Source organism: Notechis scutatus, chromosome 4 (genome assembly GCF_049901735.1).
Source record: "Notechis scutatus isolate UNSWTSFEM ecotype Mainland chromosome 4, rNotScu1.2, whole genome shotgun sequence".
In the NCBI taxonomy this organism is placed as follows: Eukaryota; Metazoa; Chordata; class Lepidosauria; order Squamata; family Elapidae; genus Notechis; species Notechis scutatus.
This window is the reverse complement of record NC_142012.1, coordinates 128,330,574-128,474,752: the sequence shown is the minus strand read 5'-3', so window position 1 is coordinate 128,474,752 and position 144,179 is coordinate 128,330,574. Positions and strand designations below refer to the sequence as shown.

General features: G+C 37.4%; 6 protein-coding genes across 13 annotated transcripts; 2 read left to right on the top strand and 4 right to left on the bottom strand.

Annotated features, from left to right (window-relative positions):
• Positions 1 to 26,562: 26,562 nt before the first annotated feature.
• CRYGS (crystallin gamma S) lies at positions 26,563 to 33,628 on the bottom strand. The gene is made up of 3 exons (XM_026690740.2): positions 33,523 to 33,628; positions 30,088 to 30,330; positions 26,563 to 27,004 (listed from the first exon to the last, which is right to left on the bottom strand). Exons 1-3 carry the CDS (start codon positions 33,541 to 33,543, stop codon positions 26,732 to 26,734), a joined length of 537 nt encoding a protein of 178 aa, XP_026546525.2. The 5' UTR covers positions 33,544 to 33,628; the 3' UTR covers positions 26,563 to 26,731.
• Positions 33,629 to 36,063: 2,435 nt separating this feature from the next.
• TBCCD1 (TBCC domain containing 1) lies at positions 36,064 to 49,742 on the bottom strand. Of its 8 annotated transcripts, XM_087964894.1 has the most exons (10): positions 49,440 to 49,633; positions 48,369 to 48,558; positions 45,472 to 45,669; positions 44,368 to 44,727; positions 43,939 to 44,088; positions 42,131 to 42,497; positions 40,713 to 40,899; positions 40,105 to 40,602; positions 37,935 to 38,093; positions 36,064 to 36,443 (listed from the first exon to the last, which is right to left on the bottom strand). In XM_087964894.1, exons 3-9 carry the CDS (start codon positions 45,496 to 45,498, stop codon positions 37,964 to 37,966), a joined length of 1,719 nt encoding a protein of 572 aa, XP_087821020.1. In that variant the 5' UTR covers positions 45,499 to 45,669; positions 48,369 to 48,558; positions 49,440 to 49,633; the 3' UTR covers positions 36,064 to 36,443; positions 37,935 to 37,963. The 8 variants fall into 8 exon arrangements, with proteins under 8 accessions (XP_087821020.1, XP_087821023.1, XP_087821022.1 ...); XM_087964897.1 differs by lacking the exon at positions 45,472 to 45,669 and having other exon boundaries at positions 49,617 to 49,742; XM_087964896.1 differs by lacking the exon at positions 45,472 to 45,669 and having other exon boundaries at positions 49,440 to 49,645.
• A 67-nt stretch (positions 49,743 to 49,809) lies between these two features.
• Positions 49,810 to 69,164, top strand: DNAJB11 (DnaJ heat shock protein family (Hsp40) member B11). The gene is made up of 10 exons (XM_026690475.2): positions 49,810 to 49,963; positions 53,172 to 53,328; positions 55,850 to 55,947; positions 57,611 to 57,743; positions 58,631 to 58,773; positions 61,740 to 61,822; positions 63,774 to 63,831; positions 65,388 to 65,499; positions 67,265 to 67,424; positions 68,802 to 69,164. The coding sequence occupies exons 1-10, from the start codon at positions 49,896 to 49,898 to the stop codon at positions 68,864 to 68,866; spliced, it is 1,077 nt and encodes a 358-aa protein (XP_026546260.1). The 5' UTR covers positions 49,810 to 49,895; the 3' UTR covers positions 68,867 to 69,164.
• A 1,776-nt stretch (positions 69,165 to 70,940) lies between these two features.
• LOC113427990 (endothelial protein C receptor-like) lies at positions 70,941 to 77,882 on the bottom strand. Its single transcript, XM_026690643.2, has 4 exons — positions 77,517 to 77,882; positions 75,342 to 75,593; positions 72,255 to 72,524; positions 70,941 to 71,584 (listed from the first exon to the last, which is right to left on the bottom strand). Exons 1-4 carry the CDS (start codon positions 77,575 to 77,577, stop codon positions 71,472 to 71,474), a joined length of 696 nt encoding a protein of 231 aa, XP_026546428.1. The 5' UTR covers positions 77,578 to 77,882; the 3' UTR covers positions 70,941 to 71,471.
• Positions 77,883 to 88,394: 10,512 nt separating this feature from the next.
• Positions 88,395 to 130,218, top strand: PFKL (phosphofructokinase, liver type). The gene is made up of 22 exons (XM_026690062.2): positions 88,395 to 88,627; positions 99,126 to 99,199; positions 100,090 to 100,167; positions 103,421 to 103,610; positions 105,663 to 105,828; positions 108,294 to 108,338; positions 109,658 to 109,766; positions 111,175 to 111,270; positions 111,577 to 111,669; positions 114,261 to 114,386; positions 115,618 to 115,682; positions 117,821 to 117,884; positions 119,060 to 119,206; positions 119,490 to 119,560; positions 119,946 to 120,033; positions 120,384 to 120,536; positions 122,640 to 122,804; positions 124,046 to 124,107; positions 125,982 to 126,093; positions 126,794 to 126,893; positions 128,706 to 128,811; positions 129,210 to 130,218. The coding sequence occupies exons 1-22, from the start codon at positions 88,522 to 88,524 to the stop codon at positions 129,355 to 129,357; spliced, it is 2,364 nt and encodes a 787-aa protein (XP_026545847.1). The 5' UTR covers positions 88,395 to 88,521; the 3' UTR covers positions 129,358 to 130,218.
• A 1,982-nt stretch (positions 130,219 to 132,200) lies between these two features.
• On the bottom strand, positions 132,201 to 140,320 carry CFAP410 (cilia and flagella associated protein 410). Its single transcript, XM_026689967.2, has 7 exons — positions 140,099 to 140,320; positions 138,438 to 138,456; positions 137,499 to 137,545; positions 136,164 to 136,393; positions 134,792 to 134,966; positions 134,420 to 134,507; positions 132,201 to 132,909 (listed from the first exon to the last, which is right to left on the bottom strand). Exons 1-7 carry the CDS (start codon positions 140,281 to 140,283, stop codon positions 132,784 to 132,786), a joined length of 870 nt encoding a protein of 289 aa, XP_026545752.2. The 5' UTR covers positions 140,284 to 140,320; the 3' UTR covers positions 132,201 to 132,783.
• Positions 140,321 to 144,179: the final 3,859 nt, after the last annotated feature.

Below are 144,179 nucleotides of genomic sequence, written 5' to 3'. Positions count from 1 at the left end.
CGGAGAAGGCCCTTCTTCTGGGTCCCACCAGGTGTATCTCCCTCAGGGATGGGACCCCCAGCATTCCCTGCCTCCCCATTCTAATGGGTTGGGTAGATGTGACCGGCAAGAGACATTCCCTCAAATAACATGGTCCCAAGCCATGGAGGGCTTTAAAGGTGACAACCAGCACCTTGAATTGCACGCGGAAGCAAATCAGCAGACAATGCAGCTCCCGCAGGAGAGGTGAAACATGTGCACACCGGGGTCTGCACAAAACCATGCAGGCCACTGCATTTTGCACCAACTGGAGCCTCAGGATGTTCTTCAAGGGCAGCCCCATGTAGAGTGGGTTGCAACAATCAGAAATGTAAAGAATTGCAGTCCTCATGGGAGCTGAGAACGCTCTTTTTTCTTTTCAGAATAAAAGAAATAGTTTTAATTCTGGACTCTGAAGAGATGCACATTAATTATGCCTGCTCAATATGCTGCCCAAAGCTAGGTCTATTCTGACTTGTTAGAAAAGATTAAGGCCTGGATATCCAATTTCTCGATACAAAGAAACAAATGCTCCTCCTGACCCATTACCCTTGGCACCGGCATATATAAATCCTCACTGGGGCCTTCTCCCGCCACCTCACTCACACCCACAGGACTTGGTGATTCTTAAGTAAACTGGCAAATTAATTACATAGCTGCATTTATAATAATTTGTTTCTGATCAAATGGTTTGACTTTGCATTTTAAATTAAAATAGTGTAAATATGTGATATATATGAATCTGGTCTGGTGGAAAGCCAACCTCGACCTGCTCAATTTTTCTAGCTGCAATAATTTTTTCTGCTACCACTGTTCATCTGAATCAAATATAGTTCATTTTATTTAAAAGAAATAAAGGTTTTTTTCCCATTTCAGGAAAATGAATGTTAAAGCCTGATAAGAAACTATAGGCTGCTTTCAAGAAGGTTACAAAAAAAATTTCTGCATCTTGCATTACTAATCCTTTATCTTTTATGTTAACAAAAAGATTACTGACATATTTTTGAATCAAAGAAAAATAAAATAGAAAATGCATCTAAAGGACTGCGTAACTTTCATGCAACACACAAATCAGTTGTTATATGTGATTTTAGAAAAGAAAAGCGAATGAAGGGAAATTCATAATACATTTCCTTTTGTAAAGTGAGCAAAACAGCTCTGTGCAATAGGCAAGGCTACTGGAGGGGAGAGAGGAGAGAAACCTTTTCATGTCATAGACGAAGGACAAATGGATTTCCACCACAGAAGCTGAGTTTGATAGCAATGGAGCTATTTTGCAAATGCATGATAGTGCCCAAACGGGAAATATAGCTTCCTAAGAGCAAGTCAGAATCCCAATTTCAGCAGGGTCATTACTCTTTCAGGAAGATGTAGACCTGCCTATGACAGTGCTGAAACAACCCAGGTTATTTCTCCTGGGCCAATTTAATATTCACTGATGAAAATAGCAGGAACAATTTGAGTTTTCATCTGCTTACAGTGCTAATTTAGAAATGCTGGGGTGAGGGGCACACTGAAACATTTCTCCTTTATTTTCAAAGATTTGGGCTTTCTATTTCATTCATGCTACAACACATATGGAAAGATCATATGTATCTCCTTGACACTCTTCTATGAGGTGACATCACTAGGAGGATACCAAATTCTGCTCACATAGATCACTGTTGAGCCAGGTACTGCCTGCCTTGTTTCTCTGCATCTCATTTTCATTTACTTCATGCAAAATCCTCCTGAAGACTGTTATCTTTGAGAACTCCTGGAGTAATGGGAAGTGTTGATGATTGAGCAAGAATTCTTGTTTTAAAAGGGGGGGAAAGTCAACCTAGGAATCTTCAACCCAATCATTTTGACATCAATACCTGCAAAAATCCTTAAAAAGTGAACCAACCAGCAGAGCTTGAATTATTTCTTTTTCCAAATAATATAACACTCTTTTGTTATTTTTGGCATTCACTTTTTTATTATTTTCAGCATTTACTTTTTTGTTATTTTTGGCATTCAACTTATTCGAAACCTTAGTCTTCCTGACACCATCTTTACAGATTTGGACTGTTTCCTGGTACATATTTTTGTTATATGTCCTTCTTTCCATTTTTTTAACTTGTCCTTTTTGCTTCAGATTATCATAAAGTTCTTTGTGCACACAGATCTCATTAGCTCTCTGTTGTACTTTCTCCTTGGTATGGTTTCTATTTGGGTCTTAATGAATGATCTTATTTTTCAGAATTTCCTGTATTGTTTTTTTTTTCCCAAAAATTTCTATCCATGGAATTCTTCATAGTTTTTCACTTAGCTCATTGAAATCATCTCAGATCTAGAACACTAATATGACTACCTGCAATGTGATTAATTTAAGGATCATGTGGTCACTCTCTCCCAAGGTTCCTACAACTCCTACTCCATCATCCATTTCTTCTTTTTAGGAAAAAAATCAATATCACTAAATAATTTTGGACAATGATAATGTCTGCCATGCATACTGAGACCCTTTGGGATTTCCTAATTGCCACAGAGATATTCAGATAGTTGATGTCTCCCATTATCAGAATGGATATGTTTCCAGAACGCCTGATTTGTGAAGCGTTTATATCTACTGCTGTTTGGGTCATCTGTAATAAACATCAGTAAGAACATTGTTATTGGGTTTTTTTCCCTTTAATATGTATTCATGCAGATATTTTTTAGACCAATTTTATCCTTAGGTCATGAATTTCAATGCAAGTGTAGTAATTCTTTACATATAATGTCGCACATATGCCCCTTTTGGCAGTCTATAGTTTTTCAGTACTACATTCCAATCATGAGTTCCATTGTGCCTGGTTTCAGAAATGTCATATTTGCCTCCCTGTACTAGTACGTATATTGGTTTATTCCCTGTACTCTATGTGAAGTTAGCAGATATCCCTGCAAATGCTCAATAGACAGTTATAAGAAAATAATGTAAATGTTTTTTCTCTCCTAAATCATTAAATATTACTATATCAGAATCTGTCTCAGCATATATTTTCCTGGCAGAGATTTATATAGGTAAAATAATTAACCATTTTGTAGTCCATCTATGTAAGAATCAAATAAGGCAGTTGTGATTCTAGCATTCCTCATTTTATAATCCTTCCAGACTAAATTCCACTAGTATTTGGTATAAGGTCAAATTTATGGAAAAGTGTTAAGATATTATTTATCAAAAATCGTTGTTACCTTCTTCCCAGAATTTTTTCCATTTTACTGGCCTGTATCTTAGTTCTATTCTCAGGCATTTTCTATATTTATTTTATTCTAATTCCAATCATGGCAGAAGCACAACATATATACCACATACAAGTCTGCAAGAAAACAGCTTTTTTAAAAAGTACATACCTTAGCATACACTTTCTGGCATATGATATAAGGCCAAATGCAACCCTCCAAACCAAATGTAATATATCTTGAGTTGTCTCCTATGTGATGCCTACTGTATATTAAATAGGAACAGCAATGCCCTTAAAGGAATGTTAAAGTAAAGCAAAGTTTGGAATTCAGAAAACAACAGAAGGGACAAGCATAGAGAGCAGGTAAATGGCCCTAGGCTGCTTAAAAGAAGTATGAGGATAATATGATAGGTAATTTAATTAATACTAACTAGTTCTTCAAAGAAAAAATAACCCAATACAATTCAATCAGTTGAACAAGTTTTAAGTCACATAAGTTTCAGAAAGTTTTTTTCTTTCAATAATTGTTGTAGATAGTGGATTTCTTTAATAAGTGTTTGCATTAAATTACCCCCCAGATAAATTCCCTTATTTTAAAATTGTTCCAATAACATAAATTTCTTCTTTATAGAGAATGTTATTCTGAATGGGGTTCAACTGACTACCCCCACCATAGAAAAAAGTAAGCAAATCATAAATAGCTGTCTCTGCAGATCATATCTCTTACGAAAACCAAATAACTATTTCCCATTAAAATAAATAAAATAGATGGATTAAGTCTATGTTGCAATGTGTTTAATATATTGGAATTGTAATACTGTTTTTAAAAAATAAAATCATATCTCCATGAAATGTGTTGGGGACAGTAGAAATTTTTCCTTCTCAGCAACAGCATTATTATGTCAACTTTCCTGCTGGAAAAATGTGTGTCATCACCTCATTTTGGTTATGGACAGAGAACAAATAATCAACTCAGTCTGAAATTTCTTGGAAATTTATCGCTAGGAATGCCATAAAAATTACTACATTGTTTTTTGATGCTGGGACTGTTGGAGCATTTCACATTTTTTACTACACAACCCTTTAAAAAGGGTGATCCCTTAAAAATGTTTCTCTTTCTCTCTGTCTGTCTCTCTCCATATACCTCCACATACATCAAGTATAGGCCACATTTACAACTGTAACCATCCACAGGAAATTATCTAACACATTTAACATACAGTGGTACACTGGGAAATCCATAATTGAATTCCCTGGTCATTCAATTCTTAAACCTCTTTGATCAAAATTAGTTAATTACACTGGGACCAGTGTGTTCCTTGATACATTTTTTGCCATGTCCCCCAGATATGTGGCTGTACACGCCAACTATATTGTATTCTTTGAAATGCATTTATGAGCCTTTGAAGTGTTTCCCCGTTAACAATGTATTGTTCATTAATACACTGTCAGTAATACTTCCCCATTAGGAAATAGCTGTCCGTGACTCATTTTGGGAGGAAAATGTAATAATCCAAAAGTAATTGATAATACTATAGAGTAATGGGAGTGTGTGCTCAACTGGGAACAATGTATTGCCCTAGTCTTTATTTTACTCCATTATTTCTACTGCCCTATAGAAGTTTTTCCCTTGTTTGTATTTTTCACAAAGTCTTTGAGCATTCATCAAACAAGAGAGTTTTGACTTTGCTGTGGTTTTCCACTTTTCTCCATTCACGTGCTTGTTGAACTCAGAACATTTTTGAAATTGTTCTCATTGGTACATTAAGATATACTTGATAAAGGAGACCCATCTAATCAAGAGATTACCTGACATTAGACACAACAACTAATTTAAGTGCATCAATTTATTTAAGATACTGGTATAGATAACATTTTTGACAGAGAAAAAAAATCAGATTAACATGTAACCTGATTGGATGTAATCTTATAAGAATACATGTATAGTATAATCTTTGGGTTGAATAGTTGTTGACTGTACCCTTTTGGAAGTTAGAGATCTGGGTCCTTTTTGCTAACAAATACAAGACCAAGATCCCCCAATAAGAATCTCTGTTGCACTCCGAGTTGGGATGAGAAATCAGCAATGCAGGAAATCTTCATTCTTGATTCCTTGTAGAAATACCTCCCAAATTTATTGATTACTAAATAGCAGAATATGCCTTTCAAGGTTAATTTACACATACACGCATTATTTTTTTAAGCAACAGGTGGAGTGTTCCAGAACAAAATCTTTTGAGGTGATTATATAACCTGTGATATCGAATGACACAGCTATTATCAATGCATATAACAAGAACAGTACTTTCAACCTCAAGGATTTTGTTAAACCTCATATAAGGTTTAAAATTACCTTACCTCAAGGTAACTAAGAGATTAATGTCTCTCCCTTTGATGATGTTCAAGAATCTATTAAAGATCTACTTGTTTTCCCAGAATCTGGAGCACAGTGAAGAGTGAGCCCTGTTGCATGATTTTCTTTTTGAATTATATATTGTTTTATGGGCCCTTTGTGATTCTTTCTTTGAGTTTTCTGTTTGTTTGTTTTTTAGATTTAATTGTAGGTGATCTGGAGTCAGAGAGCTTATAAATTGTATAAACAAACGAACATTATGTATCTCCCTCATACACTAATCATTTCTGCTGATACATGATTCGGGTTAGTAACAAAAATTCATTGGTTTTACATCCAGCTGTCCACCTTCAAATTAGTTAATTTATTATTGGATTGAAGCTGCATTATACTCTCTGTTTTGTCCCACAAGCTAAGAACAAATAATAATAATTTAAATAAGTCAGAACATTCATATTAAAGACATTATTTTGGTTCACAGCAGAATCATTAAAAACATAATTCAAACTCATAATTCAGAAACACTGTAATCCTAATGGAAGTGGCTCATTACTAGTTGCAAATAGCAAAATTGGAAAGATACCGTAAATATTCAGCCTTTCATTTCTGACCATGTATTTATTAAAGTCTGCAAAACTATTGCATTAGCCCATGTTAAGCTAAGGAAAAATCAAATTCATCTTGCCAGTGTTATCAGTTCTATGAGATCAACCTATCCCGAACAACGTATAGACCATGCGGAATTCCAAAGGAAGATTGAGTTTTTCCTGAGGATCTGGTTCAGCTGAGGTCTTGGTGGCAGACTGGAATTGATGAGTGGGATGAGTGGTAGAGTCTTGGGTCATATTGCCTCTATGCAGCCTTTGTCTGTGCATCACTGTGTGGGTTCACCTTGACTCTCTAAGAAGCTGTTCCCTAAGGGAGATGAAGCACCAGAGGAGATGCCTATATCACCATTGAAGGAAGGCAAAATGAACCAGATTAAACACAGATATTTGGTGCCACATTGTTGTGATATGTAGGAAGCTCTGCTTTGTAGATGACTGGATATGAGATGCTCATGTTGAAGATTTTTCACTTTATTATATTCACTGATGACCATCTGGCAGCTTTGTTTACTGAGAGCTGATGGGTAGAGGTGAGAACAGGAATATCTACATGGCCACTGTGAAGAATGTTGATGCTACTTTTAAAGTTCCTTGGATCTGCTCAAAATCAGATTCAACTCGGCAAGTATAGTTATGTGAAACATGACCCTGTTGTGTTAAGTAGCATGAATATGAAGCTGTGATTGCTGATAATGTGGACAAGATCCTACAACCAATGCATTCCAGACACCTGTTCATTAGGTTCCAATTCTTCCTGGATGGTTAAGAGAGCCCAGGAAATGACTAGTAGCTTGGTCCATGTGATAGTGTCTGCTTCCTTAAGACCAGGGCAGACCTTTCTGACTTGAAGGATGCAGTGGGGTGCCTTCTCCTCAAAAGAGTCTTCACTGTTCATAGCGATTCTGGACACCTATAACCTATAAAAGCGTTCAGAAAGCGTTCAGACAGTACCTGAAGAGCTTTTTGGAGGAACTGGGTTATCTGGACCCATTTCAAGTGAGTTTGGAGCTGAGGTATATTACAGGGACAGCAGTGATCATATCTGACAATCTTTGAGAGAGCCAGGCTAGAGGTGTATATCTATTCTTGATCTCTTGGCAGCCTTTGATACTGTTAACCACAGAATTCATCAGGACCAACTGTAGGATTTGGATGCAGGAGGCACCATTTAATGTTGACTTGCTTTCTTTGGCAGGGGGCCAGTTTCAGTCAGTATTGATGGGGAAAACAAGTTATAGCCATGACCCCTCATTTGGGGATGTCAACTTTAATCTTGAAGAGGGAGAACTTCCCCATTCAAGATTAGTACACAAAATCAGACCATCCTGAATTCACAGCTCCTGCTTGAGAAGTAGATAGCATTTGTGGCCAGGAAGGCCTTTGCAGAATATCTGTTACCCAAATTGTGCCTTTTCCTTCCTAGATTGAGAGTCTCTCTAGATGGTCATTCATGCCCTAGTTCCTTAACAAATGGACTATTGCAATGTACTTTGCATGGGCTGTCCCATGCCACTTAGATACTACAGCTTATTCAGAATATGGTAGGAGAGGCAGTGATAGATGTGCCATGGCTCCTCTTCCTGTGCAAGCCACACTGACTGCTGATATGTTTCTAGTCACAATTCAAGGCTCTGGTTATCATCTATAAAGCCCTTCATGGCATCTATAAAGCCCTTCATGGCATGGTTATCTGAGGACCATCCACCCTGGGAGTTTCTGCTCATCCAGTGAAATCAGGCAAAATATATGCACTCTGAATTACTGCAATTAAAAAAAAATACCACCTAGGAAGACACCTAGTCTGTCACAACACCTGCCCTCTGGAGTACCATCCTCATAAGGCTCCCACTCTGATGACATTCCAAAACTCTCTGTAGGCCTGGCTATTGTCCCAGGGTGCTAGGTGGATATTAATCTATGCTTCCCAGGTTATAGTTTTTCTATTTTAATTAAACAATGATTTGTTTATTTAAAACAGAAAGCGTGATCTGGAGTTAGGCAGCCTCCAAGTATAAATAAATAAATAAATCAGCCCAAGCCTTTTTCCCTTATCCCATCTTGGCATGATTCCTGTCTTTTTAAACTTTAGCAACAGAGAGAATGCTGGTGAGAAATCCTTTTTCTCTGTTTGCAAATCTGTTTTTACTTTGCAACACATAAGCACATCAGATCCACTGACTGCCTCCTCATTGTCTTCTCCAAGAGGATAGCTTCCTTTAAAATATTAATATAAACCTTAATATTAGGGAACACAGCACCTAGTATGGTCTCCTGCTTCTGTTCATGTGTCGTCTTTGTGCTCCTCTATGAGTTAGATAAAGATAGCAGCACCACCAAGTGTAACTTTGTGGAACAAAATTACTGTAGAGTGTAGTTTGCAGAAAGGATCACCAGAAAGTAAATGGTCTGTATTTCCATAACAGCAATCATGATTAATTACAATATCACTGTAATTTGCAAACAATCTCAATTTGTTTGTCATTGGATTAAAACATCAGATAAATAGCTGTATTCACCATACGGGGACTTCTTGAGATGACATTCACATGTTGATAGCTTTGAACAGCCATTCATCTGAACTAAAGCGCCATAAAAATTGTACTTCGTTGCAGGACTCCATCAGCTGAGGCAAAAAAAAAATGCTTAGCTTGAAATGAGTTCTATGCAAAGGTTAGTCTAAAGCCAGCTTGGTGACTTTGGAGTAGTCAGTTTCTCTTGGCTAAACTAACCTATAAAGGCAAAATTTTAAAAATCTAAAGAAAAACTCCACCTAACAGTTTTGATCTTAAGCTACAAACCAGAAAGCAATTTATTTTCAAATTTTCATTATTGAAAGCATTCCCAAATATATTTTAAACTATCACACATGACACATTTCCTGAGTTTCATGTTATATATTTTACATGTTACATATATATATTAGCTCTAGACCCGTGCTTCACTACAGAAGTATGTGTTTGGGCTTAGTTTTGGGGGAGGGAAATAAGGGAGGGAAATGTGCCTCTGCCTACCAGCATCCATTCATTTAGCTAGCATCCTATCAGTGTGTGCAGGAGTTGAGGGCTGTTTGGAAACTGAAACAGTATTTGCTGTGTGAGCATGAAGGAGTCAGCAAGGAGCCTGAGCATGACTTAGCTCAACTGTTCTGTACTAAAGCTGGTTGCTGCTGTGCAACTAAAACTGTGAATTGAAACTCCTCTCCTCTGCTTATGTTTTCCTTTTGGAACAGGTTTTTCAGGTGGGGAAAGGGAGTAGAACTCCTTAGCATCAGAGTGTGTTAATAATAATATACGAAATACTAATGCTCTGATGGTCATTTCAAAAAATCCTTTCTTAGTGAGCACCTAGAAGCCAAAAAGAACATACATGCCAAATTTCAAGTTTGTAGGCTTTACGGTTCTGGAAATTTTGTGATGATGCGTGAGTGGTATTTCGCTTTTATATATATAATTTATTTACAAGCGAATGATTTTCCCTCTTATAAGAAAAAGGTAAGAATATTTCCCTTGATGAAGCATGTAATCCCACAATTTTCCACAAGAACATACAGTATTGGAATTACATGATAATGTAGTGCTGAACTAAAGTTTTGTGAGTAATGGTATAAACTGGTCTTCAAGCAAGCAGTTTTAAGAAATATGTCACTAAAGGCCACCCCAAAACAGCAACAAGAAGTTAATTTTACAGACTCATTACACCAAGAATGGACACTAGCAAATAGCTGTTTATGCATTCACTCTCTCCTCATACATATGCTTGTAGGAATGAACCACTTCAAAGATTGTTTGGGAGAGTAGCAGACCTATGGCATACAGGATAAAACTGAAGGACAGCAATTTACAATTCTTTTAAAAAAATATGAATATCAAGATTAAAAGCACTTAAATAAAAGCACCGAACTTTTGTTTAATTGTGCTTGTGTCAAATTTAATTGTTAAAGCTAGATGATTTGAATTAACACTTCTTACAAATTTATATATCAACTTTATATTATTAAAAGTTTTAGGTTTAAATGCTGTCAACCTTGAAATTTTTCATGTTTTGATATTAGTGAAGCATAATCACTATTTCCTCCTCCTCCTCATCCCTCCTAAATAAGGTGTTTATTTAGCAAGCTTTTAAAAATAATATCTGACTGGCTTTCAAAGGTGATGGGAAAAGACAGCTCTCAATAGAAGTTGCTCAGTTTAATGGATGGGGAGCTTAACTATGCCTTTGGTGCCATCTGCTGGTTATTTGAAAATAACCACTTATCTGATTTATTTTGGGATAATAAAATTTCAAAGCAGATAAACTAATCCATAGTTGGAATGGAACAGAACGGAATGGAACACAATAGAATAGAATAGACTCTGGAAGGGACCTTGGAGGTCTTCTAGTCCAGCCCCCTGCTCAAGCAGGAGAACCTATACCATTTCAGATAAGTGACTGTCCAATCTCTTGGACAGTCACCTTCAGTGATGGAGCACCCAAGATTTCTGAAGGCCAGCTGTTCCACTGGTTAGTTGTCCTCACTGTTTAGAAGTTTCTCCTTAATTCCAGGTTGCTTCTCTCTTTGATTAGTTTATTTATTTATTTATTGTCAATTGCTTACAAGATAATAGGTATAAGTAAAAACATAGTTATGAATACATGGATACATATAGGAAATATATATATATATATATATATATATATATATATATATATATATATATATATATATATATATATATATATATGTATTTGTATGTGGATCTTTGGTTGTTCGGGTTTTCTCCCACGTAAGATTGGAAGTATCTAGGCAACGTTTCGATGAAGTCTCATTCATCATCTTCAGGCTTCTGTCTTCAGCTCTGTGCTTCTCAGAGTGATGTGAGCTTGCAGCTGCTTCTTCCTTTTAACTGCTAGTGGGGGTGTGACTTGATTGGGTGGGGGCTTGGCTGTGTTCTGATTGGGTGGGGGTGTGTTCTCATTGGTTGGGGTTTGGCTGTGTTCTGATTGGTTGGGGGTTGGCCATGTTCTGATTGGCTGGAGGTGTGTTCTGTTCAGGTGGGGGCTTGGTTGTGCTCAGGTTGGTCTTAGTTACTGGGGATTTGAGCTGGTGAGCTGTGATCTTGCTGTTTGGCTTCGAGTTCGTGGTCGTGCTGCATCTTCATGGTGGGGGTCAGTTCGCTTCATGTGTGGCTCAGGGGGTTTGAAGTGGGTAGTGATGCAGCTGCAGTGCGGCTTCTGGTCTGTGGTCGTGTCTCATCTTCTGTGTGGGTGTGAGTCTGCTTTTTACGTGGAAGTGTGGTGGTGGCATCTTGTGTGGCCCTCGTGGGTGTGGGTCTGGTGTCATTCATCATGTTAGGTACTGCCTGTTCATGAGGGCGGGTTTCCAAATGGCTGGTAAGCGGAGGTGTCATCTCTTTTATTCATGCTGTGTGGGCGTTTTTCTATCTCTATGGCTTCTCTGATTATTCTGTTGTTGAAGTGTTCGGTTTTGGCGATAGTTCTGGTATTTTTAAAGTCAATCTCATGTCCTGTGGCTTTGAGGTGTTGGACCAGGAAGAGGTCGGTTCTTCTTTTTGATTGAGTTCTTATGTTCTTCAACGCGTGCACTTATTCTCCTGTTAGTTTGTCCAATGTATGTGGTGGGGCAGGCAGTGCAAGGGATTCCGTATACCCTTGGTTTTCTAACTCGATTTTGTCTTTAGGGTTTCTTAGGATGGTGGATATTTTTCTGTTTGTGCAGAATGCTGTTTTAATGTTGTGTTTTTGGAGGATCTTGCTGATTTTGTCTGTAGTGCCTTTTATATATGGGAGGAGGGCTTTGCCGTTTTCTTTGTTCTCTGTCTTGGATTTTGGTTGGGGTTTCTTTTTGGATTAGGTGGGTAATCTTCTTTCTTTGGAATCCATTGGCTGTTAGTACGTTGGTGAGAGTGTTTAGTTCGGTTTTTAGGTGTTGTTCATCAGCTAAGCATTTTGTTCTGGAGATGAGTGTCTCAGCTACGGAATTGATCTGTGCTGGGTGGTGGTGTGAGAGTGCATGTAGATAGCGGTTTGTATGTGTTTTCTTCTGGTAGATGGTGTGTCCTAGGGAGCCATTGGGTTTTTTGTACACCAAGACATCCAGGAAGGGAAGTTGATTGTTAGCTTCTGTTTCCATGGTGAATTGTATTTTGGGGTGTAGGCTGTTGAGGTGTGTGAGGAAGTTGTTCAGTTTTTCTTTCCCGTGTGGCCAGATTATGAAGGTGTCATCTACGTATCTGAGCCAGAGTTTGGATTTGTGATCATATTTTTCTAGAGCTTGTGTTTCAAAGTGTTCCATGTAGAGGTTTGCGATGACAGGTGAGAGGGGTGATCCCATGGGTGCTCCTTCTATTTGTTTGTATTTTTGTCCGTTGTAGGTGAAGTATGTATTAGATAGACAGTGGTTGGTCAGATCTAGGATGTGCTGGGGGTTGTATTTGTTTTGGATGGCTGTCAAGGCTTCTTTATTGGCACTTGGGTGAAGAGGGATATGACATCGAAGCTCACTAGTAGGTCGCTGGGTTGTAAGTTTTGTTTCTTTATTATCTCGATGAACTGGAATGAGTTTCTTACATGTGAGTTGATGGATTCTGCATAGGGCTGTAGTTGTTTGGCGAGAAATTTGGCTAGGTTTTGTAGAGGTGAGCCTATGGAGCTGACTATTGGTCTAAGTGGAGTTCCTTCTTTGTGTATCTTGGGAGACCATAAAGCTTCGGGCATCTGGATGATTTCTCTCTGGGTATGATTCTTTGCTGGATTTCTTCACTGATGGGGGAGGCTTTTATTTTGGATCTGGTGGTTTTTTCTAGGTAGGTGGTGGGGTCTGTCTTTAGGGGTTTGTATGTGGGGTCTAGGAGTAGGTTGCTTAACTTGGTTTGGTAGTCAGATGTGTTCATAACCACTGTCGCGTTGCCCTTGTCTGCTAGTAGGATTATTATGCTGGTGTCTTCTTTCAGGTTACGTAGTGCAGTTTGTTCTTCTTGGATAAGTTGCTTTTGGGTGGTTTGCTAGTGCAGAGGATGTTGGTGATTTCGAGTCTGATTCTATTAGCATCATCAGGGTTGGTTTTGGTCAGGCTGGTTTCAACTCCGCATATGATGGTTTCTGTGGGGATGTGTTTGGGAGCGACAGCAAAGTTGAATCCTTTTGAAAGGACCTTGGTTTCGGCTTCGGTGAGGATCTTGTCTGAGATGTTGTGCACTGTTTGTTTCATGTGTGGCTGTGAGGGGGGAGGAGTTGGTTTCTGGCGTTGTTGTAGTTTTCTGAGTTTGTTGGTGTGTGTGTCTGTCTTGAGGGTGGTCTGTGTTTCGGCTCTCCAGACAGCGAGTTGTTTGGATTTGTCCCAAAGTAAGGGGTGAATCTTGTTGCTGAGTCTGAGGTGAAGTGTGAGGAGATCTTTGTTGATTTGGTCTAGGAGAAATCTTTTGTGTGAAGTTCATTTCTAATTAGGGCCAATTCTGTTCTTTTTAGGATGCGTTTGGTGGCTGCTGTGTTGGTGTGGAATTTCAATTGGAAGCTTGTGGGAATTAAATTTTGATCTCGGCAGTTGCATAGGAATGCGAGGTCACATAAAATGGAAGCTCTTTGGACTTCAAGTTTTTCATAAGTCCTGGTCAGATGGTGGGTTTCCTCCCGTAGAGGTGCAATATTTGTTTTCTGAGGTTCTCATGGTATTTGTATGTGGATCTTTGGTTGTTCGGGTTTCTCCCGCGTAAGATTGGAAGTATCTAGGCAACGCGTTTCGATGAAGTCTCATTCATCATCTTCAGGCTTCTGTCTTCAGCTCTGTGCTTCTCAGAGTGATGTGAGCTTGCAGCTGCTTCTTCCTTTTAACTGCTAGTGGGGTGTGACTTGATTGGGTGGGGGCTTGGCTGTGTTCTGATTGGGTGGGGTGTGTTCTCATTGGTTGGGGTTTGGCTGTGTTCTGATTGGTTGGGGGTTGGCCATGTTCTGATTGGCTGGAGGTGTGTTCTGTTCAGGTGGGGGCTTGGTTGTGCTCAGGTTGGTCTTAGCTGCACTGCAGCTGCATCACTACCCACTTCAAACCCCTGAGCCACACATGAAGCGAACTGACCCCACCATGAAGATGCAGCACGACCACGAACTCGAAGCCAAACAGCAAGATCACAGCTCACCAGCTCAAATCCCCCAGTAACTAAGACCAACCTGAGCACAACCAAGCCCCCACCTGAACAGAACACACCTCCAGCCAATCAGAACATGGCCAACCCCCAACCAATCAGAACACAGCCAAACCCCCAACCAATGAGAACACACCCCACCCAATCAGAACACAGCCAAGCCCCACCCAATCAAGTCACACCCCACTAGCAGTTAAAAGGAAGAAGCAGCTGCAAGCTCACATCACTCTGAGAAGCACAGAGCTGAAGACAGAAGCCTGAAGATGATGAATGAGACTTCATCGAAACGTTGCCTAGATACTTCCAATCTTACGCGGGAGAAAACCCGAACAACCAAAGATCCATATATATATATATATATATATATATATATATATATATATATATATATATATATATATATATATATATATATATAAAAGAATCAATAGGACAGGGATGGTAGGCACGTTGGTGCGCTTATGCACGCCCCCTACAGACCTCTTAGAAAATGGATGAGGTCAATAGTAGACAGTCTAAGATGAAAGTTTTTGGGGTTTGGGGAAGAAACCACAGAGTCAGGTAGAGTATTCCAGATATTGACTACTCTGTTGCTGAAGTCATATTTCCTGCAATCAAGTTTGGTGCGATTAACCTTGAGTTTGTATCCATTATTTGCTCTTGTATTGTTATGGTTGAAGCTGAAGTATTCATTGACAGGTAGGACATGGCAATGTATGATGTATGATTTTATACTTAGATCGGACCGAAGGCGGAGTTGTTCTAGGTTTTCTAGGTCTAGAATTTCTAGTCTTGGTGGCATAAGGTATTCTGCAACAAGTAGAGGAGTGGAGAACTCTTCTTGTGAAATATTTCTGGACTTTCTCAATTGTGTTAATATCAGATATGTAATGTGGGTTCCAGACTGATGAGCTGTATTGAAGTATTGGTCTAGCAAATGTTTTGTATGCTCTAATTATTAGTGTAATATTACCAGAGAAAAAGCTACGTAAGATTAGGTTAACAATTCTTTAACACCTTTTTGGCTATGTATTATATACATAGCCAAAATAATATAAAAATAATACAAAAATAGTTTAAAATAATATAAAAATAAAATAATATAAATAATAATATAAATAATAATATAAATAATAATATAAATAATAATATAAATAATAATATAAATTAAAATAAATAAAAATAATAAAATAAAAATAATATATATAAAAATAATATAAAATGTAGTTTCCTACCATTGTTTCTTGTCCTGCCCTCTAGTGCTTTGGATAATAATTTGACCCCCCTCTTCTTTGTGGCAGCCTCTCAAATACTGGAATACTGCTATCATGTCACCTCTGGTTCTTCTTTTGATCAGCCAAAGCCAAATCCTTCAGTTCTTCATATGTTTTAGTCTCCAGGTCTTTGATCATCTTAGTTGCTCTTTTCTGAACTTTTTCCAATGTCTCAAAAAAAAAAATTGAAGTATGGCAACCAAAATTGGTTGCAGTATTCCAGGTGTGGTCTTACTCGGATTTCATAAAGCAGTACCAATACTTCATAGAATTTTGATTCTATGCCTCTGTTTATGCAACCCGGGATTGTATTAGCTTTATCGACTGCTCTGCACACTGCTGCCTCATATTCAAGGGATCATCCACTAGGACTCCAACGTCCCTTTCAGTTACTGTTTTTGAGCCAGGTCTCTATAATCTATACTTATACTTCAGGGTTTTTTCCTGCCTAAATGTAAAACGTTGTTTTTGTCTGCATTAAAATTCATTTTGTTGGATAGGGCCCATTGTTCAAGTTTGTCAAGATCTTTTTGGAACCTGAGCTTGTCTTCTGGGTTGTTGGCTATTTCTGCCAGCTTAGTGTCATCTGCAAATTTGATGAGTTCCCCTTCTATTCCTTCATTTAAGTCATTTATGAAGATATTGAAGAGTACTGGGCCTAAGACGGAGCCTTGTGGTGCCCCATTGCTTACTTCTCTCCACGTGAATGTAGTACCATTAAGAATTATTCATAAAGGACATTTAATGCTGTTCTAACCAGTATTAAAAGGCATGTCTGCATGCCATTACTTTCATCTTGTTCCCAGTATACCATAGAGACAGCTTGGATTCATTTTAGCATACCCAGTTTTAAAGAAGCATTTTCTTCCTTTTAATGACCCAATTCTCACTATACAAATTATCTACTCATTAAGGATGATATGGTCAAGATCTGGGACCTGCCCAACAGCTATCAGCCCCTGAGATTATTGCAGGCATGCCCCCACCCTTCCAGATGGTGAAGATTGCATGACCACACCATTGGGTTGGACTGCAGGGGAGATGCTGTCACATAATGACTGACAGAAGCAGCAACCTGGCTTTAAAAAGACTCTCTATATATACTGGATTAATGTAATTCTGAAAGAGCCCTGGATCTATTTGTAGAACATGGATTTAGAAATCTTGGAAAATCCCCTGTGCTGAAGAGAGCAGGGAAAAAAGACATTTCTTTGGGGATAGCTCTAGCATGCTGACATGGTCTGTTTCAACTGGAAAGAGAGCTGAGTTGTGTTAGATGTATGTTGCTGGTTCTCTCCCAGAGGAGTTCATTATAGGCTTTCTGTTGCTTCCATCACTGTGATTGCCTTTTCTGTGCTTCAAATAATGGCCCTTCGTTGTCAGCAGTGCCATTCCTTGAATGCGTATGCGTTTGAGCTATATAGGCATTGTGGTAAAATTAACTTCTCTCTACTTTCACTTTCAGCCTAAGTGACAAGCCATTGAAAAATTGAACCAGTCAGCCAAGCTATTTCTGAACATGGGTCTGCCACTCTTCTAGACCAGTACTAAACCCATGCCAACTGATTAGTAGACAATGGGTGAATTGGGAGGTCATTGGGAAAAGAACCTTGAAAAAAGTGCCACACCCTTGTCATTTGAGATAATACTTAGTGACAAACTCTGTTGGTTAAAAAAAAAAACCAAGTCTGTAAACAAAACTCCAAGTAACTATTAACTCAGAAGATTGGGTAGAAGGAAGCCTATAATTTAATTCTGGAACTTGAAGTTAAAGGTTTGTAACATATTTCTACTGCAGAGAGCAAATAATTCACTCTTGTTTGTAATGATACGTCCAATGTAGATAAGTAGAATCTGAGGCTTTTCTGTCAAGTAAGTTGATTCCTGAATTAAAGGTTAAATGTTTGGAATTACTGCCAAACCCCTGCCTAGAAGATGGTAAGTTTTAAGAAGTGGCTCTTTTGCCTCACCTGTTATAATAGTATGTGGGAATTACTTTGTTCATTTTTTTATTTCGACCATGAGTTTGAATTTATTTCAGTTATACTTTGGATGCAACCAGAGGATACAATACACTGTACCAAGCATTGTCTTTTGGCAAGAAGAACAGCTACCAAACACTGTCCATAAAATGTGATAATGTGAGGTGGGATAAGTGCAGGTGGGTACTTAGAAACCCAGATTTATCCATCCATCAAGATGCATAACTGGCAGGTCACTGATGCAGAGATCCTCCATGTCCATGACCTGTAAACCAGAGTATTTTTTTATCACAAGTGTGGCCCTCTCTTGAATGAAGATTACAATCAAGTTCAAAGGTCACAAACATAAAGGAAAGGCACAGAGGAAAGTGAGAGGGATCTCTGACAATGATCCTGTTGTAGACAAGCCCACTTCCATACCTGAGAACTCAGTCAGGCTACCATTCACACAATTTTTAGCACTTTTCAGAAGAGCCCCACATTCACATTCAATAATGCTAACAGATGTAGAGGAGGGATTGTGAAGATATCTAACATTGTGCCTCAAAAAAACAGTGGAAGAAAGAAATCAGGGTTTTACTTACATCCTCAGTATCCCAGGGATAAAGGGAAGCAAAGCCTAGTTGTCCTTTATCATTTCCTCAGAGTATCAATTCTCAAAAAAAAAATTAGTTCTCTGGAACAATAAATCTGAGCCCTTTCCATTTTTATTTTCTTTACCTCTAGTTTTTGTCAATAAATGGACCAAGAAAGCATGAGATAGGTGGAGACTCTCTTTATAAGAGTATGCAGAGACAACATTCTTGTGTTTTGGCTAATCAAAACTTCCCTGCATCTGTTAAATAAAGAATTATAGGCAACTTCTCTGAAATGATATCAGTCCAGCACCAATTGTCCATTAAACTCAAGCTGGTTTACTTCCTGCCCTCTAGATCCCAAGCACAGTATTCCAGGTCTATTCTGTCATGTGCAGTGGCACAATCCAGCTCATTCTGACTGGGCTGTCCTCATATATCCATCAGATCTCTGAGCCAGCCCTTGCTTTGAAGTTGTTGATTACTCTGAGCACAGCTGACTAATAGGGCAGAAGCAGGCAATGCATGCTGCTTTCCCAAGAAACATAAATTCCATAAAGTGCCATCTTGTTGATTGCTTCTTTCAAGTGTATAGATCACAATGTTACAGGAACTTGGAAGCCATTTTGACCAGAGGCACTGATAGATTGGGAAAAAATAATATTGGTGACAACCACAGTACTACCTGCAAACATTCTCAAAGCTCATGTCAGACTTCAGTCTAACTTTCTCAGGCTTAGTGAATTTGAGTACTGGAAGAGATCCAAAGTTTTAAAAACCATTTTAAACAATGGTTTAGACAAAGGAATAAATACAAATGCCAAGATTCTCTTTGAGCTTCCTGCCTGCCCAGTGGATTAAGAATGATGGAAAAAATAAATTAATTGTGCCCGTATAATTAACACGTGGACCAATTCTGGAAAATCTTGAGTGGGTAATGTACCATGGCACCATTTTAATTTCTTTTTTGCCCCACTGTCTCGTTATTGAAACCAAGAATAGCTTCTATCAAATATCCCTTAAAGGTGGAAAAAAAGGAAAGAGAAAAGCAGCTAGGTTTGTCTCAATGGAACATGATAAATTAGACTTTGCAGGATAAATGGAGACAGGGCGAAGGAGAGAGCATGGAGTGTGAATTTTTATACACTTCCTCGGCAGAGGAATATATACCTACATATATATTCTCTTCTGGAATGACCTCCTTATGCCCCATCCATCAGCCTGGGGTTGGCTTATTCTAACTAGCAGATTCTTTTCTTCTGTCTAACAGGCCCATCATACACAATCTGCATGCCAATTACTGGAACAGACCCCCTGATACTGAAAAATGGAAATTAGCTGTCAAGGCAAGATATCAGCTGAGCAGTTCCTATTGCTTGCTTTCTGTCTGTAGCTCATATCCATATGTACTCTGCCCTGCTCCAATGAGGGAGCCCCCACTGGAAAAAGTAATCTAAATTTCCCCTCTCCGCTAAAATACTGACTACACTTTATCGTTATTCGTATTACCTGCCAACATTGGGGCATAATGTGATATTTACCAGAGGGCAAAAGCTGTTTGGAGAGGAGAGAAAAGAACTTTGATAATTGCATTTTGGTGCTAGAGAGATCGAGCAATCCAATAAAAGGGCACTCAAAGGAAATGCAAATATAGGACAAATACAACAGGCAAACAAAATGGCTTCCACAGTTCAGCCTGGTCTGGCTTCCATTTACATAGATGAGCTTTGCTTTGCTGCCCAGACATACATGTGACATGGTGCATAGGAGCTTGGGCAAGCTTGTTGTTTTTTAATAATAGTGCAGCTAGAACAACACCAATTGAGCCATTGGGTTGGTCAGCAGAGACTGCATTTGGTGTAGTGTGAGACTAGCTGAAGATGTCATAACTAAAGATAAAGCAGGCATGCAAGCAAAGAGGATTAAAAAAAACCAAGGAATTTGTTTCAAGATCCTTTCTTGGCGGTAGATAAGAAAGAAATGAGGAAATAAGGAAACAAATGGGGTAAAATCCCCTGAACCAGATAAATGAAGTTGAGTCTATGGAACCCTCTCCCCCTTCCATAGGTATCAGACTTGTAAATTAACAAGGCAAGAGTAACTTCAAGTCCTGTAAATCACCAAAGCAAGAACTCTGGAGAATAGAAAAGGGTCCTGAAGACCACCATTCCTTGAATCCTCTTTGGACCAAGATCAGTGGTAGGATTCAAAAATTTTTACTACCAGTTCTGTGAGCGTGGCTTGGTGGGCGTGGCAGGGGAAGGATACTGTAAAATCTCCAGTCAGAGTGGCATTTGCTGGTTCTCCGAACTACTCAAAATTTCCACTACCGGTTCTCCAGAACCTGCTGAATATCACCTCTGACCTAGATTTGATAGCATCCATCCCTCTAGCTAGTGTCTGGCAACTAATTGAGAAGGATGTGCATGTGTGAAAGAGCTAATGTTCATTGTAATCAAAATAATTTTGCTGTTTCTTTAAATTCACTGGATCTCTATATATTCCAAAGAACCCCTTTGCCTCATTGATTTTTGTGTGTCCCTAATTATTTCCCAGCTATTAATCAGAGATGTGTGTCTTGTCTGCTGTAGCTGCACTTATCTGGAAAACCCAGGTAGAAAGCACAAGGGGCATACAAGATCTGCATGCCTCAATAATCTGTGAGTGACCATAGGCCAAGCTATGGTTTATTTATAATTTTCTTTATTCAAAGCAGTTCCATATTTAACATTGGGATTCTGAGGTGCTTTCCCTGAAAACCAATTGCTTCCTAGAACAAAACAGTTTCATCTGCAAACAAACAAATTAAATGCCACACAAATTGCCAAGAATGTCCAAATCCTAAACAGAAAGCTATTTGATGTAACAGTCTCATTTTCAATTTTGAATTGGTTGAAGGGGTTAAAGAATTCAGCTTCAGCCTCAGAACCCTGAATTCCCATCCACACTCAACTTTAAGGTTAGATCAACTTAATATTTAGGGTTATTGGTGGAAAGATAAAAGATAGCAAGGAGAAGACCTATAGACTACCCTGAGCTTCTAGAAAAATATTGAAGTTACAGCAATCATGATAGTAAATTAGAAAATTAAAAAATATCATTTTAAAGTTGAAACCTTACTTTGATTACCAGCTTTGATTCAAATTTGACAAACTGAATGATAGACATCTGGTTTCCTATTGGAATTTTATTAAAGTTTTAAGAAAAGGATGTCAAAAAAATAATCTTCTTGAGATTCTTAAGGCAAAAACAGGTAAGTCTAGATATGATACACATAGAAAGCTTTTCACAGCATGTCCTTCAGTTACTTGATAAGTGAAATTTTTCCTCCATTTCCAATTGGAAATGATAGAATTGGATCTTGTAAAATTCAATTCTGGTTTAGTTATCAACTTTCCCTTATCTTCCATGTTCAAGCTGACTGGCTGACTTATATAAAATATGATATGTAAATTCATCAACCTAATAGAATATTATTCTTCCCATAGAATAATGTCCTTTTCATCAAATTGTAGCAAAGGTATCAGGAGCAAAGGGTCAAGACTATACATTAAGTTGCAGTTCAAAGCCTATGGATGAGACTCTAGTAAACTGAAGTTCTCTACTAAATTAGCGCCAGATAAGGGTCAACAAAATTGAAGAGGGCTTGGACTTGGACCTTTTGTGGCAACGTAATGACTCTAAGCTGATGACATGCTTAATTTCACCCTCCATTACTACCTCTCTTCTACAAAAAGTGAAGTGTGCTATACTATCTAGTTACTATCTTGTTCAGGCCATGCATAGTTAAATTCAAGATCTAACAAACCAAAATTTTATCAACTTGATCAGTGGTGGGATTCAAAATTTGTTACTATTGGTTCTGTGAGCATGGCATGATGGACATTACTCAAAATTTCTACTACAGGTTCTACAGAACTGATCAGAACCTGCTGAATACCACCACTGAGCTTGATTCTTCCGTAGCATGCAGCAGTTGTATGAGTCAGAATTTTCAGAACTTTTTGATTTTTAGAGATTTGAATTCAGCAGGAGCCTTATTAGAGGATATGCTTCTGAACATAAGCAGATTTCTGAAAGAATGGTGAGTAGAAGTAGCAGAATATTCCATTAAAAATACTCATAATACGTTTTTATTTGATGAAGAATATGAACTTAACCAGCTGCCAGTGAATTCATTATATCTGAAGTAAAAATTAGATTAAGAAACATATGAAGATTTTAAAAATATATCGTGAAGCAAAAGAAGCATAAAAGAAAGATAACAAATTCACTTCTGTCTCTGTGTTTAAGAGATAGATTTATCTATTAAAAATAGATGACAAACAGATGCAAGAACACCAAGATCCTTCTCCTTATCTTTCACCATTTGCCCTAGTGATCAAAACAGCTCATAGATGCAAAGAAATTATGCAATTTCCTACTTCTTCACCTTGTCCTTAAAATGAGAAATCTTTTGTAAAATATAAACTGAATAATTTTTAGTCCTTTTTTTTCATTCTTGAGAGAGTTGCATCTGGCATCCTTGTCCCCATATTAGATTTGTGGCATGGAATAGGACCTAAAATAAAGGACAGGTTCCCAAAAGGGTCAAAAAGAAAACAGTTATGCTGCTGCCTTTTCAAGATTTTCTCTTTTCACATGAAATACATGTGGGAAAATGGTACTTTTATTTTTCCTGACTGCTGATAAAGTAGAAAAATTCAGAAGAATTGCATCACTCATCTGTGGCTGAGAGTATAGTTGATATTTCTAATCTAGTCCAGACACTTTAGACATATTACATTTTCTATCTTGAGTTGCTAGACCAGTTTCAAATCAACTGAAAGTCATGGTGTAAAACAGTGGTAGTGTCAGCGTTCTGAGTAACGCATCCATTAAAAGCAGAACTCTGAGGCAGATAGATTCCTCAAAGAACATGTTTGATGGGTACATCATATTGGCACAGCCAGTGAAAACTAACTCTAAAGGTTCCCGCAGTTTTCACCTAATTAAAAGAGTAACAACCCCCCCCTCCATTGTCACATTGTCCAATGAATACAGCTGGAAGGCTCCTCTCCTCCTTCACCAGCCACCTATTATGATGACCTTGGTTCTCACAGGAAATTTTTTTCTTTTGACTGTTAGCTGGGCTATCTACTTCCCCTTCCCTTCCCCCTCTCAGGTTTCATGGCAACTATGAAGCAACACAAGATGGCTTCAGCCAGGTTTGCTTCAGAGTTGACAGTTAGTCGGCCTTTTTCCATTTGAGTTTTCCATTTGTCCTTCAAATGACAGGCAAGAGATCCTTCCAAAAACTGAGGTGGCTGGGTCAAAACTTATTTGTCATTAAATTAATATCATTAACATAATAACTCCATTACTGTCACATTAAACTTAAAAGTTAGTATCACATTCCAGAAGGGCTTTGAGAACTTCAATGTGAGGCTACCTAGCTAGCACAGGTTATTTATCCCTGGGTTACACTGTTCCCTATCATCCAAATGATCAACCATTTTGGTCTTCACTTTAAATGCCAACATGGCATTTCTCACGGCCTATCTCATTTCACTTTGTCACAGGAGACTAGAATCCAATGAGGTATTGTTAACTCCAGAAAATAGACAACCTTGTTAGTCTATTGCAGAAGAAACAAAGGGGCATTCTTCACAGAAGATTAAAAGTGCAATTACTAGTCCTTGAGCTGGCAGATCATTTGTTGCCCCTGTTGCCAATCTTTATCCTTCAAAAAGCAAAATACTGTCAAATGGTGTGATCCATATTTATTACCCATAAAAAGCTGAAAACAGGCTGAGTGCACTTCCATAAGAGTATTAATCCCATATTTCAAAGCAACCTGAAAACAGCTGATAGGTGTGAGTAATGTTATACAATGAAATGGTAAAGGTCTGTCTTCTTCACTCCAACTTCCCTGGAGAACAATTTGAAAGGTCTAGACTCTCCCATTGATCAGAGCAGAATTGCTATCCTTGGACTGGAGGGAAAGGATATGTCCATCCTGGCCTGAGTGGCGAATAATTGTCAGGCTAATCTCATACCATAGGATCACCTAGCTACAACCCCAACAAAATTGCCAGATTATACCCATGGTAAAGTTACCCTGGCTTTTTGCCTACCTGGGTGGATAAATACAAAAACTACTAATCCTAGGAATACATTGAGGACAAAATAAAGGCCACATCACAGAGACACTGATGAAATAAAGGTGGTTTCTGGAATATAACTGTGTCATGGTTAGTCGAGTAGAGAAAGTCTAGAGAGACTTGTAGCAACAATTTAAAGATTAACACACTAATCGTGTTTCCACTGATTCCTATCCTTCAGCAGGACTGAAGCTTAGTTCCAATCTCTCTTCCCTGCCAGTCAGTCTGTGTGTGTGTGTGTGTGTGTGTGTGTGTGTGTGTGTGTGTGCTTGTTCCCTGATCAGCCTGTCCCTGATCAGCAGTGTTTTCATAGAAGCTGTGTTGTTGTAGCTCCTGACAAGCATCACATACCCAGTTTCATAGTTTCCTAATAACCTCATACATCAAACCAGAGGAGTCTGCGAGGCCCATGTAATAAAAGTGCACAGTTTATGTGCTGAATATCATTATCAAAAGTCCCCTTTCTCTTGCTTCTTATGCAAAAATGCACATGTTCCCTGGAGTACCCAGCACAGAAAATGGATCAACAAAATCAACATTTGTTATTTTCTAGGACTTGAGGCATAATATATATGGGAGGAGAAAACAGACTGAGTTTATCCAAACATTTCAAAAATTGTTTCAGTTAAGGAAAAAAGGGAAATGGAGGACATCTGGTGGCAAAGAAATGAAACACAACTATGTGGAACAGAAAAATAATGAACCTATACGCTGGGGAAGGTGGGGGAGAGAGAATTAAAAAAAAAGTTCAGTCTCAAGATTGGAGAAAGCAGCTATAATTGTATTAATTTCAATGAAGATGTGATCACCCCTTAGTTAATCCTAGATAATTTAACCACAGGCTAGGTGAGTTAAATGAGCTTACAATGTTCCCAAATAAATTGTTGTTGTTGTTAGTTTCTAAGTTGTATGGACCCATGGACAACGTTCCTCCTGTCCTCTACCATCCTCCAGAGTCCATTTAAGCTCACATCTACTGCTTCTCCAAAATAAATAAATGAACTTAATTCCCAAATTCTGTTTCAGGATAAAGGGGACAAACCTCAAATTTCTGCCCCACCCCAGCATGTGGACAAGAAGCATTTATTGGTGAAAGGAACTGAAGTTTTCTTTTTCTTTTTTTCAAAAAAGCTAGAATAAGAATGAAATATTTTTCTATTAATAGTTTCCCAAATTATTGCCTAGATATTAGGTTCCAATAATAGAGACTAAACAGATGTCCTGGAGATAATAGTGTATCTTTTGAGAGGTCCTTGGTGCTCTCTGAATTTGCTTGTTTTCTTGCAGATGTTTCATTACCCAAACTAGGTAGCATCATCAGTGCTGATGATGTAATGAAATGTCTTCAAGAAAACCAGCAAGCTCAGAGAGCACCCAAGGATCCTTTATTTCAGCTCTGACCTACAAATATTCTCCTTTATTAGTTTTTATCTTTTATTTAGATATTCTCCATATTTAACTAGTGTACATAAAGCTATTGTTTGGCTAAACTCCATCCTGGGAATTTCTATATTAGGTGATTTTTCAAGCCTCAGATTCCCCAGTACAACTGCAGGACACCATTAGGGAAGAAGCTGCCCTAAGATGGTGGTTTGTTTGTTATTTTCAAATGGCTCTTCTGTCCTCCCTAGTATTTGCTGAATGTGAGAAGGAAAAAGAGGGATTGTGATTGTGATATACATCTGTGCATCCATCTACATTATTAAACATAAAGAGAAAGGGGACATTGGAGCTGCCAATGTGAAAGGAGAGAAAGCAACCTCTTCATGGATTTTTGTGCTCAGAAAATTTGGAGGGTGTCTGAGAAAACTTCCTCAGTGTGGTTTTGCTTATTCACTTATCTACTAAACCGGGAATTATTGAATTATTCAGGAAAGGAGATCCTTTAAAACATCTTCAAATATACACACACATCTCACTTTTAACCATATTGTTATCTTTTCTCTAAACCAGTGTTTCCCAACCGTGACAATTTAAGCTGTATGGACTTCAACTCCCAGAATTTCCCAGCTAGCATAGCTGGGAAATTCCGGGAGTTGTAATCCATATCGCTTAAAGTTGCCAAAGTTGAGAAACAGTGCTCTAAACCAGGGGTGTCAAACTGGCGGTCCGCGGGCTGGATGCGTCACACACAGGTTACCGCCACTCCAGCTCCACAGATGGGGAAAACGTCACAAAACGTCACGTGATGGCAAGGTAATGTGGCAAGTTTGACACCCATGATCTAAACCATAACTAAGGAGATATGAGACAAGGTTAAAAGGATCAGTCTCACTCTGATTTTGATGCTAAATAAATTTAATTATCTTTCCAAAATAGCAGTGCAGAGATTAGTCATCTCCTTTAAAGGATCACTCAAAGGGACACATATACCACGAATAATGACAGGTAGCATGAAGCCCACAAGTATGGCATCAAGTCTCTATCATATCAGCTTCAGACTCCATGCTATTTATTATTCTGCAATATGGCGGAAGGACTGGACCAGTGGGGTTGCTGCTCCCCACTCCGTGGGTTTACTGTATTCCCCTCTCTCTAAGAAATACTGCTTGCCACGGAAGTTGGGATGTTCATAGAAAATCCATGCCCCATCCAGAACTTTGCAAGAATGAATTTCTGGCAGGTGAAACTTCTCCATCACAGAAGGGCAATCCTCTGCAGATTCATGCATTTGACCACTAAAGTCACCCTTCTCAAAGAGCTGGATCTGATATTTATCTCCACCAGTCTGTAATGAAGAAGAGAAAGAATATACAGATTACTAAAGAGTTGAACACAAACTTTTCTGCCTTCTCTTAAAATGTAAATGGAGAATATTCATTATCACAAATAACACCTTGTAGCTGGAGATATGATACACTACACCGCTGGATGAACACATGTATTCATTATATTTTACAAATATAATTTCAGCAATATTTCTGCCATATATTACAATGTGATGTGATGATCAAGAAAAATTTATCACCGATGGCAAGTGTTATAAAACTACATTGTAATTAACTTCAGGTGGCCTCCATTTTTTCTGTCACAATGGAGTCTATAGGATCATTTTCACTATAACAAATTAGAAAGTATCTTATTGGGGAAAGCTGCTCTACGATGTATCAGATTCTGAGGGCTATGCTATAATGCTTCTGCATTATTACCAGAATCTCTGTATTAACCTACCAAAATCTTGAATTTAGTAATATTTTGAAAGATGAAAAGCTCTGACAAACTCAAAATCTATACAAACCTGTGTGGTAAAATTAATATATCCTGATTTACAACCTTTGTCCTCTGACAGTGTATATAAATTATTGTCATGTAATAATAATAATAATAATAATAATAATAATAATAATAATAATAATAATAATAATAATAATAATAATAATAATAATAATAATAATATTCAGAGGCCACAGAATAATATATTTATCTAAATAGATCTATACCTACCATCATAAAAGAAATGAGTAAATAGTGAAGTAATAGGTATACACAAATACACACATACACGCACACGCACATGCGCACACACATTAGATCCTCAGGGCTATGATCGTCAATTTAACAGAGTTCAGAGGTAATGGATAAATTTTTAAGTAATAGTGGACTTTGCCCAACAACAAACTCCCCTGTACTTGTAACAGTCTAGACAATGTTCTATATTTCCCTTTTAAAATGTACATGCTTCTTAACTGCTTCAGTTTGAGTTTCAGGTGAGTTAATGGCCAAAAATATTGGTGTTTAAATTTGTATTTGTAGATAAAATTTCATCAGATATGGCTGGAGGAGAGGGACCAGCAAAGAAAAAGAGCAAATATTTGTAAACTAACAATTGACTGTAAAATTAAAATCAGGAGTGTCGACTGCATAAGATTAGTATGGTGTAAAAAATAAACTGTGAGATGTCCATATACTAAAAAGTAAGCTTAAAATGTAAATACTATTAGTAAAAAAGCTGAAACTGGAACAGGAAGACATAAGAAAATGGCACAAAAAATAGCACTCTGTGAAGCAACGTTCATGTGGTTTTAATGTATGGAGTGAGACTGAGGTCAGCAGTTAGCATAACAGCAGATCACATGAGAATAACTTTCAAAGCCAGTGATGAATGGCATCGCAGTTTTGTAAATGGCATTGTTAACAAGTGAACCTTTAAGTGCACCAACAGAAGAAACAAAGCCATTCAAGAAAAGTTCATATAAACCAATTGATGCCCCAAATGTACAATGCCAGTAAGACTGATTTCTCCTGGCATTTGTCTCCCTCAGACCTTTTAAGGATGAACATCAACAGTAGCAGGGTGAAAAATCAGAAAAGAGAATTTCAGCATCACTTTAGGCAAACACCAATGGATTGCATAGACTGATGCCAATCAATGTGAGTAAATTGTGTTTTTCACACTATAGAAAAACTGCAAACTTTGCAATTTTAGGGAGAGAAGCATACAGAAATAGCATGTTCCCACACTCAGTTAAAATTGGACACTTTCTTCAAACTAATTGCCCGTCTAACCAAAATCCAGAATTTTTCAGATGGCTATATCATTAAAGTAGGGTTTCTAATGTAAAGTATAGTTCTGTGTTTTGGGTCTCAAAAATACCAGTCATCATTTGGCAGACTATTGATTTAGTGGAAATCCCTTTCTTGCCATTAGTTTACTAAATCAAGATGGAGGTGGAACTCCTCGGTTTTAGGAGAATTCCTATACGTCATTTTTGTATGTTTCTTCTGGAGATCTGGTAAATTTTTAAAAAGTTTTTCTTTTAATAAAAAAGTTTCTCTTTTAATATTTTCTTTAATTTTTTTTATTTTTCAAAAGTCTCTTACCATTTTTAATTTTCTCATGGAATACTTTAAAATTTTTCTTGAGTTTGTTTTTCTTTTTGTTTTGTTTCATTCATTGCTCAAGGCCAACTTTATTTTCTATTAGCTGTATTAAAATGTAATTTTAAGTCAGATTTATCTAGTGGCACCAGGCTGGGTGACTTTGAGTCAGTTACTTTCTCTCAGTCCAATCCACCTCACAGATTATTATGAGAAAAATAGGAGGAAGGAATATTAGATACTGCACATGAGTTATTTGTAAAAATAATAAAAGATATAAATAATAAATAAATTCTCTGAGCCAAGATTATTACAAATAAAAGTTCTTTCTTTATCTAAGCAAATATGTTTTGTATAACTTGTAAAAGGTGTCCTTCACTTGAAAATATTGGCTTGTCAGGCAATTGAAGGACATTCTGGATATAAAAGCAGCTAGTGCTAAACATAAATTATTGTGTTTCAATAATATGTTATAAATTGTGCGTATAATTTCAACTTTTCTGTGCCAAAATGTGTGTGTTTTTGAAGAAATGTTTGCTCTCAGCTATATTCCTGCTTGAATTTATCTCCGATTTTGTCCAGGAACTATTTATTTAAAATCAAGTTTAAGTTTTAGATGACAGAAGTCTTTACTTTGATTAACGTTCCATCTAAAGTGGCCCTTTAAGAATGTTACTATATTTTGTCCTTTTTAAACTTAAAAGAAAAAAGAAACGTGAAACAAACAACAAATAGCTTATAAGTGGTGTGGGTATATAAACACACATCTGTTTTATATTGGATTATTCGAAGGCTTTCCTCTTTCTCAGAATTGAGCGAACTTTTCTCCTCACTTGTAAGTTCATTGCCCACCTCCCATTTACTCTTTCCAAGACCAGGTTTACATGCTTTCACAGGCAGCTTACTGGAAGTGAACTAACATGGTAAGAAGAACCATATTTTGTAAGAGAGTGTTTCTCTGAAGGGAAAAAACAAACAAATTATTCTACTCACCAACTGAATGGATTTGCAGGAGCTGACTCTATCATTTTGACCCATCCAGCAGTGATATTCAGGATATTCTCCATGGGTTAAAACATACATGTTTCCTGCAAAATTTGGCTGCTCATAAACAACCCAGACACCATTTTCTACACGGATGGAATTGCAATGGCTCAAATCAGTGTGGAAATCCAAACAATCCCTATCAGACTCATAGCGGCATCCTTGGAAATTCTTGCCTTCATAGAAAGTAATCTGAAACACAAGCAAAGGAGAGAGAAATAGGTTTCTGCAAAACTAGGCTTTGTCTGAACTCTGTAGCAGATGAATACTACCCAGAGCAATTCTTGCACTCGAGCTTGTACCATATCCCTTTTATTGGTTGGTGCTTTGGATAACTAAATGCCAAAGTTGCTGATGATATCAAATTATATCTTTTGATCCCATGCATTAAACCTACAGTATAGGGGACTATAATATATGTTAAATTATTTTGGTGTTTAAAGTAGGGGGGGAAATCCCAAACCGCTGATGTTTAAGTGCCAAGGTAATGCCAAAGTTAACAGAAGATTTATGAAAAGATACAACTAACATGGGACATGCTGATTATCCCCATATAATCAAAAATTCATTATGGCATCAATTCATTGCAGCAGATCCAGTTTTGATGAAATGATTGATAGGACTTCTGAATGAACAGCTATTATACCAATAAAAGACATGATTCTCTCTTTCTCTCCTTTGAGTCTTTCCACATAATAGTTTTACAGATCTCAGCTTTGGTAGTATAAAAATGCCTTGTTCTGACACTTTGTCACTCTGAGTGTTTTGGAAACTGCCTGGCATTTTGCAGTATGAAGAACAGTAATATGCAATTCTTCAATTATAGCTTGGAGACAAAATAAAGTCAGTATCATGGGGACAGAGGGTAAAATTGGGTTGCAAGGTTGTTCCAGGTGATGTTTTAATAGCTCTCAGTTGGTTGATTTGTGTAAGAAAATAAAGTACTGTAGTGTAATATAGTGACTCAGGTTGAGGATTGGTATCAAAGAGACATAGTTTAAGTTTCAATGAGTTCACTCTTAAAAGGGTAAAATTAAGAAAATGTAGATGCATAACACTCAATCTTTCAGAAGAATACAAGACATAGATGTGATGTATTATTGCTATTGTGGGTATTGTTACTATTTTTACTGTACAGGAAGATTGTAAGTGGAAGATAATTTCTGAAGCTGTCAAGACTTTATGGCTCTAAATTAGTATCTGTTATATCTACAATATTTTCTTCCTTTTCATACCTTTAGCACCAAGCTGAGGACATGACAGAAAAGAATATTTTTGCTCAGGCTTGAACTATAGGGTCCTTGGTGCTTTCTGAGAGCACCAAGGATCCCACAACCATGAGGACAGATATATTTTATCTTTTGTATCCAATTTATGTTTTTTTCTTCACCGAACTGTACAAAAAAGATATGAAGATTCTTTTTTTTTTTAGTATCTGGGGTATAAACAGGGAATTTCATGTTGCCCCGAGCATCTGCTCTTTCCAAACTTATATTAAAATCAAAGCACACAATCCCTATTCATACAATATATCTAGAATTATGAACATGTGGAAGACCTCTCCAAGTCCCCAACTAGGTGTCTCCTTTGAAGCAATCAAAGTTTTGAAAAGTATAGAAATCGCTTAAATAAAAGCTGCACATAAGATGGTATGGGCAAGGGATCTGATTGCTCACGTATTCACTTCTCACTATAAAAACCAACACTTACACCAGTTACAGGAAGAAATGTTTGCTCTCAGCTATATTCCTGCTTGAATTTATCTCCCGATTTTGTCCAGGAACTATTTATTTAAAATCAGAAGTTTAAGTTTTAGATGACAGAAGTCTTTACTTTGATTAACGTTCCATCTAAAGTGGCCCTTTAAGAATGTTACTATATTTTGTCCTTTTTAAACTTAAAAAGAAAAAAGAAACGTGAAACAAACCGTTTTGGGAGAGAAGAGGAGGGGTTGGCCCTTCAGAAGTTTGCACAGAGACACGCAGAGAGCTGTTTCCCCAATAAAAAAAAGTGCACAAATCCAATCTGCCATTTGTCCTTAGACAAAAATATTTGTTGGAACAAATATATCTGAATGGGAATTTTTTAAAAAATGGTGCAAGCCTGGGAAAAGGAATAGTATGAGTCTAATTGGTTCGCAGGTTGTAGTGGAGAAAATACAATAGAGGGTGAATGTGGAATATGGGAAACTACTATCATTTCCACAAAGATGAAATACAACTAATGAACTAAATGAACAACAGACACAGAATACAAGCTCAGGGGAAGATATTGGGATCACACACAAATGGGTACTAAAAAAATATCACTGCAGCAATAACACATCAAATGTAAATGTCTAATGTATTAAAGGAGAAACTGTTCAGATGTAGAAGACACAATGTTGTGCAAAGTCCCCCTGAACTTTGCCTGATACACATCTGTTAAAAGATCTGGGAATTTTATGTTTGAAAACTCCTTCCTGTGAGTGACAGTTTCTCTCCCATATTTTCAAAAGCTTTCAACTTATGTATCAGAAAGATAGTTAAACTTGAATCTCTCTGGGGCACCTTATTTAAAACAAACCCAGGAAAGCATCCAACTCTACTTCAAATTGAGTGATACGATTTCAAACAAATGCCTTCCATTAATTGCTCAGAGTATATTCTTTTTATAAGTTTAAGGTAAGCCATTCTTAGGGAACTGTTCAGGGGTAGTTTTCGTAAATCATCCCAAAATCCAAAGCACCAAGGAAATCTTCCTCTTTTTTTTTTTTTTTTTTTCATTTACCCTCTCACAGTAAACTGTGGATAATGATGAACTGCCCTGCTGAGATTCTAATCTTGAACTTGCTCAGTTAATAAACAATAGGGCCTGTTGACTAACATGAAGGAAATTATATCTGTACCTGCGTGGCACTGCAGATTAAACTTATTGTCTGGCTAGATTTACCTCTGTAACTTATACAAATATTTCAGTGAAACAGCTGGAAATACTTGTTCTCTGCATGGAACATACTAGTCCTAGTGCAAGACTAAATCTTCATTTCAAGATCACCCCAGTAAGTCTCAGAACTTCTATATCTCTTATCTTCCACAGAATGAAGCAAATAAGTATCACAAAAGTAAGGTGTATCTAATACTCTCAATGATGCCATCTTCAAATACGGATAGACCTTAATTTGACAAAATAGTAGCTGTTTTGATGAAAGCTAGAAAAAAGAGTTTCAGGCATTAATTTATTCCCTAACAATTTGCTTTCTAACAGAAGATGGGAAACATCTCCCTCATCTACCCTGCTTATCTTAATTCTGCCAAGTTCACCAGCAGGTTGCATCTTCAGATGTCATCTTCTTACAAACAAAAGGACAAAGAAAAATATCCTTAGACTGAAACCATAACTTACCCTGCTTCCAGTTTTAAACATGATCAATGCTGGGTGCTGTATTTCTAAAGAAAAGAGACTAGAAGTAACGGCAAGAGCTGAAACCAGGAAGTCTTGTTTTATAATGGGCTCATTTTTTAGGATAAATGTTTGCTTTGTCATGAAAATGGGATTCCAAAATTGACTCAGTGATTCTGGGGCTATTCAGAAGTTCTAGAAAAACAAAGAGGATTATAAAATAAAAGCAAGCCTCGCTGCTTCATTTCTCCCTTTATTTTTCCTCATTCTAATGCATTAGGCTTGTGAATGCATTGCTGAGTCAGAACTCCAAACTCCTGTCAAAAATACTCAAAATAAAAAGTGCTTGCAGCTCCTATTGAGTGATGGTAATAGTTCCCTGTTTTGATTACATATAATAATGGATTCAACTAAAGGAAGCCTAGTGGAACATAATGCCAGAAAACATGGGAACCATGCATGAATGAGGAAAGTAGCCTGGTGAGCTATTATTCTATGGAGCAAGAGTTTAACTGAAGTAATATACTTTCCATTGAGTAAAGTACTGTATCTTCCTAGCTGTTTGCAAACTTCCAAGGAAAAGGCTACAAGTGGCTCTGATCTTTTGTTGTAGGTTTAACTAACTAAAATATTTCTTTAACCACGCATAAAAATACTGCTTATAGCTCGTAGTTTCTATACAGACTTGATTTATACAGTATATTCCATTTTGAGAAAATACAGGTAGTGCTTATTTAGTGACCAAAATTAGGTCCAGAAATTCAGCCACTATGTGAAATCATTGCTAACTGAAACTGCAGCTGGACTTACGATCTTACTTCGGACTTCTTTTGTTTTACCAATCTGCAAAGGTCATAAATATGGAGTGGTCACATAATTGCTTTTTTATCACTGTCATAACTGGAAACAGTCACTAAACAAGGCAGTTGTTATATAAGAACCACTTGTATATATAAAACTGGTATTATATAGTTTTGGTGGGTATCAGTCACAGAATATTTTCAAACCTGCCATTTTTAAATCTAAGATTTTATAAGCAAGGATTTCAGTATATCTTAGGATACTGTTTCATAGGATCTGACTAAGGACAGTAGGTAGACAATATTCTAGAAATGTTCAGCAGAATTCAGAATAGTTCAAGAAGGCATGAAGACAATGGACATAGTTAATCTTTTTTCCCCTCAAAACAACAAAACCCAAGTTTTACCTGAGCATGCTCACACCATTCTATACAAACTAGGATAGCTAACCTAGAGATTAATTTGCAGATCAACATACTATTGCCTACATTCCATCATCTCAGATATGTAAACTGTGTATTTCCAACATATGCAATTGTAAAAAAGAAAATCCCATGCTAAGAGCATTATAAAATTTTTATTTTTTATAATTATAATCTTTATTATTATAAAAGGTGCAGAAAATAGAAATCCCTTTATATATACAGTATATCCACTTCTGCAGAACTATATTGGTCTTGCATTTGAAAAGGAATCTAGCAAAACTGGAAAAGTGCAGAAAAAGGTAACCTTGCTTATTTTCTTATAAGATGTTTTAGCACTCATTAGTTTGGAAAGAAGACGTCACACTCAATGAAGCAATGAAAGGATTGAAAGGATTAGCCACAGTTTCCCGGGGGACACTTAGCCAGGAGCAACTTTCATGTCCCTGGCAGGAGCTGGAGCAAAGGACAGGAACTCACCCTGCCCCATAGCAACACACAGATTTCAACATGAGCTTGCTAACCTCTAACTCAGAGCCCTAACCATGTGAGCCATGTGAGCCTGCAAGAAGACAACTGAGGGAAAATATATATATAATCCTACAAGTATGAAATCACGCTTAGCAGGTACTGAAAGCAGATTCTCCCTATTCTAATACACAAGGACTACCAGCCATCTAATGCAGGTGTTTGGAAGGAAATTTGGAACAAACAAAAAGAAAACACTTCCTATGCGATACATAATTAATTTGTGGAATAAGTCACATAAGTTACACGTAGACAAAAAAGCATGAGTGGTTGTTAACGCCAATGGCTTTGAAAAGAGATTAGAAAAATGCATTGAGCACATCTCTATCAAGATATAGATCTTGTGGGTTGAGCTCGTATCTTTTCAAGGGGGTGTTTCAGGAGAACATCAGTAGGAGTATGTTTCCTTTCTCTGTTTGTGAACACTAAAGAAGCATTTAAAAAAAAAAAAATCAGCCCTCTGCCCCTCACAGAAATAGTTCTTCTTTTCTACCTTGAAACTCCCAGCTTAAATAGTTGACCTGAAATTCTAGTGTTTCAAACGTTGGGGGAGAGGGAATATCCCTAATCTGCTACTTCTTTCAAAATGGAAAAATTAGCAATTTAGTAATATTAAAAGGTAACTACTAAAATCAATTTAGTTTTGACTAGTTATTTATGACTAACTTAAATCTGTATAGTTCAATGGGCCTACTTTAAGCCTGAATTCAATCCAAGAATATTTCCCAAAATATAGGGACGGTAATAAGTGTTATTACATCATTAAATCTGAAAAAAGAAAACAAGGCACAAAATTTCATTGTGTCAATTTAATTAAATTTCACACCTGAAATGCTAAACAATTGATATAAATATATATTTAGAAACATTAATATAAACAATATTTAATTAATAACAGAAACATTATTCACCCAGCAGTCAGAGCACTGCCACTATCTTTACATCAAGAAAGTAAAACCTTTTCCTGCACATTTAAATATGCTAGGAATCTACATTTTGCTTTCAAGTATACAATGAAGAGCAACTGATGATATCACACAGCGTGAAATATGCAGTAAATCCATTTCCTTCTTGATAATGCCATTAAGCAAATTCATGTTTCTAAACTTCAAGTTGTCCCCAGTCTATTATGAGGGAAATACTTTTCACTTGGCACAGTGCCTCATCTCCAGAGCTATAACAAAACAAATAAGAGAGTTAAATTGTTGAATCAGCAGTCTCATCACATTCCAATCACATAGTAGCAGTTTACTTGATAGTTTCAATCACAAATACATAACAAACAACAATAATAATAATAATAGGATGCTGTTTCAGACCCTGGAAAAACTGAGTAGTTCAGGTTCTGGGGCCTTCTAGTTGTAGTACTATGATATATTTGATGCTGGATCAGATTGCACTGTCCTAAACTTATCAGTGCATAATCTGGGCGTCCTCCTGGACTTGTGGCAGTCATGCTAGCAGGGCCTTTGCACAGCTTCATGTTGTGCACCAGTTATACCCATCCCTGGTTTGGATCACTCTGTTCATAGTCACTCATGCCTAGTCACCTTCCAACTGAATTACCATAATGTATTCTAGATGGGACTGCCCTTGAAGAATATCTGGAAGCTTCAGCTAGGGCAGAAAGCAACACAGGCCGTTCTAGAACAGCACATTTTACATCTCTGCTCCATGGGCTATATTGGCATGGGACAGTTTATTAGAAAATCCACCTCTTCCCAACTACACCTATTCATCCCATCAGAGAAGACATGATACAGGGAACGACACTTGGCGGCAAGTCTTCTCTGCTATAATGCCTGCCTTATGGAACATGTTCCCCCTTGAAGTGAGTTTCGTTCCATTAATGTTCCAGAAATCACTCAAGACCTGGCTTTGCCATCAGGTCTGGGGGGTCATAGAGGACAGGTGAGATCTTCTTAATAGTAGTTTTATATATAAGTTAAATTAAACAATAACTGAATGTTATGACAAAAAACCTTAGTCATCAAGATTGCAATAGGCTAAACAGAATAAGAGAATGATACTAGGACAGTCAGTAAACCAGAAACAGACTGTATAACAGATGAGGTAAAAGAAATTGCTTAAGTAAAACTTTGCTAAGTGATATAGTTTGACAGAAAAAAATATAATTGTCTGTAGATATATAGTAGAAGTAGGCATTAATTAATTAATTAAAACTATTAGGATACATCCCATGCATTTCTCATTCTAAGATAAAAGGGCACTGCAAATCGATACCTCTGGAACATTTATGAAAGAATGAGGGGTGGATTATGAACTCAAGAACCGTAATTTATTTTAATTCTGAGATGTCTGTATTTAACAGAAAAAAGAAAAATATTATATTTAATGTGATGATAATAACATCATACATTTTATTCAATATAAGGAAAAGGAAGTCAGCATTTTAAAAAATCATATGTGGTAATAAGATATTTGTAATCAATGTAATTGGTAGAATTTTTTTAAATCTACAATTAGAGATTAAATTATAAAATCTTACAATGCCAAATATAAATTATACTTTGTAGAAATATATTCCTCACTTATATCACCAAAGCCTAAGGCAACTTTTGACCTAACTTACAGAGCAATAATTGTTTATATTATATTAAAATACAAAGTTTTTATGTGTGCATTATGCGACCTTTGAACTCACCTGATGATTTGGTTGCTTTAAGGGTTCTCCTATCCTGCTGCCTGTTTAGATCCTGCAGCAGGAAGTACCAAGCTATCAAGCTGTTGACGGCTGCCTGTGTGAACTAGCCATTCATAGAATTTGTTCTCCACTAACATCTGAAATGTCTTCCTCTGATTCCTGAAACCAGGGAAAGGGTTAGCTCTGTACTGTATACATTTGTGTAAATATTCCTATCGCTAGATCTTTTCTTCAGAAAACAAACACACTGCCCAAATTTTTTTGTATCATTATTAAGGGATTTAATTTATTATGGTATGGTTCAGATTTTTATAATATGTAAGATTTTATAAGATTTTTATAATATTAAAATAAAATGGAATCATTTAAACCTATATAAAAACTTACAATCGAGAAAATGTTTCAAAAAAAGTTTCAGCAATTATTGTGCTGCTAATGGTTATAGTGTTGGACTATGAATCAGGAGACTCGGGTTCTAGTCCATGGAATATAAGACGAACAAATCAGTAAAAGGCGTTCCATTAATTTTTTCATACCTAGTAGCAATGTCACAAAACTAAAAAATGAATCAATGTAGAATGAAACAAACTTTTAAAATCAACTTTTTTATTAAGCACTACTATGCAATATATTCCTACAAAATAGACACAGCTGGGTCTGTCCATGATGAGAGCTGCTAAGACCGTTTATGTTTCTTACTGAAAATTACAAATACTTTTTTTTAGAAGAATGGTAGATCATTTGTGAGTATACACCAGTGTAACGTTAACAAAACAAGTCTGATATTAATTCAACCTAGAAATGAATTATGAACCATAATTCTACACAGAGATTTGTATCACACCTGAAATTTGGATTTCTCTTTGCCTAAGACTTTAGAATATTGCTTGATCTATTAAAATAAAGACAAACTTCCCAAATTAAATAGAAGTCCATGTTGTTTAGTTTGAGTGATGCTTCTTGCATTAATTCCCTTTGATAATAATTATCTGATGTTGGCAGTGGTTTTAAAGGGTTAAACATAATATAGTTGATATAATTCCACTTTTACATGTGGCACTAATTTAATGTTACTTTTAAAATTCTTATTCAACTTGTAAACCTCTTCAATTTTTGTTCTTTTTATTCCTTTCTTTTTCACTTTTCCTTGGTTGCTTTTTAAAAAATATATTGCAATAAAATTATTTTGTTTTTATATTCTTTAAGGTTACATTATTTTCTTTTATATTACTTCCTATGCATATTTGTCTCAAAAATTGCAAAAGAATAAGATTATATATGTTTGTTCTTAAAATTGTGTCAAGTATATAAACTTGAAGAGCATAATTTATTTATTTGCATAACTTAGCACATTTACTTATTTTTTATGAAATTTCATGACATTTGCCTCCTTAGGAGCAAACAGTCGCATAGTTAATATGAAAAACAAAATAATTCATTTTTACAATTTTTCCACACATGTGATAATAGGCAGAAGCCTAGATTTTTTTTTTCATTTTTTCCATCATTTTCTAGGATTTACATCTCTAATTTAGTACTTAAATTCAATTCATTTTGTATATATGTCTGTGTAATAAAACAGTCTTCTTAAAAGTATGGAAAAATATAATTTCTATTTATTATTTTTAGAAATTATTTATTTTAATCTATTGACCTCCTCTAATCAACCCAAAATATTCCGAATATTTATCATTAAAATAATTCATTAAAATTAAGAGGAATAGCAAGGCCAAAAAAATGCACCCTCAAAAATGCATTATGTGTTGATACCTATGTGTGGCTCCCTTCCATTCAGAAGATATCATCATGTGACTGCCTGTACCCTGAAGTATTTTTATTTTATTTTATTGTAAAAAAATTAAAATATAGAGTGCCCTGATTGCAAAAGAATTGTTCATCCCCATTTATGGTGTGTAAGATATTTTGCTCATTAATTTTCTGAATTTTAATTTGCAGCCAACAAGTTGGGTTTACTTGATGGGTGTAAAACTCATAAAAACAGATTAATAAAAGGATCACAGTTGTCCTTGGGACTACAAGTCAAGACAAAAAAAAACAATATCCACACAACAAATTTAAATTATTAATTTGCATTAATATTGATGCATTTAATGCTAAAGCCATTATAACACCTGACTCTGTTTTCCTGGAAAATTAACTGTTTACTTACTTGGTCAGCTGTGCTTCCTTCACCGTTTTCTGCCAGATTCGTATCCCCTGTTCCCGTTGGCTCAGTGCTTTCTGATATGCAGGTGGCAGACCACCAGGTATTTCTGTTGTGTCTCCCTCCATTTCAAATGGAACAACAAAAGGGTAAAATTCTGAAGATGGGAGAAGTCTGAATACCTCCCTATCACAGTTTTCTTTACATACTATCATTGGATTATCCCAATTGTTAGGCACAGTAGCTAGGCCAGTTCTGCCCATATGATCCTCAAGCATTGGATAATGGGTATGGAAGGGAGCAAAAGTTATTGCTTGGTTACCTAATAATATAAGAGGTCTGGTTGGAGTGAGAACATGCAAAGTGCAACCATTCGTAGATGACAAAGATAGGCGATGGCAAACAGCAACAAGTTTGACATTGTCACAACTATGGAGATGTACTACAGTCTGCACTGGACCAAGGACAAAGGTGCTATTCCTGCATTTTTCTATGGTTATAGACCTGAAAAAGAGGAAAAGCAGCCAATAATAGAAGACTGAAAACAACAAAATACAATCGTACATGTACCTTTTAATTAGGTTGCAAATACTGGCAACTGAAAAATATCTTACCTCAGTGGAGATAGTAAATAGATAAAAGATTCACAGCACCGATGAATCCTCACATGAGTATCTTCTAGGGTAACAGAGCTCTTTGCTAATGTTTGTTTGTAAACCTGGCTCATCACAATCACACGGCGAACTGAAGGGACTATGTGAGCATTACAGGCTATTTTAGCTCGTTTAGTTGTTCCTTCAACTGGAAGAATTATTAAAATATTAGTTTTTTAAAAAATAGGTCTATTGAAGCCCAAATCTCTCATTTAGCTGTATCTTACTGTATTTCCCAAAGAAAGAAAACCCCTTCAACATTCAATATTCGCAAATATATTCTAGTCAAGCTGGTTGGAATAATTCGAAAAGCACTTAATTTTCTTGTACAAATTGTTAAGGTTTTATGCTGTATGTTTGATATTTATGTGCAGTACTCTGAGATTCTCCATATAACGAAGGCATGCCTTTCTAAATATTTAAACAAACATGAAACAAAAAGTTACATTTCTTTCTGGTTACATACTCCAAGCAGTAAGGATTTTTATTATGAAATTAAGTCATAAAACTCATAAATTTATTACCAAATCAAAAGCTCTAAAATGTCCTTATGATGTCCACATGTGCACATCTACCATGCACCCTTAAACTATATTTTCCTTCTTAATGATATTATGGAAATACAGAGCAATAGTCAAAACACGTTACCTATTCTCAACTCAGGCAAATATGCATTAGAAGCATTAGAAATACGCATTCAATATTTCAGACCATGTTTAACTTTGTAAATCTTATATTTCCCATTTCAAAATGCTGTTAAAATGACTGTTATGAATCTGAATTAGGACAGGTTCCAACAAAAACAATTCAAAAGACTAGTATTGTACTGTTAGAAGTCATCCAATGATACATCAAAAGCATTAACAATTCAAAGAGGAAATATGAGTATATAGTATTTAATAAATATTAATGAAGCTATAATGTATAATAGGTATAATAGATATAATGTATAATAGATAATATAGAACAACGGTCTCCAACTGTGGCAACTTTAAGACTTGTGGACTTCAACTCCCAGAATTCCCCCTCCAGTCATATTAGTTCATGAATTCTGGGAGTTGAAGTCCACAAGTCTTAAAGTTGCCAAGGTTGGAGACCCCTGCTATAGAAGACTCATACTTGCTCTTTGATTCGTATGATTTAGCATCTTGGAACCTACCAAAGTTTTTACCAAAATTGAGTTTGTGATTCCTAGCTGGAAATGCTCCACAAATTCGTATATACATTTCAATTGGCATCTTAGCTTCATAATAAAAATGTTTACGTTCCTGAAGTTTATTATTAAATAATTTTTTTAACAACTTTGGGGTATAAATTTTAACTAAAATCTGGGCAGTCATTATGGAGACATCCTATCAAGTAGTCGGAAATAATTGTACCTTGCTGTGCCCATGCAAGCTTTCTTCCAGATGTGAGGCAGGCTGTTGCCCCAAATGGGTTCCCAGTCAGACAAGTCCTCAGCCATGATTCAAATTTGGCACAGGAGAAAGCTTTGGAAAGTTTCGAGAAGCCACTCTTGGCATGCAATGGCTGCCAAAGTGCAAGTTCATGAAGAGGGTAAACAGTCCTATTTTGATCTACACTTCCTTCAATAAGGAAACTGAGAGCTTGAACAGCTTTAGGTGATAGCAGGCTGCTGTGCATAGAATGAGAGGAGGCACTGAGCTGGTCTGGGTCCAGTAACAATTCCAGAAGATCTTGGAGATGGTTTTCAACAAAGTCATGGTGGTAGTTGTCATTCCAATTCTTCAAACCAAGCATAAGAACAAATATTAGAAACAAAAATCAATCCACAAAATCACATGTATATACTGTTCTCTTGGCTTTTAAGCGATTACCATGCGGGACTGATACTGATACCAAGGCTCTCATCCCTGAAAACTCATTAGGTAATCCTGAGCCAATCATTCTCTCTCACCCTATCCTACATCACAGGGTTGTTGTTGGGGAATAAAATAGAAAGATGGAGCTCTATGTATGCTACTTTATGTTTTAAGAAAGTCCAGATATAAGTGTAATGAGGAAATAAATATAAAATAAAATATAAGTAGAAGTCACTAATGTGCAGATTATTTATCAAATCTTTTCTTATTCATTTGCTAGAAACTACATTAGGCATCTAATATAAAAAGCGGGCAGATTTCTTTACATACTTATCATCAATGTCAGAATGGTAGAGGCTTCCTCTTACTGTTACTTTTAAAAAGAAGACAAGAAGCTAGCAATTCTGAAGATCCATACATGCTTTGTATACAGGTGTCCTTGACTTACACATAATGGCCAATTGAAGTTACAACAGCACTGAAAAAAATGACTTATGACCATTTTTCACACTTACAACCGTTGCAGTGTCCTATTGTCAGCTGTTCAGAATTCAAACACTTGGTAAGTGACTCATATTTATGATGGTTGCAGTGTCCTAGGGTCATGTGAACACCTTTTGTGACCTTCTGACAAGCAAAATCAATGGGGAAGCCAGATTCACTTAACAACTGTGTTGCTAATTTAATAACTAGTGATTCACTTAACAACTACAGTAATAAAAGTTATAAAATGGGGCAAAACTCACTTAACAACTGTCTTAACAACAGAAAATTTGGCCTCAATTGTGGTAGCCAGTCAAGGACTACCTGCATACGTAACTGACACAAAATATATATATATAAAAGTGGTATTAAGAGATGTAAGAAGGTGCTTTGATAAAAGTCCATCAATTTATAGTGCATATTCAATTTTATGCATCACTGAGAAACAGGAAAGATCTACTGATTTAGCCTTGATTATTATATCATGGTTCATAGTAACTGGGGATAAAAGGAGTTGAAATTCAACATATTCTGAGGGTACTAGGTAGGAGAAGGCTAATCTTGAAAAAACTCTCACCATTAACTAAAGAGCACATACTTGGTAGCAGTACTGTCAAGTTACAGTTTGCTAAATCAATGTAATTATATTATATTCTTAATGTTGGCTTTGAATTTATACATAGATATCAAATATTATTTTATGTGTTTATGTTATATATAATGCCACTTTTTATAAAAACACTTATTTTAATTCAGTATGGAATGTAAATATATGAAAAAATGGAAGTACATTATAACTTAACAAGTTATTCTTATAAATAAAAGAATAAAGCATCCTTCTACAGGGAGAGATTTTTGGAGGAAAGTAGTTCAAGCAATACCTTAATCTGATTGGCAGATTCTATTAGCCCACTGTGAGACTTCGACTTAGGATTTGGCCACTCGTCTCCAAGAAGGGATGTCCTCAAAGAAACCTTGTTTAATTGCTGAATATAAAGGAACAGCAGGAACTGAAGTGTATCCACAGATAACTAAGAAAAGATTCAAGAGTTTAAAAGGTTATTTGATTTTTATTCAAAAAATTGTACTTCAGTGGAATAGATAGACCATTGCTTAAATTTCAAATAGTCTAAATTATTCTTAAAACAGTGTTTGATCCACCCGTATTAGTGCTTTATGCTGCAATGTATACCAGAAAGAAAAAAACCATTTTGGGGCAATGACTGCACTGGACATCAGAACCAGCACAAAAAATTATGAACAATTAAAATTTAGATTCCATAAAAATATTTGAAAAATACAATTCATACCCGATTCCTTTGCTTCTCTGTCTCTTCCTCAGTTACGCAACCAGATATGACTTCTGCCCACTCCAGTCGCTCCTCTGAAGTCTGCTCAACAAGACTGTCAAACAACTCAAAGTAAAGCCATGCCAGCTCTTTTTCTAGCTGTAGTTTTCCACAAGCAATGTGTCGCCACATAGACCAGGTAAGGTATGGATAATAGCCTCGACCAGAGCGCATTCTGACATAGGTTGACATTTTCCGAAGGAAATGCATGCTAAACTTGGAAGGAGGAGGGATTTGCAACGCTCCCACTATGAAAGGCTCCATCTTCACCCACAAACTGACTGAAGGTTTCTCCATTTTGAAAAGGTGCAGTTTATATATCTGAATTTGAAAAAGCAGAAATACCACAAAATACTGTTTCCAGACTCGTCTCCAATTCAATTATACATGAAAATGAATTTTCCCATATTAATTTCTCCTGATTACCTCATTTTTAAATATGTATATCTTATACATCTCAAATATTCTCCTACTTCATCCTATTTAAATATTTATTACCAAAATATACACATTAAATTTCACCTATTATCAGGTCAAGCAAAACTTTTGGAATCTAAGACTGCATTTTTTAAAAGTCAGAGCTTAGAATCTTAAGAGAAGCTTTGACTTATTATTCCTTTCTCTCTCATACAAACAATGAAAGATTTTGAACATCCTTTTTTACTTATTCACCACAGGAGCAAATGAAGAAAACACTCTTAAAGTTCCCTTTTTTTCTGAAATTTTCAGTCTTATTTTAAACCCCCGACTGTTGGCTTGAATATGTTGCATCTCTTGTAAACTAGATAAAAAGCAACATTGTGTCGTAACTCATTTCTAGTCTGCTCTTACAAAGAAAAACATTTGTGGATTGCTTTATTTCTTGTTAAAAGAGCTTCAAAAAAACTATCACTGAAGCTTTAGCCTTTTAGACTTTTCTCTCCCACTTTGCTTGATATCATTTTTGAAGGATAAACCAAGAATAACAAAAGAATATCCAAAATCTTAATGTAAAAATAGAAATCAAGTAACTAAAATGTTTCTGGTTAATGTTAGTATTTCTGAAGATTTTAAATGCAGACATACCTCAACTGCAGTTTGACTTAAGTGCATTTCAATTCATGTCAACAAAAAGTTAGTGGGCTCATGTTAATGTAGTCATCATGACATAGGATATCATCAATTTTAAAAATTAAAATCTTACAGACAAAATTTAAACAAAATGCAAGATTTGGTATTATTTTCATTCTCATGGTTTAAGAGGACAGAAGCAGTCTTGAGCATCTGTGGGGGGGGGGTTCAAAGAAAGAAATGATGACACTATGTGATGAAATCATCTATGATATTATTTTGGCATTATTACATTTCTTACAGAAGCTGCTGAAAGCAGTTAAAATAACCTATGTACTTCTAATGTGCTTAATTTTACTGCCTATTTATATGGTTTCAAATAAAGGAATTTTATTTATACATAATTCCAAAAAGCTTAGCATCAGAAAAAAAACAATATACTGTAACTTCTGTACTATATGATATGTAAAGAAAAATGATAGGTGTCTATGCATAACAAATAGACACAGTAAAAAAAGACACAGAATGTTCATTGTATATAAATTGAGTAAACAATACATTTTTCAGTTAAAGAAATACCATTTCCTCTTGAAAGTAAAAAAAAAAACTGTTTCAAATTCAGATTTAAAAATCATCAGAAGTCTGAAAAGAATGTAAATTGTGTCTGATGCCAAATCAGTTTCTCCTTCTATTCCGTGATCATTATTAATAATGATAAAATAGAGATTTAATGGTACCAACCTGATGTCAGATCAACCAAATTGAAATACATTTGTAAATGTATAAATTCTATCCATTAAGAACATCAGCAATATTGGAAGAATGGTGTATTTATATTTCATATTTTACAGGTAGTCCTTGACTTACAACACTTCATTTAGTCACAATTCGAAGTTACAACGGCACTGAAAAAACTAATTTATGACCACTTTAACAACTATTGCAGCATCCCCATGGTCACTAGATCTAATTCAGTCACTTGGCAACTGATATGTATTTGTGACAGCTGCACTGTCCAGGAGTCATCTAATCACCATTTGCAACCCTCCCAGCCAGCTTCCAACAAGCAAAATCAATGGGGGGGCAGATTAACAACTGCATGATTCACCTAACAACTGCAGTGATTCACTTAACTGTAGCAAAAAAAAGGTCATAAAATGGGACACAGCTCACTTAAGTGCCTTACTTAACAATGGAACGTTTGGTCTCAATTGTGGTTATAAGTTCAGGACTATCTCTAATAAGGGAATTTTGTCAACGTTATACAGATGGTCCTCAACTTACAACCACAAATAAATATAAAAACTCTATGCATCATATTACATCCTGCCAGAGTAATTCTATACACACTGCAACTGTTCTGCAGTGGTGATATAGGGCACAAGTAAACGGATACGTATCATATTTACTGTCAGTGCCCAGATAATCAGAATCCAGGTAGTCGGATCATAATTTTTTTAAGAAATTGGAAAAATCACCCAGTAATATTTTTTAATGAATGATGTAGTAATTTACTGACTGTACAGTATTTCCTAATGCATATAGATTGGTCTAATTTAACAAATTAATTTAGATTTAATTGTTAAATGCTAATTTTTATGACTGCAAAAACTATATCATTGATATTTAAAAGTGTGGGAAACTATCTTTTAAAAACCCTAACAGCTCAACAGCTCTAAAAACTCTTCAGTAAATAATAAATTCAGTTTAATCCAGTTAACATTAGTCTGATAAGCAATAATACATGTTTTCTACATACATGTCATTTTTGAAAGAAAAATTAAATCCAGGTATTTGAAATGTTTGGGTTTTTTCTCAAGAATTGTGTTTGTATGTGTATATCCTTCTTTTCAAATATATTTTTTGGGATTATTGGTGTTTTTCTTTTTAATTTATTAAGTTTTTTGTTCTGATCATGTTTGTTTAACAAACAAGAACATTAAAATATTTTATTGGATAGTAATCTAATATTTAATAAAGGCATTCTCAATTGCCTCTATCAACTATTGATACAGTTATTTATTGAGGTTTTGTACTACACAGTTTTGTTATTCAAAAGCCTGGTCCCTCCATCCTGATTCTGCTATTTGCTGCCTTCTGCTTCAAATGTGTTCTATTTGCACTTTTCATAGCATTGTGAATGGTCTCAGTCTCCAATTAAATAGCTCCTATAAAGGCAGGTATGATAGAAGGTATGCTTCCTTCTAAACTTTCTTCAAATTTGCCTTGCACTATTGTTGCTCCATTTTATTTCTTTTATTTAATTTTATTCCTCTAATAGAAAAGAGGAATATTCCTTCTATTTCATTTCTATGTCTTTAAACTACTGTACAATTTACTGCACTAAAATTTAGGTCAGTAAACATTTTATTACACTGGTATTATTTGTACATACTTCACACATATTTAACTGATGTTGAAATTAAGTGCACTAAGGCAAAACTGTTACATTCTTGGCTCCTTGGTTCAAGAGATTCTGATGTGCACAAAGGATTACAGGGTCCTTAAGATGGGAATCGTGATGGAGGCTGGGAGGTAAACGAATTTGGAATTCTTTGAGGACTGTATTTGGCCTCTTGTGATTTCCCTTATAGAGCAGACATGTCCGTAACTTATTTATTCTCCCATTCCTTTTTTAGAATATGAGCAATAAAAACTAAGGACGTGCAACGAAGGACAATAGAGCAGGAGATATAGAAGCCTTAGGAAAAGAAGTGTTAAGATAGCAGGAAAGTTGCGAACTTTCTTCTTGCTGGGCGGTGTTAGCGGGGAGGCTTTTTGCAAGAAAAAGGAGAGAAGCTGCACTTCTGAAACATTATTAAACAAGCGCTCACAGCATCCACTACGAAGCGAAATGGAGTGACGAAAAAGGAGACCGAGATCACCCTCCAGGCGGAGAATGCAGCACTCACCCGCCTCTCCTCACCAGCGCTTCACGGACGCCAGCCGCGAACTTGCTTTCGAACGCCCACGGCCAACTCTTCCCGCGCCTGCGCACAGCGTCTCACTCAGTCACCAATAAAACCGCTCCCTGGAGTAGGCTTCAAAAGACGTTCTATTGTAGAATCGCTAGGCTAGCCACCAATCGCTGTCCCCGTATCTCTACTGCATTGGCAAGAATAGGAATGACAGTTGAAAGACTAAGAATTCGCAATAGCGACCTCTGTAGACTGGGCGGATCAGAAAACTTGCCTCCATTTGCTTCTCCCACTTCATCTACACCAGGTGTCTCCAACCTTGACAACTTTAAGACTTGTGGACTTCAGTTCCCAGAGCTGGCTGAGGAACTCTGGGAGTTGAAGTCCACGAGTCTTAAAGTTGCCAAGGTTGGAGACCCCTGATCTACACTACAGCGTTGTCTCATTAGTTGGTACTTATTACTGCAATTGTGAACAGCCACTCTGTTTTATACTTTTACTTTTAATGATCGGGTTTAGGTATTTGATAATACTTTGACTTCACTTTTCATTCTTTCAATATATACATTTTATTAAAAGTCTCCCCTTATAGATCCTGAAGTGATTTGTGTCATTTTCCAGGACGCTTTTGACTTAACACTCTAGACAGGGTATAAACATGGGGTGGGGGGTGGGGTGGGGGGTTTTCCATTAAATCTCAGCCAGAAACCTCTTTTTGCTGCCATCTAGTTATCATCCAGAAATTTGCAGCTAAAGCAGACAGTCCCAAGTCTAGAGACATAAGAGAGAAAGATAGATTGATAGAGATATTCCTCCGATATTAACCAGATCAACCTGGTTAGTTTCCAGTCCCAGAAAGGTCCTGCCTCCTGGTGAGGCAAATATTGTTCTTGTATATATTTGCACAGAAACGCATTTTATGTTTTTCTTAAAATATATTCGCTGGCCCCAGTCTGCATTAGCATTTAATCTAATTATCATTTAATGTGCCAAAAGAATTCTATGGAGTGGGGGGGAGCATAGTTAAGCATTTAGAAAGGAGATTTTATGAACTGTCAGAATTACCGTTGATGTAACTGCGTTATTTCTTTTTCAAAAATGGAGTTCGTTGATTTTGATAAGGCTGAAAAAAATCCTGTTTGCCTCGAGCTCAGCATTAGAAACCAACAACGAAGGCCAGGAGTAAACTGCTTTAAAATATACGGAACTAAAAGGACGGACGAACTCCTCTTTGAAACCTACCTATGCGTGACATCATCACGGCGCTTCTCGCCACGACGGAGACCACGGCGCTCTTTTCCGCGTCCTTATTTGTTGACGTTACACACTTTAATTGGCCCGATCTTACCCGGGTGGCGGGTGAAGTGTGCAATTGTGATTGGCCAGCGGCGAATGACGGGTTGCCTTTTCTGCTGGGCTCTGATTGGCCGCGTCTCTGTACCGGGGGTTCTCTTTCGTGCCTATGGTTACCGGTGCGTGAGGAAGGTAGGGGCTGGGAGCTGCTTCGACTAGACCCCCGCCATGTCCCCCCGCTCCCTCGGTGGCCTCCTTCTACTACTGCTGTGCCTGCTTGGGGAAGCCATCGCCGGGTGAGTGCCGGGAAGGAAAAGGCGGTCGGAAGGAAAGGTCGTTCCGGGGCTGAGGTTTGCAGGTGGCCCCGCGGTAGGGTGGAGCCCCCGCTGCCTTTTATCCCCTTTCGCTCTTCTGAAAGGCCCGCTGAACCTGCTGAGCTCTGCCACCTCCCCCCCCCCCACGCCCCTTTCAATCTACGGGAGCGCCTCGTATTCTTCTCACCGCCGCCCCGTGCGCGGACTGCTCCCTGTTCCGCTGCTTCCTGGCCGTTTCTTCCTAGGGAGAGTTGTAGGTGCTATTTTCCTTTCCTTCTTCATCCCCCTTCACGGGTGGCCAGGAAACGATTTCCTTGTGCCTTCGAAGGTAGATGATGTTTTCAAGCGCTGGGGAGGGTGAGGGACGAGAGGTGAGTCGTAGTGGACGTGGTGTGTGAGGAGGACGGGTAGTCCTCGAGTTACGACCACAAGTGAGCCCACAATGTCTGTTGCCTATTTGTTTATTTATTGAATTTATATTTCTGCCTATTCGCCCATGGCGACTCAGGGCGGCTTGCAGGCTATAAAAACCACATTTAAAACAATCAAAACTAACATAAAGAATCAAATAAATTAATATAGTACAATATAACAAGATCACCTCCCGCCCACCCAACCCGCCCTAGCGACAGCAGATCACATAAGCCATTTAATGGACTCCATCCTGCTCTGGGTTCCTTAGGCCCTCTGGCAGAACCAGGTCTTCAGCAGCTTCAATCGAAACATTATTTCAGTTTGCCCCATTTTACATCTTTTCTTGCCCGTGAATCATTTGCGTTTGTTAAGTTAATAAGATGGTGGTTACTAACTTCCCCATTTGCTTGTCAGAAGGTCGCAAAAGCTGATCATGTGATCCCAGGACACTGCAACTGTCATAAATATGAACCAGTTGCCAAGCTTCTGAATTTTGATCATGTGTTCATGGGGACACTGTAACAGTCGTAAGTGTGAAAAGTCGCTTTTTTCAGTGCAGTTGTAACTTGGAACGGTCACTAAATGAATTGTTATAAATTGTGGACTATCTGTATAGCCACTCAGGTTCAAATCCCTGCCTCAGTCATGAAATTCTCTTTGGACCTGTTACTTCTTTTCAGTGGCTAGAATCTATATCCATGTTTTCACTTTTACCTGCCCTCTACCCTACTGAAATCAGTTGTTTTAATCTGCTACCCTCTTGCTTATTTATTTTCTCAGTATGGTTCCAATTATGGAATGTTTCCTGAGGAAAGCTTAGCTGTCACCTACTTTTGATATAATTTTATAGCAAAAAGCATACAACTTAAGTCATTAAATAACTGATTATTATTTCCTTTATAAATTATTAATAGGCTTTTAAATTTTTATTGCATTTTATTTTAAAAAAATATAATGCTTTTATTTAAAAAAACAAAACAAATGTAAGCTTTTTTGAAATGTTTATTGAAAGGCAGGATATTTCTTCCATTCAGCACATAGAGTGCAATTATATACACTTAAGAGTTTTCTTTCTGTTTCTGCCAATAAATTCAAGGGCATATATAGCTTTAAATGAACAAATAAAGGATGGCATTTTCTCTAACTTTTTTAATCTTATGCCAGGCTTCCCCAGCCTAGAGCTTTCTAGTTGTATAAAGATTACAGTTTTTTTTCCCTTTGGTCCATTAGATTTGGAGGCAGTCCAGTTCCAAAACTGCTTTGGACTACTTACAATTTAAAAACAGAAAAACAGAAAAAATCTGAAATGTTTGGACCACCATATCCCGTGTACCCCAAAATCTCTACCAACAGGATTCACAAATATCCTATCCCAAGGGGTTGGAGTGCAGTCGTAGTTTTTAAGTACTTTTAAAACATTATTAAGGTTGGAGCTACATAGATCTTTCCAGATGGCAGGCATTGCAGCAGAGAGAACCATACTTTCTGAATTCTATGTAATAGATGGCATTGTTTGGTTGAAAGGATCTGGAGCACATTAACTCTAATGTTAGTTAACAGGCAGAAATCAGTGGAGATAAATGGTTCTCAAATAACCTGGTCTTATGTCATGAAGGGCTGTATAGGACAGGTGATAATCAGAAGTTTACCAGTAACCAGTGTAGTTTGCAGATATCATTGACATGTCAAAGGACATTGAATGCTGTGTGTCCTGAACTAGCTGTAGTTTTAAATTTTCTTCAGAGGAAGCCCTAGGACGGTAGAGTGCATTGCAGTAATCCAATCATGTGGTGACTAGGGCATAAATGAAGGTTTTTAGATCCAGGAATGAGCACATGAGAGCCATCTGTATTTACTATGCAACCCAACTGTGATAATTGACTAGTGAATATATTTAAAACTATAGCTTTAAGCTCACAGGTTGCATATCAAGATTACTAAAGCAAGAAAATAATGGAGTGTGCAAAAATGACTAAACTGACATTTGAAATTAGAGAGCAAGAAGATAAACAATTTTATAAGATGGATTTATTTTATCAATGGTTAGATAAAAATAGGGAAATGAAATATTTTATAATACTTTATAATATAATAGAACTATAGAGATAAAGTAATGTAAAGATACATTATTATTGAATAGATTGGTGATGATGAAATGAATGTTATAAAGTAGGCCAAGTAAAAATAGTGATTTGCTCACATAAAATGATGGAGTATTAGTAACAGTCTGCAAGTAATTAACAATGATAATAATATAAATATATATAGTGGATTTATAGTATGAGAATTAATTTAAATTAGAAGGGGAAGACTGCAGAGATTGTGCACAAGAGATTTGTACCAACTGACACACTGTATGTAATTGAGAGATGGTTTTATGTTTTGTTTATGTCTGTGTAAAAAATAAAAAACTTTTAAAAAAAAAGATTGCTAAAGCAATGCTCCAAAAGTATGACATCCTACTTTGGAAGCTCTGATGTTTAACAAAAAAGCATGTGCTGCTATTCTTAGAATACAAGGCTTATAGAACTTTTTCTGTGTTTTGCTATTCCTGTTATTATCAGCTTATGGCAAGGGTGTCAAACTCACAGCGCGTGGGCCAGCTATGCCCACCCCCAGTTTAGCGAAGGGGAAAAAAGTTGTGATACATCACGTGACGACAATGTGACGCTGCAAGTTTGATACCCCAGGCTTATGGCAAAGAAGAACATACATTTTCTCCCACTATTTTTTAATTTGAGGATCATAAGAGGCAATAACCTTTGTTGTTTTTCAGGAGAGATTTCTATAAGATTTTGGGGGTTCCTCGCAGTGCATCTGTTAAAGATATTAAAAAAGCCTACCGAAAATTAGCCCTTCAGCTTCATCCCGACAGAAACCCTGATGATCCACGTGCACAGGAAAAATTTCAGGATCTTGGGGCTGCCTATGAGGTAAGTGTATTTGGGAGAAGTCTGTGATCAACATATGCATCCTCTGCATCCTGGATTGTTCTCTTCAATGAAATTTTAGTAGGATGGGCACTAACTGGAAAATAGCAATGTGTTTGTGACATTAATGAGACTACTGTTCTTGAAAACTTCATTTTCTTTAGGCTGATTTAATTGAGTACTTGAAAATGATTTATGGAAAGTGTTGTTGTTTTTTTGTGAATAAACAATAGAGGATTTTTATTTCTATTCAGCTTCTAAATGTAGCAGATCAAATATGTCAAAACATGGATCTTCATGCTGCCCCATTAAGTGATGTCTAACAGTATAAAACTATGTGTTACAATGTTGCATTGGCATTTAATATGCTGTTGCTAAAGAATACTTTCATGAACTTGATTAATGGCAAGAAAGATTCTTACATATGCAGATGCCTATGTACCGTGGGAAGCAAACAGAGGTTTCTGATTAATTTGTGACATTTGGAAGGCCATGGAGTTCTCCTTTTTCCTTTAGTTTAAAGGGTGTGACATATTCTTGCATTATTTTTGGAAATGCTACTCTAAACTTATGAATGAGGATATGCTTTAAAAATAAGATTTGCTCTACCTGTGTATAGCTTCCTTATGCACACATCAGAATGGAAAAGTGAATAGCTAACATGTAACAGAAAAGAAAATAAACAGATGAACAGATATTATCCTTTATTCTTCTTCCTCATTTCTGTCAGTTTGTTTTAAATCTTCTTCCTTGAAATAGAATCAAAATGTCCTTTTGTTAGTTAAGTACTTACTGGTATTAGTTGCTCTTGTACAATCAGTCATGTAAAATGTCTTATTACAAAATGGATTAACAACTCTGAAAAAGCTGCAGCATAATGTAAGCAATTATATGCTATAATTTGGTAAGAAAGAATCATCCCAAAATAATTATTTTTGGAGTTTGCAAGCTAATTTTATCTAGCTAATCACTGGTTATATAGAGAGAAAGTGCAGTATTATGAAAAGTACCGTTCTGTGCCCTTTTTTAATGAAAGTAAGTATAGCTAAATTAAATTAGACATATTTTTACTACAGAGAATTAGGCAGCAATTACTAATGCATAAATTCTGGATGAGGGGATGACCACAAATTGCTTCCAGCTTGGAAGATTGAAGATTAAATTCCAGAAAATCATTACAGTGCTCCTGGAATTGCCAGTTCTGTGAGGTTTGGAGGAAAAACGTTTGATGTTGTATCCCAATAATCCCTATATACTATAGTCACATGGTCTCAAAAATTACTCTGTTTACAATCTTTTGTGACCTTAATGTTTTGTTTCTGCTAACCTTATATTTGTTTTTCAGCACATATAACACTTTTGCTGAGGACATCTTTCAGATAGAAATCAGTGAAACGTTCCTATTTGTTGCTATAGTATTTAAATATAGATGTCAATTACATTTAATTAGGAAAAGATTTTGTATGTACAAATGGAATGTTCTTTTTTTTAGACCAGGCCTGCCCAACTCATTGAGGGAAAAACACCAGATTGATACTTTAAAAATAAGTATGGGTCACAAAGGAATAACTGGCAAACTGATCAGTTGTTCAGTGGCTAGCAGCATAGTGGCGGGATGGAGTTGGCCATATCCCTGAGGCCTGGAGGCATTGGGGACACTCAGTAGTCTGCCTTTTGAAGCAGAAGTGGTTATGAAACCAATATTCTTGGTGACAGCAATATTTAATAGCATTGGATTGACTTTTTTTTTTTTTTACAAAAATAAAGCCTATGGGTCACATGATGATTTGGCCATTTAGGTGTGTCTTGATAGGGTGTGTCTAGATAAGGGATAGGTGTGTCTAGATAAGGGACGCGGTGGCTTAGTGGCTAAGACGCTGAGCCTGTTGATCAGAAAGGTCGGTTCGGCAGTTTGAATCCCTAGCACCACATAACAGAGTGAGCTCCCGTTACTTGTCCCAGCTTCTGCCAACCTAGCAGTTCGAAAGCATGTAAAAATGCAAGTAGAAAAATAGGGATCGCTTTGGTGGGAAGGTAACAGCATTCCTTGCGCCTTCGGCGTTTAGTCATGCCGGCCACATGACCACGGAGATGTCTTTGGACAGCATTGGCTCTTCAGCTTTGTAATGGAGATGAGCACTGCCCCTAGAGCTGGAAATGACTAGCACGTATGTGCGAGGGGAATCTTTACCTTTTCCTTATAATAGTATTCCAGGAGATAATTTTCTGAATCAGAATCCATTTGAGAACTCTAAGTGTGATTTGGCCACTTTTGTGCATTCTGGCAGCTTTCCAGTAGATAGTTTTCTGAATCGGAAGCCATTTGTAGAATTCTGGGTGTGATACATAGGTAAGGGATGGACACAAACTGCTTTTAGTTTAAAACATTTATTTCTGGAAAATATCAGACCACCGCAAACATATCCGATCTGTATGGTATGGAGGCAAAATTATAGTTTTGTCCATTTTCCTCTTTAAAATAACTTAAACCTATATTAATATATGCAATTTATGTCTCCTGCAGGTATTGTCAGATGAGGAAAAACGAAAGCAGTATGATGCCTATGGTGAAGAAGGGTTGAAAGAAGGACATCAAAGTTCTCATGGAGATATTTTTTCACAGTAAGTGTGCTTTACTACTTTATACTTTTTTGCATGATAAAGTGTTATCTTATAGTATAGTACAAGGGTCTTCAAACTTGACAAGTTAGACTAGTGGACGTCAACTCCCAGAATTCCTGAGCTAACATGATTGGAGGAGGAATTCTGGGGGTTGAAGTCCACAAGTCTTAAAGCTGTCAAGTTTGAAGGTCCCTGGTATATAGTACAACAGCATCTTTAGTCATTAATTTCAGCCATGTTATTATTATGTTTTGTTCAGCAAGAGCAAAACTGCAATGAAACATCTTAAACTGGTTTTAAACAATATGAAGGATAGCAATAAGAATTGATATTAGTAAATTCCAGCAGAACAATAATTATATCAATTAATGAGTTAAAAAGTCTTTCATAACACTTGAGTTATGAACCTATAATGATAGCCTATGCAAACCTCTGGAGAAGTTCTATGTGTGTTTGGAGTGGGAATTATACCATTTCAAGTTTTGCTTAGGATTCGCCAAAGATCAAGGCCACCTGAGAAGAGATTATCTCTATTCTGAATTAAACATATTATTCTCAATGCTGATTACTCCGTGGACTTAGAAGCTATGTCATAAGTAGGAGCTCCAGCCTGACATACAGGCATTCACACTTTGCAAGACAAAAACCAGGGTTGCTGGTCATAGCTCTGACCAGCAGCCTTCCCATTGCTGTCCTGCATGTTGTTTAAAACCCAGTTGTTGCATGTTGTCCTGCACATATTTCTGAGAACACAAGTCGGGTTTCATTATCTGCCTGTTCAGTTAACACAAGCCACCGATGAACCCTCACCAGCAATTGTTATCTTGCAACAAAGACAAAAACATAATCACATTCCTTGCTATTTGTTTAGTTGAATTAACTCTGCTTTAAATCTGAATGTGAATGCTCAATTCCGCTTCACATTTGGAAAACCATCATCACTAAGATCACATACTTAAGAAGTCAGTAAATTTGTGTGAAGGCATAGTGATCAGTTTATATAAAACAAGTATTGGCCTGGCAACATAAAATATTAAGAGTTCACAGTTAGTGTATTGATTAGGAAGTGTATGGCACTTTTATCTACCAGACTCCTTCTGTAGGTAGTGCTCAACTTGCAAAGTTACAAGAGACCTACCTTGGGTTTACTTAATACCCAGATTTAAAGTTTTGACAGTTGTGGCCCTCCCCAGTCACATCACTGATCTCCAGGAACCTAGCAACACGGCCATGTTTATATCATTTGCAGCATTCCACAATCATATGACTACATGTTATGACAGTTTTGACAAAAAATCAGCATTTTAACAGACACCTCCCTAATTCACTATACTGAATTATAGCCAGTCCCCAGTAACAAAGGTAAGGTCTTTGGCCTACCTCAATAAAAGAGCACAATAGACTTGCAAAATTGATGTCAGCCCCACTAAGTAGATCAGACCAAAAGATTAATTCCACAGGAAGTCTAAAACTACTTTTATTGAGATTGGCTATAAATTAATAACAGACTCTTGCAAGTCTGATTCTGTGTACCTCCTTCTCATAATTCATCAAATCTCCCTCAACCTCCTTACTCCCTACAGTTTCCTTAGTAATTCTTACCTGCTCTCCTATAAGTTTAATAGAAAGGAAGCTAAATGAGTCAATATTCATGTCTTTTCAGTTTCTTTGGAGATTTTGGTTTCATGTTTGGAGGCAGTCCTCGTCAGCAAGACAGGAACATTCCAAGGGGAAGCGACATTATTGTGGACCTAGAAGTTACGTTGGAAGAAGTGTATTCGGGAAATTTTGTGGAAGTAAGTTAGGCAATTTCCTTAATAGGTCTCCTTTACTTGTATAAATCTGTTTTTCAGGCTTCATTATTAGAAATAGTTCTCTCTCATTGAATGAATATGAGGGAACACCAAAAGTATCCTTGGGACCACCTATGTATTTCCTGTGGAATTGCAGTACATGTTAGGTAACTGCTTTCAGTTTTGTCTCAGTACTAAATGCTTGTGAAAGAAACAATAGGAGAGCAATTCAAATTAATCAGTGGCCCTATTTATGCACAACAGGAGCATGTAACATTTTTCCACACAAGGAGCCACACTTTGCCTTTGGTGACAGACATCCTCCCCAAAGTAATGAGTGATAAAAACTAATCATTATTTCTGTTACTTCCATATTGAATTATAATTAAAATTAAGTATAATCACTGTGATTATCATCTAGGAGTGTAGGAATTTTGCTAGGATTTGAAGTGTTCCCTATAGTTTTTACTTCCACATTTTCCCTTTTTGAGGCATCAGGTGTGGGGGGATATTACTAGCTCCATTTAAGTACTTTTGAAAAGAAAAACTGGGGGAGTCTTCAACATGGTCAAAGGATTCTTAATTCTATTGTGCACTAATATTATAAACCTCTATATTGGTATTCATTTTATTAAATAAATTATTTTATAAATTATTGTTTATTAATTAATAATTTTAAATAAGGGAAAGATCAATCACAGCTAAATGCTAACTGAAAAGCCAGCGCATAATTTGTGATTGTTTATATTATATTAAGTTAATTTATGTTACAAAGTCTAAATAGCAGATTTAATATAAATGAGATGTTTGTCTGCTTTATTCATTTGAAAGGACTGAAGTGTTGTACATTGTAAAGTTTGCATCCAACATCATTCTTTACCTATTTTCAGGTTATTAGGAACAAGCCAGTTGCAAGACAGGCACCAGGGAAACGGAAATGCAATTGCCGGCAAGAGATGAGGACAACCCAGTTAGGCCCAGGACGTTTCCAGATGACACAAGAAGTTGTCTGTGATGAGTGTCCCAATGTCAAGTGAGTTTGAGGTCCTGTGGCTATTTGGTGCTTGAGTAATTGACAATCTTACATAATTGTTAAAAATAGCAGAGGGAAGATGATTACATTTCCAGTATGAGCCACAAGGTGGCATAGAGTGTTGTTGGGGTTTTTTATGGCTTGAAAAGAGACTTTTGTGCCTGAAAATCTTCAATGCAGTGCTTGAAGAGGGTGTTAGAGGATACATGGTAGCACCTGCTGACAATTCTTTAAATCAAATGTATCTTATGCCAAAGAGTGCACTACAATGTAGAAGACCCTATGCTATTCCGGGAAGGCATCATTGTTTTAAAGGATATCCAACAGGTGTTTTGTGAATGTCTGTACATTCAGCCTTCAAATTCTACTATTGTACAACATATATATTTAGCTAAGGTTTGAGGTGTTCCCTGTAGCTATGTAAATAAAGTTGTGCTCATAAATTTATGTAACCCTTGCAGAATTTGTACGTTCTGGAGTATATTGTAAGTAAACAAAAGTAATCAAAGAATTTTTTTAAAAATTATAATGTGATTCAAATTAAACTATTAGGCATTACAGAGTAGCACAATCTTTAAACCATAGCAATAAAATACACTGCTCAAAAAATAAAGGGAACACTTAAACAACAACAATGTAACTCCAAGTCAATCACACTTCTGTGAAATCAAACTGTCCACTTAGGTAGCAACACTGATTGACAATCAATTTCACATGCTGTTGTGCAAATGGAATAGACAACAGGTGGAAAGCATAGGCAGTTAGCAAGACATCCCCAATAAAGGAGTGGTTCTGCAGGTGGTGACCACAGACCACTTCTCAGTTCCTATGCTTTCTAGCTGATGGTTTGGTCACTTTTGAATGCTGGCGGTGCTTTCACTCTATTGGTAGCATGAGACGGAGTCTACAACCCACACAAGTGGCTCAGATAGTGCAGCTCATCCAGGATGGCACATCAATGTGAGCTGTGGCAAGAAGGTTTGCTGTGTCTGTCAGCGTAGTGTCCAGAGCATGGAGGCACTACCAGGAGACAGGCCAGTATTTCAGGAGACGTGGAGGAGGCCGTAGGAGGGCAACAACCCAGCATCAGAACTGCTACCTCCGCCTTTGTGCAAGGAGGGACAGGAGGAGCACTGCCAGAGTCCTGCAAAATGACCTCCAGCAGGCCACAAATGTGCATGTGGCTGCTCAAACAGTCAGAAACAGACTCCATGAGGGTGGTATGAGGGCCCAACGTCCACAGGTGGGGGTTGTGCTTACAGCCCAACACCGTGTAGGACGTTTGGCATTTGCCAGAGAACACCAAGATTAGCAAATTCGCTACTGGCACCCTGTGCTCTTCGCAGATGAAAGCAGGTTCATACTGAGCACGTGTGACAGACGTGACAGGGTCTGGAGACGCCATGGAGAACGTTCTGATGCCTGCAACATCGTCCAGCATGACCAGTTTGGCAGTGGATCAGTAATGGTGTGAGGTGGCATTTCTTTGGAAGGCCGCACAGCCCTTCATGTGCTCGCCAGAGGTAGCCTGGCTGCCATTAGGTACCGAGATGAGATCCTCAGACCCCTTGGTGAGACCATATGCTGGTGCGGTTGGCCCTGGGTTCCTCCTAATGCAAGACAATGCTAGACTTCATGTGGCTGGAGTGTGTCAGCAGTTCCTGCAAGACGAAGGCATTGATGCTATGGACTGGCCCGCCCATTCCCCAGACCTGAATCCAATTGAGCACATCTGGGACATCATGTCTCGCTCCATCCACCAATGCCACATTGCACCACAGACTGTCCAGGAGTTAGGAGATGCTTTAGTCCAGGTGTGGGAGGAGATCCCTCAGGAGACCATCCACCACCTCATCAGGAGTATGCCCAGGCGTTGTAGGGAGGTCATACAGGCACGTGGATGCCATACACAGCCTCATTTTGACTTGTTTTAAGGACATTACATCAAAGTTGGATCAGCCTGTAGTGTTTTTTTCCACTTTAATTTTGAGTGTAACTCCAAATCCAGGCCTCCATGGGTTGCTAAATTTGATTTCCATTGATAATTTTTGTGTGATTTTGTTGTCAGCACATTCAACTATGTAATGAACAAAGTATTTAATAAGAATATTTCATTCATTCAGATCTAGGATGTCTTATTTTTGTGTTCCCTTTATTTTTTTGAGCAGTGTATAATAAAACAGTGGTTTGCATCCTCTTAGTTCTTAATGGTATGCATTGCTCCCTTTAACATTAATGATCCTAACAGTCCTAATTCATTTAACATCAACATCCTAAAACAGTCTATTAGGATAGTTATTAATGAGGCCCTTTATTTTCTCGTGTGGTAAAGCTACGTATCCTTTTGGCAAAAAGTCTGCAGGTCCTGCACATTCTTTGGCTGTCTAGGATGAGCTGTTTGAGATCTCAGATACGCTCAGTGATGTTACAGTCAGGAGACTGGCTGTCATCCAGAACCTTCGTTTATTTGTTCTGCTGCAGCCACTTAAGGGTCAGTGTAGCTTTAGGTAACAGACCATTGTCATGCTGGAAAGTCCAGGCATGTCCCATTCACAACTTTCATGCTCCCCAAATATTTGAGGGTATGGGAATTTTTAAACAGAACCATTTAACTATTCCCTTTATTGCTATAGTTTGTTTTATGATTGTGATGTTCTTAGATGCCTGGTTAATTTGAATCACATAACAAAAATGTAAGTAAATTCATGTTCACTTATAAAATGGTCCACATCTTAAAAATTCTGCAAGAGGTATGTAAACCTATGAGGGGTTTGCGTATTTCAAGGGGCATGTAAACCTAGGACCACAACTATAAGCATGGGTAGACTTAAACTAACATTTGTAAAATAAATAAAACATAACACAGTCTTATTGAAGACACTTAAAAATGCTGTGTTAAAGGGAAATTTCCGCTTTCATATAAATATATTTATTGTTTAACTTTTTGATACTTTCTTGTTTCTCAGACTTGTGAATGAAGAACGAACGCTGGAGGTGGAGATAGAACCTGGCGTTAGAGATGGAATGGAATATCCCTTTATAGGGGAAGGTACATCTTTTAATTTTTATTCTTTAACTTTTGATATCTTATTGGAGGTTGTAATTTATGGGACGCGTGAAAAACTGTAAATGTTCTTTGTTTCAAATTGATGAAAATAAACAGGCTGGAAATTTGGACCCTAATTTGGACTCTGCTTTTTTAAATATACTTGGAACATATTGTGCCTTTGAAAAAAATATTTCCTATAACACTACTAAAATTTAAATACATACAGAAGGTCTTGTGCAGAAGATTCTGTATGTCTGTATCTTCTGTATGTCTCGACATTTTTCCTTTCTCTTTTTTTTATTTTATAAGCTTTTTGGCCAATGTCTTCATAATAATTTTCAAGGGAACTTGGCTGTGAGTTCTTGTGACACTAGAAATAGAAACTTGTTTGTCAGTCTTATCATCCTTGAATTTTTTATCCCTGTTGTGACAACATTACCTATTTTTGTTCTTGTTCCCAGATATTTCATAATCTGAATAAAGTGGATAATGATTATATCAAAACTATGTGCTAACCATAGATTTTTATACAGACTAAAATACCTGGATAGCACGGGCGTAAGCGAGCCCCAACTCCATCAAAATATAGTTTTTGTTATATACTCGCAGTATAAGACGACCCCCCACTTGGAGGCATGCTTTTCAAGGCAAAAAGTCGTCTCATACGCCGCAAATACGGTAAGTTGTAACACTTGGGGTATTCTGGATATAATTCTTGATTGGCACCCCCAACCCCTTTCCCCAAACTTACAAAGCCACCAAAATGCTTTAGAGAGGCAGCTTCGCCTTTCTCAGGCTGGCACTCAATTCCTCTCCCTTTCTTTGTGACAGCCCCGCGTGCGTGCCATCGGGACTCCAAGGGTGGGGGATGGACAGCTGCCAACTCTCTCTCTCTCTCTCTCTCTCTCTCTGTGTGTGTGTGTGTGTGTGTGTGTGTGGAGGGTAATTCCGCTATCTCTGGCCTCTGCTCGGTTTTAAAGTCGCTTGGCCGGTTCCCAAGTCGCAGCGCGCTGGCCGGGAGACGCGGCGCCGGGTGGAAGCTCGGTGCAGGGGAGGCAGATCTTTCTCTCTTAAGCGGGGAGGAGGAGGGGACAAGAGGAGGGACGGACGGGACAGGGGGCGGGAGGAGGGCGCTCGCCTTCTTCCACCGCCCACCGGACCCTTTTCTTCCCAAGGGGACCCTGGAAAGCAGCTCGGGAGCCGGGTGGCCCTGCCCAGCGGGTCCCATCAGGAACTTCCTGAGGACACCCCCCGCCCCAAGCACAGCCCTCCCGGTCTTTCAAAGAGGGAGGGAGAAGCGGGAGGAGCAAATTGCCGCCCCGCCCCGCTGCCCAGAAGGAGGGGCGCCACAGTCCACCCCCACCACCTCCCCCCACTCCCCGGGCCATTACGCGGCTCGGGCTGGCTGGGCGGCGGCCCGCCAGAGACCCTCCCGCTCCACCCCCACCCCACCTCCAGATTGGCCTCCGCAAGCGCCCGAGCCGGGCGGAGGGTGGGTGGGTGGGTGGGAGGAGGAGGAGGAAGAGAGACTTCGGCTGGGCTTGAAGGGGCTTCGCAAGTTGCGGAGCTCCGCCCCGTCGCTCTTGCACCGAGTGACAATGTATTTACCGCGTATAAGACGACCCCCACTTGGAGGCATGTTTTTTAGGGCAAAAAGTCGCCTTATACGCCGGCAAATACGGTAGGTAGTTTACTAAGAGTTCCCATTTAGCCCAACCAGTTGTAAACTTGTATTTGTAGATTTTTGCCTTAATAATGTATACCATTTTTTTAGAGTTAACTATACATATTGAATTTCATTAACTTACAAGGACAGAGTTTGAGGAAAAGGTCCCCATCCTGATAGATCATGCCATTATAGAAATCTTAAAGAAACATTGGTCTCACTATAAAGAGATGGTTTAGTTATAAAATATTTAAACATATCTAATACTTGTTCAAATTTCATCAGGAGAACCTCATGTTGATGGAGAACCAGGTGACTTGCGCTTCCAAATAAAAGTTCTTAAGTAAGTTTCTCTGCTTTATGAAATAATTAACCAAGTTTTTTCTATACTAGCTAACAATGAACACATTTGCTTTAGTGGTACTAGCAATTAACATGTTTTTGCATGAAAAAATGTTATGCAAAGACTTTAGTGGGCAGATTATTCCATTAAACTAATGATGCTCCAACTATAAGATTATCCTTTGGGGCAAGAAGTGCATAAAGTATTAAAAGTGTTTGCTTCTGGGAAACAGTGGTGGCCTGAAGCAGACTAAACCTTTCTCAACTATTACCAAAAACTAGGTGAGTCGAGTTGTTTCTGGAAAAAATATCCGCACTAAACGTCTAAAGATGATTTCAAAGGAAACAGACAAAGAGTTGTGAAGATCTAAAGAAAGTTTTTTCTATGCCATATTATGACAGATTCAGAGATATTTTATACACGCAAACACTAGTATGTAAAATTACCCTGTTTCTCCAACAATACGGCCTCCCCCAATAGGGAAGTCCCAACATGTTTTATAGGCATGAAATGAAATTAAGCCCCTCCCCAAATTAAGGCCTATATTAAAACATGCGAAATGGGGGGAATGGCGGGGGCTTGCCGTTAGGAAGTACTTTTGTTGCACACCTGGATATGGTGCTGCCTGCGTTGACCCCGATCTGAAGCCCCACCAACGCCGAGGTCAACATCCAAGCCGTTGCCACCCGCCCACCCAAAGATGCAAGGGAATTAAGTCACCCCGAAAGACAACCTAGCCATTTTTTCGGGCTCAAAAAAAAATAAGACCCGGCCTTATTATATGAGAAACACTGTAGAATTAATATCCCTATGGTGTTCAGAAAAATGGTAATTTAATTCTAATCATGACTCAAAAAATTACTTGGCATGACTCCACTCACTCAAATTCCAAAATGATTTAAATGGATTTCTTCAGAACATTAATACATAATTTTCCAATTTGTCAGTAATTTTAAATTATATTTTTTAATTTCACATTTATTTATTTATTTATTTATTTATTTATTTATTGGATTTGTGTTCAATAAATTCACCCATGGCGACTCGAGGCGGCTTACAGAATGTAAAACTATATTTAAAATAAAAAAATAAAAAAACAATAAAAACTAACAGAATCAAATAAATTAATAAAGTACAATAGAACAAAATCTGAGGGGAAAAAAATCCCCCCAACTCCCACCCCCCACCCCGACGACAGCAGATCACACAAGCCATTTGATGGGTTCCTCTGACAGAACCAAGTCTTCAGGGCCTTCTGAAAGAGTGCTAGAGTGGGAGCCATTCTAATCTCTGGGGGAATGATATTCCAGAGAGAAGGAGCCACACGAAGAAGGCCGTTCTTCTGGGTCTCACCAGTTGTATCTCCCTCAGGGGTGGGACCCGCAACATTCCCTGCCTCCCCACTCTAATGGGTCAGGTAGATACGAGTGGCAAGAGACGTTCCCTCAGATAACCCGGTCCCAAGCCATTTTTTACATGCTGTAAAAAGAGTGAGTTTGCCATGCCAGAAGAACTAAGAAATAAAATATATTAATATTCTGATATGTTGACTACAGGCATCCAGTCTTTGAAAGAAGAGGAGATGATTTATATACAAATGTTACCATCTCACTTGTGGAAGCTCTTGTTGGATTTGAAATGGATATTGCTCATTTAGATGGACATAAGGTAAGGTAGAAGATTTCTTTGCTTGAAAACTTTTTCAAAGAATCCTTTTGTATCCATAATACACATGTTGACACTAAGATATATTACTATAGTCTTCGACTTACAACATTTTGTTTAGTGACCATTCAAAGTTACAACAGCACTGAAAGATGTGACTTATGACTGTTTTACATAGTTACAACCTTTATGGCATCTCCATGATCACGGGATCAAAATTCAGACACTTGGCAACTGGTTCATATTTATGATAGTTGCAGTGTCCTGGAGTCTTCTGATCAGCTTTTGCGACCTTCTGACAAGGAAAGTCAGTGGGGAAGCCAGATTCAGTTAAAAAATGTCTTATTAACTTAACAACTGCAGTTATTCACTTAACAATTGTGGCAAGAAAGGTCATAAAATGGGACAAAACTCACCTAACAAAATGTTTCACTTAGCAACAGAATTTTTTGGCTCCGTTGTGATTGTAAGTCGAGGACTATATATTGACATTGTGATTATTTTGGGTAAAATATTTCTCATGTAAACATGTTAATCCTATTGAAAATCTTCAACATGAGAGGCAATGGTACATCCCAATAATTTGGACATAACAAAAATGATTAAATACAAAGATTTATTAGATCCGCAAGGAAAATTAAAAACTCGACAAGAATTACAGGAACAGGGATTTAAAATTGATCAGTGGTTATATATTCAAATTCATAGCAGATACAAACAAGACATTAAAGACTTCGGAATTTATAACAAACTGCAGTATTTAGATAAAATTTTATTAGGATCAAACAAAAAGAACATATCTAAATTCTATAAATATTTACTGGAAGTAGAATTAGAACAAGAGGTAGTCAAAGGGAACATGATAGCCTGGAGCAGGAATGTCGGAAGAAGTATTACATTATCAGAATGGGAAAAGATTTGGAACAGAAATATCAAGATTACAAAATCGGCAGCGTATAAAGAAAATACATACAAAATGTTTTATAGATGGCACTTGCCCCCTTCGAGGTTGGCGAAAATGAACCCTAACATGAGTCCAAAATGCTGGAAATGTAAAAGCATAGAAGGAACCTTTTTTCACATGTGGTGGTCCTGCAAGAAAACCCAGAAATATTGGCAAAAAATCAGAAAATGGTTGGAGGAGATAACCAAAGAACAAATTGAATACAAACCAGAGTTCTTCCTACTAGGGATCTCTGACAAACATTTATCCAAAAAGATGAAATATGTAACAATTCATATTTTAACTGCAGCCAGATTAGCGTTCACTCAGTGTTGGAAATTACCTTATACACCTACAGAACAAATGGTTATCCAGAAAATATGTGATTGTGCAGAAATGGACAAATTAACTATAGCACTTAAAAATAAAGAGCCTTCAACATTTTACGATAATTGGAACTCTTGGTATAATTGGTTAATCCAGAGATAAACTGCTTAAAAGATAATGGGTAATTTAAGCATAGATATCGATAAGATGTGCGTATTCAAATTAAATTAGGAGAATTGGATCTTGCAGAATGTCAAAAAGGATATTGTCTGTTTTTAAAAGTATTCTTTTCATTTCTTTTTCTCTTTCTTTGCTTCTTCCTTTCTTTTAAATCTCTTCTTCTCTTCTCTTTCCAGTTCGTAAGGCCGAGTGTTTTTTTCTTTCTTTCTTTGTGTATGTAATGTTGATATGTTTTTAATTGTAAATTTAATAAAATTTATATATATATATATAAAAAAAAGAAAATCTTCAACATGTATTTTATTTTATTTTTGTTAGGTCCATATTGCCCGTGATAAAATCACAAAACCTGGAGCCAAGCTGTGGAAGAAAGGAGAAGGTCTTCCAAACTTTGATAACAATAACATCAAAGGCTCCCTTATCATTACATTTGATATTGAATTTCCAAAAGAACAGTTGACTGGGGAACAGCGAGAAAGTATGTATAGTAGCACTGTAGTGATAACTTGAACATTGAACATTGACTTACAAAATTCATTACTTTGATTGTCAACATATTAATGCTCAGAATATAGAAATCAAAGGATAAAATCTATTCAAAAATGCCAGAAATAACAGAAAGTACCAGAAGAAGGAGTTCCATGCCTGTTCAGCAAAAAATGAATCCAAAAACCAACCTACAGTACTGTTGTTGGTGTTAATTGTCACCTGCTAAACAAAGAGAAAATGGGAATAATGCTTCTCTAAAGCAAACTGCGATTTTTTTAAGGAGGCATAAAATATAAGCTGCCCTCTAAATGTAATTAAATAGGGTGCTATGGCTCAGCAGTTAAGATGCTGAGCATGTCAGCTGGTAAACTGACAGCCTGCTTCAAGACCTGAGCGTGCACAATAGGGTGACTTGCCCCAATTCCTACCAACCTAACAGTTCGAAAGCATGGAAATGCAAATAGATAACTGGGTACCATTTCATTGGGATGGTAACAGCATTTTATGCACCTCAGCATATAGTCATGCTGCCACATGACCAAGTGTCAACGCTGGTTCTCCCGGCTAACAAATCAAGATGAGCACCACTCCCTATAGGCATTCCTGGACAGGGGAAACCTTTATCTTTAAATTCAATGGCTAGCAGCAATCGGGTCTTCAATTACCCTGACATTTTTTAGCAGAGAAACCCAGTGGGAAATTTCTGGCATCCCTACCTGAAATTTTCTAATTTAAGGAATGGGAAAAAAAACACTAAAATTAGGGTTACCTGGTAATCATGCTAACCAGTTGAGAAGATTGAAGTAGAAGCAGAAGGAACATTGTAGAAGCAGAAGGAACATTGTGGGAAACTAAACATGTTGGCTGTCTTTGTGCTTCTTAGCATAAAGGATAGAAATGCTGCACATCAATAAAGCAGATTTTAATAAATTCATGAACAACAAATAGTGCTCCATGTCAGAAGCTAATAAGCTGAAAACAGTATAAGAAGCTTCAGGGGCTACACAAAAAACACATATCCCAGGGTCATGTGATCAGCTTTTACAACCTTCTGACAAGCAAAGTCAATGAGGAAGCCAGATTCACTTAGCAACTGTTACTAACTTAACTGCAATGGTTCATTTAGCAACAGTGACAAGAATGTTCGTAAAATGGGGCAAAACTCACTTAACAAATATCTCACTTAACATAAATGTTGGTCTCCGTTGTGGTGATAAGTTGAGAACGATAGTATTATTGAATGTTTCCTCTCTGAACTGTTTTGAGTAATAAGCTAATGGAGAATTGAGAATGATTTTTTCACCTTAATATAGTAGCAATCTCGAATGTATTGTTGTATTGTGATTGTGATTTTATTATTTTGCAGATCTCAAACAATTGCTGAAACAAGCATCTGTTCAGAAGGTGTATAATGGACTGCAGGGCTATTGAGACTGAAACAACTGGACTTTCTTGTGGATAAATGAAATAAGTACTGTAAACTGCAGTCTTTTCTGCTGGTCATTGTAGAACAAATGCAGAGGGTGGAGTAACCTCTGAAATCTCTTTTTTTTACAATAGCAAGGATAATTCTGGAATGGATCAGAAGACAAACAAAATTTCTTTATTCTGGATACAACTGGTGCTCTATTTGGAGCAATTAGGCTCCAGCAGTTGAGAGAGAGGTCGTATTTTTAACAGAATTAGCACACTGAAGTTCCATTTTCAAATATATTTTGATGTTACTTTCCTTGCCACTCTTACTGAGTTTTCATAGTTTTTTCATGGTTCCTTTATCTTGGATCACCTTGGTTTTGACATGTTTTTTGACCCATCTTGAAATTACACCTATCCCTATCGATCATGTTCAAATTTGAGGCATGAGCAGATAATAGCTACCTCCACAAATTGCTGTCCTTTCTTGTTAAACTGCCAGTGGTTCTTGTTATTTACAGTTGTAGAAGTGTTAAGTTTTGCCACCATAACAGAGGGGGTCTTTGCAATTTACACTTAGAAATGTTAAATTGCGAAAAACTGGTTTAAATGAACTGAGAGACTTTTTGCTAAAAGTTTGTCATTGCACTTAGAAGAAAATGTGCTATGTTGCTTTTGTTCACTTAGATAGGAGTTGCTGTTTTTTTAACAGAGCTCTATATAGATATTTCCTCTAATTTGCCGTTACAACAGTTTATGTAACTAGATAAGTAAGAATACTGGATTATAAATTTGTGGGAATCTTGGGTCAATTCATATTTTAAGTAGCACATATGTTTCCAGAAGTGCAAAGTATGGAATCTGAGTGTTTAGAATTTCCCAGATATTTTCAAATTACGCATATTGCATAGTATATCATACTCATTCCTATAAATATTGGCATATTTTCACTACATACAACAAATACACTGTAACTGCTCAATATGGCTATAGGTAAGAACCATTGGACAAGGTATGGTTAGGAAGACACATAGTTTCTATTTTTCCCAGTCTCTTGGCTAATAGGCACACCCATAATTGTCTCATGCAGACTTTGTGTATTTTGAATATCATATTTATATATCTTTACTGAAAAGATGGCTGCAGTTTCTGACCCTGGGTCAGCCTCTTAGTCTCAATAATGACCTAGCAGTAAATAATGTTTAGTTCCTTGACTGAAAATGAAATTGCTTTATTTAATCTGGAAAACCAGCCCACTGATGTTTACTAGCAGCATTGTATTATAATGGATGGAACTGATGAAGTCACTATATGAATAGAGAAGTAGAAAAAGGCTAGCAGTGAAATAAATAGCCACAAATGTGAATAGATTGGAATAACTTCATAAAAAACATCCAGCCAATTCTGCCATTCTTTCTTCTATTTTAAGAATTATACTAAGTTCTACAAATGAAAGGAAACTTAAGGACAGGTAAAATGCTTTTTTAATTTAAGTATATGATGTCAGCTCATAACTGAAAGCCCCAGGTCTAAATTCTGGTGAACAGCTAATAAGATCCTTAATTAACTGAGCAATTGTGGAGGATCTTTAGAGCACTTAGAAGTGATGAACAGGAAACAGTTTCACAATTGTTGGCCGCCTGCTCAGTGTTATGAGGATAAAATGCATGGAGTTATTACCTCATGTTTTCTTGGTAAGCACTGTAATCCTAAACATCCAGAAAAAACAGTGGAATCCTAATTTCTAGTAAAATTCTGAAGACATTCTGTAAAAATCTCTTGAGAGAAGCATTATTTCTAGCTTGACCCAATTTAATGTAAAACATATAGTTGCTAATTCTGAATGCTCTTAAAGGTCCAAGGCTTATAAGATTTCTCACATCACTGGATTTAACATCATAGATTGTCTTTGGAACTACAGGCATGGAGGGAAGTATAGAAAGAGCCACCCCAAATCAACTGAAGTGTATCATACCACCAGTGTACTTCCTTTGTTAAAACTCTAATGTGATCTGATCAGGGATGCCTAAAATTTTTCATACAACTATAATTGTATCAGGATCCTTTAAAGATGAACATAGAAAGACATTCAGGCATTCTAGATTTTTATACTGTATTTGCCTGATGGGTAAAGGAATAAAAGAACATGCAAATCTCATTGTTAAATACCTCCCCAAAATGAGGTATAGTACAGTACAAATTAAAACTTCGCTGACAGAACATAATAAAACACAACATGGTCACAATAAAAAAAAACAGCACAATATGAAAAGAAACAGGTATACACAGCATGATTTTAAAAAATCTTGTGTTTTCCTACACAGAAACGACTGAACTGGCTCTCAGCATGATAAAATACAATGCCAAAAGAAAACAGGCATATTGGGTTGAGTTGGATTGAAAGTGACTGACTCAAAGTGATGAATGAACTCTGGTGAGGTGGGAACTTTAGTCTGGGCCTCCTAGTCCAAAACCACCTACACCAACCAGATAGATACAAGATGCCTATATTTCTCACAGTGGCAGTTGTTTCCCCACATACGAGTCCTGCATGTTTTTCTTCCAACCGGCTCCATTGAGAAACCAAGAAAGCTGATGGTTCCGTTGTGTGTCAGTGCTTCTGCTATCTCTTCCCACCTGTACACAAGAACAGGCAAACAGCTAATCCCATTAGAGCAAGAGCACCGATAGTGATGCCTATCACCAATGGAGTGTGTGAAGGTCCTTCCCGTTGCCCTGCAAAAGAAAATAGAAGATTTAGGCCTGCTTTTAGGCTGGTGTTTTTTGTTTGTTTTTGGAGGGGCAGGGTTGTGGATGATGATGGAGTGGGAGAGGATGGGAACAAAATGTTAAAATGACTGCCAACACAGCTGTCATTTCAAATACTATCTCAATAGGAAGTCTTGCAGGAAGAAAATGCTAAAAGGAAGCGTCTAGTGAATATTTACTGTACAGACCTAGATTTTCTTCCCCAAGCTAGAACTGTAGACAAGCAGGCAACCACACATGCAATGTTTATTTGGTACAATAGTTTGCACTAGGTGGAGGGATCACAGACCCTGTTCTGCCTGTCCTCACATCAGCTTATAAAATACTCCCTTTTTACCCACCCATAGTCCTTATTTGGGGTAAAGTCAGGGCGACTGGCTGGAACTCATTATTTACTGGCTGGATGCGATCAGGTATTTTATTTTCCTGTTTCATTACACATTTCTAAGATTATTACTTCCTATTAAGGAAAAGTAAAATACTGCAGAATTTTGCTTTCCACTGTTATGGAGATGACAGTGCTACTTTTATTGCATATCCTTTTCTCTTAGAATAAGAAAAACTGATTGAGCCAGGATAATTTGTCAGAATATCTGTCTAGCCAAGAGCTTCTCTGTAACTCAATTGTCTCACCTACCAGTACTGGCTTCTTTGTTGTTAGTATACATCCTTACAAAGTTGGCACATGTTTCCTGTAGGAAGAACTGTAGATTGGTAGTTGTCTCTTGGAATTGATTCAGCTTCTTAACGGTATAATCGGCCACCAAAGTGTTAGACAAACCTTCCCAGTTATTACTCTTTGTGTGAAATTTCAGGAAATCACTTCCATTCAGCAAAATCTTGTAGAAGCTTCTGGTGCCATTTTCAGACACTTCGCACCCCTTTGTGCAATATATGGATATGGGATCTGCAATCAAAATGTCCATTAGAAAAATATATACTGAATATTTATTTGAACATCACACACAAAGTAATGCAGCATAATAGAACAAAAGAAGCACTCAAACTGAGGCTTACAAATATACAACACATGTTTCCAATTGGTTGCTTTGTCTTCAATAGAATCTATATATTTTTAATTTTTTTTAAAGTGAAAATTACCAATTTCCAAAAAACTAAAATCTCCAGTCAGAAGTGGTATTTACTGGTTCTCCGAACCAGAGATGGTATTCAGCAGGTTCTGACCAGTTCTGGAGAACCTGTAGTGGAAATTTTGAGTAGTTCGGAGAACCGGCAAATGACTGGCCCCACCCCCATCTATTCTCTGCCTCCTGAGCCCCAGCTGATTGGCTGGGTCTTCTTTTGTTGCCCTGCACAGGAGAATGGAGCTGGAAAGCAGGTTAGTGGGGTGGGGAGGGGAGGGGGATTTTTCAGTAACCTTCCCCTGCCACACCCACCAAGCCAAGCCCACAGAACTGGTAGTAAAAAAAATTGAATCTGCTCCGAACTACTCAAAATTTCTGCTACTGGTTCTCAGAACTGGTCAGAACCTGCTGAATACCACCTCTGGGTGGAGGGAGAGTTACAAAAGTGGCTTCCAATCTCTATTAGATAGTGTAACTCCTTATTTTTGCTGCCAGTGCTATGAATCATGGAGTTGGAAGAAACTTTATAAATTATTTAGTCCATCCCCTTCCTTACTGCGGCATCTATTAGACCAGGGGTCGCCAACCTTTTGGACTTCAGGGACCACCAAACTCATAATTTTAAATCCCGGGGACCACTAATATGAATTTTGACTGACGGTGGCTTGCTGATGTTGGTGGGAGGGAGGGAGAGAGAGAGAGAGATCTGATCTAACCTCTCTCTCTCTCTCTCTCTCTCTCTCACACACACACACACAGAGGCAGGGGTGGGATTCAAATTTCTTAACTGGTTCTGTGGGCATGGCCTAATTTGTGGGTGTGGCTTGGTGGTCATGTGACTGGCTGGGCATGGCTTGTATGTAAACATTATGAATATTTATGTAAATATTGATTTTTTTTTATTAAAAAAAGAGCAACTTTTACCCAAAATCGGGCAAAGTAGGCAGGTAGATTGAGTTGCTCACAGAATCACAGATTCACTCAGAGATCTATCTTTCTGCCATTGGTTACCTGAGTCTGCACTGAATAATAGAAGGTTCAGTCCTAAGGAAGATCTAAAGATTAGCTAGAAAGCAAGAAGTCCGATGATGTCCAGCTTTCTAGCTAATCTAAATCTGGCACGGCAGAACAGCTGATGGTCGGGGCGGGGGGAGGAAAAATAGCAACTTAGCAAGCAAGTTTTCCAGGTAAGGAGTGAGTGGGCTGGGAGGGTTCCCGCGGGCCATGTGGGTGGCGCAGCCTTATGTTCCTGTGCAGCCTGGATTAATTGCTTGGGAGGGGGTGCTCTGGTGCTCTGGGGGTGACATTTCTCTACGGACCATCAAAATTTTCTCATGGACCACCAGTGGGCCACAGACCATCTGTTGGAGACCACTGTATTAGACCACCTCTGACAGATGACTATCCAACTTCTATTTGGCCTTCAGCAAAAGAGAATTGTGGCAACTTGTTCCTCTGGCTGACAGTTCAGAAAAATCAGGATTTCTAGCCTAAACTTCTCCCTTGCAGTTTTAACTCACTGGGACTGATCCTGCCCTCTAGAACATTAGAGAATACATCCATTTGTATCTGATAATCCTTCAGTTTTTTAAAGACTATCATATCTTCCTTCGGTTCTTCTGTAGGCCAAGCATACCTGAATCTTTTAATCATTCTTTATATGGCTTGGCTTCCAGACTCTTTACCGTCTTGGAAATCATTCCTGAACCAGCTCCAATTTGTTACAGCTCTCTTTGACCTTTAAAGCCCCAAAGTATTCAAAGATCTTGACCATAGCCTGGATCTTTTTTATGTGGACTTCTGCCAACCAATATCCCTCATATTCTACTTGGGTCTTTTCTTTTTCCTACCCAGATGTAGAATATTATGTTCTATTAAAGTGTCCTCTCAGTTCCCAAGTCAATAATAAAAAGTTGAACATTATAGGCACATGGAGAGATCTCTTTGACTCTACATTACTGGTTTCCCTCAAGCTGACATGCACCCATAAGTAGTACTCTCCAAAGTTCACCTAACTATAGTATGGGCTGGGCCCTATTTTACCATTTTATGGCGAATACATTGAGAAACTGTCAAAGTCTTTAATGAGTTCCAAATGAGCATGGCCGCAGCATTCCCCTCATCTTAACATAGTAACTAACAAAGAAACAACATTAACCTGTCATGCTTTGGTTGCAACTAACCCATATTAGTTCCTATTAGACACAGCTCGGCTATCTAATGATCACAAACATATTGTTTATCAATTCCATATCTCTGATGAAATAATTCCATTTATTTTCACTCTTAATAGGAAACAACCCCTTCCAGGTGTTAATTTGAAAATGTGAACAACTCAGTTTTAGCAGAAAGAAGGGGTACAATGGATTGAATGATAATACAAAATAGCATCACTTATAAGGTTCGAATTTTTCAATTCTTTCATTATTTTTTGTTGCTGGGAAGTAAAGCTTTGCTTTTGAAATTGCTTTTAGAAATTACATGGCATACATTTCCCAACTCAAAATAGTGAAAGTGATAATAGCCATTTTTTCATCAGTCATGTTGGTGCTCAGCAATACAATTTTTCTTGGAAAAAAGTCTGTTGCCTTAACATGTATTCCAACTATTGCCACCTTAAAATCTCCTTGATTACTCACAAGATATGATCTTTTCCTTGGAGAGTATCATAACCATTCCCTGGAAACTCTCTAGGTATTTTTGCAGTTTGCTTTCTGTCTGTTCCCAGAGGTTGGGTGCCTCCAATGGTAACAGTTGGCTCACGTTCAGATGTTCAGTACGACCCTCCAAGCTATGGGTCAGAATCCCATCTAGGGTGGCATTGCCTACAAATTTTGCAGAGTTGCCTTTTGAAAAGTTGGCAGTCAATGTCATGATGAAGGTATGAGTTCCTGAGAATTAAAAAAAAAAAGAGATAATTAAGTCAGCAGAGGCAATAGTTTAAGTCCCTTCTTCCCAGTCCACTGCTTCTGATGGCAGGAGTTTGCTCAAATCTCATCTCCCCTCCCCTTCAAAAGGGGAAGGAGATCAGCTTGGCTGATCTTTTTATCTCACTCTTTTTTTTCTCCCTTTGTTCGAACGTATCCTGTAACCTTAACTGAAAAAAGCAGAGGGTTTAGTACAGGAAGTATTGCACATTCAGGAAGGAGGGGTTGCCTGCCTAATTTTCCCCTTTGAAAAGACGTTTTTCATAGCACTGACTGTGGCACTGGATGATTGCCAAGGCACTATATGATCCAGACTGCCAGGCACCATTGTTTATGGTGGCCTCAATATTCTTCCTCTGGTGCAAGAAATGCGGCTAAAGGGGAGTTTTCGTTTGGCATCTATCACTTCTGAGATGATACGCCGTCCACCAGTGTCAGTTATGGCCAAAACATTTTCCTGATTTCCTGTCAAGTTCTCTAATTTACCTTATTTTTAATTTATTTTTACTTGACCAATGTGTGTGGGGATACTTTTTGATGACCGGAGCTATGCTTAATATTCTGAGGAAATCAAAGTACCATGGTAAGCAATGTAATGATGCAATTGTGTCAAGATGGTTTTTCTCCTTGATTTTGGGACTATATTTTTTTATATTTAAAAACAATGTGAAACTGATTTACACCATGGGTTTTTATTTATTCTGTGCCTTAAAATATGCAAGATTGAGTGTGAAGATAGGAAAAAGGCAAGCAATTGGCTCACCATATATCTGGGAGAAGAGAACTTGTTTTTGCAAGGCATGTTGCCAATAATAAGATAGAAGATAGGTCCACTACTGAGTCACTACTCCTAAAAAACTGTGGAATATGGGTGAGTTTGGAATGCATGGATGTATATGGGGCACACCTGTCCATGAGAAGTAACTCCAAGCTTAATAAGAGAAGCTCCTAGAAGTTCTTCAGGCTCCATTAAAACTGGATGCCAGCTCTTATCTCATGGAATCTTTTTTTAATTTTAAAACATGATTACTCTTTAGAACATGGTAACAATTGCACAATATCCAACCCTGAGGAATCTTTTTAGTTAATCATTTACACAAATTTGTCTTGACTACTCTGAAAGGAATAGTCCTAAATTCATTCTATGCGCAAGGTTGAAAACTCCTACTAATCTGCTGCAATTAACAGTTCTATATGTATCACCATCAATCTTAGGATTTTATCTTTAAATAGACATTTACATGATTGTAATATGGTTGTTTCAGTCTAGCGCTAATTTGGAGTGGGAGTTAAAACAGATTCTTTGTAAATTTCAGGATGTCATTAATACATTTTTACTGACTTGGATACAACATGAAACAAATACACAGATAAAATTTCAATCCAATCACTTTACTTCTGCACACATGTACTTAGAAGTCACTTCCACAGATTTCAGTAGGATATATTCCCCAGCAAATGATATTTAGGATTACTGAATTAGTTACTATAAATATTTTGAAAAGCCAACATAAATAAAAATTTATTTATTTTCTACCTAAACTATAGTAGGATTAGCCCTAGGCAAATAATTTTAAGGAGACTACTCTGTAACTCGGTACTACAGATGATCCACCATCAGGTATGTGAATTTGATCTGTGAAAATAAACAATATGACTAAGAAAGAGATAGATCCATGGATAAGCATGTTAATCTTTTGCAGCCAAAATCACAATGTTAAAAACTAATGCATTTATTCCACCACTTTTCAAAACTCACATTTATAGAGTGGTTAGCCAGCTTTATATTCACCCTTCCTGCTCCTTGTTCAGAAATCTAATCAAATCACACAGAATACTCAACTACTTCCAGTTTTAAATCTAGCCAACATGATTTTCCAGACTTACCTTCACCATATGCCCAGTGATAGAGAACCCAAGACTGGAGAAGAATTTGCAGAAGAAACATTCCCAGTCAGGAGTCTTATCTGCAAAGCCAGGAATACCTCAGTGTTGTTAGTGAAGCAAGGTCTCTGGAAAAGAAACTTCCAAGTCTTTTATATGTCAAGCCAATATGTGTTGGTATCCTTGGGGACTACAAGCACCACTAGAAATCAGGGAGTTTCATTTGCCAGGACTGGGCTGGAAGTGAGAGGGTACGGCTGGCTGGGAAAAAGCGGGTGGAGCATGTTTTCATCTTCCTATTTCCTCATGTCCAGCAAAGGAACTTTTTTCCTTGCCAGATCCGCCTCCTCCTGCTTCTCCCACAGCTGTGCAGGCTGTAGCTTGGAAATGGCTTTAAAATGCCAAGCATGACTCTGTTTTTGCCAAGTATAGTATTTGGAATAGGGACTGAGAGACAAGGCAAACAAAACATGAGAAAAAGATCCAATCAAAGTATCAGCAAAAATAATATTCACAAAGGACAGAAAGAGTGCGTCTGCAGACAGTATAACTTGGATCATAGTGCCATTTCAAATTTCAAGTTTTGAGATTAGATATATAAACATATTTTATTGCACACTACCCAAAAAGAGATATTCCGAAACTGCAGCCTTGAAGAGAAATACACTGTAGAATGTCTTGAGTTCAATATCTAACTGAGAAAAATACAACCCAGAAACAAATCTAATACTGTAACAGACACAATTCCTATATCCTCATCCATTCATTTCTGCCTTTATATGCTCTATATACATAGTATGTCAATAGTTTGCCTAGCCACATGGGCTGAGACTGCTATTGTGAAGACAGCCAGTATGAAACACAGGTAGTCTTTGACTTATGATCACAATTGTTACTAAGTGACAGAATTGTTAAGTGAATTCTTGTCACAGTTCTTAAGTGAATAATTGTAGTTAAGTTAGTAACATGGTTGTTAAGTGAATCTGGCTTTTCCATTGATTTTGCTTGTCTGAAGATGGCAAAAGGTGATCATATGACCTTGGGACATCGCAACTGTCATAAATATGAGTTAGTTGCCAAGCATCTGAACTTTAAAGCTTCTGCTTAAATGGTCATAAGTGTGAAAAATGGTCATAAGTCACTTTTTTCAGGGCCTTTGTAACTTCGAATGGTTACTAAATGAACTGTTGTAAGTTGATGATGACCTGTAGTGCTTAGGGTACTGGATCAAAGTGAAGGAGGCCATGTTTAAGAACCATTAAGCCATAAACTACATGACAACAAACTCCAGTAAGAGGATCACAAAATGGGAGCCTAGTCAAAAAGACACTATATGACTTAGTTTTGTAAGTGGGTTTGGTTAAAATCATGACTGTCCCAATTCTCCTACCTTAATTTGAATACACACATCTTATTGATATCTTGCAGACTGTCATAAAGGATATTGTCTGTTTTTAAATGTATCCCTTTCTTTTTTTCTCTCTCTCTTTCTTTGTTTCTTTCTTTCTTTTTTTTTTTTTTAAAACAAGTTTTATTAATTTTTTAAAACACACAAATTATCATTATTCATTACATGTTTAAACCTTTTTCCATTGTAAATTTAACAAGTCAGATAAATTATGATTCTGTTTTAAACCATTTCCATATAATATACCAAAACCTCTTATTCAATTTCTCTTTACTTCTCTTTACTCTTATTCAATATCATTATTATTATTTCATCTGATTCTTTCTGACTTAGTTACCATTATTCTCATTCTATATTTCTACAAGTTTTTACCAATTCTCCCCCAAAAAGACATATACACACAACACACAAAACATAAAAAAAATCTTTTTGGAAAGTAACTTGGGCCCAGGTATCTCTCTCTTCATGGACTTCAATTATATTCATGCTCATCTTACATATCATTACTTATTTTATTTACCATTCTAAACCTTCTATATTAACTTCTCCACATACTTCACACTTCTTAATTCTACCTTAATTAATCATCTTAGTTTAAATCATTATACTTGTATCTTTTGTCCATTTTTTATCATCCCTTTGTCTCATCCCTTATGAAAAAAAAGAAAATCAGTTTCTCCTGAAATCATTAATCAGAGTATGATGCCTTTCTATCTCCCCCCTAAGTTAATCAAATTAATCTTTAAAATAATATCTACTACCCAATCAGATTTTGCTTGGTACATTCTATCTAACTAATACATCCAACACAATTAAATGCATAATTAGACAATAAATCCAAATATTAAAAAGAAATACTATAATAAAAATTTTATAATAACATCAATACCATAATTTTATTAAACTCTTTAATTAAAACAATATTCTAAACCTCTCCTATTATTAAGTTTTAAAGCCAATCATTTTTAAACATTTTAACATTTTAATCTCTTATTAACTCTTAAACCATTGCAATACTACCATCTCATCTTATGTACCTTGCAAAATCTTTTTTTAAAAAAAAAAATTATACTTTATCCATTATCCATAAAAATTCCTTTTTCCATTTAATTTCAAAACATTGTAGCTTTTCTCCACCTTTTCCCTTTCTTTCTTTTCCCAACAAACCTTTCTACCCCCTTCTTCTAGCCTCTGCCTTACCGGCTTCCCTTCTCTGTCGTATTTCTTTTCCCCTTTGTTTACAATCATCATATTGGTTTTGCACTTTATTTTTCCCTTTCTTAAATGTTTTTTGGATCTTAAGTCCTTAAATCCTTTAGTTTTCTTCTTTTCTCTTCTCTTCTTTTGTTTCTCTCTTCCTTTTTTTCTGGATCAAATTCTGAGATTCATTAAAGATGGCTCCTTCCTTTCTTTCTTGTTCCTCTGCTGTCTTCATCTGTTGTAATTTTTGTTGATAATTAGTAAGCGCCATTTCTAAGAAAAGGAAAGCTTCTTCCACACCATCTTTACCATTTTTTTTTGCTTGTTCATATTCTTTTCTTAGTTCCTCAACAGAAAGAGCCATTATAAATCTTTTCTTTTCTTTTCTTCTTCTTTCTTCTTACAACAACCAGAATATTCAAAAGAAAATAAAAAAGATAAAACAGTCCCAAAGTTATCAATCAGTCCAAACCAAGGCAGAGTTCTCACTTTCTCCTTCTGGGGTAATATCAATCAAAGAGAAAGAAAGTCCAAATCTGTTTAAAATCTTATTACAATATATTCTAGTCTTCAAATCCTTAAGGCATCTGCTCCAACAAATCTTAGCATACAAATATTTTCTTCTTAATCCTCTCTCTTCCCACTCATCGCTTAAAACCAATTTCCACCTAAAAAATAGGTTTCTTAATATCCAGTTATTTATTCCGTAGGAAAAGAGGAAAGCTATCCTTTCAGCACCTTCAAACAGCCGCTTTTTCCTCTTCTGGCAGGTATTATTCAGAGAATCATACTTTTCAGGAATTTTATTAAATATGTCTTAGAGTCCTAGGAGCCAAGAAAAACTTTCTCCTCAATCACTTTCTCCACTTCCTCCTGCGCATTCTTACCCGGCTGCCAGCTTCTTTGTGGCGGCCATTACGGACCGCCGCTGCACCGTCCTGGGAAAAGGGAGTTCTGCCGGCCAGGGAGGGAGTCTGCAGCACCCCAAACCCTTCTCCGGATCCCCTACTTCAGCTGCCCCTGCAGGGCAGCCTAGCTCCGTACTCGGCTGGGTCGGAGCCCCAAAAAGCGGCTAGCGCGGCAGGGATCGCGCAGCTTCGCAAATCCCTGCCGCTCATGGCCGACAAACCGGAAGTTCCGTTTCTTTCTTTCTTTTACATCTCTTCTTCTCTTCTCTTTCCGGTTCGCAAGACCGAGTGTTCTTTTTTGTTTTTTTCCCTTTTGTGTATGTAATGTCGATATGTTTTTAATTGTAAATTTAATAAAATTTATTTATAAAATAAAATAAAATCATGACTGTCCCAAAGTCATCCTATAAGCTTTCATGGCTAACTGTGGTCTAAAACAATGGGAGCGCCCTAATAAAATCTAATATCTTAAGCTTGATTTTATCCTGGTTCTCTTTATATTATTTTTGTTTTTTGTTTCTTTTTAATCCCCTTTTATTATTTTTAAATAAATCAAATAAATAAATAAATAACATTTTAAAATAAATATCTAACACTCCTTCTTTCTGTTTTCCTCACAACAACTCTGTGAGGTCAGTTGGGCTGAGAGAAAGTGACTGGCCTAAAGTCACCTGGCTGGTATATATAATATTAATGGACTAGCAGACTTAAGTAATACATGGTTGTCATTGGCGATATATATTTAAGTGCGGAACAGAATGATTACTACATCACCAAGAATTACCAAATGCAGTGAAATGCTATAGCTCTTACACATGGGACTATTTGTAAGCAGCAGAGGTGCTTCATCCTGCCCTTTCTCTCACTTCTTTGCAGAAAACTGAACTGTGGCCTTAAAAGTCCTGCGCTGTGGGAAAATTGGAATGAAACATTGCACCAAACCCCAAAACCATAACATTGTGATTATGGGCAGAAGAAAAACAGATCATGTTACATTTCACAAAAGTTAGACATGCTTTGAATTTTAAGTTGCTTTTGTCTATGGAGAAAACTGCAAACAATCCCATATTTATAACATGCATATGTAGCCGACTTCTGAGTGGCATGAAGTTTTAGCAATTCTTTGCAGTATTTATCCAGTTTCAACAGAAAAAAAAGAAAGAAATAGCATATTCTGGAAGAGAGAAAGAAGCTCAGAACTCAGAACATAATCCTGCTCCCATCCAAATTCCTAGGAGAATGTATGGTGCCACAGAATTCCTGCAATGAGCATTATTGACTCTGAGCCTCCTCTTCAAGCCCAAATTAATCCAGAGACGGAAACTGTATAAAACTATAAAAAACCTTTTGCTTCATACGTAAAACAAACAAATTCCAGAAGTTCTACTGAACTATTCTGAATGAGTCACAGTTTGCCAGAAATAAATTCTGGAATGTTTTGTTGTATCTGATTTCAATCAAAAACAAAAGCCACGGAAATAATTTTACATGGAAAAAAGACAAGGCTGGTCTATGCCTCTGAATTTCTGCCCTTCTTTTCTCTGCAGCTTCCAGTGAAATCCTTCCACCAGCCCTCCCATCCTGCTGACCTTCTTAGCACTAGTCCTCTTTCTCTCCTCTGCAAACCACAATCAGGCTGCTGCCAATGTCCCAACCAGAAACTTGCAGTTCAAAGTACAAACTGTTTTATACATCTCTGTTCCAGGCTGATTTCTTACTTATTTGCATCACCATTCTATTGTCTATCCACCGCAGGATGAAGGCCTCTTCCTCATGTTTCCAACCAATATGGTCCTGAACTTTCTTTTGCCAATTGGACCTGCAATACTTGCTGATGCCATCGATCCATCTTGTTTTAGGTCTCTTTTGTGGATGCTTTTTATCAAGTAAAATCCATTCTATGACTGCCTTAGTCCAGCTGCCATCAGTTCTTCTTTGCTATGTGACCGGCCCATTTCCGTTTCAATTCTTTTCACTCTCTTGATGGTATCATATACTTTTGTTTGTTCTCTTATTCATGTGCAGGTCTTTCTATCTTGTCCTGTGATGCTGAGCAATCTTTCCATAGCTGTTTGCACCACGCATAGCTTATGTATTGATTATGAGGTTAGTGTCCATGTTTCACTGGCATACTGTATGTTAGAACAGGTAGCACACAATGATCAAACACCTCCCCTTATGCCTGAAAAGTTTTTGATCAACTTATTTGTATACATATGTACTTCTCACACAACTTCTCCCTGACTTTTCATGAGTTAAATTGCTATGCACTTATGAAATGCACATCTCTACAACATTAACTTTCAACTGTCTTTTCTTGGTGCCTGCATTCACATTATTTTAGCCTAACATTTTGTATAAACCAACTGTGAATCCAGTCACAAATCTCACTTAAATCATTAATAGTTAAGCTAACCAAGGGCATATTCTCTGAGTATAACCTGAAAATGGCATTATCTTAAAACATGCATGTTGATAGTTCAAGAGTCACGTTTATTGATTGGGATTGGATTTAATGGAATCACCTTGACCATTCACAAGATCATTATGTTTTTGGTAAGTGAGATTATTGAGTAAATATAGGTCAGATAGGAGAGTCCCAGAGAACAATGAAATGACAAAAATGCTGACAACAGTCATCATGATGTCTATTCACTGTATAGTCAAGATGTCTAAGAAAGATTATATAAAGAATTAGCTGAGCATTACAACATTGTACTTTCTTTTCTGAAAAAATAAAATAAAATAAACATCTCTTGTACTCTAATCCAGTTTTTTTTTATCCTTAATGAAATTTCTGGCTGTTACTCTGAAAATGGCTGAATGAAGAAAGCAGAAAAACTGGGGCCAGCTAAGTAATTAAGGTCCATGTAAACAGCAACAAATGAGAAAACAAAAGGCAGCAGAATTAAACATGAGTGGTAGTAACACAATCAACAATCTTCTTGACCTTCCACTCATAGGTGGATGTGGTTTATATATCACATGAGTACAGTCATTTTCCACTAATGTTAGCCTCTTTTGACCTATCCATATAAATATTTTTCACTCCTTTTTACAACAGCATTACCTTCCTCAATTCCTTCTTTTATACAATTATTACATATGAAAAATACTTCTACCATCAACTCTTAGAAGAGCCACAAAGATACCAATTGGCCTGCCAGCTTCTTTATAAGACTTTGGTATAAAGTCTGAATCATCTGCTTCCTGGTTGTAAAAGGATCAACTGTCCTTGAGGTTGCTCACTCAGTAGCAGCAGCCATATCTGGAGAGGGGAATTGCAAAAAACAGGCAAGATAGTGGATGAAAATCCCATCCCTTGTGTACATGCATTGGCACCATTTGCATGTACAAAGACAAGGAGACTAAACAATCCTGCTGCAGTCAGTAACTTACCTATTTTTATTGTTCTAAGGCTGCTTTTGCTACCAGGTTCTCTTCATGTACAAATATTTGGGAAGAGATAGGACTCTAACAGGGACGGAACTGCCACATATTACTGATCTTATTTAATTATGGTATGCTGTTACAAGACAATCGGGGAGAGAGAGAACAGGTCACAGGTTTTGAGGTAATAATTTGCAGGGAGATATATGATGAGCAACTGCAATCTAGCTATTACAAGGAGTGGAGGGAAGATCAGTAGCTAACCTCTCTTCCTTTCAGACTACAATCTTATTAATGGCATGTCAGTGATGGAAAACCCTTTAGTTTAAAGATCCAACTTCTTTAATGCTAAATCAGTTTCTGACAAAGGATCTATCCAAGATTTAATCCTGGACAAAACATTGATTTGGCATTTATCATAAATTCCTGGATAAGAGTAGAGGAAAAATATTTCTCCCGTTTCTGTGGATAAATTACTGTATAAAGCAGTAGGCTACCTTGGAGGATGGTGAGGTATGTGGCTGTAGTGTAAGGGTCGTATGGAATAAGAGAGTATGAAAGCTGCCATGATGATGTTATGCTTGATCCTGGTAGTTAGCCGGTGTGAGTTGTTTTGATAAAAGTAAGTTGGTAAGGTCAAGGATGCAGTTATGAGGAAGGAGTGAAATAATGTTTAGGCAAGAAGGCCATAATTTAGGAAAGATGATTTTAAAAAAACAAGAGGCTATCATGATGGGAGCTTGAGGAATGTATTTATATTGTCAAAGATTTTTAGAAGTCTGATATCAGCATAAGGAATGTGCTAACTTCTACTTATTGTGTACTATATATATGCAATATATTTGGTTTTACTTTATTGTCCTTCCATCGGGAATAGCATTTTTTTTAGACTAAGAAAATAAACTTTTGGGCAGTGTTGAGCTTGAGAATTTAATGACTGTGGTCTAAGCAATTATCCCTTGATGCTTTGCTGGCAACTATGGTTAGTATCCTGAGAGGCAAGGTGAGCAGGGGCTAACTGAGCTCCTGTCTTTAAAACCAGGTGACCTAAGTGTGTAGGGTAAACCAGTGGTGGGATTGAAATAATTTAACAACCACTTCTCTGCCCTAATGATTTCTTCCAACAAGAAGTTCACCAAACTGCTCAGAAACTTAACAACCAGTTCTCCTGAAGTGGTGCGAACTGACTGAATCCCACCACTGGGCTAAATACCAATCAAAAGTCAAAAATACTATTGAAGCTGACTGTTTTGTAGCATACAGAAATAGCCTAATATTGATTATCATTTCTAAATACACTCTTCCCTCCAGTGGATTTCAAGCACTATTTTGGTTTACCAAGGAACTGAGGGTGTTGCTGGAGAGCTTTAGCAGAAGTGGAAAATGCTCAGAAGTGGAAAATGTAGCAGTAGATATTGTGAAGAGGGCATAAACCCCAAGGACAAGGACTGCATAGTTTTCCCCAAAGTAAATCAGATTCTAATTCTGTCTTCATTGTGTTTGCACAAGACTGACTCACATGTTTTTCCTTATTGTGAGTCCTTCAAGATAATGAAGGAAAAGAGCCAAAACAGAAAAGATTCAGCATAAGCAATTTTCATTGGTTTGTTTTTTTTTTTTTTTGTAGACAAGGTTAATGAATACTTTTTCAGACTCTGAAGGTCATCGAAGGTCTCGTCATTCTAAATAACTTTAAATGGTTAACAGGCAATTTCCAAAAATTTCACACTGTCAACATCTTCTTTGATGAACTGCTTATCTTTATTCCAATCTCTTTCCTCATCACTTACTGCTAGCTCTGAGCCTAGTGGTTTGTGTAAGCAGTTAGGATATTTGACATCAATGTCCATCATGCTTCACTTGTTAGGATTTTTGACATCAGTGTCCATCAATGTCCACCATGCTTCACTTGCTCACATTATCATTCATTTTATCATTCATAAGCGACCTCTGTGATCATATTAAGAGCAATTGCGTTCTTTTCGCTGATGATGTAAAGCTGTTCAATACCACAGACAATACTGCTACCCTACAAAAAGATCTTGACTATGTATCAGAATGGTCAAACAAATGGCAACTTCAAATCTCAACAAATAAATGCTCTGTCTTACATATTGGCAAAAAAAATCAGAAAATAAAATACAAGCTGAATAGTCAAGATCTTGTTGATGACTCAAGCTCTGTAAAGGACCTTGGAATACTCACCTCTAATGATCTAAGTGCTAGAGCCCACTGCAACTACATAGCCAAAAGGCATTAAGAGTTGTTAACCTAATCCTCACGTAGCTTTTTCTCTGGTAATATCACACTACTAACCAGAGCATACAAAACATTGCTAGACCAATACTCGAATACAGTTCATCAGTCTGGAACCCACACTACGTATCTGATATTAGCACAATTGAGAAAGTCCAGAAATATTTCACAAGAAGAGTTCTCCACTCCTCTACTCGTTGTAGAATACCTTATGCCACCAGACTTGAAATTCTTGAACTTGAAAACCTTGAATTACGACGTCTTCGGTCTGACTTAAGCATGGTATATAAAATCATACATTGCAATGTCCTACCTGTCAATGAATACTTCAGCTTCAACCATAACAACACAAGAGCACACAATAGATACAAACTCAAAGTAAACCGCACCAAACTTGATTGCAGGAAATACGACTTCAGCAATAGAGTGGTCAATGTCTGGAATACTCTACCCGACTCTGTAGTTTCTTCCCCAAACCCCAAAAACTTTAACCTTAGACTGTCTACTATTGACCTCACCCCTTTCCTAATTAGGGGCGTGCATAAAGCGCACCAACGTGCCTACCGTCCCTGTCCTATTGTTTCTCTTATTCTTTTATTTTTCTTATATGTACCCATTTCATGTATTCACAACTATGTATACATTTATACTTATTATCTTGTAAACAATTGGCAAATCAAATAAATAAATAAATAAAATAAATAAATTTTGATGCCTATTTTCTAATGTGCAGATACCTCTTTGAGGCTCTTTGCAGGCCCTTACCACTTACTATTCTGAACAATGTCACAATTTAGCAAATGTGACTATTCAAATGTGACTATTCAACTTTCATGCCTGATCACTTGTAAATATGCTAAAAAGCATCACTACCAGGACAGAAACCCAGGGTAACCCCTAATTGCATTGAGAAACATCAATTTAATTTCTATTCTTTAGCCAGTCGCTCACAAGAAGACCTTCTCTTTTATTATATTACTTTTAAGTTTATTGGGAAATTTACAATATTATAGACTTTTGGGACTTTCCAACCATTTTCTTAATTTCAGGAATATATTGTGTCTGAAACTCTACTATTGTGGTTGTAAAAAAACTGCCAAATCTTCCAGGAGTGAGTTTGCTCTTTTGATTTTCTTTTTCACTAGTCTTTTCCATTTTGAGAAGTCCTTTTTCTCAAAGTCAAATATAACTGTGAGGGATTTGGTATGTGGGTTATCACTTCTTTGACTATTGAATTTTATTGCATTAAGGTCATTGTTCCTTATCAGTTCAACTATATATTTATTAAATTCTGGGTAGTAGTCAAAAGCAGATCTAGCATTGTAGAGCGTATCAACCTAGATCACAATAAACACCACAATAAACAACCCTGGCACAACAAACAGCAAACTCACTTGTGTATATGATATGAATGTATTAGAGTAGGACAAAAAATGTATTGGGTAATGTTAAGAGAATTTGAAAGCAACTTAAGAGGGGTGTACAATAGCAAGCATTTGAGGGCCATTCTTGGAAGAACCTGAGATTCCATGTCTTCTCCATCACACCTACATTATTCCATTTAGGGAGCAAATCCCAGAAGGAGCCTGCTGATCACTACCACCAACCAATTTCACCAGTTGCAGCTCAGAACAAAACACCTGGTGCAAACAAACTGACAGATTACATTTCCACCACTGCGCCTGCGCTGGCCAGGTAGCCCCTCCCCCGGGACGAAGTCATCGGCCAAGACCAAACCGAGAGGCGGAGCTTCTCGAAGCCGTGATTCCTGGAACGCTGGTGCTGCTCGTGATTTATCTTTAGATTTATCTTTATTTTTTTTGCACCTCGGATAAGGCTTGGAAAAATGGCGGGAACCGATCTCAGCTCAACGGGGCTGGACTTAGAGAAGCTACGCATGGCGGGCGCCGGTGTAGCGTTGGCTGTGCTCACCAGCGGCGGCGACGCACAAGGTCAGTCGCACCGGTCTCCTTCTGTCAAGCCGGCTCAAAAGCCCTAACTCTGTGCGAGTCACGTGTTGCCAGATGCAACGTGCAGATGAGCACGGTTAGCACTGAGCACAAGCGAACATGCTAACTAGGCTTGGGCAGTAAGAGCCTCTGCCCTATGGAGGTTCAGAGTCGAAAACCCTAAGCAAAGTCCGCCCTTGAGGGCCTGTTGCAGAAATCTCCTTCACCAGGGAGTTCCTGCTCCGCCTCCCTTCCAAAGCCTGGTTTTACTAGGCGTCCGCATAAGGGCGCCCCGGAGGTTGGCGGAAGCATCTGCCGTCATCTTGGGTGAGGCGGAGGTTAGCGGTGCCTCGTTCAGACCTGGCGGGCTAAGAGATTCCCCTTTGGACTATTAGGCTCCGTGGCCAGAGCGTCCTCGAATCTGTGACGACCGTGCTTGTTTGACGCAAGCAGCACATTCGCAGAAGGGAATTTCCTCCATGACGAGCCCAAATTTCCCTATCCCACTATTACATTTTTAATGCTTCCAGAACTGGGCTGCAAAAATCTAGGCGAGGACTAGGTGATAAATAGCAAAAAGATGGGGATGACTCCTTTTTTTGTCATTAGTCTTCATTTGGAATTTTGCAACCCCAGATTGCATATCACTGCATTGCATTTTAATCATTCATCATCTCCCCAAAGTCAGCTTAATAATGCAGCTCTAATATAGTAGGGCTGCAGAGAATATTCAGGCAGAGTACCTTGAACATGAAATACAAAATTGTATCGTTTGCTTCTATGTTAGGAATTATAGTATTTGAGAGAATAATCAGTAAAGGCATTTTGGGGGAGGTCCAGAATTGGAAAATGGCTTAATGTACAGAGATGTATGGGTTTTGCTAATTTCTGAAATATAAATATTGTGGGATATTTGGTGTCCCCTGATCTTGGTTGTTTTCTTTGAACTATTTCATTACCAAACTAGAAAACCTCAAATTCTTGATTCAATGAGATTTTCTTGAAGCAGGTTTCCTCACTGGACAACTGGGATATGTCAATGTAAAAGTTTTCATTTCCCATTAACTGCATTTGATCTATCACATTATTTAGGGGGCCTAGATGAGAACTATTCCTGCCTGAATATCTTTAAAAGTTAGGCTGATGGTTACTTGTTAAAGTTGATTATATGCACACTAAAACTGGATTTGTAGTTCATTAGCTATATTGACTAATGGTTTTTTCCCTCATAAATATATCAGGGTCATTTATGTTTTATATATATTGTATATACTGTATATATACTGTATATATTATTGTTTCTAGTTCAATAGCTTTAGTCCTTCAAGGGATAGAATCTATACTGAATATATAGTGAAGAATATGTGTGACATTGTTGTATGCTGTAATGTCCTTGACAAAAAGGAAAATATAAATTCAGAAAGTATTATTGATTTTTTGCTTGCAGTCATTAAAATACTGTGCTTGTTATGACAAAAATTCATGTGGGCCAAGGAATATTGAAAATAAGGCTGCATACTCAGTTGAAATATTGGTTATTCGTTTGATTGATCAATGATGCTTAATGATAAGATGTTTCATTCTAAAATTTTAATTCAAAACTTTTAGTGTATGTTAAAAACAACCAAATCCCCTTTATATGTTTCTATTTTTATATTTTCAATCACATCAGTGCTACTATAGTTTAAATCAACAGTGTAACATAGAGAGCTGAAAGAAGTATGATCTACAGTAATGGCAGAATCAGTTTAGTTGTAACAAACTATCATTCCTGGATCTTGTCTCTCTCTCAGATGAGTCTTAGAAAAATGAAATTTGATGGGTGTACATAACGTATGTGTGTGTTTTATTCCACAACATCTGTCGCCTTTACATAACCTTTACTTTGTTCTTGTTTTCTACAATGTAATCTTTCTTCTCAGTTATAATGAAACAATCTGTCAAATGTAGAATGAAAAGTTACAACAGATTTTGTCTTCAAAGTACTTCCTATGAATTATAGCAGTTTAATCTTTTTTATTTATTCTTTCGGGATAAGAAGCCAAACTTCTATACAGCACAAGCTTTTTAAACAATGTAAAATCTCAGTTTTGTAGATTAACTGGGTAAGAGGTATCTTTTGAAGCTAAACGTCTGTAATTCATATTATTTTTATAAAGAAGGTTAGAGAGAGAGAGAGATGCGAGATAGACAGACAGACAAATACTGATAAAATATGTCTAAATTTTCAATATGTAGTGCAGTTATGCTACTGATATAATTTACATCAATTAGCTGGTATTTAAAGTACTTCAAAATACTTCCTATGAATTATAGCAGCTTAATCGTTTTTATTTATTCTTTTGGGATAAGAAGCCACAATTCTATATAGCACAAGCTTTTTAAACAATGTAAAATCTCAGTTTTGTAGATTAACTGGGTAAGAGATATCTTTTGAAGCTAAATGTCTGTAATTCATATTACTTTTATAAAGAAGATTAGATAGATGATAGATAGATAGATAGATAGATAGATAGATAGATAGATAGATGATAGATAGATAGATAGATAGATAGATGATAGAGAGATAGAGAGATAGAGATGCTAGATAGATAGACAGATACATACTGATAAAGTATGTCTAAATTTTCAACATGTAGTGCAATTATGCTACTGATATAATTTACATCAGTTATCTGGGTGCTTTAGAACAGGGGTTACCAACCTTTTGGATTTCAGGGGCCACCAAACTCATAATTTTATATCCCGCAGACCAGAGACCCTGGGAAAATCCCCCAAAAAGTCTGCTGGAAAATTCCCCACCCCATTTTCCTACCGATCAATCATTCTTTATTTGGGATCGCAGGATACCGTCTCCAGCTCCGTTCTCACAGGGAGAGAGAGAGAGATACACTTTTGGCTTCATGCAAGGAAAGCAGCAGAAGGAGCAGAAATCTTTCTTTCTCTCCCCCAAATTCCGCCAGAAATGAGTCTTTGTGAGACTTGTCATGCCAGCATAGTCTCTTGGAGCAGGATGCCTTTCAGGGTCCCAAAGATTAATTTTGGCGGAGTTTGGGGACAGAAAAAAGACTTCTGCTACTTTCCTTGCGTGCAGCCAAAAGCAGAAGCGAAAAGAAGTAGCCCAGTGGCCAGGCAAGGTGCATGGGGCAAGTAGGACAAATTCCCCCACTCCACCCTTTCCTCCCTCCCTTCACTACCTCATGTTGTTCGCAATGTAAGTGACGCAAGCCTTGTGTTCCCACGAGCCATGTGGGCGGCACAGCCTTGTGTTTCCACGCATCCTGGATTAATTGTTGGGGGGGTGCTTTGAGAGTACCATTTTTCTGTGGACCACCAAAATTTTCTCACAGACCACCAGTGGTCCTCAGCCCACTTGTTGGCGACCACTGCTTTAGAAGCAACATCATGTCCAAATATTTGGGCTGATATCCAAACTACAATTTTGTCCATTCGACCCAAAGAGCACTAAACTGAGTATAATCAAAGTTTATCAAAATTGGAAATAAAACACATTGATTATTTTAAAATCAGTGAACAAACTTCTAAGATTGGAAGAATCTAGTGAGAGGAAGAAATTGAGAAGAATCCAGCTGAGCCATTTTCTTTAGTAATTATTGCCTCCCTTGGTAACTCTTTCTTCAAAGCTCCTTTCTATAGGGTACTATGGTAAGTAGAAAATGGGCATGGAGATGGAGAAAATCTTTGAAATACCAATTGCCTTTTTTTACCAGGGGAATACATGATGTTTCCAGAAGTTAGGACAATCAGAATTACTGCTAGATGAAGTTCCCTTTTTTCCTTTTCCTTTTGTATGACACACCTCCTAATCTCTGTTGTTGACATTTTTTCCACATTACATGGAAATGTTCTAGTGTTAAGGACAACCAACTATGGAGCTGGAAACAGCAACCTACTTCAGAGGAAATCTCCTAACGCAAACCAGTCAAGGACAGATTTGTAACCATAGGTTGCAATATCTTTTATTTATATGGTATAAAACATGTGCTGCCTTTTCAATGGATGTTTTGACTATGAATTATATCAGCAATTCTGTCTATTCCAGTGAGGTTTGCAGCAGATTCTTGAGATAAGAAAGTGGCAAGTATCTTCCAAATTCACTTCCATTGCCATTCTCTAATTTCATTATTTTATATATTTATTTTATATAAAATAGTTTGTACGAAACCTAGAATGCCACTCAAGAGCTACTCTAGAGGTTGCTGTTGGTTTATAATTTGCAATGTAACAAAAGGGGAAAGTAAGTTTTGGGAATAATCAATAATTTGCAATGTAACAAAAGGGAAAAGTAAGTTTTGAGAATAATCATTAACTGTGATTTAAATAAAATTTTAATTTAATCTTTTTATCTCAGTCTCTGCCACTTCTTTGCCCTGATTATGCAGCTTTTCCTGACACAGCAGTCGAAAATCAAATACGATCTTTGCCTTGTAAAAAAAAACTGTATACCCTTATCTTCAATTCAAGATTGAGTAAAAGAAGGTAATATTTCAATTATCTTGACCATAGAAGTAAGAACTACCTTCATTAGAAAGAAATGCAAGTAGGGCAGCAATCAACATTACATAAATGGACTCCTAGTCACAGTATCTGACTGGAACATTGCTGGTTTCAGAAAACTGTTAGATTTTCATCCTAGATCCAAGTGTGTCACTGCATCTAGAACAGGCTATTTATTCAGTCTTGCCTGCAATGATTCATCTGCCTGAGTTGAGTTACAAGTTATTCATCCACATCTAAGCCTTCACTGTGTCCTGAAAATTGTTCAAGTTTTCTATTACATTCTTGACAGTGGAAGAGAAAAAGGGCTGGGTATAGTCAGGAAAGTTGTGAGATTTGATTGAATTTCCTTAGGATCAAGTAAAGGACAACATGATAACCTTTGTTCCAGAGGTGGTATTCAGCAGATTCTGACCAGTTCTGGAGAACCAGTAGTGGAAATTTTGAGTAGTTTGGAAACCGGCAAATACCACCTCTGAATGGAGATTTTACAGTATCTTTCCCATGCCACGCCCACCAAGCCACGCCCACAGAACATGTAGTAAAAAAAAATTGAATCCCACTGATGCTTTGTTCTAATAGTCAGCTCCATTATTGATGCCATATAGCCAACCAATTTCAGAACCAATGCAGAAATGCAAAGAAAGCAGAATGTGAAACTTGCAACCTATCCACATGAGCGTGAACTTCCTTGTAACAAAGTAAAAAAATAAAAGCAGCAGGTAGGCAGTTGTAAGCAGAACAAGCAGCAGAGCAGAGTTCAGAGTTAATTTTCAATATCTCTGAAAAACAGCTGACCATGTCTTTGGCAGTCTTAGCTCCAGTAAAGTCTGATCACACAATTCTTTGAAGGAGTCTTGAATGAGATAAAAGTAAATCATTAAACTAATTCCTATATAAAAATAAAGGCTACATTGGATTAATTTATTTTATGATTGGAATTTAGGGAATTCTGGAATTATCTTTACATTAATTTTTGTTTTGGTTCTGTGGCTGATGCTGCAACCATTTAAGCCTAATCTAATATAGTTGATTAGAGTCACTAGTATGTGACCTTATTGGCCTGGGCCAATAAGTTATTCCCCCCCGCCTCCCGTTCTTTTTGGATTCAGTTGGCTTCTGAGATTCATGCAGAGGATAAGAAAAGTTTGTTTGGGCAAAAGAAACAAAAAAATGTTTCATTCACATTCAAAATTTTGGTAAATCTTTTAGAGTAACCTACTCCTGTGATCTTAGATATGATGGGTTAAATGTTTTATAGATAACAATGGGTAGGTAGGTGTCTCTATATTCCTTCTTTCCTTCTGCACTTCATTAAAAATGTTTATTGGTTTACCAGAAGTGGATCTAGGGTAGTCATTATAACAACTGTATAAGCAGAATGCTTTTTAATATTGCTTTCTATTTGCTTACTCTTTTGAGATCACACTTAACAATATAACAAGATATAGCTCAATGTGACAAGTTGGTTAGTTATCTAGAATTTGATCCATTCATAAACCTCAGTCTTAACATGCTTGACCAGCCAAGGGATGCTTGGTTACATGCTATACACAGAGAACATAAGAATGTTAACCTAAGGGCATTGGCATAGGGATCAAAGACAAAGCAATTTGTACCTGCAATTACAAATAGCGTTTCCTATCATTGCTGTTGGATGAATCTCTTGTAAAGTTGCTATTTGCTTGGATTGTAAAGCACTGGACTTATCACCCACCTGTATAGAATAATCAGATGGTTTTCCACACACAGTTAGAATCTTATGGTTTTGTTTTAATGAAAAACAGATAAATTGTTTCTTTTGCATACAGAAAAATCATTTGTAATAAAAATCCTATGTAGTGATCAGTACTGGATTACCATTGGGGAACCTGAATTCTAGTTCTCACGTTAGCATGAAAGCCTATAGGATGACTGGGCCAGTCATACTTTCTTCATTCTAGACTGAGGAACTGAAAACTATCTTAGAGGAAGATAGTGGCAAGCCATTTCCAAAAATATTGCCCCCCCTCCTCAAAAAAATACAACTCATGTGGCCCTAGCTGTGTAATTGCCAGGAGTCAAGATTTACTTGAAAGACAGTAACAACATTGAGGGGTCCTTGATGCCCTCTGAGCTTGGTTGTTTACTTGCTAACAGTGATGATGTTACCTAGTTTGGGTAGTGAAACATTCATAAGAAAACAATCAAGCTCAGAGAGCACTAAGGACTCCTCATTTCAACCATGAGCTACAAATATTATAATTAGTAACAACAGTATTTAATTCACTCATGTGCACACAGTTTGCTGCTGTGTCAAAGTAGGATATTGATATTTATTGAATTGCATTGTTCTTGTGAACCCTTTGAGAAGACTCAATTCTCAAAACTTTGCATTTAGACTGAAAAAAATATTTTAAAACTTCAACTATTTTCATGCCTTCTTGGAAGTGTTTAAAATACAAGTAAAAACACAAACAAACAGCCCAGTCAAAGAGGATGGAGAAAAGTTGACAGTTCATTTGAAGTAACTTGTGTTTTTCTGAAGCGCAGAAGTATGTATTTGAGGAATCATCCTGTGGAAAGCCAAAATAAGCCTTGTGCTCTTTGTTGTTGTTTTTCATGTACACTTCTGCTATCATCTAGACTCTTTTGTTAATTTATGTTGTTGTAACTTTCTCCAATCTGGTGCCATTCACATGTATTTAACTGTAATTAGCAGATAATCACTTCTAGAAGACTGTGGATTGGGAAAATATGTTCCAAATGGTAAAGGACAAAGTATGTAGCAGTGCTGACCAAACACTGGAGAGGGAAAGGGTCTGGAATCCGGATGGAGAGAACTGACTTTGATCCAATCCTGGCAAGACAGAATGGCTAGGGTTTGCTCAAGGTCATCTATGCACTGACTACCAACCATTTGGTTTACTGCAATGCACTGTATGTGGGGCTGCTCTTGAAGACCAAATGGAAACTTTGACTGGTTCAGAATACAACATTCACAGTGGTGGGTGCTCCTGGATTTAACCATATAATACTTCTGCTGTGTGAGCTGTACTGGCTTCCAGTTTCTTTCTTGGTACAATCCAAGATGCTGGTCATCACTTTAAAAGCCCTATATGGCACAGGGCCAAGTTATCTACAAGAACTGCTTTTCCCTAAGAACATCTTCCTGTCCTATAGGTTAGATAGGGTAAGCAGGCTCTTAGTCCCTCTCCTTAAATGTTGGCACGTTATGGGAGTCAAGAAGCATGCCTCCTTTTCCACAGAAGCCCCTCAGCTATTCTACCTCCTGAGCTTCCGTGGTCCCCTACCCTCCTTGCCTTCTCAGAGCGCTAAAGACCTAACTTTTTCCCCAGGCATTGAGATAAGATTGGGTGACTACATATTGGAAGCTTGATTTGGCAACAGGTTTTTGTTTTCAATGTGTTTAATTTTTAATACTTTTAATATGCTTTTTATGTTGTTTCAATTTTTGATTGGGAGCCGTCCAGTGTTTTGTTATAAGCTGGGTGGCTACATAAAAGCTTTCAATCAATAAATAAAAGTAAACCGAATTGATATCAAAATATATATAAAAGGAAAATATTTTTCAGTCAAGGTCAAGTAAGAATCAGTATTGAAATGTAAATAAAAGGAACAATCGGCATCCTGCAGTAGGTATTTTGTAAAGGAAAACAATCCTTTTAGAACAGTGGTCCCCAACCTTTTTTGTACCAGGGGCCAGTTTCAAGCAGAAAATTTTTGCAAGGACCGGGGGGAGAAGAAAAGGAGGCTTCGCTCTCTCGCTGCTCCACCATCCAAGGAAGAAACTGCTTCAAAGAAGCGGGGGCTTTTCCTGTCGCCGCAGCTATTCCGAAGCGCCCGTTTCACCCCCACTCCCACCCCGCCCGCGCGCGCGCGCTTCAATCCACAGTGTCCCGTTCTGCCTGCCTGCCTGCCTGCCTGCCTTAGTTTCTGGTTGTTTGGGAGCAGCTTCGGCTGAGAATAATAACTATTCGCCTCTTTTACTCAGCCGAAGCTGTTCCGATTCAACCATTAACGAAGGCAGGCAGGCAGGCAGGCAGAACGGAGCACTGCGGGCGGGCGGGCGGACGGGGTGGGGGTGGGGGAGAAACGGGCGCTTCAGGGAAGCTGCGGCGACAGGAAAAGCCCCCCCCCTTCTTTTGAAGCAGTTTCTTCCTGTGCTGGTGGAGGAGCGAGAGAGCGACTGAGAGAGCTGACCCAGAGAGAAGGACAGGCTTCGGTTGCTTCCTCCCTCCCCTTCTTTCATTTGTGTCCTTGATCCCCGATCCCAGCAGCATTCACCGAAGGTGAAGAAAGCCGCCATTTTTTTTAAAAAAAATTCTTTGCGGCCCGGTAGAGAGTGCTCCACGGCCCGGTACCGGTCCGCGGCCCGGTGGTTGAGGACCCCTGTTTTAGAAGACTTGTGTGTTTCAATTTCCTGCTTTCTAATAAGCCTTTCCATTCAGATAAAAAAGAGTAGTGATTGTGAGGATATTCCATTTTAGAAAGTTCCAACCTGAAGGAATTAAAGGGAGTGGAAGAGGGTTTAGAGACTCCTTCTGGGAACCTGCAAGAGTTTAAGACAGCACAACTTGCATGTGTCTGTGTCTGTAGCACAACATAAAGGGGAAAAGGCAAACGTTTCATTTCTCTGCCCAGGGTAAAACATAATCAGCACAGCCGAAATGTGTGATATCAGTGTCAGAAATTGAAACAATATCAAACATTTTTTTTTATAATTGCATTATGTAATGAATGAAATTTCACAACCAATCACAGTCATTTTTCATCAGATAACTGAGCCATTTCATTGTACATTGGTCCTTTGCATTATAAAGGCAATAAAAGCCTTCCTTGAAAAGGCTAAGCCTTTTCTAGTAAGACATTTGGTGTATTTGGAGCTTTTATGAAAGTAGGATTACCAGATCTGGATTAAAAATATCCAGATGACCTTGAAATGGCAGCAAAGAGAGAGAGAAAACCCTAAAGGCTTTGCTGCCATTAGTGGTGGTCTGGATTTTCCAGCCCAAATTTGATAGTCCTAATGAAAGGTAGCATATAGACAGCAAGTTTTACTGTTATACTGATGATTTAAGAAATAGCATGTGATGTTCTTTGATATTATGTTATGCATCTCAATTTCACTTACATAATAGCTAGGTCCAATATTAGTGGTCTCTGCGTTGCAAATGGCATCTTTTTCATCATTGCATTTCTGCTACCTACTCTAAATATTGTTGCTTTTGTTCTAGTTAAGAACTCTGCAGATGGAATGGGTGGGAGGAAAAACTTTCTCTGTTAGTAATGACAGATTTATTTTTTAAAAAAATGAAAGTTGGATCTGTTTCTCTGAACTTTATATTTTGTGAGTTACCTTTAGAGTTTCTTTTCTCTCTTTTCTCTTTTCTCTCATATTCTCCCAAATGGAAGAAGTACAAAACCCCAGTTTTGGTATTTTCTACTAACAGCTAAACATAAATAAAACTGTATTAACACGATTAACAACAAACAGATACTTTTCTCATAAGGGACCCATGCTGTGCAATTTCTGTGGAATTTCATGTGTATTGTTTTATTCCCTTACCAGATACTATTCTTTACTTTATTATCCATTATTAACATAAGACAATACAAGTGCTACCCTGTATATGCACAAGAAGGCAATTCTTTCACTGCTGAAAGTATAGGAGTATTCAGTGTTATATATTCCTTGTATGTTGACATTCATATCCTGCCTCTGTTCAGTTACAGTGAAGTGCAAATTCCCTGTGTAGCATCTAGCAAAAACAAAAACAAAACCAAAAAACCCTGAATAGGAATGTTTTTACAATACTTTTTGTCTTCTAGAGGCTTGAGCTTATTTCCAGCAATTGTAACTGCAACATTTGGAGAATGCTACTTTTGGGAAGGGTGGGGATTTTTTTGTATAAACCAGCAGAATACTGCACCAATTTGTCTGAGACTCAGATCATAATTTAACTTGTATTCATCTCTCCAGGTATGAATGCTGCTGTTCGAGCTGTAACACGCATGGGAATATATGTTGGAGCTAAAGTGTTCCTGATATATGAGGTTCACATTTTTTATTATTAAAAAAATTCGTCTGTATGGATGGGTGTGGCTTTATGGAGATTTTTTTTAGATTGCTGAAGTTTTTTGGGAAAATAAAAGGATCAAAGGGATAGAAAATGGAAATACTGGTATAAATATTTTTACAATGGTGCAGAAGTTAATTAATTCTGAAAGACCTATCAATATAACCTTAGGAAGTTTAGGAAAATCTAAGAGAGTTAAGAAAAGATTGAGGAACATCATTGACAAGTTAAATAATGTTTTCACTCTTTTGATAACTTCTAACTATAATGTAATGTAAATTATTTAGGTAGTTTTGGCAGGGGGAAGATTCAAACTAAATATAGCTAAACTGGTAAGGAACATACGGCCCTCCAAATGCTGATCAAATCAGAACCAAACAACATGTTAACTAAGCCACACACTCCCTGTTTCTGACAACAGGCTACTTGTTTGCTTAGCTGCTTTTATTTCCAGACAAATTTTCCATGGTTTTTTTCCCATACTTCAGCTAGCCTTCATTAGCTTCCAGCAGTCAACATGCTGCATTACTACATTGGGTGAACCTTGCTATTGGATATTTTCTTGATAATAGGTATTTATTATATTTTATAATGTTTTAATTCAAGATCTTTCCCCCATTTTGTCAGTCTTTTGCCTGGTTGCAATTTTATGAAAAGTGGTTAGATAGAATTCATGGTGGAGCAAATTAGTATATGTCCGACTTCAAATTTTGTTCCTTGTAGCAACCTGCAGTAAATTTGAACAAAAAGGTAAAACCAAGGATACTGGGATATAGATAATTCCCTATGTTGCAAATTAAGTTTAATACAGTTTTCTTGGTAGTACAGTTGTGGTGTTTTTGCAAAAACATTTTTTTTTCTTCTCAGGGTTACGAGGGACTAGTTGAAGGAGGGGAAAATATTAAGCAAGCAGATTGGCTCAGTGTGTCCAATATTATTCAGCTGGTAAGACTAATCTTTCCTAACATCTTATTCTGTAATTAGACAGGTCTTATGTTCATTTCTGTTGTGGCTGCATAAGCCTTTCATGATACACAGCTCTGACTTAACTCTGAGTAATTTGGATTAAGTGTAAATTTCTAATTTGGGTAATGATTGATTCCCATTTTCAGGAAGAATCAAAAATAGATGCTGTACTAGGACATAGTCAGTGGACTCGGTCTCCCTATCTGCCAGTATTCCATTCTTATCAGTCAGATCACTGTGAGCTGCCTTGATTCTCTCATACATAACAGTGCTCCTTCAAATTTTACTGAATAGGATATGAGTCACTTTTATTTTCAAAGCTTCCATGTTATTAAGAAGAAAAGGAATCTATTCAAGGAAGAATCTATAGTACTTTATATGAGTTCAGTACAGGAGAAACAGTTATGCCTCAGCCAATTAAATAGGTACTAAACATATGCTGTTAAGCTTTACAATATTGTGACTCTTTGCATCTTATATTAGCCAGGAATGCCCATAATTGTGGACCAGGAATCATGGCTTGATTAATATGGTGGACTATGATACTAGTGTGCACAGTGCTTTCTTTCATACAATCACATGATCTGGGAAGCAAAAAGCCCTGCTTTATGTTGAAATAGGGACTTAGTGGATTATTTAACCACAAAACACAGAAATTTTAAGCTAAAAATTAATACTGGCTTAAAGCTGATTTGCAATCCTGATTTGTTAGATATCTTCCCTCTCCAAGTTCCATGATTCAGATTTAATGGAAAACAATGTCATTTTTCATATGTTTATTCCTTTAAACAAAACTAAGGAGCAAAAGGACTGCAGGCACTGATATGCCATATGTTCTTATTAAATTGGGAACCTTAAATTTACATCTTTCTGTGACCATGGCTGTAAAATCATTCTAGACTAGTAATGTTGGTTCAAGCTAATAGAAGCTCTTCAAGAACTCAGGTAGAGAGCTTTGCTATCTGGGAAAACCTTGGTAATGAATTGAATCTTACAGGGCTCCTTTCATGTAAACTTTACTGCAATTTATGTAAGAAAGATTATTTTCCTAGGAAGATCTAGGAAATGTCTTTCATTAAGATTATCCAGTCAGATAAAAATTTTAATCAGTGGGTTTCAGGTCTTTCCTGATCACATGTGATGCATTGCTTCTCATCCAACTTTCAGAGCAACCTATGTGATAGTTCTGATTCTCTTGCATATTTATTTGTTTATTTTCCTCTTTATGGTTTTCCCTTTGTCCCACTTTTGGGAAAAAGTGAGCCTGATGCATAGCAAGAGCAATTGGAAGATAATAAAATAAGAGAATAATATTAGTTTTGATCTATCCCTTCAACCCTAAATGAAAATGGCTTTTCATGTACTGTAAATTTTTGTATGATGTAGTTCTTCAATTTTGCATTGACTTTTCACTTTTTTTCAGATTAAGCAAAGGAAGTTATATAACAAGTCTTATAGGTTTCTTTTTAATCAGAATCCTCCCTCCTGCCACTTAATGTAGGTGTTTAAATAGTGCAGATTAATAGCCCATATCCCCATCCTCACTAGGGTAACCAAATATCTTAGTTCAACTTTCCCAAATCCATTTAGCATCGTCCAGAGAAGCTTCTATTGAGACTGATATTTGCCTGGATCACTGAAATTCTTGGAATTGCAGACTCAATACTTTTTAAGTGGTAGTGGTATAGTGGTTAGAAGGAAGAATTGCAGACTGATTCTATTTACTGCAAGAAATTCGATCCTGACAAGGGTTAAGGTTGACACATCCTTCTGAGTAACATGTCCAGTGTCCAGTGAAATGAGGACACAGATTGTTGGGGACAGTATGCCGACTCTGTAAACCACATAGAGAGGGCTGTAAAGCACTATGATGCAGTATATAAGTCTAAATGATTTAGAAATTGCTGTCCCTAGTGACATAACCCTAAATGTGTGTGTCTCATTGAAAAATGGAAAGATTTGTCTTTGATGAACATTGTAAGATTACTCTTTTCATTTAAAAATATCAACTACATATATAGGAGCTAAGGATCAGATTGGATTGGAATTGCTTCTTTAATGGACCTGACTGTCAGAATGTCTTAGAAGTAGACCCACCCACTTCACTTACAAAAGTGTTATATTTTTCCTTCTTCTTAGAGCCTTTCCCAGTTTGACTGGTATGTTTTCTTTCTTGCAGGTAACATTCTGGTGTTGCATGTTTCTATAGGATGGTTCTCTCTTTGTCTTCCTTTACTGCTGATGCAGCTTCTGCTACTAATAAATACAGACTTGAGCAAGGCTGCCATGTCTGTGCCATTTTTTCTTTTATGTGCTATATAAATTATCCCTGAATCTTTTCTAAATGAGGATGTTTAATAGTTAAGCCAGTTTGATTTGCATGCTTTAACTGGTTTTGACAGCAGTCCAATTTAAAAAATAATAACCTTTCTTAGCAACATGTTCTTCCACTCCTGACTTCAGTATATTTCTCTTCAGTTTACCAGCATTGTAACTAATTAAATCCACCATTTTTGGCCCTGATTTGTGTTACAATAGCTAAAAGCTCCAGATCAGTGGATGTAGGTTTATTATGTTAATCTTCAAAGGAGTTATCCTTTTCTTGAGCTGAAGGAGAAAGTGTTCAGAAGATGGCTGTTCAATGACCATTATGTTCCCAATACCAGGCAGCAGCAGCAGAATCTGCTAGGTTCTTTGGGCATAGCAACAGAAAAGTGGTTTAATTAAGAAGTGTCTCTGATGGGATGAACAGAAAGGTCAAATGCTAATGTAACAACCCTTGTTCTTAGTTTCCTTGTTCAAGACCCAGTGGCACATATCACTGTAATAACTTCCTGTTATCATTCCAAAAGCCATCTGCTTGGGATATAAAAGAGAAACAAATAACTTCCTCCAGAATTTAGTATATTTTCCATTCAGCTCTGCAATGTATTGGTATGTCAAAAATGGTATCTTGTGAGTGACTGCACATTGTCACTAATCCACACAATGTTAAAAAATATAAAAATGAAAAAAATGTATGTTTTCTTTTTATAAATTCAGGGTTTGTGCTTCCAAAACAAAAACATATACCAACTTAAACCTGTTCAAATCTAGAGCCAGAAAGCCTTTTTGTTTCTCCCTTTTATAAAACACCAAAATTGGTTTCCCATTGGAACTCATACACTTTCAAAACCACTTTTTCCTGTTAATCTCTGCAGTGATCTAATTAGTCTTTCTTTTCTATTTAAAGGGAGGCACTATCATTGGGAGTGCCCGCTGCAAAGCTTTCACCACACGGGAGGGCCGCCTTCAAGCTGCCTACAACCTGGTACAGCATGGCATCACTAACTTATGCGTCATTGGAGGGGATGGCAGCCTGACTGGTGCAAATATCTTCCGCTCAGAGTGGGGTGGTCTTTTGGAGGAACTGGTCAAAGAAAGTAGGTATAAACATGCTCTAACATCATACTATTGGTGCCAGGCTGCGACCTGCGTTTCATGTTATTGACTCTGAAAATGAACTTGGATGTTGAGAGCCCAAAAACCAGAAACCAAAAAGTGTTTCTAAGGATGAAAGGTAGTATCAACTCGTGTGTTTATTTTGTTGTTCGGTCACTAAGTCATATCCGACTCTTTGCGACCCCATGGACCATACTTAGTTAGTTAGTTAGTTCACTTTCAACAGGACAATGAAATCCATTTCAGTAGGAAAATCAGAGAGATGATTTAGAATTGCAGTGTTGGGGAAGATCATACTGGGTTGCAGCACATGCAAAAAAAAGAGATCTGGATGCCTTGGAGCATAAGCTGGGCGAGAGCCAACTGTGTAATGCAGCTACAAAAACGATACATGTGCAATCCTAAACTACATCAACAATCTCTAGTGGTGGCTAACCTTTTTGGGCTCCTGTGCCAAAAATTGTGCCCGCGCTTGGCACGCTCACACTCACGTGCCAGCATCCAGAAGGCAATGCGCATCCCGTACGCATGCGTGTATAATCCCCACCCACCCCCGCTGCCCCCTTACCTACACTGAGCCTCACAGCTAATTTCCAGCCAGTTTGAGGCATTTTTTGGCCTCCCAAAGGCTTGAGGAAGGCTTCTGCAGGCTTTGCAGGCCGAAAACTAGCCCCGTTTCATCACTTCTGGTATTTTCGGAAAAACAGGCTGAAAATCAGCTGTGAGGCATGCACATGCCCAGTGAGGTAAGTTTGCCTACAGCTCACGTGCCAGCACAAATGGCTCTGCATGCCACCTGTGGCACACGTACCATAGGTTCGCCATCATGGCTCTAGAGTTAAGTTCAAAAAGAATCATTGTTCTTCTTTGTTCTGCTTTGGTACTTCCAATCTTGGGCACAATATTTTAAATGGTGACCAACTGGAGCCTCCTTGAAAAGACCAACCAAGATGACAAGGGATCTAGAGGGAAAAAGAAATGATGAATGGTGGGACATCTTAACTATGTTTAACCTGGACATTTTTGTGTGGAGATACTGTATTATCTGCAGGGCTGTCATAAAGAAGAAGGGTCGAATTTTTCAGAGTTCTGTAATAGGAAAACAAACTGTAGTTTGAATTATAAGAAGTGAGATTTCAACTGGATATATGGAAAACATGTCTGTGGTAGTAGCTGTTCAATAGAGTAGATTGTGTCAGGAAATAGCAGATTCTTCTTCACTGCGGATATTTATAAACAGGCTGGAAGACCATCTAAGTTAGCTCTTCAAAGTAGGCCATCAAAACATATTCTATGAAATTCTATTTTATTGTTGTAGGGTCAAATAACAGAATCTTGAAAGCTAGCCAGGAAACCTTTCTATGCCAAACAGCGTCAAGGCAGGATTATTTTGAGTTTCTTTCCATTGGTTTCAGTGTCTAAACTGTATAGTAACTTCTTCAAGTCCCTCCTTAATGGTTTGTTTCCCCTACCTTCCTTAGCAATTTTTTCAGCTTTTCCCAAGATCCACTCTAAATTCCTTTACAAATGGTCCAGAATGCTGTAATTCTGGATTCTACCACTGGCCAAGTGAATTCCAAAATTCCTTCCAGACCTATGATTTTATGATTTTTTTTAAAGTTCCTCCTTTTTAACATCATTGAATCTGTAGCTGCTTCTTTTTTATAATCAGTTGCACCCACTTTACGTGTCTTTATACCATAAAACATATAATGGAAGTAAAAATAAAAGAAATAAAATTAGTCTTCATTTCTAATGAAATACAAACTTAGTGAAATCAGTGCTTTTATGACATATGACAGACTATGACAGATATGACATGTCTGTTCTGTTTCTGCAGCCAAGCTGTTAATTAAAACAAAATATATATATTTCTCAGAATATTGTTTAAGATGCAGTTTAAAAAATCCTGATTTTAATTAAAATATTCTCCATTTACTTTGCTGTAGGATAAGTTTTCTCTAATTGTGTTTGGAAACAGTTCATTTGGGATGTTCTTAATACTCACAACCCCTTGTTCTTTTTCCATCCAGGAAATATCACTGAGGAAATATCTCAGAAATACCGCCACTTAAATATTGTGGGCCTTGTGGGCTCCATTGACAATGACTTCTGTGGCACTGATATGACCATTGGCACTGACTCTGCCTTGCATCGCATCATGGAGGTGATCGATGCTATCACTACAACAGCTCAGAGGTGAACACAATATTTCTTGTATCTTTTCTTCACTGTCATTGTCACAAGCACACGAAGAGTGGCTAGTTTTAATGAAGCTGCTTCCTTTTTTTTTTTTTTTAAACAAGTTTTATTAATTTTTAAAACACACAAATTATCATTATTCATTACATGTTTAAACCTTTTTTCATTGTAAATTTAACAAGTCAGATAAATTATGATTCTATTTTAAACCATTTCCATATAACATACCAAAACCTCTTATTCAATTTCTCTTTACTTCTCTTTACTCTTATTCAATATCATTGTTATTATTTCATCTATTTCTTTCTGACTTAGTTACCATTATTCTCATTCTATATTTCTACAAGTTTTTACTAATTCTCCCCCAAAAAAAACATATACACACAACACACAAAACATAAAAAAATCTTTTTGGAAAGTAACTTGGACCCAGGTGTCTCTCTCTTCATGGACTTCAATTATATTCATGCTCATTTTACATATCATTACTTATTTTATTTACCATTCTAAGCCTTCTATATTAACTTCTCCACATATTTCACCCTTCTTAATTCTATCTTAATTAATCATCTTAGTTTGAATCATTATATTTGTATCTTTTGTCCATTTTTATCATCCCTTTGTCTCATTCCTCATAAAAAAAAAGAAAATAAGTTTCTCCTGAAATCATTAATCAGAGTATGATGCCTTTCTATCTCCCCCTAAGTTAGTCAAATTAATCTTTAAAATAATATCCAATACCCAATCCGATTTTGCTTGGTACATTCTATCTAACTAATACATCCAAAATAATTAAGTACATAATTAGACAATAAATCCAAATATTAAAAAGAGATACTATAATAAAAATTTTATAATAACATCAATACCATAATCTTATTAAACTCTTTAATTAAAACAGTATTCTAAACCTCCCTATTATTAAATTTTAAAGCCAATCATTTTTAAACCTTTTAACATTTTAATCTCTTATCAACTCTTAAACCATTACAATACTACCATCTCATCTTATGTACCTTGCAAAATTTTAAAAAATTATACTTTATCCATTATCCATAAAAATTTCTTTTTCCATTTAATTTCAAAACATTGTAGCTTTTCTCCACCTTTTCCTTTCTTTCTTCTCCCAACAAACCTTTCTACCCCCTTCTTCTAGCCTCTGCCTTACCGGCTTCCCTTCTCTGTCGTATTCCTTTTCCCTTTTGTTTACTATCATCATATTGGTTTTGCACTTTATTTTTCCCTTTCTTAAATGTTTTTGGATCTTAAGTCCTTAAATCCTTTAGTTTTCTTCTTTCTCTCTTCCTTCTTTCTTGATCAAATTCTGAGATTCATTAAAGATGGCTCCTTCCTTTCTTTCTTGTTCCTCTGCTGTCTTCATCTGTTGTAATGTTTGTTGATAGTTAGTAAGCGCCATTTCTAAAAAAAAGGAAAGCTTCTTCCACACCATCTTTACCATTTTTTTTTTGCTTGTTCATATTCTTTTCTTAGTTCCTCAACAGAAAGAGCCATTATAAATCTTTTCTTTTCTTTTCCCCTTCTTTCTTCTTACAACAACCAGAATATTCAAAAGAAAATAAAAAAATAAAACAGTCCCAAAGTTATCAGTCAGTCCAAACCAAGGCAGAGTTCTCACTTTCTCCTTCTGGGGTAATATCAATCAAAAAGAAAGAAAGTCCAAATCTGTTTAAAATCTTATTGCAATATCTTCTAGTCTTCAAATCCTTAAGGCATCTGCTCCAACAAAATCTTAACATACAAATATTTTCTTTTTAATCCTCTCTCTTCCCACTCATCGCTTAAAACCAATTTTCACCTAAAAAAATAGGTTTCTTAATATCCAGTTATTTATTCCGTAGGAAAAGAGGGAAAGCTATCCTTTCAGCACTATCAAACAGCCGCTTTTTCCTCTTCTGGCAGGTATTATTCAGAAAGTCATACTTTTCAGGAATTTTATTAAATATATCTTAGAGTCCTAGGAGCCAAGAAAAACTTTCTCCTCTCAAGCACTTTCTCCACTTCCTCCTGCGCATTCTTACCCGGCTGCCAGCTTCTTTGTGGCGGTCATTACGGACCGCCGCTGCACGTCCTGGGAAAAGGGGTTCTGCCGGCCGGGAGGGGTCTGCAACACCCCCACACCCTTCTCCGGATCCCCTACCTTCAGCTGCCCCTGCAGGGCAGCCTAGCTCCTGCCTGTCTGGGTCGGAGCCCCAGAAAGCGCTAGCGCGGCAGGGATCGCGCAGCCGCAAATCCCTGCCGCTCGCGAAGCCCCGACAAACCGGAAGTCGAAGCTGCTTCCTTATTCTCTCTGTAAAGTGAAGGCTTTATTTTGTTTAATTTCCTTTGTCCCCTTTCCTCCCTTTCTTCATATTATAAAAACAACTTATTATTGTAAGGCATACGTATCGTCACCTAACATAGCAGTGGGTGATAAGCTCTTGCTTTCTAATTTTGTTTTGCAGCCACCAGAGAACATTTGTGCTGGAAGTGATGGGAAGGCACTGTGGGTAAGAATTGTTTGTTTGTTGAACTGAGAAAAGAATTTACAGTTTCCTAGCTGGGGAGGACTAATCTAAAAAACACACTCCTGTTTGCATTATGAAATCCCGCAGCTCCATCTATTCAGTCTTCAGGGCAATTTATTACACTTTGAAAAACATATCAAATATTGACTACAGCTCAGCCTTCAGTACTATCCTGCCGAGCATCCTTATTGAAAAGCTGACTGACTTGGATTTTCCCTCTTCCATCTTCAACTGGATCAAAGACTTTCTGAGGGACCAACCACAAACAGTGAGGGCTGGGTCTGTCACATCGACCTCCCTGAAGCTTAGCACTGTCTCCCCACAGGGCTGTGTGCTCAGTCCCTACCTGTACTCACTGTACACACATGATTGTGTATCGTCTGACCCATCCACTGTGATCATTAAGTTCACAGATGATACTACCATATTGGGTCTCATTACAGGTGGAGACAAAACAGAGCACAGGGGAGAGGTTCAAAAATTATCCACATGGTGCCTAGAAAACAACCTGCACCTAAACATCAGCAAGACAAAAGAGATGGCGTTAGACTTCCGGAAGAAGAGAGAGGAACCCGCCCCACTTTACATTGAGGGGGGCTGTGTGGAGAGAGTTTCCTCCTTTAAATTCCTGGGAGTCTACCTCAGCGAAGATCTTACCTGGAAAATCAACACAACCCAAGTGGCCAGAAAGGCTCAACAGTGACTCCATTTCCTTAGGGTCTTGCGAAAAAATAAAGTGGAACAACGATTGATGACCTCCTTTTACCAGTCCACAATAGAAAGCATTCTCTCATATATTGCATTACGGTGTGGTATGCTGGCTTGACAGCCATGGATAGAAAGACATTACAGAGGGTAGTGAGCACAGCACAAAACATCATGGGCTGATACCACTAGATGACATTGCTAGGGCTTGCTGTCTTAGAAGTGTGAGAAAAATTCTCGGAGATGACTCACATCCCGGTCAGCACTTCTTCACTCTCCTACCATCGGGTAGGAGATACAGAAGCATAGCCTGCTGCACCAACAGGCTGAAGAACAGTTTCTGCCTGTCAGACTTCTGAATGGAAAATAACTTTATGCCAACATAGTATGATAGACTTGCAGGGCTGGCACGTTGTGCAATGTGTAATAAGATTGGGACTGGATTAGGGACTTCTGTCCTCACTGTGAGTTGTGTTGGGGAGGGGGTGCATGAAGGGAGGCTCAGCCAATCTCATTGTACATATGTTGTACTCTGACAATAAAGGTAAAAATATCAAAGCTGCCATACATAATATGACATTATTCTCTTTTTCCAGATATCTAGCATTAGTTTCAGCATTGGCTTCTGGAGCTGACTGGCTTTTCATTCCTGAATCACCCCCTGAGGATGGCTGGGAGGATTTTATGTGTGAACGGCTTGGTGAGGTGAGAATTAGTAATATCTGATACTCAGCTAAATAAACCTATCTCATGCTAGACCAAGGGTCTTCAAACTTGGCAAGTTTAAGACTTGTGGACTTCAACTTCCAGAATTCCTGAGCTAACATGACTGGAGGAGGAATTCTGGGAGTTGAAGTCCACAAGTCTTAAAGCTGTCAAGTTTGAAGACCCCTGTGCTAAACAGAGCTTGTAGAATTCAATTTTCCTACAAAAACCTTCATAAGTATCATTGTGCAATCTGGCTTTAAAAAAAACAAGATTGGTTTTTTTATATAAAAACAGGTTGCTGTCTATTTGCAAAGTATCAGTGACTAGCATTATTTCCAGGAGTGACTGTGGACTCCCCCCATTCCCCATGAGACCTAGACAGTTTCCTTAAGAAATAATAGCAATTAGCAATAGGACTTAGATTTGTATACCTTTTCATAGTGCTTACAGCATTCTCTGAGCAGTTTACAAACGTCAGCATATTGTCCCTAACAATCTGGGTCCTCATTTTACTGACTTCAGAAGGATGGAAGGCTGAATTAATCTTGAGTCGATCAAGATTGAATTCCTGACTCTGGGCAGAGTTAGCCTGTAATACTGCAATTATAACTGCTGTGCAACCATGGCTCCTATACAAATTAGATATGATTGTAAAGATTTGGTCATTTTTTATTTTAAAAAAGATAGAATACACTAGAAACTATAGGAAAGATCTGCCCTAGTTTACTTTTTTAAAAATTGGTATTTATAGGAATGTCCAAAACTCATAGATTTGAGAATGGAATGTTCTGAAGTACTCAGGAACATTCTATTCCCTCTCTGATATCTTGCCATTCCAGGGCTGATCCAATATTTTCCAGAAGTAACAAGCCTGTTTTGGAGCCAGAACACCTCTTGAACATGTGAAGGAGTATTTCTGGAATTTGCCAAACCTGTCCCTGGAATGGCATGGTCCAGAAAAGGTATGGCATGACCTAAAGGAGAAACCTTCCAGTGTTCTCTAGAATGTTAGGAGTTTTAATACTACTTTAATTCAATTATGTATTCCTTGAGCTAACAGTGCACCCTAAAAAAACTAACTTTTTAAAGGGACAGCTGACAGATAAAGAGTTTGCCTGGATAGACTCTGAGGGATGCTTACTTTCTTGGATTTGAATAGTGTGCACAGTGTGACAGACATAAATTGTTGAAAGAAGGATGAGAGTTGAAATCTTCTAGGTTTGAGGTTTAAGGTATAGGAAATTCAGGACCACTTAAGTGTGGTCAACTTTGCCTCCATATTTTCTACATGTACGGACTATGTTCTTGTGTGATTAAAAATCCCGGTTGTTGATATTAGGATTATGAAAGTCTCTTGCCTTAGAGTTCATCAGTTGTTAGGTTTCTTATATTTTTATCTGGATAGGCACGAAGCAGAGGATCCCGACTGAATATAATCATAATTGCTGAAGGTGCCATAGACAGGAATGGGAAACCCATCACCTCTAACTACGTGAAGGAGGTAAGAGACAAATTCATAGGTTAGAACCAGACATTGAAAACACAACAGGGATAAAAATATTGATTCAGGGTCTTCTAAATTCTGGAAATAGTTGCATAGATGATGTGTTTCTTTGATTTTTTTTTCCAGCCCCTAAATCTATATAAAGTTGACAAACTCAACATGGGAAGCTTTAATATAGATTGTCTTGTAAAAGCTTTTGATCTACAGCAGTCTCTGTTTTTATTAAGGGGAAGGGCGCATTGTCTTGGTGGGGAATGGAATAATTTAAAATGCCCCATTCTTTCCTCCCCTTTTTTTAATCAGCTGGTTGTCAAACGCCTCGGCTTTGACACTCGTGTAACTGTGCTTGGGCACGTGCAGCGTGGTGGGACTCCATCTGCATTTGATCGTGTCTTGGTAAGTGTGATATTTTTACAGACTAAATAATGGCCACATAATGTGTAGCCTGTTTAAGTTTCCCCAAATTTGAAATCTCCCTCATGTCTGTTTGTAACCTCCCAAGGAATCATGTATGACAGCTTAACAAGCTCTAGACAAGGAACTAATCCTGAGGTTAACTTTTTGGGTTCTGCTCCATGGTTTTCTACTTTTGGAATAATATATTTCAATTTTTAAAAAGAACAGTTGAGTAGTTTGGTTTTTCCAGATCTTATTTTGCAACCTGTGGGTTTATTTGATGCTACTAGATAGCCAGAACTTACCCAGTTTCTGACATAATTTGCTAGTTCCCTCCTGGGTAACCTTGCCTACTGATCCTGTTCCAAGAAGAAGTGTTGACCTGAAGTAAAGGCAGTTATATCTTGACACTTACCAAGGTCATTCAGGGAAATCTAATTTCTCCAGTTACATGTCAAATTCCAGGATAGCTGTCTAACTATCTCTCTCTTCTCTCTGAAAAGGAGTTGTTTCTTGGCTGTGAAGCAATACATCAAGAAGGGTGAAAATAGTTTAGACGACAATTGTCATGAAACAAATGCCAATGCAAAACTCAACCAAGCAGTAGAGAATTACTGTGTGCCATAAAAAGCACTTGCCATAAAATGTGTGATGTTTGAAAAAAAATTACATTTAATTGCAGAGAAAACTGTGAAAGTTGTTTTTTCCCGCCCCTATTATGAGCTTTTGTTCTTTAGTGATTCATGAACTAAATGACTCCCCAGATGTTTTACAATTTACCAAATGTATTAGCAGGAATCCTACCCTGTGCATAGCAGCAAATTATATGCAGCTGCTGCTCAATCTCTAGCTCACTTTCTACCACCGCAGAAATAATATGTGTATGCTTAGACCTCATGGTACTTCTAGTATTTGTACTTTGTCACTCTTTTCTCTTGAATTTAATTTTAATTTACCTTTTGTTTATATGCCTACATAGGATAATATATCAATACCATTCATGTATTTTCTGGTCTTGGACACAAGGCTTTTGATGTCCCCATTTTACCAGTGCCAGCATTATGATAGCAAAGTTTCTCCCTCGGATTGACACCTTTGGGAATTGGTTACGGCTCTGCAGTAGATCACCCATTTCTAAGCACAGCTGGGTATTTTCAGAAGAGTTTTAAGTGTAACTATTCTTCTTGGCACTAAGCCATTTGGGGGGATTCTTAGGAAATCACATTCTGAAGCTATTGTAATCTCTGTCTTAATGCAAAGTTTCTACCATATTTCATTAGTTGCTGGTATCTACCACACCCAGTCTTGAAGGCATTTAAGATCCATTTTTCTTGCTGAGAACTCTCTAGATTTTGTAATTTTAACACTAGGAAAACCATGAAAAAAATAGTCTACATCTTTTAAAAGACTTACACAGTTCCATTTAGGACAAAAAGAAGCAAAGACAAAGAAATAAAGGACACTATCCTCCACTCCTCAAGTTTCTGTATAAAGTGGGTATTTAATTCCACCAGTTCCCTTCATTTTCAATTTCAGCAGCACCACCATTGCTAGATTCACCAGTTTGGATTCTCTTGTTTTCCTTGAATCTTTTTGGTTTCAGAAGGAGAAATTTATATGAGTTATCTAAAGTGATATAGCTCCCTTTTTTAGTCTCATATGACTATTTTCCTCCTCTTAGTTTCCGTAGCTTCTTGGTCGATTCATTAGCCATTGTTTTTTCAAGGCTGGACTTGGCACTGCATGTCTGCAAGCTTTCTGAAATTCCAATCGACTACCCACCTATAGTTCAGAACAGCCTACAATATTGCAATGCCAAAAACAATACGATCCATGCTTCAGTCTCATTTTCTTCTTGGCCAAGTACCTTGACTATCTAATTAAGCAAATCCGTAACAGACAAGCTCTTAAGGTTATCACTTTCATCTCCATCACACTGTCAGGATGCCCTTCTGCAGCTTTCATACCCAAACACCAATTCTTCATGGCTTTCCAATCAAAGACTGCTACCTTCTCTTACATTAGAAATGGGGTTTCTGTCCTTGCATGCTTTGCAATTCCACAATCTAGCAGCTGCTCTTGATCTTGAGCTCTTGTCCACTCTATGTTATTCCATATTGAGTGTATCAGAGTGACAACTATGTCTTTGAAGCTTCCTCTGCTGCTTTTCAATATGTTTTGTCACATGAAACCAGGATTTTCTATACCAAGCAGTTTTTTTCTGATGGTTGGCTCTTCATCTACAAACCTAGAAATCATCATAGACCACTGAGGATGCATCTAGTTTGAGACACATAGCATGACATGTCTAGAGAAGAACCTTCACTACATATTAGGAAGAAGTCATATAACAGTTGATTGGTCTCTGTCAAGATGGCAATCCCCATTGTAATTTAATTGCAACACTTATTTCTCCTATCCCTTTCTTCTATTTTAATATTTTTTCCTCTATACTTCTCAGCCTTGAAGCTGAGTAGTTGTTGGTTGTTCACTGCACCATCACTGCATTAAGAAACTCTGGTTCACAGCTTAACATCCAACATCAGTACTAAACCAACCTGCTTATAGCAAATGCATTTGTGTACTCCTAGAGCAGCAAAATGGGTATGGAAGCAGTGATGGCATTACTGGAGGCAACACCAGATACTCCAGCCTGTGTGGTGAGTCTCTCTGGGAACCAGTCAGTGCGCCTACCTCTAATGGAATGTGTGCAAGTGGTGAGTATTTCACAGAAACACAGAAGCCAAATAGGATAGGATAGAATGCTGTGGTTTTTTTTAGCTGGAGCGGGAGGGGGGGAGGAGAAATAAATGAAGGAGATAAAGAGGTTGAAAATTCATGTTTCTGATTAGAATTCTAATCAGGTTTCTCTATATTTGAAAGTCTCCAGGTTAGAGAAAAGTAGTCTTAACTACTCAGGGTATATACAATATATGGCAATTCTGTTGATGTAATTGGAATATGCATCTAAGATACAATACCTAAAAGCTCAGTTTTCACTTGAGAAAAGTTACATTTTTTAAAAAAACAATGTGATTGTTTTTACAGGAAATAGGGACTACGAGATAAAGGATTGATATCAATAAGTACTGTAACTATTTCTCCCAAGTCCTAGGCTGTGAATCAGTAATAAAGCTTCCATAAGGCAGGGGTGAACAGGGGGAAGACAAGCCTTGAATAATGATTAGACAATAGCAATAAAGGCTGGGATAAGGTTGCATCTTCTTTTCTTATCTTCATTGGTTTATAGTTTATAAGAATAAATAGCATTTTTGTGAACTTCAGCATTTGGTTTTGTTTCTGCAAAATCAAATAATTTTAAAGAAATGACAAAACAATGCTTCTTTAAAAATGAAAATATCTTGCAGGCCTATCTTATTTGCATAACTTGTCACAGTCATTTAAATTGTGGTATTTGGGTGTAGTGTTTTAGAATTTTGAGTACAGACTCATATCTTATGAATCATTCTTGATTTTGTTCCAGGAAGGAGACTGCCTCTTTTTTTTGGCCTTGCTCAGGATTTCTTTAAAGTAGGGGAGATTAATTTGTGACCCTGAATCCCCAGCAGCTTATCCCAAGATGTCCACTGGGGAAGAATGTGAGAGTTGTTATTCAGCAAAACCTGAAAGCAGAGTTTTTCAACCTTGACAACTTTAAGAAGTGAATTCCCCAGCCAGGAATTCTGGGAATTTAAGTCCACACATCTTAAAGTTGCCATGGTTTAAAAACACTGGTGTAAAATTTTCCCATCCCTTATTTAAAATCATTTTTCCATGTGTTCCTTTCAATCCACAAACTTTTTCTTGTTCCTTGCATGTTTTTCTGAGTGGACTTAACTTACTGGTTCTTTAATTGGAATGAGCAGATAATTTTACTGCATACGTGGATTACCTGGTTTCTTTTGTGACTCCTCACAAGAACCTCCTTGTGATTCTTTATTCTTGTAGACCAAGGATGTCCAGAAAGCTATGGATGAGAAAAGGTTTGATGAAGCTATCCAGCTCAGAGGCAGGTGAGAGCTATCTCTCAATCTGAGAGGAGAATGAATCTCTTTCATCTGCTTGTGGAAGTGTGAATTAGAAAAGACAAGGCAGAATATCTTCAGTATACTGTAGATTGTAATGCTGTAAAAACAACCTGGTCTAGGATTAGAGAAAGCCAAACTTTGCGTTATGCACAAAAGCCAGTTGAGTGGCTTTGGACCAGTAACTTTATCTCAAGATCGGGAAGAAGGTAACAGCAAATAATTTCCAAAAATGTTACCAAGAATATAAGTCCATACAATCGTCTAGAGCCAAAAATGCTAAGAAGTATTGTATTGGCATCATGAATGCCACGTGGAAAGAAGTTACTTGCAACATTGCAACAAATGTTGTCAGTGGTCATTCTTATCCTTTCTCTTTCAGGAAAGGCATAGCCAGCCTACATTTCATAGCCTTCAACGTGCTTGTCTAACTGATTATTTGGTTGAACTTTTCATCTCTAGTAATTTTCCCCTAAATAGTTTGTATATTTCTGAAAATATTGGTATTTCCAGAGTTTGATGACATGGTTTCTTATGTGAGTTTGGAATTATTTTAGTTATTTAAGGCACATCAGAGACTAAACAGTAGAAATTGAAAGATTTGACTTATACTGTTGTCACTCTTTCAAGTAAGCGTTTGACGTCAAGAAAAGAACTTCAAGCTGGTGGCATTTCCTGTTTCCACTAAGAAATCTTTAAAGAAACTAAATCAGACTGAAAATTGAGATGATTATCACCCAGAGTATTTTTTAAAATGACATAACTTATTAAGGAAATGACACATTGTAAACTGAGTAAAATCAGGTAGTAATTGTTTCCATACTCTTAAAATGCCCTTCCTGGGAGTCTTGAGAAGAAACAATCAGAGCCTCTTTTTTGAGAATATATGTAATGTTCTTTGGTATTGCTTATGTAAATATAGTCTTAAAAGATTAAGTACTTTTTTTCAGTGTGGTGGAAAAGTCACACTAAAGATGTGAAAGTGATTTTCAAGGAAAACCTGAAACGCATAGAAATTACAAGAACAGATTCAAACATGCACATATTGGGGGGAGGGAAGAGGGGATTAAGCAATGAAACAAACATTGTAACACAATATTTTGTATACTTCTTGTATACTAGTGTTCTCACCACAATTCAGAGAGAGAACTGAAGTTGCATCATGACATCATGATAAATGTTTTATAATTTTGCACCTCACACAGATACCACTCTGTTCATCAGTTATGTTATCCCATGATGTATTTAAAAGCATTCCTGAGCTTGATTATTAGGAAATAAATACTTTCTCGCCATTTAGATTAGGACAGCTGCTGCCTAGTCTTCTGAAACCTGTTACCTTTTAGATGTCTTAGAATCATATCTTTCAGGAGTGCCACTAACATGACCAAATAGTTATAGGTTGATGAGGGGCAGACTATGAAATACAGCAACTAAATGAAGTATTTTGCTAACAGTTTCAGTCTGGAAACCAAACTTTGGAGAATCTACTGCAACAGCAAAGTTAACAGTCTCTATCGGAACAAATGTTTGATTAAATTTAAGCAAGAATGGCCCCATTTTTATCATGTATCACATAACAAGGCAAACTCAAATACCCTTGAATACAGTTTTTAAGGGGAAAATAATGTATGTAAAGAAAGTAATTGGATCAATTTCAGTATTTATAAATATTTTGATGCAATAATTGGTACATTGGGAGACAATTTAGAATTACAGTTTCTTAATGTTTTCACTGATTTTTCTCTTTTTTAAATCTTATTTTTATTTTCCCCTTTTTTCCTTACATAATTGTGCAACTATTTTTGGAACAATGATAAATAGTGGGAATATCAATATTAATATCACGTTTAGACATTTATAGAAATGTTCAGTTATTTCTTAAGATGATACAGTGAACCAATTCTATATAATTAATTAATGCATTAATAAAAAATGAATTTTAAATTGTATAGTTATAAATGCTGTTTGTTTATTCATTCATGTTATATTCTTTATCCATCATCTTTCTTCTTTTATATAGCTATTTATTTTGTTACTTAAATGTTCTAACAAATAAATTACTAATATAAAAAGAAAAAATACAACCAAATGGTAACCAGTATGATTGTAAAATTATTTCACAGAAGCTTTGAAAACAATTGGAATATTTATAAACTACTTGCACACCAGAAGCCAGCTCAGAAAAAGGTGAGAAAAGAAAAGACCACAAGTTATCTGAGTGCTTGGAGATAGGAGGACTGGTGGCAATGCTCATGTATGTTACTGACACTTAGCCATACCTAAATGTAAATAGAAATGCAATATTTATGTTCTGTGTATAGATTTAAATAACCCTCTCCCTAATGACAGTGACTCAAGATTTGCATTATTCTTATTTCAGAAAATATTTAATTCACATGTGGAAGAAAAGTAAAAATAACTGTTTTCTAAATTAAATACACTTGGTAGTACCCAATATTTAGTCAGAGAACTGACAACTGTTACTACAGATAGTCCTCAGCTTATAACTATTCAAAGCTACGATGGCCTTGAAAAGGGTACATTAGGTACATAGAGGGCTTTCCGCCATTGTAAAGTTGTACCGCTCTCCCTGTGATCACATTTTGGACACTTGGCAATCGGTGCACATTTACAACCAATTGACAAATACCCCACTATCATGTGATTAACACTTGCAATTTTCTTTGCCGCCTTGCCAAGAAAGTCAATTGGGAAAACAGCAGGGAAAGTTGCAAGTGAAGGAGAAAGAGGGAGGAGAAAACATTTCAGTGGGCTGCGGAACAGTGCTGAAATCCTAAAGATTTCAATTCCATTCCTGCAGCCCCATGAAGGAATTTCCATTCATGCAGAGGAGAACTGAAGTCCTTCATCTGGCTGCAGGAACATTTGAGAGCGAAAGGGACTGCCAGGAGGATTTAAGCTCTACATGGAACTAAAATCTTTCAGCAGGCAGGTCTTTCAATCTGTCTGCTTAATGACCTGGGAGAAGGTTTAACATTTGCAACCAAAAGTACCCACACTGTGGTTATTGAGCAAAACAGTCATATTGCATCTTGCTTAATAACCACTTCACTCAATGACTGAAATTCCGGTCCCAACTGGTTGTAAGTCAAGATCTGTATGGCATATGATGGCCTTCCCTTTATCATTTTTAAAAGGTCTTTGTGGGAAAAAGGGGAAGAAGATATCTATGAGACAGTGTTGCTTCTTCTGAATCCTCCTTCAATCCTGAAAAGACTTGGAGGAATGTTGAGAAAGATAGCCAGTTTTTATTTTAAAACGCATCTCTGTTAAAAGTTCATCAATCACTTTAGTGTCTTCAAATTCTGCATAGCTTGCTAATTGTCTTTCCTTTCCACCAGAGCAATTTCAGCATTGCCATACTGAATGTAGGTGCTCCAGCAGCAGGCATGAATGCAGCAGTCCGATCAGCTGTTCGTGTTGGGATTTGCCAGGGTCACACAATGTATGTGGTGAATGATGGTTTTGAAGGCTTAAGCAAAGGACAGGTAAGTCTTGTTCAATTAGGCAAATCTTTCTCTTGAATGTCTTCTTTCTCTGATATAAGAACAATTAGACATCAATGTTCCTTTTGAACTTTATGAATTCTGAATGCACCCCGCTTAGAGTTTTAAAATTTCAGTTTAAAGGATTAAAAAAATTATTGTTAATAATTCTCCTGCAATATCATATTAATCTGCCACTGGTTTGTATGGCAGAAAACTGGCGGTGCCTGATTTATTTGAGGTTGATAGACCAAATCACAACAGACTTCATTATTTGCTCTTGCAGGTCAAAGAGCTGTGCTGGCATGATGTTGGAGGGTGGTTGGGCCGTGGAGGATCCATGCTGGGGACCAAACGGTTAGTGCTGTCAAAACCAATAAAATTCTCCATACAGTTAGAGGATATGCAAATTACATGGTCAGCCCTTGACCTTATATAAATTCTATAACCTTTTCCTGCCTCCATGAAAGCCTTGAATAATCTATCGCTATTTAATTTATTTTTGAGCTGTTCTTGTAATTCAAAACCTTATCTTGCACCTGCTTTTTTGATGTGGAATTGAATTGTTTCAGTATTTTGTTTTTCATACTTTCTCTTGTGGAGAAAAAATGCCAATGCACCAATTGCTTCCATAAATACGTGCTTAATAACTGAAGAATCTCAGAACATAGCTTTTCCACATGCACATTCTAACTGGAAAAAAAAACTTTGTTTAAAACTTGCTTTATTATTGTTTTGCCAGAACTCTTCCAAAGACATGCATGGAAAAGATTGCTGAAAATGTTCGGAAATTTAACATACAGGCCTTGCTGGTCATTGGAGGCTTTGAGGTACAGAGAAACTGGTTGAGTCATTTCAATATGAAATGAAGACTATCTCTTTTCACCTTACTTCACCCCAACAGTTTTTCTAAACAGACATATTTGCAGTGTTAGTATAGTGTGTGGATAGAATGCGTGCCTATATCTAAATGAACATTAGTGAAATAAGTATTCTACACAGTCACTCTTACTTTTTTTACCAACAACTGTAATTTTCTCAAATTTAATCTCTGCATAATATAAGCTCAGAATTCAAAACAAGTTCAATCAAAGTCAAAATCTTTCTTCTACATTCTTTGCCCTCCAGTTCTTAGACTCCCTGCTGTGGCTTAACTTCCAATTTGTTCTCCCTTTTGCAGGCATATGAAGGAGTATTACAGTTGGTAGAGGCTCGTGGGCAGTATGATGAGCTTTGTATCATCATGTGTGTGATACCAGCTACTATCAGTAACAACGTTCCTGGCACTGATTTCAGCCTGGGATCTGATACAGCAGTCAATGCTGCCATGGAGGTGAGGCTGGGGTTATTGCAACTGTAAATTCCAGGGAATTAGGGCAGATTGGCGGATGAGTTGTGTAAATATCCTTACATGAATGCATTTCTTCTCTGTAAATGAGCAAAAAAAAGGAGAGGAACATGGCGTAATACTGAGACTCATAAATCTGATTTGTAGACATCCTGCCCAGAAATTCATTTGATTATGAACTTTCAACAGATACATTATATTTTCAAGTATTTTCCTAAAAGTGTATAAGCTAATTATAACTATTTTCAGGAAGCCCGTTTCTCTCCCTGACTGCACAATTCAAAGTGCAGTTATTTGGAGTATTCCCATTCATATTTCATCTCCAGTAAAACAACCATTTACTAATTGTTTAAGTAGCAAAAATGTTATAAAGTGCCTGACTGGCATGTTTCTATAATTCCTCTTTAAAACCAATTAGCTTAAGAACTATTCTATTTTATGATCATGAATAAATTATTTATTGTGAGAAGAAAGTACTTCCATTGTAATTACTTTTGATCTTGAATTCTGACTCTATTATGAAAAAAGGGAAAAGATTAATCTACAGCTAATCATCGACTTATGACCACAATTGGGCCCCAAAATTTTATGGTTGACCAAGACAGTTGTTAAGTGAGTTTTACCCCATTTTATGACTTTTGCCACAATTGTTAAGTGAATCATTAACGTTGTTAAATTAGTAACACAGTTGTTAAGTGAATCTGGTTTCCCCATTGACCTTGCTTGTCAAGAAGGTCACAAAAGTTGATCCTGTGTCCCTGGGACATGAGTCAATTGCCAAGTGTCTGAATTTTGATCATGTGAGCATGGGGAGACTGCAACTGTCATAAGTGTGAAAAATGGTCATAAGTCACTTTTTAAAGTGCCGTTGTAACTTTAATTGCTTAATTATGACTGGCCTGATCGCCATCTCAGAGACCTTTAAGTATTCTCAAATCACAGCCACTTTCTTTATACACAGTTTCAATCACAGTCTCGATAAGAGGAGGAAACGGTGGGTTAAAGAGGAAAGGAAGTTAAGTGTTTCCTTATTCTTAGTATTTGCTGGGTAACTGTAAGATGTTCTGACCAAGCTGGGTTCCCAGAGAGCAAACACAGACAAACACAGTAACTCAAACTTTCATAGCTTTAATCTACAAATAAACTTCTTTGTAGATAAAAGATGGCTTGCAGCCAATTAGTCCATTCAGAAAAGCCTTGACAGAATTCTTCAGATAAGCCAGTACTATCTCTACACATAATGCTGGGTCCTTAGAGCTTCTTAGAACGTTTTTGCCTTCTACAGAGCAAAAGCCCTTTGAAACCAGGCTTATATTCCCTGGAGGGAGGGGCCGTTAATTAGCATTCTTACTCCCGAGTCACCAGTGCTGCTGTTCTATGAATCATCCTGTACTCCCCTCACTACTGCCGGCTAACCAAACATAAGAGAAGGTATCTTAAGAAAACAGATTTCAGGCATTGGGCCAAAGAATTCAGTCTCAGTGTCCAAAAGGCATGAGAGAACTGACACTAATAAGATAAGCTGGCAAGAAACATTTCTTTCGTTACACAATGGATTCTTCAGTGATGTTCACACAGTTTTTATAATATTATACCTACTGTGATTCTATGTCTCTGTATCTTTTTCTCTTCTCTCTGTATTCTCTTTGTAGAATACTGAATGATAGGCTTTGTTTTTCAAAACCCCTGCATACAAGTAGCACTTGACTTACAACCATAATTGTGACAAGAATTTCAATGACCGTAAGTCATTATAGTCAAAAGTCGAGTTGGAACCAGTTTTACGAGTTTCATGATGGTCTTTACATTAGATGTGGTAATCCTTGAGAATTGGAAGCATAACTGGTTAGATCAAGCTGTTTCCCCCCTCACATTTTCTGGGGTTAGTGATGATAACTGATACCATCTATCTCAGTTTCTTCTGTTGAGTTTGGGAATGCTGTGCTGTGAACTAAGCCAGGTTTGCTCTTGTTAAGCAATTGTGTATCACTTTAGTTGCATGACTTGCAGCTTATAATCACAGTCACTGTTTAATGCCTTCCAATACCTGAACATGTAATTCCCACCCCTTCATTTCTTGCCATTTAGAGCTGTGACCGCATCAAACAGTCTGCTTCAGGTACCAAACGGCGTGTCTTCATTGTGGAGACTATGGGGGGTTATTGTGGCTACTTGTCAACAGTGACTGGAATTGCAGTGGGAGCAGATGCTGCTTACATCTATGAAGACCCTTTCACCATTCATGACTTAAAGGTGTGCTGCTAAAAAAAAAAAGTGATGAAAATACATGGAAACGTTTCTGTATATTGTGTAGATATCAGTATGTGCAAATGTAGAATATCATACGTCAGGTTGTTCTGCTTATGAACTATATGCTCTTCCCTCCCTTCGCATGTTGCAATTCCCACTATGTAGTTTCTGATGCTCAGCAGTACATATTTGGCAGTATAATGTGCATTTTCCCAATAAAATAAAACTGGGAATATAGGAAAATTAAACCTGTGCAAGATTTAAATGTTCTTGTTTTACACTTATTTCAACCACTCTCACAGAAAAAGGTAAAAAAAAATATGTCCCCAATCTGGTAATATCTCTCTGGATCTTGGAAATTGAAAAGTTGGGGAAAATTATTCCACAATGTGACTCCTACTGCAAAAGATTACCAACTGTACTGTATGAATAGTATGTATTGAGATATGTGTACAGTGACTCCAGATCATAGCACCAGGCCCCTACCATGAAATGGGTGCCAGCTATACAATGTTAATTGCATTCTAATGAGAAGAAACAGGCTACTTAAATTTGTTCTCTAGTTTTTTAATGCCTTGCCTAAACTGACTTAAATGATTGTGTCTACCCCTATTAGTTGACACATACATGAAAATACTAATTTAGCATCAACGTGGCAACATGGCCATTAAAATCTGTGATTAAAATCAATGGAATTTATATTATTTAAGCCTATGAGGCATTTTATACCCCCAGATGATAGTTAAATATGGGTGGAACCATATTGTTTTTTGTGATAAATCTGTGATTAGAGTTAGTAATTGTATAGAAAAACAAGATATGATCCACGGGTCAGTGCTTCTATCATTTTGATTATTTCATCATTTGTTCTGAACTAGGGCCACGTAAGCCTGAAAACGTTGGATCTAGATTTATTTAGTTAAGAATTCCATAGTTGCCACTGTAGCTTATGTTCTTAGTGATAGATGAGAAATGAGGTTCCTGGATTCTCAGAACAAAAATACAAACAGGATCTGAGTTTCTTAAATTTCTCTTTAACTTTTTTGGCAGATCTATACTTGTAAGATAATTGTTGCACTGATAACTAGTCATTGTGTCCAACATGAACAAAGCATTTATTATCTAATCTTGTTCTATGTAGCTCAGAAATGTCATTTCCTCCTCCTTTTGTCTAAATAACTTATTTTACTCTTATCAGCAGAAAAATGTTCCAATAAAAACTATTGTAATTTTTATCTTGCCAGGCGAATGTTGAACATTTGACTGACAAAATGAAAACAGACATTCAGAGAGGTCTGGTACTCCGGTAAGTCATAGAAATATTTTAACAAGGACATGTTGTCCTTTGAATTGTCAAAAAAGATGCACATTCCTATTGCAATATGAAAGAGTGGGAACTTTGTACCTTTTTAAATGTATTGTAAGTCAAGAGCTCTGTGAAGGGAGTGAGTGCCGTGTAGAATGACTTCCTTTCTGTTGAATCATAACTGAACAATGATTCAACAGAAAGGAAGTCATTGTAGCCTCTGAAGTGTTGTAGAGAAATTAATAATTTTCAAACCTAAGAAATTGGCTTTGAACGGTAGGCATCTAGTAGGCTGCAGAGAAAAAAGAATTTCTCAAGTGCAAAAGCTAATGCAGATTGCATTGTTGATATTCAGTGGTTTGCAAGGGTGGGATTCTACCAGTTTGCACCTATTCGCTAGAACTGGTTGTTAACATTCTAAACAGTTCGGAGAACCGGTTGTTAGAAGAAATTACTGGCCTAATCCTGTAAGGAAGGTAGGAAGGAAACATTCTGGGGTTGCTTACAGAAACTGCCTCTCCGTTAACCCTTATTACATTCTTGGCAGGACTAGACTTCCTGTCTCAGGAACATCTCTGGAGTTTTTCCCCCTCCTTTGCTGGTACATTGCTTGTGTGGAGTGACCATTCAAAGTTACAATGGCACTGAAAAAAGTGACTTATGACCATTTTTCACACTTACAACTGTTGCAGCATCCCACAGTCACAAGAGGCCAGGCGAGGAGATGCGTGCCTCAATGTGAGTGATATTGAGTTGGACACACCCAGCCAATAACATGACCACCAAGCCATGTCCACCCAGTCACATGACCACCAAGCCACACCCACCACCTAAGCCACGCCCAGAGAACCGGTTGTTAAAAATTTGAATCCCACCCCTGGTGGTTTGCTTTATTAATAATATATAAGTGGACCTGGCTTACCCACTGCCTCATTCAGCAACTGTTTGAAGTTACAACAGGTTCCGAAAAAATAACTGCAATTAACTTTGCCCACACACAATGGAAATACTAGCTGTTTGCCCTGTGTACTTTTCATGTGCATTTCCCATTCTTGTTAATTATCCCAGTGCTGGGTCACCATTCCAAAGGGTGGAGGAATGGGGGGGGAATGAAAACTGTAGTAAAGTCATAAGCACAGTGTGGTCAGATGAATTTCCACTTAGCAACCACTTAATAACAGAGTTGCTAGTCCCAATTGTGGTTGCTAAATAAAGGCTCGCTGTTATCCCTCCCTTTCTGATATCCTGAAAATGTGCTGTATTAAAATTCCCCTCATATACTTGGTAAAGATAATGTTGTTTGCAGGCCAGTAAAGCTAAACAACATCAAATTGGAGGATGCCATTGGCCAGTTCCTTGTATATTGTTGATGGAGTAATTTTTTAAAATAATGATTAATTTTTTATATTTTGTGGTTCGTAAGTGGCTCTTTCTAAAAATCTTTGCTTTCCCTGACATTCATGCAAATTTCAATTTAAAATATTGTAATATATATTACGTGTATATCCCAAGAGAAAAAGTTCAGCATAAAGCAAGTAATAAAAAATACAAAACAAGCAATGAGATGAAAACTTACTTGTCTTCAGAAAGTTAAGAATTAATAATTCTGCTGATGTTCCATGTATTCAGTATCATTTTCAAACAAAAGCCCTGCATTTTCTTGTTTAGGAATGGGGAAACATGCATCAGAGATCTTTCTTATGAATTAAAAAAGCAGAAAGATTCATGGATACACTAAAAGAGCCAAAAATACACTAAACTTGCTACAGTCAAATTTAGTATTCAGAAGTTAACATCTTTAATTATTTTCTACATTGCCTTTTTTTTGCAAGCGATGCAATTGTACTTGCTTACATTGTCTTCCCTTTTTTTAGCAATGAGAAATGCCATGAACATTACACCACTGAGTTTCTGTACAACTTATACTCCTCAGAGGGGAAAGGAATATTTGATTGCAGAATCAATGTTTTAGGCCACCTCCAACAGGTATGTAGAGTCGAAGTTCATGAGATTGCATTAGCATTTTGAGGAGGCATAGAGTAACTGATTTAAAATGTGTAGTGGAGGGAATAACTGCAGACATTATTTGATAAAGAAGTCCTTATGTATTTACTAATGCTTACCTGCCATTCCAGTAAAAATAAATCTGAGAGGCTTATACTGATATTTACAGTATAAGATGACGTTAGAAATGCAATATAACCCATAGTTATTAAACATCTCTTGTTCCATTTGCAATTATCAAATGGAACTATCTACTCAAGAAGGAAGAGGAGAACAACTGAAACTGTAACCCCCTCTCAGGCCTTCCTGGGCAATCCAGAACGATACCATGATTCATGGCACTGAAGGCTACTGTGAGATCAAGCAGGATCAGGAGAGCCATACTCTCCTCATCCCAGGCCCACCACAAATTATTAACAATCGGTGTCCATTGTCATCAAGAAAATACATATTTGGTAAGAGTTTCCTCAGTTCAGGGCTGTAGAGTTAATAGATATTTCCCATCTTGCACCTGCCTACTCCTTGCTGCTTTTAACCATTTCCCATTTTTGTAGAATATATTTGCAAAAAGGCTTCTGGGTTAAATGGTTCCAGCCAACTATACATCAACTCAGCTTCTTCCTACAACAGGATTGGCATAGCTGTTTTTTTTTTGGCTCTACTTTCACTTTCCTATCTCTAGGGAGGTGCTCCAACCCCCTTTGACCGCAACTATGGTACCAAGCTGGGTGTAAAAGCTGTTCTATGGATGTCAGAAAAGTTGAAGGATGTGTACCGCAAAGGTGGGTCATAATTATCATCTCAGTTATAGAAGATATTGATGCCATTGCATCCTGTAACAACAGAAGATGCTCAGAGCCTATTGGCAGAAGGAGGTGAAACAATATGCAACAAATAGCATGCTCCCAAGGGCCTGCTTCTTAGTTTTTGTTTCTAATTAGAAAAGTAGCAGGGCACTGAAGGAGAACAATCAAATGGTTACTTAGTTTAGGGCAGGGGTAGGGAAACTTGGCTCTTTTATCACTTATGGACTGCCAGAATTCCTGAGTGAGCCATAAAAGGTTCCCCATCCCTGGCCTACTGGTTTTTCAGTTGTGGACTCCTACATTTGTATATTAAACAGTCCCATTCAAGTCAAAAATTGATTTCCCCCACAACTGAAAAACCAGAGCCAAGTTTCCCTACCCCTGGTTTAGGGGATGTGTTGCTGTTATATTATGAGGCAACTTATCTGTGGTTGGTTGCTCTGATTCTTGGCGATCTACTTGCTAAGAGAGATTTCCAGTGTCTTCCAATTAAGGGAATGAGGAACTTAATCAAACTTGAATTCTATCATTTACAATATTCTTCTATGAAGTCGACTTGAAGTACATCCAAATTTATGGCATATATAGGTTGATATATTTCAGCATTTACAGTTTCTTGCTTTGTCCTTACTGCCTATTTCTGCCCGTCACTTCTGTTTTGTATAGGGCTAATCACCTTGAAAACTACAGTATTTATCGGCGTATAACACGCACAGGCGTATAACACGCATCTTCATTTTAAGAGGGAAATTTCAGGAAAAAAATTAAATTTCTAAATAAAAACTTTGAAGCAAAATAAGGGTAGCTCAGAACTTTTTTTTTATTAATATTATTACCACTTATAAGGTAAATCAGTGGTCCCCAACCTTTTTGTACCAGGGACCGGTTTCAAGCAGAAAATTTTTGCAAGGACCGGGGGAAGAGAAGAGAAGGAGGCTTGCTCTCTCGCTGCTCCACCATCCAAGGAAGAAACTGCTTCAAAGAAGCGGGGCTTTTCCTGTCGCCGCAGCTATTCGAAGCGCCGTTTCACCCCCACTCCCACCCGCGCGCTTCAATCCACAGTGTCCCATTCTGCCTGCCTGCCTGCCTGCCTTAGTTTCTGGTTGTTTGGGAGCAGCTTCGCTGAGAATAATAACTATTCGCCTCTTTTACTCAGCCGAAGCTGTTCCGATTCAACCATTAACGAAGGCAGGCAGGCAGGCAGAACGGAGCACTGCGGGCGGGCGGGCGGGCGGGGTGGGGGTGGGGAGAAAGGGCGCTTCAGGGAAGCTGCGGCCCCCGCTTCTTTGAAGCAGTTTCTTCCTGTGCTGGTGGAGGAGCGAGAGAGCGACTGAGAGAGCTGACCCAGAGAGAAGGACAGGCTTCGGTTGCTTCCTCCCTCCCCTTCTTTCATTTGTGTCCTTGATCCCCGATCCCAGCAGCATTCACTGAAGGCTTCTTAACATTATATCGGCGTATAACACGCATACATCATTTGCCCCCTATTTTCAGGGGAAAAAAGTGCGTGTTATACGCCGATAAATCTGTAGTTTGTGGAAATACTTGCTCTCAAACAAAGCTATTGATTTATCATTCTTATCAGAATGATTATCATGAAGCTGGTTTTGAATGGGTAAATAATATAATTATTTTCCTTGAAATTAGTGCAATGGTTTAGGAAACTTTCAATCATTTGGTAGTTGTTGCAATATCCAGAATTACATATCCAAATACCTCATGTAAAACTAAGGTATTTATGTGATGAGATTATTTTCTTGCATTACAAGTAAAAATATTCTGTTTCTCTAGGCCGAGTATTTGCCAATTCTGCAGAATCTGCTTGTGTCATTGGCCTACGTAGGAAGACTGTGTCCTTTAGTCCTGTGACAGAGCTTAAAAAGGTCACAGATTTTGAGTAAGTATATTGGTGGAGTATCAGCAAAATTCTGTTGAAGGATCACTGATATGTTTGAAAGTATGGCATATAGAATGTCAGATAATTTGTTCATTCATTGGTCAATTAGTTGGATTTTCTTTCTGTCTGCTGATGTAGACATGATACATTATTTCATTTAAAGATCTTCTCAGAATCGTACTACGTATATTGAATCTAAAAGTGAGCTGTGGTACTTCTTGACTATTATATATTTACTTTTCTCTTCAGCCCAAGGGAATGTACAGGTCTAACTGGTAGCTATGCCCATGACTTAGATATTCTGAGATTGTTTGTTAGAGAGGCATGACATGCCTATATTTAGAGCTGCTTTTTACCTATGCCAGACTGGTATTCATTCAGAGTTTGTTTTTCTGCAGACACAGGCTTCCTAAGGAGCAGTGGTGGCTGAATTTACGCCTTATGCTGAAGATGCTGGCCCACTACCAGATCAGTCTAACTGAATATGTGTCTGGAAAGTTAGAGCACGTCACTCGGCGTACACTCAGCATTGAGAAGGGATTCTAGCTAGTCTTCCCTTAGCCATGTCTCTGATCAATTCTATGTAGTTCTCTCCCTTTCTGGCCTTCTCATGCCTTTCAAGTGCGAAGCTGATGCCACTGTGAGCCAACAAGAGTGAGGCCAGAAGACAGCCTGCCTTTGTTCCAGAATTACTCCATGCCCCGACAAGTTCTTTCTTGCTCACTGAGGAGCATGGATGGGTTCACTTATCCTTCCTCAAGCCTCTTTGTTGCCCCTGGAAGTAGAGGGTGTAATACCGGACAGAATGTGTTCCTATTTCACAGAGTTTTTAAAACATTCCTACACTACTTAGAATTATGTACTGCTTACCAATGGAGAGTGTGCTACCTCTAGATTCTTATTGTCCCGGTGCCATGAAGAATGCAAGTTTTCAGAAAGGGCCTTCCTGTAATTTGGAGAAAATCGTTTCCCAAAATGTCTCCTTGGGAACATTCTCTAAAACAACCAAGAATTCCTGTTGCCATCACTATTGACAAACAGCAAAGATCTTTCTTGGCAGAAGGAACTTGCTTGCAATAGAGCAGCAAACGGTAACAGAGGTCTTCCTTCCCATCCCTCCTTCAAGGTAGTTCATGCTGACCAGGGAAGGGTAGCATTTCTGAATGCTCAGGGGGAGTTGCTGGTATGCCATCACTTTCCTCAGAATACCTTTCTTCATTCCGTCTGGCTCATGTGTTTAATTCACTATCCTGGCTGGTCTGTGATGATGGCACAGCTCTTGTGAATGTGTTGTGTCTGTACCTTTCTGGTGCATTTCTGTGAATCCAGTGCCCTATATTGCCTGTTTGTCCATGGCATTGCTTTCTGTCCTGTAGAGATATTAAAACACGCACTGAATCAACTGTGTATATGCTCAAATTGTTTTTTGTTGGAGACTGGCCTCAGATCTGCAAGTTGTAATATGCTAACCAGTTTTTAAATCCATACATGATTGTATTCATACATGATTGTTCCCAGAAATATCCTTGCTAAGTAATATTGAATAAAAGACAGAAGTCAGGATAACTTATAGCCATATAAGTTAGTGTATAACTATATACATTTTCATATTAAGAAGAGACATTAGAATTTAAGATGATGCCTTTGTTCAAAATTCAATTATTTGATTTAATTGGAAATTGTCTGCATTTCTGTTATTTTAAAATTGGTGTTTTCCATTACTGCAATCTGATCCTTCTAGTTGAAAATGCAAAGTATGCACATGCTGTGACATATGTTATGACACTGGCATGCACTAACATAACCTCTTACATCTCAAATCATCTTCAGTAAGATAGGTGCCAATCGTCATGACATACCTGATTGTTAGGTGTAAAACTTTTGTTACATGGAGAATTAAGAAATTATGAGAATTTGAATTAAAGTGTAGTAGATTTGGGGAAGGGGGCAAAGGGGAAAAAGAGAGAGAATATACTTGAGACTATAGTGCACCTCTTAGGGACCTGGGTATAAAGAATAGAGCAGAATTTCTGTGAAGATTACAGCAAAGTTGTTGGGCAAGCTAGTGTTGAAGCACTTTTCTTATTATGTTAAAAAAAAGCTGGTTGGTTGTTGCTCATGCTATAGCAAATAAAGACAATTTCACTAAGCAACTAATAAAGAGTTCATGTCAACAGTTAATAATTTTCTCTTTAGTTGATTTACAAATAAATCAACAAGATCACCATGAAAAGCACTGGTGTTAGTAAAGAGATCCACATTGAGGCAGTTCCAGTTTGGAAAATTCAGCTCAGCTGCTTTGAGGGTTTTTACTGCTTATCTATACAAGTGCTATCCCTATTTTAATTTTGGGGGGTGAGGGTGGAATTATCATTGTTTATTCAGGCTTGCATTCATGAAGATAGTCTAGGAACTTGAATACCATAATTTCTTTAATTAGAAAAAAATAACTGCATAGTTCAAGAGACTTCTGTGCTAGGCAACTAGCCAGCTGAATTAAGATAGATTTCTTTGCTGGGCTTGTGTAAGAATAAGTAGCTCAAGACAAGGAAAGAATGTGCTGTGATAAAATAGCAAAACATCATAAATTTTCCAACATTCTTAGTAGGTTAAACACATTGGCAAAAACGCCTTTAGCAGTTTTAGGATACAATGTGTGGAATACAAACCTCTCATGTTCTGAAACAACCTGAGTTTTCTGCTGTTCATGCTGCCATCTATCAATACACTGTTTCTGTGATACACCCTGTTCCTATTACATTTTATTACGCTATTTTTCCCAATACAGCCATTGTTATCTTCTATATAATGCATAGGAAAGAAATTGATTTTCATATGTGTGGTAACATTGGCGCAGAAATGTTGTTTTAGCAGAAACAAGAAATCCCATGTTACAAATGGGAACCTGCTGCAAACCAAGCTAGTTACGACCAGATAATCCTATCCATACTGAGATAAATGCTGATCTGGATCAGTGTTCCATAATCAGCAAAAAGGTATGCATTTTTTAAGCACAAGTCATTAGACAAACAATGTTCATATTATGGAAGGAATTTTTTTACCTATTTCATAGCATAGTGGTGTTCCTGCACTAGAAGTAGCTTGACAGATTAGAGAGGCTAAAGGACCCGGTATCTCAAATAATACTGCACTGGATTTTGTTCAGCAGAGTCTGATGCTGCTTCCTTATATAATCACATTGATATTGTGCCCTCCTCCCCTCCATGAAGCCTTTATTTTTTAGAAGGCTTTAGAAGACTTCATGGACTGAAGGAAACCTTCAGATTTGTAAGATGTAAATGTAATGTAAGTGGAACTATATTGCAAGTGATACTTTTCTTCATAAATTTCAAGCTACTTAACAGAGGTGGAATGATGACAGCAAAGACTTGGCTTCAAGCTTTTAATTTAAACATTCAATGATTTTCATTTTATGAATTTTAACTTTTTATGAAATTCTGGTTCTGAGGCCAGGATTGTCAAACACTAATGGAGGAGGAAAAGGAAGAGACATGACGATATGAAGCTTAGACTTGCTCCAATATTGGGATATTAGGGAAGGCCAGCAGGCTAACCAAGTCAGATGTATCGCAGGTTTGGTCTGACAAAGGCATGAGTAAACAAGTCTAGGCATGATTCTTCCAGCAGGAAGGCACTAGCAAGAGATGAAGTACATCCTCTTCCAAATGATAAGAATCTTTTGTCTACAAATAGACGTAATCTATACGTGCTTATTGCGATCTCTGCTGCCAGTCATTGTGGAAGGTGGAATAATTGTAAAATGTAGGCACATAAATTGTAGATGAAAAAATTACTGTAGAACATGATTCTAAGTACATGAAACACAAGATGTGCTTGTTTTTTTTCTGTACAAAATCCTCCATTCTCACGGAAAGTCCAACAACACACAAAGGATGCTAGTAGGACTGGTGAAATAAATTTTGCTGATCCACAAACAGTTCCTTGGATGTGCTATCGATCCTCATGAAGTTCCTTTTTCTGCAAGGCTTGGAGTTTGTGTCCAACTGTTTGATGGATGACTTCTAAACCCTCTGAATCCAGCTCTTCTAGAAGTAACATGATGGCACTGAGGATATTCTGTTAAGGTGACAAAAAACAAAAATCAGAGCAGATCATAGAATTAATTACTGTGCAGAAGCAGCCTAGTCCTATTATTATTACTATGGGTAGTCCTCGACGTATGACCACAACTGAGCCTAAAATTTCTGTTCCTAAAGTGAAGTGAGCTTTTTCCCCATTCTGTGATCATTCTTGCAATAGTTGTTAAGTGAATCATTGCAATTGTTAAGTTAGTAACATGGTTGCTAAGTGAATATGGCTTCCCAATTGACTTAGCTTGTCAGGAGGTCGCAAAAGTTGATCATATGACTCTGGGACATTGCAACTGTCATAAATATGAACCAGATGCTAAGCATCCGAATGTTGATCACATGACCAGGGGGATGCTGGAACAGTCATATGAAAAACAATTTGTAAATCACTTTTTTCAGTACTGTTGTAACTTACAACCATTCGTTTAGAGACCGTTCAAAGTCAAGGACTACCTGTACCTCATTGTTTTTCTCCAATCTGTTCTCACATATTCAAGCAAATTATTCTTTGAATAGAATTGAATTTCACAGAAGATAGATTTATTAACAGCACAATACAATTGGAACAACTGTGGCAAAGGAAAGCAAACAAGGTACCAACAGTAATAGGGTGCAATTCCCAAAAAAATCTTGAGTATCACTTGAACACTATTATTGACATCATCACCATCAGTCCATTGCAAAGGGGAAGTTTACTTGGAGCGTCTTACATCCTGCAATAATAATTTTAACACCATCAAATAACATCTCTATCTCATGTCTTTGGGAAGGACTCAATAGGTAGATAAAAATGCCAAAACCAGTCTAAACATCTGTCTGACTGCAATCACCCATAATGATGATAACTTGATGTATATGACGGTGAAGATTTTGTCAATGTCGATGGTATTCATGTGGTGCTCCAGATGCTTTGGGATTGTACCCAAGGCACTCTATTACAACAGATACTATCTTTGCTTTCTTTTGTCACAATCATTCTATCTGTATTTGCAGGTCCTTGTATTTTGTTATTTCTTCCAGTCCTTTCTCTTCTATTTGGCTGCCTCCAGGTATTGCGAAATTCACTATCCGTATTTTTTTTACTTTCTTTTTGACAATTGTTAAATCTGGGGTGTTATGTGGCAGGTACTTGTCTGTCCCAAAGCACTTTAGTTCCTTCATTTTCTATTACTTCTTCAAAGTTCCCACCAGTTCTTGCTTGTAGGCAACTGGTGTTTCTTGTAGATATTCCAATGCACTATTGTTGCTACTTTGTCATACCATTGTTTGTAATGAGTTGTCTTGTAACAGCTAACTAGATGGTCACTGTTTCTTCAGCTTCTTTACATTTGTTTTCTGTTGCTCTCTTTTCAATTTTTTCACTGTAACAATACAGCTAAGCTAAGCTGATTATTACCTGGATTTTATACAATTGTTCAGTGCAAGACAAATACATCATATGATCCAAAATACACAGAACTATGGATTTTTGGGATGGTGAAGACTCTTATACTCACCCATTTTGTCTGGTTACCACCTACTTCTTTGGTTGAAAATGTATCTTTTGGAGCAACAGGCTTCATACCAAGCTGCTTACGGATTTTACTGTACAGGAGGAACATAAATAAAAGAATGACTTTAATGCAAGGTTCTATTAACAAGTAACCTGCAAAGCACTATATTTAAAGAGGGACATATAGATGCACCAAAAATTACATGTTTCTGCATACTTAAAAATCATGGAATCCCTTCTCATATTCCAATTTATTGGTTTACAAAAGTGAGAAATTGTTTTTTTTTCCAGATTGAACCACATGTTGGACAAAGTATTCTTCATAAATTAAGTCCAGAAAATAAATGCTAACAACAAATAACAGAGCTCGCCTCACTTTGTCTCCTCAAGTTCAGTGCTGAAGTTCATGAGTTCATTTTCTGTTGTACATTCTGTCGTGCTGGACTCAGTGTTAGAGTATTGGCAGCAGCTGTCTACATCTGTTTTAACTGGGGGTGTTGTTATCTCTTCTCCTTCTACTAGTGCATGTGACAGTTCTTCCTCTGTCACCACTATACAAATCAAACAAAAGCCAGAGGGAGCAGTATTACTTATTTATTCTTACACTGTTTATAATCCATCCAGAGGTGGTATTCAGCAGGTTCTGAACAGTTCTGGAGAACTGATAGCGGAAATTTTGAGTAGTTCAGAGAACGGGAAAATACCACCTCTGACTAGAGATTTTACAGTATCCTTCCCCTACCACAACCCACCAAGCCACGTCCACAGAATCGGTAGTAAAAAAAATTGAATCCCACCACTGAATCCATCCCATCCCAGAGGACTCTCAACAGTTTACAGCAATAACATTAAAAAAAAAAAGTATTCCAAGCAGATTCGTCATAGCAATAGCACTTATATAGTACCTCATAATGTTTTAAAGCACTCTCTTGAGCCCCCTCAGGATCAATTCCAGGCTGTAGGCAGAGTTAGCCTGCATTATTGCACTTTAACTACTGCATCATCAGGGCTCTTCATATTAAATTGAAGCCTATAGTATGTTTGATATAGTCAATATATTTGATGTATTTATTAATACAAGAAGGCTCCTTTAATTATAAAACCTTTCGCTATATACTATTCTTCCAACATAGTTACTTTTGTGAATTGATAACTAGAAATTAATGGCTTTTTTCATATTTGAATCTAAGAATATATTAAAGAATGCATTTATCAAAAATACTTTTCCATTAATAAATGGGTCCCAAATTTTATAAAACTAGAGAAGGAATAAAGTATGAGAAGCCAGAATTTGTTGCCAATTTTTTAAAAAAAATTCTGAAGTTTAAATATGCATTTCAACAGCAAATATTTATTTACACAAGGAAAGAATAGCATGGGCTTAATTGTAAGCTATGTGAAATAACATTAATACTCTTAGCTCCATATAATGTGAGCTCCGTGGAGTTCATTTTGTCCTAGTCCAAAACTCCCCCACAGGAAAGACTGAAAAAAAATTAGCCTAATTTTCTCTGAGGGCTACAGATGGTACGCTGGGGAGGACTGCATACTGCTCAAAGGTTGCCTATCAGGGTATTAAAGAGATATCTAATTGTTCTTGGCAAGAAGTTGTTTTCATATGAAACAATAAATTAATACCCTCCCATCATTAGTTCAAATAAATATTAATTCAAAGTTAAATCTCATTTTGCTACACAATTCTTAAGCATCTCACACACTACCACCAAGAAATGTGCTGCTATACACACTCTTATTGTCCAGCTTGTGGAGACTAGGAAGATTACGCAGAACTGTCATTCTGTAGCGGTGGAGATCAGAGCCACAGCAGGGATTCTCAGACATCCAGAGGATTCTCAGGCGGGGCAGTTTTTTCAAGTGGAACAGCTCATGGAGGCTTGAGATACAGTTTCTCCTGAGGTAAAGCTCAGTTAGCTTCTCGCACTGGTTAAAAGGTTCCAGACTGTAGATATTATTTGCACTAGAGAAGAAAACAAGGCCAGCATTAACAACTACAATTCATTGTGCAACATAAAATCCTGAGTCAGCTGGATAAACATGTGTTTGTGCCCTTTCTTATGATTCTATAGAACATCTGAAAACATGAACAATAAGAGGACAAAAAAAAAATAGCTAGATCATTACATTTACATTATCCATTATATTTTCAACATTTTGAAACCAGAATTACCATTGGACTGTACACACTGATATTCAGAATTACTCATTTCCTAAGAGAGTGCAAGTCTTAAGTGCTATTATTACTGAACCTAGACGTAGAGATTGGCTCAGTAACTAAAATGCATTGAATAAAAAGAAAGTAAAAGAAGGTAAGTCTGGATCCAAGTACAGAGCTATGATAATATGCACTTATGAAGTACAGAGAGATCAGGGGTCAAAAATAAATTCCTGACACGATACATACATACACACATAGACAACAAATATGAAAAGAGATAAACAGGGTGTTCAAGAATTGTTTGAATGATGGATTGTTAATTTGTTAATGAAACGAAGGAGAACTTTATTGTCATTGTACAAGTACAACGAAACTGTGGATGCACCCCAGCAACTGTTCGCAATACAATAAAACCAAAGCACTTAAAAATGAAGATAAGAAAATGAAGATCTGTAATTTACTTGTGATCTGGTGTTATTAAATAAAAATAACAATAATTTAAAGCATAGAAAAGAGGGTACAGTATAGCTGGAGGAGTTAACAGGTTAGGCACATAATGTAGAAACATGAGACTACACAGGCATGATCCAAAAATGAAATAATACCACTATATGAATTTTACTGAACAATTATATATAGAAAGAAGTTTGAAATTTTTGCTAAACTTAAAAATTCAAGACAAATTCCTTGTGTGTCCAATCACACTCGGCCAATAAAGAATTCTATTCTATTCTATTCTATTCTATTCTATTCTATTCTATTCTATTCTATAAGACACAATGATTAAAAATGCACAATGCCTGAATGCTTAAAAGGTAGTAAGGATTTCTTTTCAGGTTCCATGTTGAAAGAAAAACCACTGATTTTCCTTGGCTTTTATTTAGTCAACCACCATTCTCACACATACCTGAATGTAACCACCTCAACATTAGGAAGCTCATGGCAGATTGATATCTAGTTGATTAAAAAGAAAACAAAACAAAATATTAACAAAAATTCCATCTTGCAAGGAAAAGGAACAAATATATGTAATTGATTAATTAGAAATACTGCATCTGTAACAGAAGCTCTATATTACAAATAGATTCTTATGTCAACTGAAACCAAAATGCACTGAATCCAAATATCTAAAGAGATCAGTTGAATTTATAGTTTTTCTATTTCAAAGAAACCTACATTATTACTGGGTGCTATTTTCCAGAATTTCAAGAATAGTATTCCTTAGAATAATGTTTCTCAACCTTGGTAACTTTAAGATGAGTGGATTTCAACTCCTAGAATTCTCCAATCAGCTGGGGAAGGCTGAGGTCTCCTGGGAATTGAAGTCAACGCATCTTAAAGCTGCTAAGGTTAAGAAACTGCTCTGGAATATAAAAGCAGATTTTTTTTTACCTTGATATGCTAGGGCTTGAACCCATTCCAAACATACATTAGGACTTGTGTTTTCCTGAATAACAGTTCAGATATACAGTGCAACTGAAAGTCTGTTGAAACTCTCTGTCAATCAAGCAAGGTAAATTGGTGATATAACATCTCCAAATGATGAGTCAATCCCCTATCTCACTGGCACTTTCAGCATGAGGTACTTGTAGCTAAAGGTGGCTCAAAATTACACTACTGCCAGCTCCTCAGCTCTCTAATATCTACTTTTCCAAAGAGAAAGAGGCAAAGAACCTACTGAGTCTTTGCTTTTTCTCTGGATTTAGTATCTTTTGATTTCACTCAAGTCAGAAAATAGCTAACAACCATTCACAATCCCCTACTGGGAACAGATTATGAGAGAGAACCAATACACCAACTATTATTTTCATTTCTTACATATTAGAAACTTAGAAATGATACTTACATCTGAAATACGGCTTCCCCTAAAAAAGAAGAACATATTTAAAAGACATGTATAAAATAGCATATTAATTAAAGCAATATTCACACTATGGAAAGCCATACATGAAATAACAATTAGAACCCCCTATAAATGCCCTTTGTGCTTGTAGTGAGCAGGCCTACTTATGACTTGCTATATACATTTTGCTGACTTCTCTGCAATATGCCTATGCTTGTATGTGCACAGATACTACTCCATGCAAATTTCCTTTGAAATTTCCAATTCTGTGAAAGAATTCCTATCTATGTGCAAATCAAACTATCCATAACCATACTGTAGCTAGGCCAACAAGTATGTGCATGATAATGGGAGAGAGCAATTCCAATATTTCATGGGGAACCCTACATTTCTGGAAAGACGTTAAACAGAAACAGGACCTACAGACAACAGTGCTGTAATCACAGCAGAGTAGTCATTCTAGTCTTTATCCTCAGGAAATCTATAATTTGAATGAATGAAAGCAGAAGTCTCTATGCTGACTGATTTTACAATGTATGTAACAATTTGGAATGTAAGACATTTCAGACTGAAGAAAACAAAACAGACAGGTGCAGATAAGTGAAGGGTATTTTTGGATGATAACTTCAGAATATTTTTGGAAGGAAGTGAAAGAACTGCTATTGTTGAGAAAAAGAAGGAAAAGAAAAATACAGAGAGATATAGTAATAAGACATGTATGTTATCTAATTTCAAAAAGAAAAGTATGTAAATTTAAAATAAAACCATCAGGAAGAAGCCAAAAAAGTCTTATAAACAGTCTGCAGACATCAGGAAGATAATTAGGACAAAAATACAACTTCAAGTAGCTTTTTCCAGAACAGTAAAAACTTTGTTTCATCACAAATATGCAACCATGGAACTCAAAGAGGAACAGCTGAGTGATGGTCAAGCATAATAGCTTATATTAATCAGCCTGTATTTGGCTAAGTTCTGAATATATTTAGGGCTGTTCCATATACAGTGCTAGGCAGGTCCAGATGACCTCAGGATAATGTAGCTTTACTCATTTTGAAAACGGATAAATGAACCCAAGGTAATCTTTTTGGCCATAGCTCCTCCCTGGATGGACCAAAGTCAAGTTTTGGTGTCTTTTTTTTATGCCACACGATCAACGGATGCAAGGGAAAGAGAAGTGGTGAAGGAAAACAGGATATGAAATGAAAGGTAGAAAAGAGAGAGAGGGAAAAAAGAATTACCAGATAATGAAGTGTGATTTTTAATCCTGCAAAACACAAAATAAAGATACTGAACTGGGATATAATACCCATTTCAATTACTAATAATCAATATTTTTACATAGTGGCTTTAATCGTTACTGGGAAGAACTCTTTCGTTTTTCAGCCACTCTGGATTTAGAAATCAGAAGAGAGTCTACAACTATTTCAGGAATTCACTTTTTGCTGGGCAAAGCCTTTATCATAATTGTGCAAGGCACACTTTTCTCACCACTAGACCTTTCGGTAGACAATCTCGACTTTTCGGTGCCCATTGCGAAGACAACGGAGCAAACAAAAGCTTCCTTGCTGAAACTACAGCGACCAGCATCCCAACCGCCACGGCCAAGGGCGAGGCATGCCGGAACCTGCAGTTAATATAAAAGGCCACCTCCTCCTCCTCCTCACCAGCAATTGAGCTTGCGGACTCCCGCAAGGCTCGTAGCTTTCGCTCGAGACAGAACCGCCTTACGAGTCAATTTCATGGTCCCCGCACAACTATCGGATTTCTCGGGCCTCTTGGCTAAGGTTGCCTCGGGAACTTCCGACGCGTTCGCCACGACGACTCCAGGCGCAGGCACCATCATCTCCATCCCACTCCCAGCGGAGAGTGGCAACCAGAGGCGGGACTTAACCGTCTAAACTCCCGTCCCCTCGTCGTGGCCACGCCCTTTAACGACGGCGCACAAGCCTGAGCAACCACTGCAGGGGCGGGGTCAGTTGGAAGCGATCCCCGGAGTTGAACCGGCCAAGCGGGCACGTTTGTTTTCCGTTGCAGTCGTGGGGCTCCACGGAGGGCTTATCCGCTGAACTGTTGCCCGTGATAGCTTCCCACCTTACTTGGGCATTATTTGTGTTTCACAATAATTGTGAAACTAACTGACTGAAGCAAAAACATATGGACTACACAACTCGATCAGGGCAAAGCAATCGACGCAATCTACATAGACTTCTGTAAAGCCTTTGATTCAGTGGTACATGACAAACTACTACTAAAACTAAAATCGTATTTCTGGACAACTGCATAACTGGATAGAAGCATTCCTGTCAAACAGACAACAAATGGCCAAAATTGGAAACGTCCTATCAAATTCTGTACCTGTCGACAGTGGTGTCCCTCAAGGCAGTGTTTTAGGACCAACTCTCTTCATACTCTACAGGTGAAACTCGAAAAATTAGAATATCGTGCAAAAGTTCATTTATTTCAGTAATGCAACTTAAAAGGTAAACCTAATATATGAGATAGACTCATTACATGCAAAGCAAGATAGTTCAAGCTGTGATTTGTCATAATTGAGATGATTATGGCTTACAGCTCATGAAAACCCCAAATCCACAATCTCAGAAAATTAGAATATTGTGTAAAGGTTCAATATTCTAGGCTCAAAGTGTCCCACTCTAATCAGCTAATTAAACCATAACACATGCAAAGGGTTCCTGGGCCTTTAAATGGTCTCTCAGCCTGGTTCAGTAGAAATCACAATCATGGGAAAGACTGCTGACCTGACAGTTGTGCAAAAAACCATCATTGACACCCTCCATAAGGAGGGAAAGCCTCAAAAGGTAATTGCAAAAGAAGTTGGATGTGCTGAATCAAAGCACATTAATAGAAAGTTATGTGGAAGGGAAAAGTGTGGAAGAAAAAGGTGCACAAGCAGCAGGGATAACCGCAGCCTGGAGAGGATTGTCAGGAAAAGGCCATTCAAAAGTGTTGGGGACTTTCACAAGGAGTGGATTGAGGCTGGAGTCAGTGCATCAAGAGCCACCACACACAGATGGATCCTGGACATGGGTTTCAAATGTCGTATTCCTCTTGTCAAGCCGCTCCTGAACAACAAACAACAGAAGTGTCTTACCTGGGCTAAAGAAAAATAGACCTGGTCTGTTGCTCAGTGGTCCAAAGTCCTCTTTTCTGATGAGAGCAACTTTTGCATCTCATTTGGAAACCAAGGACCCAGAGTCTGAAGGAAGAATGGAGAGGCATACACTGCAAGATGCTTGAAGTCCAGTGTGAAGTTTCCACAGTCTGTGTTGATTTGGGGAACCATGTCATCTGCTGGTGTTGGTCCACTGTGCTTCATTAAGTCCAGGGTCAGCGCAGCTGTCTACCAGGAGATTTTGGAGCACTTCATGCTTCCTTCTGCAGACAACCTTTATGGGGATGCTGACTTCATTTTCCAGCAGGACTTGGCATCTGCCCACACTGCCAAAAGCACTAAAACCTGGTTCAATGACTGTGGGATTACTGTGCTTGATTGGCCAGCAAACTCGCCTGACCTGAACCCCATAGAGAATCTATGGGGCATTGCCAAGAGAAAGATGAAAGACATGAGACTGAACAATGCAGAAGAGCTGAAGGCCACTATTGAAGCATCCTGGTCTTCCATAACACCTCAGCAGTGCCACAGGCTGATAGCTTCCATGCCACGCCGCATTGAGGCAGTAATTGCTGCAAAAGGGACCCAAACCAAGTACTGAGTACATCTGCATGCTTTATACTTTTCAGAGGTCCGATATTGTTCTATGTACAATCCTTGTTTTATTGATTGCATGTAATATTCTAATATTCTAATTTTCTGATATTTTGGATTTGGGGTTTTCATGAGCTGTAAGCCATAATCATCACAATTATGACAAATCACAGCTTGAACTATCTTGCTTTGCATGTAATGAGTCTATCTCATATATTAGTTTCACCTTTTAAGTTGCATTACTGAAATAAATGAATTTTTGCATGATATTCTAATTTTTTGAGTTTCACCTGTACATAAATGACTTCTGTGATCATATTAAGAGCAACTGCGTTCTTTTCGCTGATAATGTAAGCTATTCAACATCACAGATAATTCTACTACCCTTCAAAAAGACCTCGACTATGTATCAGAATGATCAAACGGCAACTTCAAATCTCAATAAATAAATGCTCTGTCTTACATATTGGCAAAAGAAATCAGAAAATAAAATACAAGCTGGATAGTCAAGACCTTGTTGATGATCCAAACGCTGTCAAGGACCTTGGAGTAGTCATCTCTAATGATCTAAGTGCTAGAGCCCACTGTAACTACATAGCCAAAAAGACATTAAGAGTTGTTAACCTAATCCAACGTAGCTTTTTCTCTGGTAATATCACACTACTAACTAGAGCATACAAAACATTTGTTAGATCAATGCTTGAATACAGCTCATCAGTCTGGAGCCCACATTACGTATCTGATATTAGCACAGTAAAGAAAGTCCAGAAATGTTTTACAAGAAGAGTTCTCCACTCCTCTACTCATTGCAGAATACCTTATGCAATATCCTACCTGTCAATGAATACTTCAGCTTCAACCATAACAATACAAGAGCACACAATAAATACAAACTCATGGTTAACCGCACCAAACTTGATTGCAGGAAATATGACTTCAGCAACAGAGTGGTCAATGTCTGGAATACTCTACCTGACTCTGTGGTTTCTTCTCCAAACCCCAAAAACTTTAACCTTAGACTGTCTACTATTGACCTCACCCCTTTCCTAAGAGGTCTGTAGGGGGCGTGCATAAGCACACCATCGTGCCCACCATCCCTGTCCTATTGTTTCTTTTATTTTTCTTATATGTATCCATGTATTCATAACTATGTTTATACTTATACCTATTATCTTTTAAGCAATTGACAAAATAAAATAAAATAAAATAAAATAAAATAAATAAACTTTGCAAACCATGTTTGTCTCCTATCCTTCGGAGTGGGATTGATCAACATTTATGGGTGGAATTCACACTTTTTTGTTACTTGAAATGCTTGCTTTTTTCTGTACTCCTATTCAGCGTTTTCTTCCTACATTAAAAACTAGCGTATCTGATTTCTCCCATTTGTATTTCATCTTCTTAACACGTTGTAGTCTGGGCCAAAGAAATAAGAGGAACGCCTGCTTGCAGCGTTGAATTGGTGGAAACATAAATAGCAAAAAAAGTGTTGACCCTCATACATAAATAAGTTAAGTAGAGGTCTTTGAAGAATGACACAGGGATTAACTGCCCAACAACTAATAGATTATATACATCATCAAGTTATTTCTAATCCCTAGTTGGCTTCATGGATTTTCTTCAAGACTCTCCATAGTACTCCTAACCTGTTCTTTCATATCTCCCAATAGTGCACTGAGTGTAACTAACAGCCCATCCACCTTGTTGCTTTCTACTTTTCCCAGCATTGGAGTCTTTTTCCAATGAGCTGAATCTTCACATAAATGTGTTCAAAGTAGGATAATTTGACATTGGTCATTTGTGCCTTGAGTGAGAACTCTAGACTGGGTTGTTCGATGATCAATCAGTTTGTTTTCTTGGCTGTTCACAGTATACTCAGAGGCAGAGGTGGTATTCAGCAGGTTCTGACCAGTTCTGAAGAACAGGTAGCAGAAAATTTGAATAGTTTGGAGAACTGGCAAATACCACCTCTGACTGGACATTTTACAGTATCCTTCCCCTGCCACGCCCACCAAGCC

Excerpts from the sequence above, each read along its gene's own strand:
- CRYGS (XM_026690740.2), bottom strand. The coding sequence starts at position 33,543 with ATGTTTAAAACTGGAAGCAGG. Across the intron at positions 30,331-33,522 it reads TGTTTAAAACTGGAAGCAGG|ATTACTTTCTATGAAGGCAA; the intron begins GTAAGTTATGGT and ends CTTGTGTTTCAG. Across the intron at positions 27,005-30,087 it reads CCTGCAAATCCATTCAGTTG|ACTGGTGGAGATAAATATCA; the intron begins GTGAGTAGAATA and ends TCTTCATTACAG.
- TBCCD1 (XM_087964894.1), bottom strand. The coding sequence starts at position 45,498 with ATGCACTTAAGTCAAACTGCAGTTGAG. Across the intron at positions 44,089-44,367 it reads CAGAGAAGCAAAGGAATCGG|TTATCTGTGGATACACTTCA; the intron begins GTATGAATTGTA and ends ATCTTTTCTTAG. Across the intron at positions 38,094-40,104 it reads AAGGAAGCACAGCTGACCAA|GAATCAGAGGAAGACATTTC; the intron begins GTAAGTAAACAG and ends CCCTGGTTTCAG.
- DNAJB11 (XM_026690475.2), top strand. The coding sequence starts at position 49,896 with ATGTCCCCCCGCTCCCTCGGTGGCCTCCTTCTACTACTGCTGTGCCTG. Across the intron at positions 55,948-57,610 it reads CATGGAGATATTTTTTCACA|TTTCTTTGGAGATTTTGGTT; the intron begins GTAAGTGTGCTT and ends ATGTCTTTTCAG. Across the intron at positions 57,744-58,630 it reads ATTCGGGAAATTTTGTGGAA|GTTATTAGGAACAAGCCAGT; the intron begins GTAAGTTAGGCA and ends ACCTATTTTCAG.
- LOC113427990 (XM_026690643.2), bottom strand. The coding sequence starts at position 77,577 with ATGTTTCTTCTGCAAATTCTTCTCCAGTCTTGGGTTCTCTATCACTGG. Across the intron at positions 75,594-77,516 it reads TCACTGGGCATATGGTGAAG|GAACTCATACCTTCATCATG; the intron begins GTAAGTCTGGAA and ends TTTAATTCTCAG. Across the intron at positions 71,585-72,254 it reads CAACAAAGAAGCCAGTACTG|GGCAACGGGAAGGACCTTCA; the intron begins GTAGGTGAGACA and ends TTTCTTTTGCAG.
- PFKL (XM_026690062.2), top strand. The coding sequence starts at position 88,522 with ATGGCGGGAACCGATCTCAGCTCAACGGGGCTGGACTTAGAGAAGCTA. Across the intron at positions 109,767-111,174 it reads TGTGTGAACGGCTTGGTGAG|GCACGAAGCAGAGGATCCCG; the intron begins GTGAGAATTAGT and ends TTATCTGGATAG. Across the intron at positions 115,683-117,820 it reads GCTATCCAGCTCAGAGGCAG|AAGCTTTGAAAACAATTGGA; the intron begins GTGAGAGCTATC and ends ATTATTTCACAG.
- CFAP410 (XM_026689967.2), bottom strand. The coding sequence starts at position 140,283 with ATGGAGATGATGGTGCCTGCGCCTGGAGTCGTCGTGGCGAACGCGTCG. Across the intron at positions 134,967-136,163 it reads CCACAAGCTGGACAATAAGA|TGGTGACAGAGGAAGAACTG; the intron begins GTGTGTATAGCA and ends TGATTTGTATAG. Across the intron at positions 134,508-134,791 it reads ACTGAACTTGAGGAGACAAA|TAAAATCCGTAAGCAGCTTG; the intron begins GTGAGGCGAGCT and ends CCTCCTGTACAG.